The following is a 129680-nucleotide window of genomic DNA, read 5'->3' as shown; positions in this document are numbered from 1 at the left end:
CCAGGCAAATGCAGAGCTGACTGGCGCAACCTCTTTGAAAACTCAGTCCGCTCCAAAACACCCCCATCTGACATTCTTCCATTTGTACCTACATCCACCATTAGGAATTCATATTTGGCATTGACAAGAGCCATTAAAACAATTGAAAAAAAACCTTTATAGTTATAAAAATAAGAACCAGAATTTGTCGGCTGCGTAATCCTTATGTGCTTGCCATCAAGTGCCCCTCCGCAGTTGGGGAATTGCCACAGCTCTTTAAATTCATCTGCGACAGCCAGCCATTCCTGTTCTGAGCTTGGAAACTGCAATATAAATTAAAAATTTTAGGGGGGTTAAAAAAATATATAATTTTTAGGGAAGGTGGTAAATGAGTTATAAATAACACAAACAGTTGACTTTGTTGTTCAGGGGCCTTTACCTTGAAGTACTCTGCTTGCAACGATGTCACTATAGCTGTGCACGTCTCTGGAACTATTCGAGATAACATCGGCTGTGAAATTGCGGTTGTGAATTTTAGGTCTTGTAAAGACCTCCCTGTGGCCATAAAACGAAGAGTGGCCGCAAGTCTTTGTTCGGCTGGAATAGCCGGACGCATCACAGTGTCATGTTTTTCAATTAAAGGACGTACACGATCCAATAGCTTTGAAAATGTATCAGAAGACATTCGAAGATAATTACGGTAATCATCGGGATTTCTTTCCTTTAACTCACAGAGCAATGGCATATGGGAAAATTCTTCACGCTGCTGGAGCCATTTCTTTGACCAAAACCGCGGACGCTTTGATTGCTGTTCCTCCATTTGGATGTCCAGTTCTTCTTGGTGATTAATCAGCTCAGTCAAAATTTCCAGCCCACGCTTTCTCTTCAACATTGCCATTTCTAATTGCAATGAACAATAGAACCACCAGAAATCTCAATGTGCTTTGCTCTCTGCAGCTCAAAGGCAATGATCAAAATGGAGACTACAAGCTCCGGAGGCGGGTACAGTAGGCTGGACAGTATCAAATTGTCAAGGTTTTTTTAAGGTTTTGTCACACCTCTCTCACACCTCCAACTTCTATTCTCCGCCTACATTATCATCCTGGCGAACGTTTTAACGATCATGTAACGACCGCAAAATAATCGTATCCTTCACATTCCCACTACATTGAATGTGTAATCGTTCGTAAAAAATAGTCGTTTATTGATCGTTAACGAACGGTCGTTTGAGCGAGTTTATGAACGATAATCGTTCCGTGGAATAGGGCCATTAAACTTCCAAGATTGGATTTATCTGTCACCCTGACAGTAGCAGGTAGGTGTCAGCTGTATTGTGTATAGAGCGGGCTTAGCTTCATACTTGTGCATCAAACATCAGGATTAGATCAAAGGGGGATATCCAGCCTTTGGATAGGTCATCAAGAGTAGACCAGTAGGAATCTGACTAAGCTCCACAGCCTCTTCAGTGTATACTCATCCTTGTATCACTATACAATTTGTAAATTAAAATGTGTAATGTACCATACCTGCTACATTATATTTATGTAAAGTTATGTACTCCTCCAGGTATGATGATTGCTGATCCCCCCCAAAATTTCTACCTGCTACTTGGCTTTTCATTTCTACATTCAAAGACAAGGCACTTTGATCATGCTAATGAATATTGTCTTCTAGTTCAACTCTCCTTACCAAATGTATCAGACTCTTGTCTTAGGGGCCGATTAGATGGGCCAATGATGGCCCGATCAAAATGTAAACGAGTGCAGACCTGCCCGTTTACTGAGCCTATTACAAGGCTTGATAATTGTTTAGCAAGAGCCGCATGGACATCATTAGCAATGTCCGTGAAGCCCTTGCCCTAACCTACAGAGTGGTCCAAAAAAATGTATCCACTGTTTAAAAGTCCATAACTTGCAAACTAATTGATGGAATTGTCTCATATTTGGTAGTGTACTAGTTTGTAGTTCCGGCAGTCACCACACAAGCGTTGTATTGTTTTGTCAGATGCCAGTCGCCGGATAGTCTGTGTTGTGTTCTTAGTTGCACCTAGTTACTCGAGTAAACATGGCTGGCACAAGGCTTACATTCGATGAAAGGAAGTCAGTTTTGAAGTGGTATTTTAAGTACGAAAACATTAATGAGGTTCAACGGCAATGGTGAAATGAGTATCAAACAGAGCCACCGACACGTTTAACGATTCGTCGCATTCGAAACAAATTTGAAGCCGAAGGCTTTGTTAAAGATGTACAGAAACAACGATCTGGACGGCCTATAACAGTAACAAGTCCAGCTAACTCCCGTCGTGTGTTACAACAATTCACTCAATCACCACAGAAGTCTTTAAAACAGTGTGTCCGTGAAACTGGAGTGAGTCGCTCAAGTGTTCGGCGAATTTTGAAGACAGCAAAATGGAAGTGCTACATCCCACGATTGCTACACGCAATGAACGAGGACGAACCAGATAGTAAAATGGAGTACTGCGAGTGGTTTAACAACATGGTGCGCAACGATGACGAGTTTGCAGAGATGATTGTGTGGTCTGATGAGGCACAGTTCAAGCTCAATGGTACAGTAAATCGCCACAATTGCATCTACTGGGCCGCGGAAAATCCGAACGTCCATGTCAACAAAGCCGTGAATTTGCCAGGAGTAAATACGTGGTGTGGGTTGTCATACCGGGGCTTGATTGGGCCATTCTTCTTTGACGGCACAGTTACCAGTGAGGTGTACCTTCATAAGCTTCAGACATCCATTTTACCTGCCATCCGAGACCTGTATGGAGACGGAAGATTTTACTTTCAACAAGATGGTGCCCCAGACCACTACCAACATTGTGTTAGGGCGTATCTTGACGAAAATCTACCAGGAAGATGGATAGGCCGTAGAGGTGCTGTGGAGTATCCACCACGTTCCCCAGATGTAACTCCTCTGGACATTTACCTGTGGGGAACACTAAAGAACGTCGTTTACCGACAAAAGCCACGCACATTGGATGAACTTCGAGAATCCATTGTACATTCATGTGCTAATATCGAACTGAACACGTTGCAGTCAGTAGTTCGTGCTGCAGTTCGGCGGCATCGTTAGTGTGTGGATGTGAATGGTGACCATTTCGAACACCTACAGTGATATCTTTAAGTTGGACTTTAAGCTACACTTTCACCAAATATGAGACAACTCCGTCAATTAGTTTGCAAATTATGGACTTTTAAACAGTGGATACATTTTTTTGGAACCACTCTGTATATACATTACCTCTCCACGCTCCCGGTGTTCCTCTGCCCTCTGCGTGCTTCCCGAAGCTGCCACTGTAGCTTCAGAGCTGTCTCTGAACTGACAGGCCGCTCAGCCAGTCACTGGCTGGGACTGCCAGTACAGAAGCGTCATTGGAAAGCGAGCAGAGGGCAGAAGAACACCAGGACCAAGGAGAGATAACGTATACGATTACTTTTTTACTCAATCATCAGCCATTGGCCACGCATCGCTATAACACAGCAAAAGACACAATTAGCTAATGATCATTGTCATCAGCTGATTGTTGTCTCTATAAGGGTCCATTTACACAGAAAGATTATCTGACAGATTATCTGCCAAGATTTGAAGCCAAAGCCAGAAACAGACTATAAATAAAGGAAAGCCTGAGATTTTTCCTCTTTTCAACTCCATTCCTGGCTTTGGTTTTAAATCTTTGGCAGATAATCTGTCAGATAATCTTTCTGCGTAAATGACCCTTACACGGAGCGATAATCGGCAAAAGAAGGCCGATAATGCTGATTATCACTTCATCATCATGTCATAGGGCCCGCATTGTCCTTAAAGCCAGTATTTTTGTGAGACAGTGAGAAGAGAATCTACTCTTTGGATTCTCCAAAACTCTAGGCTTAGATAGATCTTTAAAACAAAAACTATTTGATGAGTCCACATCTGTTTAACTCACTTAAAGGGGATATCCAGCATTAGAAAAACATGGCCACTTTCTTGACAGCACCACTCTTGTCTCCAGTTTGGGTGCAGGTTTTGCTACTCTGTTCCATTGAAGTAAATGGAGCTTAATTGCAAACCACACATGAACTGGAGACAAGAGTCATGTTGTCTCTGGAAAAAAAGTGACCATGTTTTTCTAATGCTGGATAACCCCTTTAAAGAGAATCTGTCACTAGGTTTATTCCACCTTAAATTAGGGCAGCTAGTGACAGAAATTCTGAACAGATTGTTGTATTATTTACATCAATCTGTTCAGCCATTCTCCTAATATGCAGAATAGGATTTTTACCACACCCATCCCCCTGCCCTCCAGCTGCTGATTGACAGTTGACTGCCTATACACAGCATGGATAGATGACTAATCAGCAGCTGGTGGGCAGAGTTTTCTGCTTCATTTGATAATCTACTTATTGTCCATGTTATTCAGGAGGATATCTTTGCATCAGCTGCACAGAACAATGTAAGTGATATATTATTCTGTTCAGCTTCTCTATCACTAGTTTATGCTACCCATATATAGCACAGCATAAACCTGCTGATAGAGTCTCTTCAAGCCAGGTACATTCCATCCGCCTCCTTGCCTTGAAGGAAAAAAGCAACAGTTCAAAAACCTTACAAAGATTCCCTTCAATTTCCGATTACAAGCCCATGTCATTACTGAATATACACATAAAATTACTAGTCAAAATCCTGGCCACCTGTGTAAATCAATTTCTAGTGTCCATCATGCTCATGGAACATGTCCCATTTTTAACAATCTTTTTTCTATCTTCTGATTGTAATTTTTTTAAACCTTATTTAAAGTACATTATTATTGGGGCTGCCTTATTCCCTAAGATATTTTAACAGCATTTAGTGACATGTTTTATGGCAAGCCTCATGGACATAAATGAATTGAACATCGCTAGACCCTATTCTTTGTATACGACACATTGGTGAGCATGCTCTATGGGCTCAAACCACTGTCAGTAAATGCTGCTAATTATAGTGTTTGCGGCTACAACTCCCACCAGCATGCGCTGAAGGTCTGTAGCTATTGTAGTCGGAGGGTCCTTGGTGCATTGTAGACTGGATACTTTGTGTAAGAGGGAAACAAACCGTTCTGTGGCGGGTCAGAATCAGTAAATGGTGCCAGAACATCACTACGGTAATAGGATAATATATATATATATATATATATATAATAGATTAGCAGACAAATATATATGTTGTTAACATATTATCACTTTACCATCATAATAAAAATGCCCAAATCCAGTAATCCAAGACCAGTATTATCTAATACCTTATCTAACCCCTATACCATTGCTATCCCCCTTACACTGACCCAAGTAAAAGTAGATACCAATGGTACACAGGCTATGCACACCATATAAATGATTGCAGTGCAGTTACATCCAGTGACTTACAGGGGGCGTCCTCTGGCCTCTGTGCTCCCATTTATTACTAAGGTCCCTCTGTGCCCTCATAGAAGTTAGATCCCTCTGTTCAGTCCCAATATTTTAGTTGGTCTACTCGTTTCTTATATATTTTATAAACGCCTTTGAAAATGTTACAATTTTCCACAGGTCTTTTTTAAAAACATTGTTACTTTTGCTTGTATTCAAAGTGCTATTCAAAGTGCTGTATGAACTCTCTACATTTATGCACAGCCTATATTAGTCTCCCTTGCAGACTGCCTTGTTTCTCTTCTCCTCTCCATCTGTGTGAGCTGTCCTTCAGGGGTTTTCTCCTCTACACTGCCTGCTCTCTGAGCTGTTGTGGAACCTCCTTGAGAGATCAGAACATCTGTCAGGTTCTTATGGACTAATCTTTGAGTAGCAGATATATAGTAGGGAATTTTCAATAAAGACAGTAGTTACCTACAGGTTTATCCTTTTGCTTTTGTATGTGATTCTAGCTGAGCTAATTGTCCACTGTCAGGTGACAGGGAAGCTGCCTCCAGTTTGTGACACTAGAGGGCAAGCTTATCTTCCTTATGCAAAAGAACTGCTTTGCACCTCTCAATTTCTCTGTAAGGGCCCCTGGTTGCTCACCTTAGCGCACAAAATCCTGAAACTAGTTAATCCTCCTTTGAAATGTATTAACAAACAGAGGAAAGAGGGACAGTCAGGGCAATGTGCCACGCCCCCCCCCCCACAGACACACCCCTCATAACCGCATCACCTGTTACCATTACATAAGAAACAAATATTATCACTAGATCTTCACCACATAGTGACTTATCCCCCCCTTATACCGTTACTACATAACTTACACTATACAAAGACCAGTACTCTCCCTCAGCAGTCACCATATAGCGGTAGATGAGGCTGTACACCTGCAGACCTTATAGGTGATTTTATTGCCGGTATTCAGTGACTCACAGGGGACGTCTTCTCTGCTTCAGTTTTGTGTTTCTTGCCATCTTTCCCCTCCCCCTGTGCAGCAGTCCCCATAGAGTATAGCCCTCCCCCGTAGCAGCCCCTATATAGTTTAGGCCCCATTCCTGTGCAGGAGACCCCCAAAAGCACATAGTATAGCCCCCTTTGTAGCCCCCACATATTATAACCCCTCCTTTTTAGCCCCCACATGGTATTTAGTATGCCCCTATGTTGTATGCCTCATAGTATCCCCTTAGTACGCCCTTAGTATGCCCCTTAGTACCTTCTTAGTATGCCCCTTAGTACCCCCTTAGTATGCCCCTTAGTACCTTCTTAGTACCCCCCTTAGTACCTTCTTAGTATGCCCCTTAGTATGCCCCTTAGTACCCCCTTAGTATGCCCCTTAGTACCCCCTTAGTATGCCCCTTAGTACCTTCTTAGTATGCCCCTTAGTACCCACTTGGTACCTTCTTAGTATTCCCCTTAGTACCCCCTTAGTATGCCCCTAGAATGCCCCTTAGTACCTTCTTAGTATGCCCCTTAGTACCCCCTTAGTATGCCCCTTAGTACCTTCTTAGTATGCCCTTTAGTACCCCTATTAGTATGCCCTTTAGTACCTTCTTAGTATGCCCCTTAGTACCCCCCTTAGTATGCCCCTTAGTACCCCCTTAGTATGCCCCTTAGTACCCAATCTCGTGGAGCTTCTGGTGCAGGCTTCCGTAGTTGCCAACAGTATGACCCGGTAGGCCCCGCCCCATCGCGGTAAGCCCCGCCCCCGGTGCCCACCGCAGCGCTAACTAACCAGCAAAGTACACAGGGAAAGAGGAGGAGAGACGCCATGGACAACTAGAAATATGTAAGTATAATGGATCAGTCTCACCATATTTCTAGTTGTCCATGGCGTCTCTCCTCTCTTCCTGTGTACTCTGCTGGTTAGTTAGCCCTGCTGTGGGCGCAGGGGGCGGGGCTTACCCCGGTGGGGCGGGGCTTACTGGGTCATACTGTTGGCAACTATGGGCTTCCTTTTCCAGCTCCACGGTGCCCGCACTCTTCTCACAACATCTGTGCCAATCAGGAGAGGAGTGCGGGCGCCGCGGGGCTGGAAGAGGAAGCCTGCAACAGAAGCTTGTGCATCACCTCCTCAGCATCGGGAGCGGCGTCAGGAGGTACATACGCCCGGCCAGTAGGTGTCGCTGTGAGCGCTGATTAGGAGCGCTCACAGTGTAAGAGCTGCAGCTGCCGGTGCGAACGCCGGGGTGGGGGACAGCGGGACACATGGGGGCCGTTCCGGGACAGCGGGACATCACCCCAAAACCAGGACTGTCCCGCTGGATCCGGGACGGTTGGGAGGTATGTATTAGTAATGTAATTTTATTCAATATTTCAAGGAATGGCACAATGTAAAGTTCTAAGAGGAGATACCCCAATATTGTTATATTATAGATCATGCAAGTATATACTAAAACAGACATGTCAGAAGAGATCCAATAAAGAGGTCTGCATGATTGAAATGTGTTGTCTGATTTATTTGATTTACAATAAACAGGAATAATGCTCTGTAGACCACCCTATATGGACCTTTTATTTGACCATGATAATGGACAATTTATGGTGGTGTTATTGTGTATATTAACATTTATATATAGGTATAGTGTATATTTGTGCCTTACTGAAAAAAAAACAACTGTATACTGTCTATTTTTCTGCAAGATGGAGTGGTGATATTATATGTGGACAAGTGGGCTTTGTGTACCAACGCTGCTTTTTAGGCCCAGCTCAGCCCTAAGCTTAACCAACCAGTTTGCTCAGCATCTCAAGCAACTAGACTCCGAGAAGATTGCTTGCCTATCCTTAGACTATATTCACAAATACAGGATCTGATGCAGATTTAATATTGCAGATAAATTATTAAAGATAGCCTCAAAACAGCAAAAGAACCTGTAAGTGTGAATGTACCCCAAGGCCTAAAATAAATGCCATCTCACAACATATATCTCAAGTAGAACGGTAGTAAATATTTTCAGACAATTTTGGTAACAAAACAAAATCTTTATTACATATAGTGACAAATTCTAGACACAAGGTGTCGCTGTTTCCCTTCCTATTACCATAAAGCAACTTCATCAGCCACTTTTTTTGCCTCTAGTTTATTACCATATTGGAGAGTCTGACCTTAAAGGGGGAGTGAAAGGGGGGTGCAGGTTACAGATAGGGAGCTATCAGCATGTTAGATTCGTCTAACCCGCTGATAGTTCCCCTTTAATCTCATACTCTTCAGACAAATAAACTTTAGTGGTATAAACTATTTCTTTTGGAAAATGTAAGTGTAAAAAGCCTCCAGAATCAACAGACAGCACTTCAGGAATTCTCTTTAAATAAAATTCTTTGTCAAAAGCCTTTACTATATAGCAGCAGGACTGAACACAATATTGTTACTGCAGGGCTGAAGCATGATTTGGGACATTGGCTGCATAGGAGTCCCACCACCCTCATGCCAAGGTAACCCCAAAGATGAAGTCAATGCCCACAACCACTGGCTGCAGCTTGGGGTCTGAACTAAGGGATAATTGTAACATGATCTTGCCAGGTTGTGGTGCCAGCTAGCTACTAACATTAGCAATGTTTCTATTCCTCCATGAGTGATGGGTTACAGCCCTGAAATAGTGTCCATTGTCATAGGCTGCAGCACTTCATGCCCGCAGCCTATGAGCAGCCAGAACGTGATTTCTCCAACAGGCGCAATGATGTGACGTCATGCCTCCTGTTTAAGGATCTGTCCCGCGGCTCAGAACCAGAACCGAACCAGAAGATGAGGAGAGCTGCTGCATTCCTGAAATAGGTAAGAATCATGTGATTGTTCTTTTTTATGCTGGAGCACGACAGGGGGCATTATTACTGGGGGGCAGTACACAACAGGGGGCAATATTACTGTGGGGGGCAGTACACAACAGGGGGCATTATTACTGTGGGTGGTGGGGGGCTGTAAACAACATGGGGCAATTTTACTATAAGTGGGTAGGGAGCTGTACACAACAGGGAGGCATTATTGCTGTTGGTTGTGGGGGGTACATAGCAGGGGGCATTATTACTGTGTGGGGGTGCACAGCAGGGGCATTATTACTGTGTGGAGGTGCACAGCAAGAGCATTATCAGTATGTGGGGGTGCACAGTAGAGGACATTATTACTATGTTGGTGGGGCACATCAGGAGACATTATTACTATATGGAGGGCACAGCAGGGGGACATTATTATTATATGGAGGCACAGCAGGAGGCATTATTACTTTATGGGGGCACAGCTAAGTAAAGTATATTGGTCTGGCCCTTAAAAACCATTTCAATTTGTCTTGTGGCCCCATGGGAAAATTAATTGCCCACCCCTGCCTTGCATGGACAAAAAAAGCAGACTGTGACTAGTTTAAAAAATACAGCACTGACATTTGTGGTGTGCCAACCATCTCAGACCCGAGAGATGGCAATCCCAGCAAGTAAGTAACCCCCAGATTGTCACTGTAGCTAAGAAGGTATAAAAATAGGAGTTACATCCTGGCCCCCTGGTGTCTTGTATTGAGCACAGACAGGACAATAAAGTATCATACATTTTATTCATGTGCAAATGTTTCATTCCTAGAGAAGGATAGGTTCAGTGATTGGCCTCTTTATCAGCAATTTACAGTGAAAATAGCAAAGGATAACCCCCCCCCCCCAAATAAATAAACAAAATTGAGCCACAGTTGCCACAGAGCCACATATTTGCTTTTCTCTTACCAGTGCCAGGAGGTTTTGAGAAGCAGAGTACTGTATAATGTGAAACTATGATTAACTGTGATTATGCTGGCTTTTGGTACACTAATAGTCTCAAAAAGCTTGTGGCTAGTCATTCCTGTGGTTTTTCAATTTTTGTTTTCTCTCATAGGCCTAGTCATAACCCACCTTTCTTCATCAACTGTGCATTTATCCATGAAAATTAGGGGCCATATGTCCACATATCAATTACGCCACATCTTGGCCCTCATTTTATCATCAATATAGCCTTCCATGAACTAAACCCAAAGAACAGTGGGGTTTGTCACTGTTCAGAATCAGTGGGAAAATCATTGTAGAATGGTAGTCGAAACAATGTCCCTATCCTCTGAAATGGAAACCAGACTAGCATACCTAAAGGATTCTGGGGACTCACACGTCTGCTTTCACCACAAGAAGACTTGTGAAGACAATGAAACGAGACATCTTTTGTGAATTTTGTTCAAAAACTGAAACTGAGCACATTGCCAATGGAAGTGCTGAATTATCTCTGAACAAAAATATAGAAGGTGAGAACGAAGCTTTGAGAAGCAAAATCGCTTCTCTCAGAAACAAGTTTCCTAGTCCCCACCCTACCCAGGTCCTGAGACCCAACATGCAAATGAATGATCTGAGGAGAAGAATAGGCCTGAACATGTTCGATAAGAGGAGAATCTGACTCACTATCTGACTAACATATAAAGGAGCCGCCACTTCCCAAACCTTTAAACTTAGGTACATAAAAACATTCAAGAAACTTTCAAAAAGAAATTTAGCACTCTCAATGTTGGGTATCATTAACATTCGAGATTGCTGCCACTGTTGGATGGTGTTAGGACAAGGAGACACATGGTACTTTTCATATATCTGTTTGTACTTCCAGAATATAGAAAAATGCTTTTATTCTCCAGTGAAAAATGTCAGGGAGGTGTTCCCAAGCTCCTCATCTGCTGCAAGCTGAAGTGTGGGTGAAGTTTAATTGGTGAGGCTGGGTTCACACTGCGTTTTCAGCATCCGTTTAACGGATCTGTTTTTTTTTTACGGTCAAAAAAGTAGTGTCAACAGTACTTTATTGTGCGTCAAAACAAACGCATCTGTTTTGACACAAATGCATCCTTTTTTTGCAAAAAACGGATCCGTTAAACGGATGCTAAAAACGCAGTGTGAACCTAGCCTAAGCCTATAAAAGATCCATGACCTGTACACTGCAGATTATAGAGTATGATATGTTTAAATGGTCATTGTCACTTCACGACTTCCTTCCAGTTGATAGCCCATGTAATTTCTAACATTTGTATATCTCTTAATTGAGTTACAAAAAAGACTGAAGAGAAAAAAAGCCACAAAGTCTTGGCCACTAGGTGTCTTACTTCTACTGTCCACTGTCTGTAGGGAAATTCCATTGCCAACAACAGAGAAACCAAGTGGGGTCAGGCTTAGCTTGTGCTATATGTAGCAGAGATCCTAGACTGTGTGAATGCATGCTGGGCTTGTCTGTCTCTGCCACACTGTCTGAAAGGTATATCAAGCCTCACTCATTTATTGCCCACCACATAATTCTGAGCTGCTGTCCTTTGCGTAAACACTTCTGTTCCTACTACTGTATGTACACAGTGCTACCTCCTGAATATAATCTCTAATAGCCCTTTAGTCTGCAGGCTTGTCTTAAGAAAATCAGTCTTTACTGTAACCCATTGTTTGTTGTGCTGCTAATTTTTCTTTTTCTGCTCACATAGCACAAACTCAGTGAATCAGTAACTTAACCCCACCACCACATCCCATTCATAGTTGGGTACTATACAGATCATTCTGTGCAAGTCTGTTCTGTTCAGTTTAATGCATTTTCGCTATTTGGCCCAAAAGGGAAAATAAAGTTCCTGTGTAAGTACTGCTGGCAAACAACCCAGCTCTAACCCTGTTCCATGAAATGCAGGAGTTGTCAAGGGCTCCACTCTGTCCACACATACTCTCTCGTGTTCCTGTCCTTGTTCCTATGATATTTCTAGATTCTTGTTTTTGTTATGCTGATATTTGTAATCAGTAGCAGATTATAATAGGTTCTTTTCAGGAGGTAGCCCGGGGCCCATGGCCAACCAAAAAGACTTATACTTTCAGTGGTGTACTGTCTCCTGGCTACAGTTCTGCCATGATTTGCAAAAAAATGCTGCTTTTTTACTGCAATTTTTCACAAATCAGGGCACCATGACATTATCTATCCTGTACTATGAACGCCATGCTAGTGCTGCCATAGTTACAGTGGGGTTGGGGGACCCAGGCTTGGTGAACAGCCCGGGGCCTATGGTAAAGTTAATCCGCCCCTGTTTGTAATTGGAAGCTACTGGCGTTTGGTTCAGTTAGTTTTTTTGCAGGTGTTCTGTGTTTTGCTCGGTTTGCATTTCTCTGGGTCCTACTGCCTTCTTGTTGTTCCTGCAAGGCTGGATGGGAAAGATAACTGACAGCTGAACAATTGTTTGGCCATCAGTATTGGTGTATGGCCACCTTTACACTTACTAACTTAGAGTCCTGTCCTTACTTATAAGGACATACAGCCAACTTAACAATTCCACTGCTCCCTGGTTCCTGGCTTTTGCATTAGTGTCCTAATCCACAGGGTGATAGCCGGCCAATCAGGCAGATATCGCCCTGTTTAATAAAGACAACAATCAGCTGATCATTGTCTTTCAGATGGTTTAAAAATCATTGGCCCCCGCATTGCTCCGCATAGTAGGAGGTCTACTGAAAGTATATATTAAATAATTAAAAAAGTTAATAAAAGGGGTTGGCCACTTTATAATAAAATCGTTTTGTGTGTATTATAAGTAAGTGTATTCACATTACTTACTGACAGCAGCTCCCTGTGTACCTCATAGAGCGAAAATCAGACTCCACTCCTGCAGGCTGTGCTGCCCTGCTCTGTGGTGAGTCTGTCCATAAGGATTGACATGGAGGAGCAAGTAACCATGCCCCGCCCCCAGTGTCCATCATAGGCATATACAGGTTTATTGGTAGACACTGGGGGGTGGGGCATGGTCACATGCTCCTTCATGTCGGCCATAGTATAGACAGAGTCAGCACAGAGCAAGGCAGCAGAATCTGGAGGAGGAGAGTCTGATTTTAGCTCTATTAGGGACACATGGAGCTGCTGTCAGTATATACAGTGAGTACACTTACTAATACTTTACACAAAATAATAATAAATATAAAGTGGCAAACCCCTTTAAAGTTATTACTTACCTGTTCATGCTCCCCAGTGTTCTTCTGCCTGTTCCCCGCTCACCACAGCCACCGCTGTAGCTTATGAAGCTGTCTCTGAAGTGACAGGCTGCTCAGCCAATTACTGCCTCAGGTGCTGTCCCGTCTTGGTCAGTGATTGGCTGATGAACAGATGGGTTTAGAAGCTTCAGCAGCAGCAGCAGTGCATGGAAAAATGCCAGGAGCACCCCAGGGAGCATGGAGAGGTAAGTAAACTATTATTTTCAATATTCACAGCAAGGGCAGAATGAACATCACTAAAAATATGTATACAGCCCTTGCTTCGCGATCACCAAGCCATGAAATAGGCTCGGTAAGCAAGCACCATTCTACAGCAAATGTTGGACTGTGTATCCATCAGACTCAGATGATATAGTGCAAAGAAAAATTGATAAGGTTTAGCAGTTTTTGTGTGTTTTCAGCTGATATGTACCACATGCTTCCATAGACTGATTTTACATTTGTACATTTCCTTATACCGGATAACCCCTTTAATTGACAGAAAAATGTCATACATTTTTCCAGGAGTACTGACCAAAGTATAACAAAAGACCTTCATACAGAGTCTTATCTGTTTATATGTTACTACCCTGCCGTATCTGTGGTTCCAGAAGTCATAATTGATTTGTATACTCCCCTAATGATAAGATAACTGCTCATCCAGTCCCACCAGATTCAGCAAAGCTGCAAAAAACAGGAAGCGTCAGTCTGGTTACATATCCTTATCGAGTGCTGGTGACCACTAGACACCACAGCCATTGTTCTAGAAAGTCTCCCTTTGTACATGAGGTGTAAACCCTGACTTTTATGCACTACAAATAAAATAAAAACACTGAAAACAATGATTCCAAATGAGCAAATCATAAAGGTTTTTATAAAAAAAATTGCATACATTAGCAAGTGTCCTATTATTTTTAAATAAAAAAAAAATGGCAGAACAGTATCATTTACACAACACATATCAATACAAGCCACCTTTTTGTAGTGTCCAACATACCTTAGTAATACAACAATTATTAACCTCCAAATATCTAATAATATCCCATGTGAAGAACCTGTCTGGGGTCGATACATATCTAGGTAATGATCGAAATGACAAAACAAAAAATAAAGTGTAAAAAAATGGCTGGATCAATGTGAAATGCCCCAAAAGTTATTATATTATGTAACACTTTAAGGACATTGTATGTCCCTTTGCCTTCAAGTAACTATATATTGCAGCACTTTGATGTATCTGTCAAATCCTTCATTTCCTGAAGCACATGTACAAAACAAACACCTACCCTACTCCATGGGGAAGAAAAACTATAAAAACAGCACATTACATGTATGTAGTACACATCTGATTTCACCAACTTCATGTTCTTCATGGCACAACCCCTTTAAGCTCGGTTCACATATGTTCAGTGATTTGGAGCCCACCCACTATTGATAGACAGTGTTGGACCCAAAGTCTTATGTGGTACCCTATTGGCTAAAAAGCGGTGTAGCGCCTAATTTATTTGGCACAGTTCTACAAGATAAAAAAAAATTCTACATGCAGTGTAACTAGGCCACCGGCTATGTGTGAACGGCCCTTGAAATTTTTTTACTATTTCCAGATGCTTTTTCCATTTCTACAATGGAGTTAACATGTTTATTTTTGCAATTTTTTGTAGCTACAATTAGGGATGGTCCGAACCAAGTTCGGTTTGGGTTCGTACGAACACGAACTCTCGGTAATGATTCCCGCTGTCTGCCCGCTCCGTGGAGAGGGTGGATACAGCGGGAGGACCGCCTGGAAAACTGGGATACAGCCATAGCCATAGGCTGTATCCCAGTTTTCTAGGCGGTCCTCCCGCTGTATCCACCCGCTCCACGGAGCGGGCAGACAGCGGAAATCTGATGCAGAGCGTTCAGGTTCATACGAACCCGAACCTCGGCAGTTTCGGACCAGCACTAGCTACAATGCATCTAATAAAAAAAATAATAATAAAAAATAAAGGAAAATTCCTATAGTTTTGTGTCTACATCTCCTATACTAACCTATGTATCTCCATATTTAACCCCATGTATAATCTAATGATCATGTTTTACTACACAGGTAACACATGACGGCAGGATGAAACTATGCACAGGGTCTGTGCTCATTGAGACACATATGCCTGTATAGGAGCTGTATACACAGACAGGTGGGATTTTTTTAAAACCAAAACCATTGGCAGAATTTGTTATAATTCAGTTTCAATATATTCGAGCAATAAAACTGACTGCAGAAGTCACCATGGGCTTTAACATTTGCACCAATGAAATATGTAGTTCCAGAAATGTTCTTAAACTTTTCAGAAATTATTTATGGGACCAATGCTTTAACTATTAGGCGAGAGATATACCTAATATTGGTCGACTCTATATCTATAGTCTATTACATTCATCGCTTCTCCATGTCTGTGTGGACATCTTTACTTCTTCGTTGCTTCTTCCATTGCCTGCACCTCTTTCCTTCATTCCCATTGGTAAAGCATACATTACAATGAAGTAGTCATGGCAGGAGCTGGCTATTATTAGGACGAATAGAAGTTCTTCGGACCATATGTTCATAGTTGAATCCTTGAACCGTGGTGGTCGTTGACGTCGGACGGGAGAGACCCAGCTGGCATAAACCCGCTATGACATGTCCTACCACATGTCTTAGTGAACAACAGCATGTCCTTATGGCGCATCCAAGGTGAATTAGTCTTGTCACCTGGGCTTATTTGGGGATCCATAGGCATGTTTGAGAACAAGTCTGTCATGACTGGGTAAGGTGCTCCCATAGTAGTGTTCAACCAAAGAAGCCAGGTCTGGAAATAGGTTATCTGACTCAAGGTAAAAGCAGGAGTCCTATGGTGAGAGAGGATATATATATATTAGCATTACTTATAATATTCTAATAATAATCAGTAGTTAGGCTTATGAGAGGCTTAGAGAACAGAGAAATTCAATACTGACATGTAAGATAATAGGACTTGTAAATCACTGTCTTCCAGAGGGGTTTTTATATATCCCTTACTGACCTGTTTGTTCCATAAAATAATGTACAGTATTCCTCCTTCAAAAGGTAAAATCCCTAGTGCCGCCTATTGGAGATAGCGCCCCTGCAAGTCAGTGACATCTGGAACTCAGCTCTGTCTCCGACTGCTCCATATCAGTCTACAGATGGGTCCTCCTTCAGATTCAAGGCTTTAGCATAGTTATTTCCAGTAGGTGGCACTGTAGAGCTCTTTTCCTACTGGAGAAGAGCTACTTTGCATCCTTTTTTTCTTTGCCAGGCAGCATTATCTCATCTATTAGACTCCATATGCCAGCTTGGTGGTCTTCACAAGAAGACACATTGCTTAAATTCCTTTAGATTCCATAAAACAGTTCAAAAGGCCTCATTGGAAGGGTGTGCTATATGGACCAATACTGCCCATTGTGTGTTGCCATGGCAAAATCAAAGACACTCAATCTGGGTCCACAGCACACTATGGGGCCTAATGGTGACAGTGATTTAATCAAGCAAATAAAGTAAGATTAAAGAGGCTGTGCAGGAAGCAGTATAAGGCTATGTTCACACTGTGTATGTTTCCGGTCGTAGTGCGAACCGCAAATATACGCACGTAGTTTTGAGGTTGATGCGTTCGCTTGAAAATATACGATATACGCCCACACAATGCACACTACGTATGAGCTTACGGCCGGATCGTATACGGCGCAGTGAAAAATGAACAAGACCATTGTTTGAGGACGGAAATGTTGAAACTCACGGCCGTGGATTTCCATGCGGTCCCGTACGAAGTACTTATTTCAGCCAAATTGAACTTGATTTTTCGATCCAAGAGGTTCTGTGTGGTTTACGGGGCTGGGCGAAGATTTCCAAGTAAATGACCTGTTTCAGATCGCTTTGAAACAAGCTAGGGAAGCATAATTGTACTACGGGCGTATGTTCGTGGTTCGTACGCATCCGGCCGCATGTCGATTTTTCCCACGGCCGTAGTTTCAGCCGCACATGTACGGCGGCGTATGAAATGCGGCCGGAATCGTACGCAGTGTGAACATAGCCTAAGGCTGGACGTGAGAAGAGGAAACACATTTATATGGAAATAAGTTGAATATATATATATAAAAAAATCAACAAACCTTTTCAAAAATTCGGTAGTTTCTTACTTTTGCTTCTTCTTTATCCCATACAACCAGGACCTTTAAAGAAAAAATAAAAAAAAATCATTAGTTACTTAGTAAACCTACATGTATTGATATAAAGTGAAGCAAACGCCCCAAAAATATTATAAAACCTATGTTAAAAAGGGGCTCTATATGTTCCTCTTTATTTAAGGGTTTGAATGGTTTCATGACGTGGAGAAACTGAAGGGGATCGTTCATTTGGGAGCCCCTTCTTCTAGCCAGAGGAGAGGCCAGCTCCTTCTCTATAACACCAATGGTTTACCCATACCTCCCAACCGTCCCGGATCTAGCGGGACAGTCCCGATTTCGGGGTCCTGTCCCGCTGTCCCGGAACGGGCCCCAAGTGTCCCGCTTCCCAAAACGTACCTGGCCCTTTAATTGCGAGCGCTCCCAGATACGGGCTGTGCACAGCTCCCTCTAGTGGCCGGAAGCTGCATTCTGCCTCCGGTCACTAGAGGCCTCACTCATCCCCTGCGTTCCCGCGCGGAGCAGAGGAGTGACGTCACCGGCAGAGCGGTGAGAAGAAGGAGAAGCTGGAGCCGGCTGAAGCACAGAGTGAGTATGTGCTTATTCTTTTTTTTTATCAAAGGAGGGATGGTGGGGGAAGGCTAGCTGACAGGGAAGGTGTACATCATGGCAGTGCTGGGGGGGGGGGGGGGTTCTTCATCACGCTGTCTGACTGCTCTGCATTCCGGCTGGGGTCAGAGGGGGGAGGCGGTGCAGTCAGACAGCAATGTGATCAGCAGTGAGGAGGACCGCTGCCAGACTGGAGGGGTAGGGGGCCCGCAGTTACAAGCAGGGGGGGAGGGGGGGTGCCGCTGCTGCTGCTGCTGCCACACACTGACCAGTGACTGACACTGAAGGCCCATGGCACTCAGCAGCTGCGGCCTTCAGTATCAGTCAGTGGCCGCTGACAGAGTGAGATGCTGTGTCCCTTTCAAAGCCCTGAGCTCACATACCGCCCAGCCCCCGAAGCTCTTATCTCCAGCCCAGCGGCACTTGCATTCATCTTCTCCCCTGATCATCTTCTCCCCTGCTTATCTTCCCCACTACTGCTGATGACGTCACAGGAGGGAAGACAGTGCAGGGGCCGCGGGACTGGAGATAGGAGCTGCGGGGGCTGGGAGCTGTGTGTGAGGTGTGCAAGCAGCCACTACTGGGGAGAAAGCCACTGCTGTGCTGCCATGTGAGTATCCTTTTTTTATTTTTCTGGTACACATCTATCTATCTATCTATCTATCTATCTATCTATCTATCTATCTATCTCCTATCTATCTATCTATCTATAGTCTTCTATCTATCTGTCTATCTATCTATCTATCTATCTATCTATCTATCTATCTATAGTCTTCTATCTATCTCCTATCTATCTATCTATCTATCTATCTATCTATCTATCTATCTATCTATCTCCTATCTATCTATCTATCTATCTCCTATCTATCTATCTTCTATCTATCTATCTATCTCCTATCTATCTCCTATCTATCTATCTATCTATCTATCTATCTATCTATCTATCTATCTATCTATCTCCTATCTATCTATCTATCTCCTATCTATCTCCTATCTATCTATCTCCTATCTATCTATCTATCTATCTATCTCCTATCTATCTATCTATCTATCTATCTATCTATCTATCTCCTATCTACCTATCTATCTATCTATCTATCTATCTATCTATTATCTATCTCCTATCTATCTATCTATCTCCTATTATCTATCTATCTATCTCCTATCTGCCTATCTATCTATCTGCCTATCTATCATCTATCTCCATAGATAGATAGATAGATATTAGATAGATAGGCAGATAGATAGATAGATAGATAGATAGGAGATAGATAGATAGATAGATAGATGGATAGGAGATAGATAGATAGGCAGATAGATAGATAGATAGATAGATAGGAGATAGATAGATAGATAGATAGATAGGAGATAGATAGATAGATAGATAGATAGATAGGAGATAGATAGATAGATAGATAGATAGGAGATAGATAGATAGATAGATAGATAGATAGATAGATAGATAGATAATAGATAGATAGATAGGAGATAGATAGATAGATAGATAACAAATGTCAGCAGCACAAGCCATGATGTTGGTGCCAGCAAATTAAATCTTGACCAGAGATAGATGTCTATACCATACGGATACTTCACGGCACTCCAACTTCTATGTTGCAAAAGAAGTGTTTATTCCATCAATGTGCAAAGCATTAACAAATAGTGCAGCACAGCAAACAGTCACAAACGCGAGGTTTCGGCGAGTCAATCACCATTTTGAAGCATGAAAATGGTGATCGACTCGCTAAAACAACGCGTTTATGACCGCTTTAGGGGCGTGTCTTATGGTTTAGGGGCGTGTCTTTGGGTGGGGTTAGGGGCGTGTCCATGTCCCTCTTTCCTCTCAGCCAAAGTTGGGAGGTATGGGTTTACCTAGACGCCCAGAGTTGCAGTATATAATTTCTATTGCTTTATAAGCTTTGTCACTGTTTTCACCTATAAATAAGGTTGTCTTTTTGGAGCGAATTATTTAGAGCCTATGGGGGAGATTCATCAAACATGGAGTAAAGTGAAACTGTCTCAGTTGCCCCTAGCAACCAATCAGATTCCACCTTTCATTCCTCACAGACTCTTTGGAAAATGAAAGGTGGAATCTGATTGGTTGCTAGGGGCAACAGAGGCAGCAATGAACTTACATATCAATAGTGTTGTTGAATACAAGGTATAAAGAGTTGGCTGAAATGGTGCAAATTGCACCAAACTTAGCTTACTGGTAATGGTAAACACATTTTACACTAAATATTTGTACTAGAAATAGTCCTTTTTGGCATTACAGTCAGGATAATTAAAAAAAAAAGACTGTTGACTGTTGAAGTTGAAGGGTTATCCATGATTTCAAAAACATAGCTGCTTTCTTCTAAAAACCGCGCCACCCCTGTCCTCAAGTTATTTATGGTGTTACAACTCTGTTCTTTTCACTTCAATAAAACTGAGCTGCTATAACGCATACAAACTAAGGACAAGAGTGGTGCTGTTTCTAAAAGATGGTAGCTATGTTTTGCCAACCTTGGATAACACCCTTAAGGGTGCCTTCACACGTACTGTATCGCTGCGTATTTAACGCTGCGTATTTATTGCTGCGTTTTTATCGCTGCGTGTTTGGTGCGATTTTTACATGCGAGTTTTGATTTTCACATGATTTTCATGATTTAAAAATCGCACCAAACAGGCAGCGATAAAAACGCAGCGATAAATACGTAGCGATACGGTACGTGTGAAGCTACCCTAAAAATTAGAGAGAGGCTCCTTTCATGCAGATTCTATTCAGTGTCTGTACAGCGTCTGTAGTGTTAATACAGTGGCTGTATTAAGTCTCCGTGCAACCCCCAAGTTGTATGGACCCATAATACAGCATGGACAGGCTTTTACAGTACCTCTACATGCCTTTGATTCTCAATCTTTTTTCTGTTGAATTCATACCGAAAGAAATAGTAAAATGTAAGTTGCACTGGATGATATATTACACATAATATACCACTATGGGAGCAGTAATGTATAACATGGAGCTGCATAATGCTCTTCCATAGGCCTATATATGAGCTGCTCCACCATCCATCCATCAATTTTACAAACCAATTTCACTGACTGTCAGGAAACAGGAAATTGCTGTGAAAATAACTCGCAAAAACTGAAAGCCAATTCTGTATTCGGCTCCAGGGTTACCTTTCCGGCCTTTGCAGAGTTTCTGATGCAGAAGAGTCCATTGAGGGGGCTTCCTCTGGCATCCGTAGCTTTGAACATCCTGAAATAACAATACACTCATTTATCTCCAGTGTAACAGGACGAGGCTATCATTTCTTGTGCTTGCTGTGCAGAAATATTTTCAGCTTCGCAGCAGGAGTGAACTTTGCTTTGCTGATATACATTAGTATATGGTGAGATCTTTCATTGTGGCCGGGAACTGTCAGCTTTTCTATGTAACCCAATGCCTTATACATATATAATGTACAGGAGAACAAAGTACTATACAATGCCCTACTAGAGGATTAAACTAATTGTTAACGTTATTGGAGCTTTTAAAGTTTCTTAAGAAATGTGATCCAGTCCAGATGTATCCTCTGCTTCATCATTGAGCCACCAAGACTTCCATTTTATACATAGTTTACTTTTATTTCCATACCCCCACCCCTTTATTATTAAAATATAAATATCTTGCTTTCATTACTTTCCTTCTGAGATTCTTAAATATTCCCTACTGCAGCCTCACCAACCAAACCATGATGAAACTGGGTCTTAAAGGGATATGCCGTTAAAAAACAAAAAACAAATCTTTCAAATCAACTGGTTTTAAAAAGTTATATAAATTTGTAATTTACTTCTATTTAAAAATCTCAAGTCTTCCACTACTTATCAGCTGCTGTATGTCCTGCAGGAAGTGGTGTATTCTTTCCAGTCTGACACAGTGCTCTCTGCAGGAGTAAAATCCCCATAGAAAATATCTACTGCTCTGGACAGTTCCTGTCATGGACAGAGGTGGTAGCAGAGAGCACTGTGTCAGACTAGAAAGTATACACCCATTCCTGCAGGACTTACAGCGGCTGATATGTATGGGAAGACTTGAGATTTTGAAATAGAAGTAAATTGCAAATCTATATAACTTTCTGACACCAGCTAATTAAAAGAAAAAAATATTCGCTGGAAAACCCCTTTAACAATAATTAATGAAGCCCATTATTAGTCCTTGTGACCATTTGGCAGAAACCTTTTCCATACTAGGGGCCAAACTAAGATGAGGTCTTCCCTTCATGGCGCTTATCTTAATTATATATGCTGCTTTATATGTAAATCATTGCTTCTGCACACTCTATTGATGCGTATAATATAATAGCATGAGTACCATAAATATAATAAAATTACCTTTCAACATCTACAGAATCACAGGTGTTGACAAAGACAGAAGCCGGCAGGGGAACCTGGAACAGAAAAGAAAGATTACATGACTACAATGTTTTCCACTAGATTTCTGCTATATAAGTAGACTTGAACACATAGCACACCTATTAGTCTATTGTTAGATCTTACCTTTTCATAGTCGTCATCGCTATCGCTTTTGTCATTGATAATGTTTTTTGGTTTCCCTTGAAGGACTGGCAATTCCACTTTGAAATCTCTAAAACTCTGTCCATCGGGCGGCGATCTCCTAGAGCAAGCCAGAAAATATACTATTTGTGGACTGAAAATAAAACAACTCCAGTTACATCAGCATTAAGGTGAGTCAATGTTATTTCAATGGGAAGAGCAAAAACAGGAAAAAGTCGTCTACTACTACTGGTGTCGCTTATCTCTGGGAAGCTGATAGGAAATCCTTCAGGGGACTACCAGCCACTTCCATGAACACAAAGTTTTTGTCAGTCATTGGCTGTGCATCACCTATTACATGAGATGTGTGGCCGGCAGCAGATGAGTTTTTGACATGTTTGAGGAGGTCTCTATTACATGGGGAGATATGTGCCTAATATGACAGACAACCACTCTGCGTAATAGGGCTTTAAAACTGGTGGCAGGTCCCATCAAAACCACAGGGATGTGTCAGAAATGTCTATGCCAACTTTATAGTCTTCATGTTCCTGTATTTTCTTATATTTATCCTAAAGTTATATGGTGACACGGGGGAGTACTGTATTGTATAACATATAGAACTTCCTGTAACTACTTCTGTAAATATATCAAAATGATGGTCACTCAATAAGGAAGTCAAGTTAAGGGAAAAAACAGAGAGGGAAGTAAACATGTATTCATCAAATATATATAAAAATACTCCAGCATTGCAAGTGTCTATTATTACTGAGAGTTGCGGTGTAGAAATAATGTCTAAGTGTGGTTGCCCATTTCGAATTCATAAACGAGCCATAAAGAAGAGTTGTTCGGACAGAACTTCTTCCACTCTGAAGGAGTCAAACCTTCAATGCCGTACATGGTCAACTGAATGGCCGACATGTGAAATGTATGTCCAAACCATGCCCCCCCCTCAGTGATAACAGCTGAGTTAGGGGTCATAAAAGTCTAACCCATGGTGACAACCCCTATAATACACTGATCTTCAAGTTACAATTTATCATGAAAAATTAAAGATGAGTGTATTGTTTTACAACAAATCAAATTCATTTCAAATTTCCCAAAAAAAATAAAATTTCATGTAATCCAAAGTTTTGCAATGTTAATAATTAGGTTAGGGGTTATGGTTAAACTACATTTTGGGATTCTAACCCTAAGTTGAGGTTAGTAGGGTTAGGGACCCAAACCTAGTCCAGGAACAAATGACTTTTCCACATCCACAGGATAGGGGAAAAGTAGGAGGTCATAACGGAATCTGACCTCTGTACCCCTCCACCGATCTCTGTATGGGGCCCCGCCGGTTCTGTTATGAATAGAGCCGCGGGTTCGGCAGGCGACCCGCGGCTCTATTCATTCCTGTGGAGCAACAGAAAGAACTAAGTACGCTGGAAGAGCGATGTACTCTGCTTTTTCAGTCGGCTTCATAGGAATGAATAGAGCTGCAGATTGCATGCCGTACCCATGGCTTTATTCATAACAGAACCGGCGGGGCCCAATATGGAGATCAGCGGAGGGGACAGAGATCAGACCTCCTTCTAATTTTTTCCTGGACAACCTCTTTAACTCTACTAGGATAAGGGTCTTTTCATTAGAACCAAACTACTTCAGTCCAATTGGAACCTGATAGAGAATTCAACAGAAGCGGACACAAAATTAAATTCACTCTTCTCTATGAACAACCATGTATTGAACTATACTTACAATATGGGTGAACATTCTGTTTTCCTTGGTATCCTAGGAAGAGTAGGAGGTTTCACTAGAGTAGGTTTGATAGGTAAAGGTTTTGGTATAGTAGGGGAAGGCTCCTCAGGTGATTTTAATGATTCGCTTAACTCTCTAGGTTTTATTGGAATTGGTGGTCCATAATTGTTTGTCTTAGTAGCTAGGGGGCTCGGTTTTGCTGGTGGTACTGGAGTCATGACATGGTTAGGCTTCTTAGCTGGTTTCTCGGGTACAGGGGGAGCTGCAATGCTGAACCTGTTAGTGAGTTCATCATGTAATTTTAGGTTACTTCCTGCCATATATGAAGGCTTGTTCCCAAGCGTTGTCTCCTCAGTTGGACTCTTTATAATGTCTCTTTTCGGTTGGGAAGCCAATGGTTCAGCCCGGTGACCTGCTTGTTGTGGAGGTAAAAGAGGTGTTCTTTTGCTTGGAACGTACATAAGATCTTTCTTGGGATCTTTTTCAGTTCTGTCAGTTGGTCTGTGTATAGAAGGATTAACTCTATGTTCAGGTGGGAATAATGGCACTGGAGGTTTCACATAGTCTATACTGTTTTGTGGCCTTGGTGATCTTGATGGAGGGGGTGGTGGAGGCTTTGGTGTTACTGGCATTCTATCCGCTGAATGCCAAACTTCGTTTTCATGCACTGGTGGAATTGGTGGAGGTGGATAGCTGGGTGCTCTGTCTAATACAAGAAGATGCAAACAATTAACTTACTGTACAGATTAACTTGTTCCCATAGTTTTACTCAAGAACATTGATCACATTGGTTTATCTAAATGTTTTGTCAGTCACCACTAGGGGGGACTCAAGAGTTTACGGCATACAGATCTATTATCTAGCTAAATGGAAACAGTATAAAGTAAGTATTAAACTTTACAGGCTTACCAGTGCAGAACAAAGTATTCAGGGGCAATAGTGTGCACTGATAAGAGTACATTATCATATCTAAATTATCATATCATCTCCTTTCCGTGTGATGATCATTATAACAAAATGGCAAAGGCACCAGGATATTTTTGTTCCTGAGGTCCCTGTTCTGCTTTTTTCATTGGCTGCATGTTTCATCATTGACCTTAATGGCTTGACAGTGTGGCCTCCAGAGCAGAATTCATAATGCTACTGTTACTTTATTTTAGCACTTGAGACACAACTTAAACCCCATAGTCATATGTTACAGGGCCCATTTTATATTCTGTAAAGCTGTTGTATCTAATGACTTACCATCTAGCATATCTGGTTGTATATAGTCTTCTTCATCATCATCTTCATCCTGCCAACTATCTGTGAATGCATAGAAAAAGCTCAGTCTGTTGTCATCTAAATCACATACATAATTAGGTGTTTGAAAGCACTAAACATAACATGAGAGCTCACAAATCACCACACAGTCATAGTGTAGTGAGCTCAACATCCAATAACAATCACAGTAAAATAAAGAAAATTATTGTATACTATGAATATGCATCATGGTGGCCTTCATGTTTCCCGCAGACAAGCAAAAAGAGAGAAGATCCTTGCTACTAGTCATCTGATTCACATGCAAGTTGGCTTCTTGGCTTAAAGGGTTTATCCAGCGCTAAAGAAACATGGCCACTTTTTCCAAGTGACAGCACCACACTTGTCTCTAGTTCAGGTGAGGTTTACAATTAAAGGAGACCTGTCACCCCCTTTGCCGGGACAGAGCCCGGCCGACCCCCCGCTGCAGACCCATATACTCACCGCTTCCGAGAAGTCCCGCTCCTGGACCCGCCGCCGCTGCCCATAGAGAATAACGGCTCTAGTCATTCTCAATGGGCTTTGGACACATCTCTGGGAGCGCGCACACGGCTTTGGACGGAGAAATCTCGGTGGCGGGAGTGGGTCCAGGAGCAGGACTTCACGGAAGCGGTGAGTATATGGGTCTACACAGGGGGGTCGGCCGGGCTCTGTCCCGGCACAGTGGGTGACAGGTTCCCTTTAAGCTGCATTTACTTCAATGGAACTGAGTTGCAAAACCTCACCCAATCTGGAGACAAGAGTTCAACATGAATGAACATGTTCATTCTTCAGCGCGTACAGAGCAGGAGCGCGCGCCTCCCATAGACTCCCATTATGAGCGGGAGGCTTATGGCATTCTGCGGCGGACAATTCCGTTGCGGAATTCCGCTACTTTTGCTCAGTGGGAACGGGGGCTAACACTGGATAACCCCTTTAAGAGCTTGCTGCATACAGTTTGAGGCTATGGTCACACTATGTAAGTCTCCCGACGTATCGCATTCCGTTAATAAGCGGCCAGAGACTTACGTAGTTTGCGTACAATGGAAAGTATACGATATACAGCGGCACAGTTCACACTTCGTAAGAACTTACGTGAGGATCGTACGCGGCGCCGTAAAAAATGAACCAGACCATTGTTTGAGGACGAAAATGCCGTAACTTACGCCCGTAGCGTAACATGCGGTCCCGTACGTAGTGGTGATTTCTTCATTTTTCCACCTTTTTGTAGCGATCCAAAAGGTTCTGTGGGGTGTCCGGGGATAGGCGAAGCTTTCCAAGTAAAAGACCGCTGTCAGATCGCTACGTAGGGCGCTCGGGAAGCGTAAGTAGACTGCAGGCTTAAGTTCGCGCTCCGTACGTAGCCGGCCGCAAGTAGCGTAAATCCCCGGCCGAAGTTTACCGCATATATGTCCGGCCGCGAAAATATGTCCGGCCGGACATATGCGCAGTGTGAACATAGCCTTAATGTATTAAGAGTATGCAAGAATCCATTATTGGGCTAAATGCTCATACAAGTGACATTTATTTGTATAAAAATGTAAAAGAAATATTACCATCAGCAGGATTGTGCGTGTATTTGATATCCACAGGACGTTCCACCGATCCATAGAAACTGTCAGAGTCAGAACCAGTATCACTGTGAAGGAAACAATCAGCATGTTACTCCATTTATCCTAAGCATCACTAGATCGTGGAGTAATCATTACAGATGTGTCAACTGGCTTAAAGTTCCTGCTGCCTGGAGAAGATGGATGCAGCCCGAGGACTGCCTGGAAAACATGGCATGAACTTTCAGCAGGTTCACTCATCTCTAATGATCATTCAATGTTTTCTCATAGCTTTATCTGATGCTGCAGCTTGACTGAACTGGACTAGGCTGCAGTACCAGACCCAGCCACACCCATAGATAGCACTGTGCCAGGTACTGTAGTAGACTACAAGGTCATAATGTTCTGATGATGGCATGGAGGCTGAGATCATATCGATCTTAAGCCCCAGAAACATAGATGATTGTTGGCAGAAAAAGACCATCTAGTCTGCCATTATATTATTGCCTTTCTTATTAGGATAGCTATATGTTTATTCCAGGCAGGTTACTGTAGATTCACTAAATGTAGATTTAACTACCACATCTACTAATCTTTTAGTAAAGTAATATTTTCTTAAGTATAATTTAAAGTGACTCTGTACTCACAATCTGACCCCCTCCCCCAAACCACTTGTACCTTCAGATAGCCGCTTTTAATCCAAGATCTGTCCTGGGGTCCTTTCGGCAGGTGATGCAGTTATTGTCCTAAAAAACAACTTTTAAACTTGCAGCCCCGTGCCCAACGGCCGGGGCTTAGAGTATCTGTGCCCTAACTTTGCACCACCCCTCCGTCCCTCCTCCCCACCCTCTTCATCATTAGGAATGCCACTGGAACATTTTCTCCTGTCTGAACATTACACAGATGTCTTAACGATCCAGCCCATGTGCCGTGCTAACACAGCTGAGGAATAGGAGACGATCTGCCTGGAGCATTCCTAATGATGAGGAGGGTGGGGAGGAGGGACAGAGAGGGTGTGCCAGCCTACACAATCTAAGCCCCAACCGTTGGGCACGGGGCTGCCAGTTCAAAAGTTGTTTTTTAGGACAATAACTGCATCACCTGCCGAACGGACCCCAGGACAGATCTTGGATTAAAAGCAGCTATCTGAAGGTACAAGCGGTTTGGGGGGGGGGGGGGGGGGGGGGGGGGGGGGGGGTCAGATTGTGGGTACAGAATCGCTTTAAAGAGTATTCCAATCTTAAACATTTATAATTTATTCATGTTTGATTGGGTGATTTTGGAACTTCCATAGAAGTAAATGTAAAGAGAGCCTTGTAAGCACAGCCTTTCTCTATGCACAGGGTTTTGGTGGGAAACCTGTCCTGGACATAGGCGCAGGTTCATACATCATTAATGGATACATGATTAATGTCTAAATCGGGAGTACCCCTTTATAAGTCTACATCCAACCAACTAAAAGCAAGAGAGATGGAGAAGTAATACCTTAGGTCTGTGATGGTCTCCTTCTTCTCATGGTAGTGGTCAATCTCTTTCCTTAGAGCTAGCATCCATTTCTAAAACAGATATGTTAGCTAGATGAGTTTTACACATTCTCCTGAGCTTTTTTATATGTCCGATTAGCACAACAAGGAACAGACAGCTAGGTGGTTGGACCAAAGTCAAGAGCTCCTTAAAGAGACACTCCAGCCATACATTTTATTACATTGGCAGGATGAGGCTAAACAGCTTCCCCCAGCTGCCCCGGGCCCCCTCTTACTGTGTAGCTCTGTTTATTGATAATCACCCTGTTCATACAGATATCAGAAAATAATATTGGTTTGGATTTTCAAAGGAGCCTCAGTATAATGTTTGAACCCATTCCCATCAATGAACATCTGACACAATAGAGGTGAATATCACCTTTTAATTTATACAGAGACACAAGTTTGCTATACTTTCCATGGCTCATACCTTCCTCTCCTCTTCAGATGCTGCAGAGAAGTACCAGGTCCGATGCTTTTTGCTGATATGGACCATCTTAAATGGGAACACATTACTAGATGTGGTCTCTTCAGCTGCCCGCATTACTCTGATGAGAACAAAGAGTTGACAGCCCTCAAAATCATGTCCAACCATGTTTGTCAGGTAAGCAAATATAACTTTGAAATCACTTTAAAGCCATGAAAGTCTTACCATAGAAAACTGTTTTTCCATGGTAACAGACTACAAACAAACCCTGTGTAGTCAGATTCTTCCATCTGCTTCCTGTTTTTGTTTGAAAAAGGGAGAGGCAGGATAGTAGATTAATATATGACTGCAAGGTCCGACTACATAGGGTTTTGTTTGTACTCTGTTACCATGGAGACACATACACCTGCATAGGAGCTGTATACACAAAATGATATGATATTTTTAATACAAACATTTGCAGAGTTGCTTGATTTTATATATTAGGTGTAAGTAAAGACCATACTTATCATTATTATGCTTCCATATAAACATATAACATTTCATGAGCCAATGAGCGTTAGTTTTTTTTTTTTTTTCATACAATATCTTTACAACTAACCTGTTGTATCCGTTTAGTGAGAAGGTGCCTTGGGAGGTGGGTGAGGTGCTTGTCTTGAAGTAGTACACACATCCTTTATGTATGATAACATATCTGAGGGGCCCTAAAAGACAAGTGTGACACTAAGTTTGCTGCAGTAAAAATGATAATAGCCCTTCAATCAAAATGTTCACTGTCTGGAAGAAGTCGCTATCCTTGTCAAGGGCTTTTTATTTTTCCTAGTTCAGGCTTCAGAGCTCAAATCTCCCAGCATTCCTTGCTTGTATAGAACTTACTTTTACTTACTTTTCTAAGGAAGCTCAGCTAAGGCCACTATACATTTAAAAATTCCATTTATACAGATTTTTGAGGAAAATTTCCTAAAAATTATGTGTTTACCGGATGCAACATAGTAGCAGCTGTCATACACATCTATAGGCATTTTGAACTAACGCTATGTTGCATGTTTGTGTACTGTATGCCTTTCTATGGAATGGCACAGTAGACTGTTATTCCATATTGCAAAAAAAATGTAACCCATAGATATACAACCAGGAGGCGAAAATGGCACTCTTTTAGCTTGTTGACTGCTTTCAATAACAACAAGCAGAACTGTGAATGCTGCTCTGAAGCATACTATAGATAGTAACTCAAGATAAGCAAATGTAAATATATATTAAAAGTTTCATGTAGATTGGGTTAATATGTGTAAAATAATGTCGAAACTAAGCAACAAACTGTGCTAAAAATTCCTTCCAAATTTTTTATCTGATGTAACCTATTTAAGAAAACACATTAGGAAACAAGAGGTCAAATATCTCCGCTGCTTTACACAGTTTGTGGGCACTACCAGGCAGGGGACTTCCACCCTGAGAGCAGCTTATCAGATAACCTCAGAGAGTAGATTACTGTAAAGTGACTCTGCCACCCGCCTCCATGATGCATACATAACTATATTATTTATAATTCCAGTTATATTTGGAGGGTTTATAGTAAACAGTCAGTGGAAAAGTGGTGTAGAAGGGGCTAAGCACTAGAATACTTGACACTTTGACTGTGCTTTAGTGACAGAAGGGTTAAAGAAGCAGTCCAAATGCTTTTTTATCACTATCCCCCCCCCCCCCCCCCCCGCGCTGCACGCTTGCACATATACTTACCAATAATGATTGGTGTCCTGCGGCACAGCTTCCGTCCGGTCCTACAGCTCTGTTCAAATCCCGTGGGTGTTGACGTCTCGGCTCTTCTAACCTCTCTTTTTTGTCCAGGGCTATTGAAGGTCTCCAATGCAGCTCTATGTAAGAGCTCTCATGCATTGGATTCTCTGACTTATGGCGAAGAGGCCATGTGGGTGCCCGCAGGATTTGAATGGTGCCATAGGACTGGACTGAAGCTGCACGGCGGGACACCAATCATCATTGGTAAGTATATGTGCCAGTCTGCAGCGGTGCAGGGATAAAAAAAAAAGTGGACTGCTTCTTTAATTTCCAGACTTGTGTTGTGGATCAAGACACTACCTGCCTGGCTAATTTTTGATCTCTGATTTTTCAGATATAGAACTCCAAATGTCTATTTAAATGTTGTAAATTTTCTAAGTTCTAAGTTTGCTAAAAGAAAATTATCAAGTTTCCCTGTGTTTTACATAAAAATGCGATTAGCATTACTCAAACATTGAGTTATATGCCTCAAAAAATTTTTTACACTAGTATATTCTGGTTCATAAATCCCCTCTTTAGAGTTAAAGGAGAAGTCCGGTGAAAATTTTTATTAGCGTATTGTATTGCCCCCCAAAAGTACGGGAAATGCACATAAAGTGTTTTTTTCCCTGCACTTACTACTGCATCAAGGCTTCACTTCCTGGATAAAATGGTGATGTCACTTCCTGGATAACATGGTGATGTCACGACCTGACTCCCAGAGCTGTGTGGGCTGTGGCTGCCGGAGAGGATGATGGCAGAGGGATACTCAGTGTCCCTCCAGTGCCCTGTGTCCCTCGGTGTCATCATCCTCTCCAGCAGCCACAGCCCGCACAGCTCTGGGAGTCGGGTTGTGACATCATCATTTTATCCAGGAACTGAAGCCTTGAGGCAGTAGTAAGTGCAGGGAAAATGCACTTTATAAGCATTTCCCTTAATAAGTGTATATTGGTAATTTTATAACTTTTTGCAGGGCAGTAACAATACTTTGATAAAAATGTTCGACAGACTTCTCCTTTAAATGATAACATTTTGGATGCCTGCAGTCACCACTAGAGGGAGCTTCGGAGATCAGTATCTACTGATCTAATATTAGGTTTCATGTATAACAGCATGCAGTAAGATCCTTACTGCCTCTAGTGGTGGATGGAAGCAGACAAAGTTTGGTTTGTTTAATTCTATATCTATGCAGGAAATTTGGAGCTATCTATTAGAAAATCTAACGGCCGGTCTCTGGCCGGATCATCTCGGCCGGTACTTAAGTACATCAGCGCGCGCCCGCATCAGAGCTTCCCATAGCCCACAGTGAAGCAAGCGGCCAGAGCCGCTCGCTTCACAGTGTGAACTGACAGGTCTTTCTGCGTCCGGAATTCACTGAATTCCGATCGCAGAAAACTGACCTGTCAGTTATTTGCGGCGCCGCATAGATACCGGCCGGAGCGTATATGATGTGTGTACGCTCCGGCCGGGATCCCATTGAAAGTAAGGTTATGTTCCACCCCTCAAAACTACGGCCGTAGTTCTGCGGCGAGAACTACAGCCGTAGTTTTACATAGTGTGAACATAGCCTAAAGATAAACAGACTATTGAACCTATAAAACAGGTGTTAAAAGTTTTATTTTATTGTGAGCTAACATTTACAAGTTCTGCTACAGGTTTACTGCAGGTCAATGATTGTTTAGGTTTGATGTAGTGCAAGAGCAGGACTAACAATCGGATGAGCTATAGGTGAAATGTAGATGCAGAATGAGCTGCTGCAGGAACTAGAACTGCCTGTCTGCTGTGTATTTCGGTCTCAGCAAATGATGACCACATAGACATGTGGTTTATCTAGTGAATGTCACAAGACGTCCTTACTGGCAGTCCCAAACCGCGGCTTGCTGAGCGCATGTTCCACCTCAACTAAGAAAACCTTCTAAATGTATAATAGTGGAACAAAACAGAAAGTCAGGTAGTTAAAGGGGTCATCCAGTCTGAGAAAATGCACTGCTACTGTTTTTCAAAAACAGCGCCACCCCTGTCATCAGGTTGTGTGTGGTGTTACAATTCAGCTCCATTCATTTCAATGGAACAGCTGACAAACTCAACACCCAAACTTAGGTGCTGTTTCTGGAAGAAAGCAGCCATGTTTTTGTAAGCCTGGATAACTCCTTTAATAGACCCTATAAGCTCAAAAGCTAGGCATACACATTAACCTTCTCCCGCCACCCCACAGTTAGTTAACGTCGCTGCAGCCTATGCCCAAGGCTGCAGCGACGTTAATTAACAATCCAGGATGACACAGGCACTGGAGCTCTGCCTGTGTCATCCGCGGTGGGTCCCGGCTATCAGTGATAGCCGGGGACCCGCCACAACTCTCAGCACCAGAGTATCTATAGTGTTAACCCTATAGATACTGCAGTCAGCACGAGAGAATTCTCTGCCGGTGTCCACTGGGGCTCTGCGAAGCGATTCCAGAGCCCTGATGGTCGCCATGGAAACCAGAAGCCTCAGGCTTCCAGTTTCCTGGCTACGGAAGCCAGCGGGGTCGGGAGGGAAGGCGGGGCACGCGCTCGTGAGCTCTTCCCCCTCCCCTTTCTCCCCAGCCGCTGTTACGAGGTAGTAACAGCGGCAGGGGACAGAGGAGAGGGGGCAGACAAAGGAACAACAGGTTATGGGATCATTTTGATCCCATAAGCTGATGTCCTAAAACGAACTGGGCATTGAGGAATGCGGGAGGAAAGTGAGACAAACATACCTATTTTGGAAAGATTAGGCTTCCAACCATCTAATGTGTATGGTTCCCTCCTGATACTCTCCCAACAGCAGATTCAAGAGAGAGAAAAATTGGACATTTTACTTTCACCACTTCTCTCCTCAAATACCCCCAATGCAGTATCTAAAGGCCCTATTACACCAAAAAATGATTGGCCATACTAGGCTGATTACCGGCTGATAATCGTTTGGTGTAATAGGACATGTTACAAGACCACGATCAGCCGACATGCTCAATACCGGCTGATTGTGGTTTTTCAACATGTTGAAAATCATGATCATGTCAGCGAGGGTTTCCTGCACCTTGCTCTATGGAATAGGAGCGGTGGCAACAGACTACCGCTGTCTCCATAGGACAGCCCGACAATGTTAGGATTGTCCAAGCAGCTCCTCCCGCTGCTCCCTGCTCTCTATCTGTGCGTGTAATAGCATAGGCAGCAAGCAAGGAATAAGGGGAAATCGAGTGCTGACCTGGCAGGTTGGCGTTCGCTTCCCCCTTAACATTGTGCCGTGTAATAAGGCCTTAAGTCTAAAAGCTGAGCCTTCTCTCCTCAAATACCCCCAATGCAGTATCTAAGTCCAAAAGCTGAGTCCTGTTTAACAAGCCTTCATTCCACATGCCAGTGTTTGCCAAGTGTGTAAAAATTGTGACTGTAAAACACACAAGGCTGTAACACAGCCACACAAAGATAAAGGTATTTGTACAGGGCTAGTAAAGCAGGATTATAAAACAAAGGAACAATACAACTGATAAAATCCTAGAAGGAGCTCCTGATACTGGGCAAACATTCATTATTTTAAAAGGGTTTTCCAAGATTAAATGAGTTATGTGGCATTAGATTATGTGCCGCTATTGTCTGTAGGCCGAGTCTGGTATTGCAACACATCCCCTGTTGTCACTGCTTTGATACCGGTCACGTTTAACATACAGATATTTCCAGAGAATGGTTTTCTCCTTTCTGATCTGACATCCTTAAAAAGTGATTTTTTTTAAATATTCTTTAAAATGGGTTGCACAATCTCTCTGTATATATTTGTATACAGTGCATGAAGAATCGATTTGCAAACGATCAACAATAAAAATAGGTCCAAATTCTATTAAACGACCAACGATTTCTCCTTGGTCGTTTAATAGTTGTCTGCTATTTACACTAAACGATTATTGTTCAAATCCAAACGATCTAACGTTTTTTGAACGATAATCGACCCGTGTTATACCACCCTAATGTAGGGGGCACCATTGAGAGACCTGCAGATATAGGTACAAGAGGGGTACATAGTGAATCATAGACCAGAGGGATAAAATCACCATGATACACAGCTAGTCTAAACTGTTGGATCCAAGATGATCAGTTAGTATTGTCTATGGAAGGGGACACTGACTGCCCAAAGGGGACTGTGGGCTCTAACAGGATATTAGTGGGTATCTAGCAAAACTGCCAGTAGCATCCGAAGGGGCCCGAAGGCCCTTCTACTAAATAAGAAGACAATGGTTTTTAAAGTGACATATAAAACCCTTATTACAAAGTTTGCGTTGAAACCTTGAAACCTTAAGACTCTTGATATGCCTTAAGAAGAATTGATTAAAGAAGACAAAAAACATCATATATGTCATTAACTTACATTTAAAGAGCTGCAGTTGCTTCCCTCCTCTCTTGTGCAGGTACCCTGCAACTGTGACTCCCCCTGGCATAGTTAGTAGGTTCTGGGCACCGATGGCCTTCATGGGAATGGGCCAGCTTACTTCTCCAGACGCCATATTTCTGTAAGACATGGTTTGAATTATTCCTGTTCAAGATCTTAACTCTAGGTCATCTTATACTGTAGCTCTAAGTAGTACGGTCAGGTTGTTTCCAAACCTACCCGCCCGTACATATTAGTTCCTTGTTTACATTTCAGATACCTGCTGGAACTGAGAGACAGGATTGCACGAGCAGTAGTCATAGTGTCCCTGGGTTCAGTTATACAGATCACTCTGGTTAGTCATCTTAGTATGAATGTTATAACCTTCACCCTTCTACCCTGGAATATTGCCAATGCAAAATGTCCAGGAGCAGGGCATTTACTAATAACACAGGGGTGTACCTATGCCAGTAGTTTCCTTGTAGAAGAACCAGGTAATAATTATCTTCTACCCAAATCTTATCCTAACTCCCCTGTTATCCATTAACTGCTAATTCTTACAACACGACGTCAAAAATATTCACTTCTATGTAAGCTCCAAATAGCTTTTAGATAACACTGAAAAGTCCAATTCTGTTTGCTCTCAAAGGAGAAGTTTGGTGGTATCTAAAATGCGGCAGGCGGGAAATTTATTACAAGTAGGAATTTACTTCTCCCCATGCCCCCAGTGAGCGGAGTGACTGGCCGCCAGTCCCCCGATGGGCTCCAGGATCTCAGGCGCTGACATGTCACGACCTGGCTGATGGACTGGCCACTCAGTGACGGGGGCAGGATGTCGCTCCAGTCACTGATTGGCTGAGCGGTCAGTCCATCAGCTGGGACAGGCCTTTTCTCCCCGAGTCATGGCGTCATCACAACTTGGGGGAAAATGCCTTCCGTGGGGGGTCCAGAAGCCGCTCCCGCGGCTCAGTGCTGGTACGGGGAGAGGTAAGTTCCTACTTGTAGTCAGTTTCCTCCCTGCTGGCTGCCGCATTTTAGAAATCGCTGTACGTCTCCTTTAATGGGGACGAACATTTTTGCAATCATTTTACTTCTTGATTGTTTTGTGTATACAGCTAAAATGCAAAAATATGCTTTGTTATGGTTACAGGCTAGTTTGATCCTGCAGCCATGAGCTGCAACTTTTTATCTTCTCCAACATTTGTTGTTTTTGGAGAAAAATACAGGAGCAGAGAACAACACGACTACAGGATCAGACAGAACAGTTGTTTGTAGTCTGTAACCATGGAGACACCAAATTCTGCATAGAAACTGTATACAGTACATAGTTATACATTGTATTTCTTTTTTGTAAACTGGAATCTGGTTGCTTTTCTCCTTTTGTACATTAGTATGTCGTATTTTGTTCCTTTACCATTGAAGTCTATGAAACTTTATTTAGTAGACAAACTGATTCATTGTTTGTATGAGTGCAAGACCCATAATTACATTTAATGATGAACTTCGCCTGAACTTCGGACTTAAAGTAACTACAATAGTGGATTATCATAATGCATATTAATAGACTACAGTATAAAGCGGAGACTTAACCGCACTGAGCTGCCATTATCTCCGTCGGTCGGTTCCCTGTCCAATTACTTTTTTATTTCAATGAAAGATGATTCTGTAAAGAGCCTAGAGGAAAAAATGATCAAGAGACATTTGTTTCCACTTAATGTTTATTTACATGATTCCTTAAAGGGACTCCTACCCATAATTTACTGCATCTATCAAACTGTTGCTAAAAGATAAATGAGCCCATTGCTATAAGAAAAAACTGCTGCCACCTCTGTCCATGTCAGGAACTGTCTAGAGCAGTAACAAATCCCCATAGAAAACCTTTTCTGCTCTGAACAGTTCCTGACATGGACAGTGGTGGCAGCAGAGAGCACCATGTCGGACTGGAAAGAGTACACCACTTCCTGCAGGACATACAGCAGCTGATAAGTACTGGGAGACTTGAAATTTTTAAAATTGACAAATCTGTGTAAGTTTCTGGCACCAGTTTATTCTTTTTCTCCAGTATAACAAATTGAAGTCAGAGGTAAGGAGCTTATAGTTTGTGCTATGGTTATGTGTGTGTATGAAGATTCTATGTATTTATATTGAGAATAATAAATTCACCCCTATACGTTTAGATGTCGTTGCTTCTTTGTGTACTGTCTTGGGAAATACAGGGCTGACTAACCAAGAAACTGGGAAGGAAAAGCCATGGCCGGTGGAGATAACATACTGTATGATGTCATGGCAGCAGAGCCGTATAAGATAGACATTTATGTGGCCTCTTGTCTAGTCAAGACTGTGTGAAAGTAGGCTAAGGAGTCGTAAAGCTGGTTCATGAGACATGACCACAAAATGACAAGCTGCGGTAGACACGCGAAACTGAACATTTTTTCTTAGCTAACTTTGTCGTCCAGCAGAACAATGAGTAAAGGAGAGCTGACCAAGTTCTACATAGGATGGACTACATGTCCCTGCAATTTCCTGCAGTTCCCTAATATGCTTCTATTATAGGAATTGGAACAGTACATGGACAGGCTGAGTCCTCCAGAGAGACACTTTTCTATTAACTTTTAGAGTATGTTCGTCTTTTGAGGCAAATATATGACCGTTGTGTGAACATGGCCTAAATGCATTTCTTAACCGGGTAATCCTATTTTTAGGATTATTATTTAGTTTTAGGCCTTCATCACACGGACGTGACATGACATTTTCCCTTCATTCAGAGAAGCCGAAGAGATTTTTTTGGTACATGTATCTCTTTGTTTTTACATTAAACAGGAAGCACCAAGCGTATCTCATGGGACTTTCGTTGTGAACTGTAGAGTATCGAATATGATCTACAACCACTGATCTCTGTGGGAGTGCTACAGTAAAGAATGTCATATCCTGCCAGCATCCAACTAGCTTTTATATTTCCTTAAAGCAAAGGTTGTGCTTTGATGAATTTTGCTTGTATTGCATTATCAGCCAGATGTTCCCTAATATCCTTCTGTTTCTCAGTTGCTAATATAGGAGAACAACTGAGGGAATGGCACCATTTAGAGTTTATGGGGGACGTTTACGAACGCTGTGCCCCTGGTGTACACCAGGCAGAAGGTGCAGATTCGCCCTTCTTCCTGGTGTACGCAACCTCTGCAAATTCAGGGGCGCAGCAAGGTGGGGTGGAGGTGTGGCCTCTCCTGCACCAGATTTACCATGATTTATACCTGCTCGCAGGCGTAAAACATGACAGAAAACTACACCTGCTCAGGAACAGGTGTAGATTTCTGCGCCCGCTGTATGGCAGGTGAAGATATCGTCAGTTTCAATAAAAGGTGTGCGCCTCTTAGTAAATGTGGTGGGGTAATCGGGGGCGGGCCTACTTTAAGACTCGTACACTGGTCTTCATAAATGTCCGCCTTTGTGTTCTGTAAAATAGGCAGGCACCATAGGTATATTGATAGGTATAGTGAGTGGAAAAGTAGCAGCAGACACCTTTGTTAGAAATGGCACATGGTGGTGGTGGGGTGTTTAGATATTGCATGGGAACCCAGGATCTTCAACTTATGCCACTGAAAAGGGGAGAGCAGAGGATTTGTCACAATGTGCTGATGACCAATAAGATTCTCTACTTTAAAAGTTGAAATTAAAAATGAAAAAGTTATAAGTAAAAATGAAACCTGTTAGTACATTGTTAATTTTACAAACCACATGTAAAACAAAACTGCTATAACCCCTGAACATTAAAGTGCACATAAATTCTCAGCTTTTTTTCACCTTAGGCTAAACCCCTACTAAAAAACACTCACACATAATAATTGGCAGTAATAATGTCTATATCAAAGTGAATCTGTACCACTGGACCCCCCCCCCCAACTGTCTGTCTCCTGAGGCTGGTATTCAAGGCGCATTGTCTATGGGTATCTGTGTCCTAGGCCTGCCAAAGATGAAGATCGAGCCCAGGAAAGGCAGGGAGAGAGGCGCTGCAAGCCTAGGACATGGATGCTCTAGGCCCCACCTAATTAACACTGTGCTGCCAGAATAAAATTTTTTACCCTTAATACTGGCCCTAAGAGACAGACCCCGGCACCAGGCATGTATTGAGGAACACAACAGAATGGTACTGGTAGTTTGTAGGTGTGTCCTGCAGAACAGATTTGCTTTAAAGGGGTATTCCCATCTGAGCTTGTTTTCTCCTATCCATAGGATAACAGGATCAATGGGTTTCCAACCTCTGGGACCCCCACCGATTCCAAGAAAAGGGCCGCCATGCCCCATGCTCCATTTATTCACCTTGGTGCTGCCAAATATTTCAGAGCTAGTGTCAAAATTTCCGGATCCTGCACCATTTCAGGGCTGTGCATATAGCCAATGGGTGTTAAATGTTTATAATCTCATGCACCCAATCATATTACAGGTCCATAAAACCTTTAATACAGTATGTATGGAGTATCTATCACAGTACTAAACTTTAACAAGGTTCCCCTGTACATTTTCCATTGGATGGAATCTAGAAGCCATAAACACATATTGAGATTTCACAACTACATCCTACTCAGGTATTGCAGCTAAATATAACAGAAAAGAAGAAGTGTAGGTAGCAATTAAAGCCAAATATAAGAAATAAACAAAAAGCCCCTTAAAAAGGGGGGCGTTTATAGCAGTCTAAAAATATATAGGAAAGGAAGTACCCCCGGTTATGACTGGTAATAAGCCACCAACAGAACTGTAAATAATAATAGAAAAAAGGAGAAGTCGCCAAATTAGGTTACGTACCGACCGGAAAACCTACAGATCCAATGTGTCTTCTTCTATACGGTTATATTGTTTCTATTTGTTGGCTGATATCCAACATGGGAGTCAGTACAGAACCCGAAGTGTTGGTCACAGATTTTACAGATTTGTGAATGTCCGATCTGTCTAGTTACTGGATCAAGAAGGGATGTATGTATTTTAGAATAATTGTTAGCCCAATGGCCGAATGGTGATATTATGATAAATGCCTGCCACTACCAGATACCACTATGCTGGATTAAAACAACTGACTTGAAGTAAAAGAGGGGGTATCCTTCACCTCAGTTTCCCCTAAGTGACAGGCTTAGGGGGACAGTCTGCCATGAAAATGACAACCCCTTACATAATTGGCCGGACCAACCAACAAAAAAGTCTTCAGTTTTAACCCATGAATAGGGGGAGGGAGCATATCTGAGCAGACAATACTGCACTTTTCCATGGGCCATCACTGGAAATTTTGTCTATGGCTTTCTTCCTTTTAAATCAACACTAGCATAAAGAATTAGATAACAACAGGGTGGTGGCTTTCTCTTTTCTAAGGCCTCGGGCAAAAAGAGTTTCCTTTATACGGATTACGGTTCAGATTTTTCATCCATGTGAAAACCGTATGGATTTCACTTTCCATTGTTTTCAATAGTATAATAGTTTATACTGTATAGATTTTTTTATCCAACATGGATTTAAAATCCCTGTTATGAAAAAAAAAAGCAATGACATGTTACTTCTTTGACTTGAGTAGATTAAACGAAGGATAGGCCAGTAAATTGAGCTAGGCCACATCCAAAACCATGGACAAATCTATAGCAAACACTATAAAGGCCCTATTATCATTTAAAGATTCACTATAACAATCGATCGCTAGTAAAAACTAATGATTTTGTATCATACTATTCTGAGGTTATTACATTTACCGATTACTGTTATGAACGATCGTTTTTACATCATTATATGGTCGCTAATCATTCCTCACAATAACAATGTTTTATCGCGAATGACTTAGTAGACGAACAGATATGCGAACGATTGGCGAACTACCAATAATTTTTCAACATGTTGAAAGACAAAAATGAACGATTTTTCCTTCGTCGTTTGGTGTTATTACAGGGACAGATAATCGCTCATTTTCAATATTTATAGCAAATTTTTAGTGCATTAAGGCTATGTTCAAACACACCACAATCATTATTTTTGGCCTTAATTATAATAAGATGGACGACCTTTGGTGTCATAATGACAGACATCCAAAAAAGCAGCTGTAAAGCAAATATTTTGTGAACATAGCCTAAATTTGCAACAGGAATCCAAAGGTATGACTGAGATTTCTGCCATGGATTCAGACAGTGCAGTCTACTTTTGCAGAAGATCTCCATCCCTTTGACTGATGCTACTGTTTGCACAAGTACAGGTTAATGTACTGGACAAAGGGGCCCATTGTTAATACCGATTCTAGATGCACATAAATATTTTTTCTGATATGGTCCACAATTCCCAGATCTTGTGAACATGTTAAGGCTATGTTCACACACTGTCCCTTTGCGTCCATCTTCTTGGATGATTATTTGCAGGTGTAATTATCCACAAAAAGACAACGTGTGCACATAACCTAAAATGTTATCTAATATAAACAGTGAACTGGTTAACTATATAACAGTATAGTAGACTATTAACCCTACGTAGAGCAGAAAATATACTCGTAAATAAAGCCAAACACAAGCACAGGTGACCAAGAGAAAAATAATATAACAAGAAACAAACACAAATATTGAAAAAAAATTGAACTGGTATGCCATATAACGGTATAGTACACTGACAGCCAATGTTTCTATCACAGCAGGAAATACTTCTTAATAAAGGCAAATACAAGCCAAGAAGACCAGGAGAAAAATTATGTTGCAAACATACATATATATATATATATATATATATATATATATATATATATATATAAATAATACAATGAACTGGTTAGCTGTATACCAGTATAGTAGAATATCAACCTCATGTACTGCCAACGTTTTTTATGGTAAAGCCGAACATAATCAAAAGCATACAGGATTAAAATAACAGAACATAAGAACAAATAAAAAAAATAAAAAAAATTATATATATTTATATATATAATTTTTTTTTTTTTTAATTTTCCAAAATTGCCACAAACCTGATGCCCACACGACACATGTTTCTTCTTTCTACAGATGTAGCCCGGGACTTGGATCTTTTTATAGATGTCGCCATCAGATTACTACCATGATTTTGCAGCTCAATCTCATGCTCAGATAGAAGAATGTGATCAGAAAGGAGCAGTGATGTACCACGTCTGACTTCAACACACAGCAATGAAGATCTGTACGAGTCAGACTGACAAAACTGACCGTGACAGATTTCCTTTGGTGACACTAAACTTCCTCATTCCGGAGAGCTAACGCCAGGCTATGCCATATTTGTTATGAGTTTCCTGCTCTGCCAACTTCACAGCAATAACCTAGAATGTATAATACCTTCCAGAAGATGAAAATAAAGGAAATTCCCTTCCAATGCTTTACTTGTAAGGTTTGCAACTTCCTCATTCACAAAAAGAGGAACAAATCAAGTATATTCAAGCTATCTGTAGCTAGACATCTCGATGTAATGCACGTAGTTATCATCAGGGCCCCTTTCAAAGTGTAGCCTCAGTTATAGCATGTTTATTTGTTCACATACATACACCTCCCACCTGCACGCACACACATCCACCACACATATTTAGAACATCCATGCATATATATGTAAACTTGTGCACACACATGCATAGGGGCTGCATGTTATTACTCTAGCCAATAGGCAAACATCCTCCTAAAAGGGGGTGTCCATCATTAGACAACTTTTAATATACTGCTGCTGTTATTATTATATAGAAAACAAAAAAAAGGAGACCATGCTTACCTCTCCATGCTCCCCCGGTGTCCTCCTACGGGTCTATAGTGTCCCCCTGCTGATCGCAAGCTTCTCCACTTCCGAAACAAACTCATTTAGGGAGTGACAGCCCGCTCAGCTGGTCACTGACTGAGATGGGACAGCACCACAACCGGTGTGTTCTTCCCAGAAGAGGAGGGGGCTGCGATCAGTAGGGACATCGGAGACTCGCAGAAGGACACTGCGAGAGCATGGAGAGGTAATCATAGGCATAGTTTTGTTTTTTTTGTTTTTTTAAATATATAACAGCAATGTATTAAAAGTTGTCTAATGCCAGACAACCACTTTAAGCTGCTATTAACAGCAGTTATACTTTACAGCAGCCAGGTGAATCATAGTAATCTATGAGGCTGGCTCCCTGATTCTTTTCAAGAGTGTTGGAGGGCATCCTCTGCTACCTGTGCAGGGAAGGGGAGGAGGCAAGCTGTGACCAAGAGAAGTGATCTCCACGGGGCAGTCAATCAATTATTAGGCTCAGTGGGCAAAAGAAATCTGCAGGATTTCAGATTTTTTTTTTTAATGTTTTTAATGTTTTTTTAATTTAATTAAAATCCCCAAGAATTCAGAGAAAATTAACTTTTCCCCTGTCCAAAGGATAGGGGAAAAGTAGGAGACCATGGGGGGACCGACCTCTGTACCCCACCGATCTCAATATCAGGCCCTGGCTTCTGTGTAATGAATAGAGCCACGGCTACGGCATATGACCGCGGCTCTAATTGTTCCAAAGAGTCATCGCTGTACTCGGCTCTTTCCTTCGGCTCCATAAGAATTAATAGAGACACAGATCACGTGCTGTACCCGCAGCTCTATTCATAATACAGAATAATACAGGGGTTCAATACAGAAATCAGGGGGGGGGGGGACAGAGGTCAGACCCAAACGATCTCCTACTTTTCCCCTATCCTACTTTTCCTGGAATACCCTTTTAATATAAAAAGTGCTGATGTGAACAATGTTTTATTTTCTGAAGACACATTTCCTATAAATCAGCATAGAACCCTAAGCAGACTTCACTAGAATAGGAATAGGGAAGCTAGAGGAGTAGCGGGTCCAGTGTCTAACATCAGTAATGGGGATGTTAAAATGCATCTGAGTCAACACATAATGGCTTAGGTGCTAAATAAAGGCATGGCATTGTTTCATCATCCTTCCAGGGCATAAAGTAGGACGAATGTGCAAACCAAATGGAGACATGCCTAGAGGTTAGAGTACAGCAGACAAAAGCTAAAATCCATGATCTGTCCTGGGGTCTGTTCAGCAAATGATGCAGTAATTGTCCTGAAAAACCTGTGACAAACTGGCGTGGCCTAGAGTGTCTGTGCATTAGGCTGCCACAACCTCTCTGTCCCTCCTCCTCGCCCTCTTCATCATTAGGAATGCTCTAGCAAGGTATTCTCCTATTCCTCACTTGTCTGAACACTGCACAGATTCCTTAACAATCCAGCCCATGTGCTGTTCTCACACAGGTGATGAATAGTGGAAAATCTGCCTGGAGCATTCCTAATGATGAAGAGGGCGGGGAGGAGGGACAAAGAGGTTGTGCCAGCTTAATGCACAGACTCTCTAAGCTACGCCAGTCTGACACAGGGCTGCAAGTTTAAAAGTTGTTTTTCAGGACAATAACTGCATCACCTGCCGAACGGACCCCAGGACAGATCTTGGATTAAAAGCAGCTATCCGAAGGTACAAGCGGTTTGGGGGCAGATTGTGGGTACAGAGTCACTTTAATTCTAACCTATTTTACCCATAGGTATCAGTGCACTCGGTATTTCCCTTTGCTTGCTTTAAAGAAGATAAAAAAGCTTTATAAAAGTGAACACAAAGGGGCCAGCAGACCCAACACAGAGAAGAAGCCCCAGCCGAGGTCATACAGCCCATCCCTAAACCAATAATTAAATAAAGCAACGTAGAAGTAAGTAGGTGACACACACATAGTAAGTACAAAAATCACCACAAGAAAATGTTTTTTTTTTGTTTTTTTTAATGTGTACAACTTAAACGGCAGTCTGAAACCTGATAGAGAGATAATAGGCAGCACTTCCTCAGTGATGCTCTGTGATTAGTGGAGCAGCAGAGCAGAGAGAAGCCTTCTGTTGAGCTGCTTGACTACACTACAGTAGAGATGGGGGAGCATACACCAATTGTCTCCTTTTGTACTTCTTTTTTTCTGCAGTGTGGCGCAGTCCACTGCCTGTGTCCTTCAAACTATTTTTGACTTCTCCAGTCCACCCATCTGGAAAGATGTTGATTCTACTATCACAGGGCCCATCATCTAACCTTACAGTATTAGGCTATGTTCACACAGCGTATTTTTTCGTATTTCTACGGCCGTTGTTGCAGATAGCAACAACGGCCGTAGTTAATGTGAGAAAATACATTGGCCGGGTGTCTATGGGATTCAGGCCGGAGCGTATACACATAATATACGCTCCGGCCGCGACCCCTAGCGGTGCCACAAACAACTGACACGTCAGTTTTCTGCGGCTGCTATTCAGTGAATAGCGGCTGTAGAAAACCATGTCAGTGCACACTATGAAGCGAGCGGCTGCATCAGAACTCTGCGGCCCGGGATGGATGATCTTTCCAGAGACCGGCCACTCTGTGACCGGCCGGGTCACGGAACGGACGGTCTCTTATGCCATGTGAACATAGCCCTAAGGGGTAGAGATGCGCACTACTCGAGCATGCTCAAGTCCAGTTGTCTGGTATTTCAATACTGGTGGCTGAAGTTGGAAGCAGCCCGAGGGAGTCGAGAAAAAACTTGACTGTATCCATGCATTCCTGGACTCCCTAGGGCTCCATCCAACTTCTTCAGCCACCGATAATCAAATGCTGAATGATCGGACTCAAGCATGCTCGAGTTGTGCTCATCTCTAGTAGAGAACCTTCATGACCATTAAAGCAGAGGTACTAGGTGCAACTACAGCAGTGGTCTCCAGACAGTTGACGGTCATCCATGTTGTGTGGCCATAAAAGTCCCAATTGCATTGGTAACTTGAGCTGAGGATCTGAGTCATTTTAGGCTGGTTGTTAGCAGACCGCACTTTTTAGGACTGTTGCAGTGTATTCCTAGTAACCAATGTCTCTATACAGTCTATCAGAAATGTTAAATTTTTATTTGGTAGTTACAGCTTTACCTAATTGAATATCATAAGATCAAAACTATACACATTTCTACATACTTGCCCCTTTTGGGTTGGCTTGAATGAGTCTGTCTCCAAGAAGTTCGAAGAAATGGTCTGAGCGCTGAGCTTATGAGAAGTATTATGGTTTTGTCTATGAATTTTCTCACGTACCTCCATTGCAAACAGCGCTTCCTCTTTTCCATGGAAGCAATAATGACAAAATCTTAAGAAGTCCATAAGTAAAACCAAGATATTTAGATTTTCGGTCACTTATGAAAATGTTTTATTTGCCACAAAGAGATACACATAGAAATTGGAGATTTACTTAAATGACATTGGAAAATCCCACTCATGGGACTGTGTTGGTCTGAAAATCAATAGTCTGAGCTCTAGCATGGAGAGTAACTCCCTACATATATAATCTGATGGTGGAGGCTATATAGGTGATGTGTGCTTACTAGAGATGAGCGAACCTCTAGCATGCTCAAGTCCATCTGAACCCGAACTTTCGCCTTTTGATTAGCGGTGGCTGCTGAAGCTGGATAAAGCCCTAAGGCTATGTGGAAATCATGGGTATAGTCATTGGCTGTATCCATGTTTTCCGGATGACCTTAGAGCTTTATCCAACTTCAGCAGCCACCGCTAATCAAATGCCTAACGATCAGGTTCGGATGGACTCGAGCATGGTCGAGGTTCGCTCATCTCTAGTGCTTACTCAAACCACTAGGAAAACCTAAAAGAAAGCCATTAAGGGTGTGTTTACACAGAAAGATTTATCTGACAGATTTTGGAAGCCAAAGCCAGGAAAGGATTTAAAAAGAGGATGGATCACAGTCTTTCCTTTATGACCTGATCCCTGTTTATAGTCTGCTCCTGGTTTTGGCTTCAAAGATCTGTCAGATAAATCTGTCTGTGTAAACGCACCATTATGAGGATATCCCCAAATTAGCCGAATAGTGAGGGTCCGACTCCCCCACCGATCACAGAGAACAGAGGTCAATTGTCCCCTGAATGAATGGAGCGGCAGTAAGCATGTTCAGCCACCACTCCATTCATTCTATATACGGCCAAATGCTAAACTATGCTGTTTATATGCTATGTCTCATAGACCATAAAAGCATAAAAGAATAAATATCTATAGTCTTCAGAGATGTAGGCAAGGAATAGGTTAATAGGCTATTATGGGCAGGGCCGGTTTTAGACAAAATGTGGCCCTGGGCAAAGTTGAAGGTGGGGCCCCAAATGCTAAAACATTGTAGCAGCAATTTAAGGTCCCGATACTTTTTTGTCAGCGGTTGGCGCGCTGCTCGAGGTGGGGTGATCTTCTGTGACCTTAAATAAGACCCCTCTGTGCCCTATATAGTAGATAGGTCCCTCTGTGCCTCCATAGTACATATAGTCGGTATCCCTCTGTAGGTAATTCTTCTGGTAGTTACCTCCACCACCCAGTATGTAGTATCCACCAATATAGGAGGCATCTCACTGTAGGTTTTACACCTGTTAGCTAGCCCCCTGATAGTTGCCCACTCAGCAGATAGCAGCTCCCCTGATAGTTACCCCCCCCCAGCACATAGCATCTCCCCTGTTCCCCCCCCCCCAGCACATAGCATCTCCACTGATAGTTGCCCCCTCAGCAGATAGCATCTCCACTGATAGTTGCCCCCTCAGCAGATAGCATCTCCACTGATAGTTAAATGCCCCCCCGCCCCCAGCACATAGCATCTCCTAGGGCTGGGGTGATGTGGGCAAAAAATAAAATCTCGTTTTTTCTTTTCTCGATTTTTTTATTTATTTTTTGATGGGTGTAGTAGTATAGGCATAGTGGATAAGGGGTGTAGCAATAGTAGAAGCATATAAGATGAGGGGTGTAGTAGTAGATAAGGGGAGTAGCAGTTTTGGGAGTAGTAGTAGTATCAGGAGTGGAGGTAATAATAGCAATGGTAGTAGAGCAGTATTGGGGGTAGTAGTAGAGCAGTATTGGGGGTAGTAGTAGAGCAGTATTAGGGGTAGTAGTAGAGTAGTATTGGGAGTAGTAGTAGTAGAGCAGTATTGGGGGTAGTAGTAGAGCAGTATTGGGGTAGTAGTAGAGCAGTATTAGGAGTAGTATTGGGGGTAGTAGTAGGGCAGTATGGGGGTAGTAGTATAGCAGTATTGGGGGTAGTAGTAGAGCAGTATTGGGGGTAGTAGTAGAGCAGTATTAGGAGTAGTATTGGGGGTAGTAGTAGGGCAGTATGGGGGTAGTAGTAGAGCAGTATTGGGGGTAGTAGTAGAGCAGTATTAGGAGTAGTAGTAGGGCAGTATTGGGAGTAGTAGTAGAGCAGTATTAGGAGTAGTATTGGGGTAGTAGTAGGGCAGTATTTGTGGTAGTAGTAGAGCAGTATTGGGAGTAGTATCGGGGGTAGTAGTAGGGCAGTATTGGGGGTAGTAGAGCAGTATTTGGAGTAGTATTGGGGGTAATAGTAGGGCACTATTGGGGGTAGTAGTAGAGCAGTATTAGGAGTAGTATTGATGGTGGTAGTAGTAGGGCACTATTGGGGGTAGTAGTAGGGCAGTATTAGGAGTAGTATTGAGGGTAGTAGTAGAGCAGTATTAGGAGTAGTATTGGGGGTAATAGTAGGGCACTATTGGGGGTAGTAGTAGGGCAGTATTAGGAGTAGTATTGGGGGTAATAGTAGGGCACTATTGGGGGTAGTAGTAGAGCAATATTAGGAGTAGTATTGGGGGTAGTAGTAGGGCAGTATTAGGAGTAGTATTGGGGGTAATAGTAGGGCACTATTGGGGGTAGTAGTAGAGCAATATTAGGAGTAGTATTGGGGGTAGTAGTAGGGCACTACTGGGGGTAGTAGTAGGGCAGTATTAGGAGTAGTATTGGGGTAGTAGTAAGGCACTATTGGGGGTAGTAGTAGAGCAGTATTAGGAGTAGTATTGATGGTGGTAGTAGTAGGGCACTATTGGGGGTAGTAGTAGAGCAGTATTAGGAGTAGTATTGGGGGTAATAGTAGAGCAGTATTAGGAGTAGTATTGGGGGTAATAGTAGAGCAGTATTAAGAGTAGTATTGGGGGTAGTAGTAGAGCAGAGGAGAGATATGGGGGTACTTTATCATACAGGATACTGTGTGATTCAGCACCCACCTCCATCATGTACTGCTCAGGGCCTGGTGCCCATAGATACAGAGGGAGGAGGGCCCTGAACAGTATATGGTGGAAGGGGGGACTGCATCATACAAGATCCCCTGCCCCCTTCCTGTATACTGTTCGCTAGGCTAGTATATGGGGAGGGGGTTACTGTTTTATAAAGACACCCGAGGCTCCGCCCACCCGCGGCAGTAAGCACCGCCCCCTGGCCGCAAGTCCCGCCCCCAGTCTCCGTGACCCTCTAACCCCCCCCCCTCCCCCTCTATTTCTTTACCTGGGCTTGCCGTTCCTCCTCTTCTGTAGGGCACAGGCAGCTCTGCAGGAGGGGCGCTCCGTCCTCACAGCTCAGCTCCTTCGTTCATTAGTGGAGCAGGGGAGCTGCTTGTGCTGCTCTGCTTCCTGCTCCACTAATGAAGGAAGGAGCTAGGGGGCCCCTGGGGGATGGGGGCCCTGGGCAAGTGCCTACTTTGCCCCCCCCTAACGCCGGCCCTGATTATGGGATAACTAGAGCTGGAAAGTGTGTTTGCTCTGTCCTTTGTTAGAAGTGTGATCATTCTGGCTGCAAAAACAGAAACTTTGCCTAGAGCAGGCAGCGAGACGTCTGTGGAATTTCTATCAAACAAATGAGCTATTATAATGGAACTGATCTCTAAGACATAGGATAATAATAATGATGACAGGTGTTCCACGATATATCATACCTATGGTTTGACTTCATATCTATGCTTGCCAGCTGCCTAACGGGCTTAAAGGGGGTTTCCAGACTAATAGGAGCTACAGTATGCTCAGGATAGGCCTTCAATCTTATAAGCCCAGAAAACTTTTTTAATAACCCTAAAATGTGTACACTCATACATAATACTGTAGAGCTTACAGCTTGAGGCAAAGTTCACACAACATATTTTTTGAATTAATCATGGCCATTGTTTCAAATTGCAACAACGGCCATAATTAATTCATAAGATACGCTCCATTGAATGAATGGAATCCCGGCCGAAGTGTATACACATAGTATACGCTCCGGCTGAGATTGCAAGCGGATGCATGGAAAACTGACATGTCAGTTTTGTGCGGCCACTATTTATTGAATATCGGCCGCACAAAACTGTCATTTCACACAATGGAAAGTGGCAGGGGGCAGGGGGCATCATCAGACATTTCCTATACCTGGGAAACCCTGTAGCAGTAAGCAGTTGGCAGCAAGCCAGAGCTACATAGGGGGGTTTAATTTACTGTGCACTATGGGAGGAAAAGACTTGGGAGGGTCGGGAGCAGCGCACCTGGCCCTGGTACTCAGTAGCGGTTTATAAAAGGTCAGTTTTGGGCGGTAGCCCGGGGCCCTGAGCTCCAGGGAGCCAATAGCCACCCAAACAGACTTCCCATTTCTCCCATTTTTTGAAAAAAAAAAATTCTGCTTTTATACCGCGATTTTGCTCAAATCAGGGCTGCAGCCAGGAGACAACTCCGCAACATTACAGAACATACTGAAGGACCTTATTATGTCACTGTGATGTCACCACAGGCCCTGTACAGTCTGCACTATGTAGGAGGAATACTAAAGCTACAGGTATGTGGAAAACTAAGTAATTTAGAAAATGAAAAGCAAACAGAGTACTGCCTGATAATCATTTTTCATAAAACTTTACAGATACATGGTAAATATGACATTATCTATTGAGTACTATGAGCACCATGCTAGAGCTGCTATAGTTACACTAGGGTGGGGGCCTATGGTAAAGTTAATTCACCCCTGCTGGTACTCTACTAACAGTAAACTAGGGATGCATAAAGCATTCCTAGCACACTGTTCCTACTGGATTTTCTATGCTGCTTTAGGCTAATAAGGTGCCATGGCAAAATGCATTTTTTCTACTAGACATAATGTCCCAGCTTTACACTTTGCACCTATGTTTCACTTTTACATTTTCTGCAGACCAGTCTTTCCTATACCATAGCTCAGGCATTCTGCTGCAACCTACTTTTTTTAGTTTAAAAAAAAAAAAAAAATCCACTTTCAGTTTTATTCATCTCCCCACATAGAGAAACCACCTACCTAATTTCATCTTAGAAACACTGTTAGGATCTGCAGAGACCAAGAATGTTAGAAAATGCTATCACTCTACAGTGCATAGCGTGCAATGCTTTACACATTGTTATGAACACTACAGGAGGTTAGGGACTCAGACCTCTGATCACCAGTTTTGCCTTAGCCTGATAGCCCTATTTCACGGAACGATTATCGATCATAGACTCGCTCCAACGACCGCTCATAACGAGCACTTATCGATTTTTTTAAGCGAACGATAACACATAATACGTGTGGGAACGTGAACGATATCTGTAGTGTAACAATTTTTTTGTGGACGTTATATCGTTACATGGTCGTTTAAAACGTGGGGAAATGTAGGTAGACATTTCAAGAACGACTGAAAGATTTTTTATTCAACGAAAAGATTAACAAATTATTGTTGAAAGACCAACGATTTTTTTTCGACATGTTGAAAAAAAATAGTAAACGACTCAATGATGATTTCGCTGTTGTCGAGCGGTCGTTTAAACGATTTTATAAACGATAATCGTTCGAAAAAGTTCCATGGAATAGGGCCTTGAGGAAAATTTCTTCTGTGGCGGATAACAATTTGTCAAAGACCTCTTAGCATTCTGGCTCCTTAGTAGACTGCTGATCAGGACTGAAGTCCTTCTACCGGCAAGGACCAACCAGGGTGATTGTCACCAGAACTCTGAACATCTCAGTTGAAAACATTGATTGTCTTTTTGCAGGTTGAATCTGCACTAACCACACCACCTGTCATTTCTTTGGAACTAATAATCGTTTAAGGTGGGAAGCTCAATTTATATGGATGATCCGCTAAAAAGGGGAATCCACTGAAAATCTTTTTCTTTCAAGTCAACTGGTTTCAGAAAGTTATATAGAATTGTAAATTACTTCTATTTAAAAATCTCAAGACTTCCCATATTTATCAGCTGCTGTATGTACTGCAGGAAATGTTTTCTTTTCAGTCTGACACAGTGCTCTCTGCTGACATCTCTGTCTGAGACAGGAACTGTCCAGAGCAGCAGCAAATCCCCATAGAAAACCTTTTCTGCTCTGGACAGTTCCTGTCTTGGACAGAGGTGGCAGCAGAGAGCGCTGTGTCAGACTGAAAAAAATATACCACTTCCAGCAGGACATATAGTAGCTAATAAGTATGGGAAGACTTGATATTTTTAAATAGAAGTAAATGACAAATTTATATAACTTTCTGAAACCAGTTGATTTAAAAGAAAAAGATTTTCGCTGGACACCCCTTTAAGTGAAATTACAAATAGCCATTGAACTGCATTGTTCTTTGCCTTGTTCTTCCATCTCCCAGTCTCTAATGCACCAGTGCAACACCAAAGGCAAGCTGGGGTACCATCGGTAACACCCTGCACAACGAAACTTCCGGCAGATACCACTAGTAACATAGTGACATTAATCTATTTATTACACTTGAACACCAGAGATATACTGAGTCTTTTTTTTATTTTTAATAATTTTTATTGATTTTTAAAGTAAACAATACAGAAGGATTAAACAGTAGGAAAAAAACAGAGAAAGTATACAGACAAGTATAAGACTATAAATAAAAGGTAAATAATAAGGCTGAAGATATACTGAGTCTTTTACTTCTCTAACCCACTAAATGGATTATTGGCACTATTATTTGATAAGGAGGTCCTCTTCTGGTATTATGTATGGCACTGTTTATAGGGGGCACACCGCTGGCTATGATGACTAGGATGGTGCTATTAATGGGAACCTTATAACTGTTGTCCTATGGACACATCTGGCTATTAGTTATGTATGACAGCATACATTACATACATTATATGGTAACATTAGGTAAGAGCACTGACTGTGTATTTCAAGCAGATGTGTATCTATTGGAATGTGTGTACATACCACATATGCAAATCCACACCCTCGAAATCCTGCAAACGCCTCTTCTCACCTTTATCAATGTCACTATATTCCCTTATAATCGGTATAATAGCTACATCCTGGCACATAACCCACCTAGTAAATATAGTGATCTGATAGCATTTAGCACAAAACCTGAACTGTGAACTTCTTTTTTTTTTTTTTTTTAATGAATCCCCTCTGTTGCCCTCCGGTGGCCAATATAAAAATTGCAATACTTTATAAATCGACGATATCCCTTTAATGCAGACAGATGAATGTAAAGGGAGGGATATAAACAACTTCCTGTCATTCTTATAATAACCTTCGTCTTTTGAGAGTTAAACTGAAGAGAGATATTTTTTAAATAAATAAGTGCCCAGTTTCCTCTAAATAATTTTTTCCTCTCTCAACGAAACTTATTACACATGCCAGTGGTTTTAGGGTTTGCTCGTACTCCCCAGGCATCTCATTTCCAATAAACAGAGCTATTGTTTGTGCTCTTCCTGTTCAGTTATTGTGTCTTGTGATGATCACCATTCAGATGGTGGGGAAACATGATACCTTAAAGGGACCATTACATTAAAAATGCAGTCCGTTCTGCAGTGCATATATTTATAAAATTTTTCTAGAAAACTACCCGTATAATGCTAATTGGCATTTTAGGAGTCCAGCGGTCCTGATGAATGACATATATTTGCATACACAGATAACTGTCATAAACTGAGCAGGACCGCCCACTGGACTCCTAATCCTCAAATGAACATTATACCAAAATGAGCAGAGATGTATACTGTACGTTTTGTAACAAAGCTATATATCAATCTCTTCTGCCTGAACATTGGATATCTTCTATATAACCTATATTATCCTATATCAGCACTACAAATATTAATAGTGGAAATACTATACTGCTCAAAAAAAATAAAGGGAACACTTAAACAACACAATATAACTCAGAGTAAATCAAACTTCTGTGAAATCAAACTGTCCACATAGGAAGCAACACTGACTGACAATCAATATCACACATTGTTGTGCAAATGGAATAGACAACAGGAGGAAAATATTGCCAATAAGCAAGACACACTCAAAAGGAGTGGTTCTGCAGATGGGGACCACAGACCACTTCTCAGTACCTATGCTTTCTGGCTAATGTTTTGGTCAGTTTTGAATGTTGGTGGTGCTTTCACACTCGTGGTAGTATGAGATAGACTCTACAACCCACGCAAGTGGCTCAGGTAGTGCAGTTCATCCAGGATGGCACATCAATGTGGCAAGAAGGGTTGCTGTGTCTGTCAGCGTAGTGTCCAGACCCCTTGTGCGGTTGGCCCTGGGTTCATCCTAATGCAGAACATAGCTAGACAGACCTCATGTGGCTGGAGTGTGTCAGCAGTTCCTGCAAGATGAAGGCACTGAAGCTATGGACTGGCCCGCCCGTTCCCCAGACCTGAATTAGATTGAGCAGATCCACCAATGTCACATTGCACCACAGACTGTCCAGGAGTTGGCGGATGCTTTAGTCCAGGTCTGGGAGGAGATCCCTCAGTAGACCATCTGCCACCTCATCAGGAGCATGCCCCGGAATTGTAGGGAGGTCATACAGGAACATGGAGGCCACACATACACACACACACACAATACCGAGGCTCATTATGATTTTTTTTTTAAGGACATTACATCAAAGTTGGATCAGCCTGGGGTGTGTTTTTTCACTTTAATTTTGTGTGACTCTAAATCCAGGCCTCCATTGGTTAATAAATGTGATTTCCATTGATGATTTCTGTATGCTTTTGTTGTCAGCACATTCAGCTTTGTACAGAACAAAGTATTCAATGAGAATATTTCCCTTTATTTTTTTGTGCAAGTTTACAAGTCTCTCCTCTTTATTTAGTACTGGGTTGATTGTCAATCACACTTGAGAGAAGAATTGTAACACCCCTGAAACCTTGCGTGACCATGGTGCTGCCCTGACTCTTGGTATATCCGGTTTAGTACCATGTGTCATTTGCTATGAGTCATGTCCTGTGTATTTTCATGCCTTTAGACTGGACTTCATGTAGATGCTCTTTCAGCTAAACTCATCTTCAGCACACATCTCTATACTGTCCTGTACTCCAGGCCATTCATTCCTAAAGGCTGAAAGAAAATTAACTAAACGGAGCAAATGCTATAATATAGCCAAAGAACATATTGTAATGTGATAAATGTGTTCCTTCTCATGTGGAGGTGTACCTGTGGTTACCACCAATTTTTGCTTCCCTTGCTGCAGCAATGATATGACAGTATATACCGCAGCCAATCACTGGCCTCAATGCTCTCATGCAAAACTCTTCTGAGGCCACTAGTTGCTGGAATTAGAATTTATTCCATTTAGTCAATTTTCTTCCGATTTTGGAAAACCAATGAACTACTATCTATCCACATGATAGGATGCTGACGGCTGGGACATCCGCCAATCGGGTCAATGGAGGTTAAGTGCCTCCCCAAATTAAGGTGCATGCTTGACTGACACTGTTTATTCTATATGGAACTTCTGAACATTTTCAAGCACTGAACTCAACTATTTTCATAAGTCTCATAGACAGTAGTCAGTGAGCATACTGCTCCATTAGGTTGGGGGGGGGGACCACTAACACCTAATCTCATGATCAGTGGGGGTCCCATCAGTCAGCCTCCCACCAATCAGCTAATTATTACCTAGGAGTCTATATATAACCAACCATGCCTCTCTAACATTCCACTAGTTAAAGCTACTCTGTACCCACAATCTGCCTGCCCCCAACCACTTGTACCGTCAGGTAGCTGCTTTTAATCCAAGATCTGTCCTGGGGTCCGTTCAGCAGGTGATTCAGTTATTGTCCTAAAAAACAACTTTTAAACTTGCAGCCGTGTGTCAAATTGACGTGGCCTAGAGTGTCTGTGCCCTAGGCCTGCACAGCCTTTCTGTTCCTCCTCCCCGCCCTCTTTATCATTAGGAATGTCCCAGGCAGATTTCTCCTATTCATCACTTGTCTGAACACTGCACATTTGCGTTAACGATAAAACACCTGTGCAGTGTTCAGACAAGTGGTGATTAGGAGAAATCTGCCTGGGACATTCCTAATGATGAGGAGGGCGGGGAGGAGGAGGAACAGAGAGGCGGTGCAGGCCTTATGGTGGTTTTACACGGAGCGATAATTCGCCCAATCGCGCGATTAACGATTTTGAATGAACGTTTTTTTTTTTTTATAACGATCGGCGTTTAGACGGAACGATACATCGTACGGAATATTCGTTTTGTGATCGTTTTGCGATCGCTTAAGCCTATCTCACACATAGGGGAAATCGTTGAAAGACTGTTTACACTGAACGATCTGCGAATCTTTTGCAAACGATCAACGACGATTTGAGAACTTGTTGAAAGATCAAAATGAATGATTTCTCGCTCGTCGCTTGATCGTTCGCTGCGTCTACACGTACGATTATCGTGCAAATTCGAACGATACATCGTTCCGTGTAAAAACACCATTAGGCACAGACAATCTAGGCCACGCCAATTTGACACAGCTGCAGCAAATGGTTTATACTAAGCCAGAAAAAAATCACTGTGGGAATAGGCAGCAAGCCTGTAAAGGAAACGTGGAGAGGTATCCTCATGCAAATCTGTGGCTCTGCTAAACACTCACAGCATATCCATTGTGGAAATCCAATGCTCAGCCACAGATTTATTCCAGATAATAGTCATCAGATTATAGAGTGTAGCTGTCATTTCAGAAATGTTTTTTTCTTATATGTCATAAAAATATATCATTGGTGGGGGGTCTGGGTACTGAGACCCCCATCAGTCACTAGAAACAGTGGAGTGAAGCACTCAACCATGTGCTTCTCCCTACTGATTCTAGTGATCCCCCACTGGTGAAAATTTTTTCTGAAATAAGTTAAACTTTCAGCCCATCATGTGAACAAAACTCTAGTAACGTGTTGGACCTGGAGCTGATTTATGGCAGCTTTCTAGACTAGTCTTGTCCTCCACCTGACGTAAGCAATGCAGTATATGCAAATACATTGTCTGCTATCTGCAGTTATGTAAACATTTATTGATAATTGTGAGTAGTTGCTATGGTAACCTGCGATAACAGAGATTACTATGGAATTGATGTTTCAGTGTCGGAAAAAAAAAAAAAAACACCCTCAGAATAGTGGACAACATACCTGGTTCTACTTGTCTGTCCCACTTTTATTACCAGCATAAAGGCCCAGATTTATTAAAGGGGGTTTACGGATAAAATATACTGATGATTATCCATAGGATAGGTTATCAGTGACTGATCGACGCCTGGCACGCCCACCGACCAGGTGGTCAGCGCCCACAGGGTGTCAGCACGCTGCCAATCAGAGACTGATACCTGATCCTGTTGATAGCAGATTGATCAGTCCCTTTTGCCTGGAACACCCCTTTAAGCCTGCGCAAGTCGCAAACCTGGCTAAAAATTAGTCTCTACATAAATCCAGCATGCCTGCCCTGCTGGAAGAGGATTACTTAAGAACATATGATAGGGTTATCCAGGATTAGAAAAGCACAGCTACATATTTGTAAAAATAACACCACCCCTGTCCTCAGATTGTGTGCTGTATTACAATTCAAGTCCATTCACTTCAATGGAACTGAACTGCAAAACCGACACCCAAACTGAGACAGGAAAGGAGTGGAGCTGTTTCTGGAAGAAAATAGCCATGTTTTTTCCCCTAAACCTTGATGATAATCCCTTTAATAACAACATTATCTGCTAATTCATTAAAGGGGTATCCAATTCCAGTAAATAAAGATTATTAAAGGGGTTTTTCTGGATGGGTGCAATGAAATTCAGGCCCTAATTTAACAAGAAATTGTGACCCATGTACATTAAGAAACCTGGCAGGCTTATCACTTTAAGGAACTTAATAGAAATATGCAAGAATTTGCATAAATTGCACAGCAGTCCCAGCTTTGCAGCCTATAGATAACTTATCATGTAGATTGTCTAGTTCCTCTTGCTGTGAATCTGCCTCCAAGACAGAAACAGTAGCTCAGAATATTTAGTTCGTATCCATAAGAATCCTTTGTATGTTAAAAGCCGAAACCTTCTAACAAGGAAGTGGAGGAGAAGTATTTCCCCTCTGCCCAATTTTACAGCACTGAAATGTAAGGCATGTGCACAACAATGTGATAGCAGTACAAAGAAACTGACTGACACTTGTATTGGATGCTCTATGGCCTTCTATCTAAATATCCCCTATTTTATATATTTGTCATACTTTGTGGTTTGTAGTGTCTAGAGACGAAATGCAGCTTTAAGGGTTTTTCCTTCTTTAACAACTTTTTAGGAAATTCTGAGTTATTAGGAAGGATAGGGAAGTAGGGCTGTTTCTGACTTAGGACCCTCATCTAATAGTCAAAGTGGAGAGCGCGAACAACATGGGCAAACCTGGTTCCCAACATGGCACCCTTCACTTTACATACATATAAATGGGTAAGCACTAGAGACGAGCACAATTTGAGCATGCATGAGTATGATTGTTCCACATTTAATTACCAGTGGCTAAAGAAGTTGGATGCAGCCATAGGAAAGCCTGAAAAACATGGATACAACCATAGGCCTATGGCTGTATCTATGTTCTCTAGGCAGTCCTCGGGCTGCATCCACCTTCTACAGGCAGCAGGATTTAAATGCAGATTGTTAGGGTTTGTGCAAAGACAAGGGCAAGTTTGCTCATCATTAGTAGGCACCAATTTATGTTCTGTACCATCGCCCTCCATGGACCAACGTAATACATAATATTGACTCAAGAGGTTGTATTTAGAGCATATAAGGTGGCCACACACCTTAGCTGTTGACTAAATACTTATTTGACCGACAAGTCTTCATTCAACCCTTCCATACACTGATGCCAAGCAAGTATGTGTTCTTTATAGGGAGAGAGGAATTGTTGCTGTAAGAACAAAAGCTTTACAACATGCCCAATTCTTCTTTCTTCCAACATCTTCTATCGGGGGAAGAGTCTATGAGCCCTACACACATTAGATGGTTAGACAGTCAAATGTGTGTACACCACTGTTCTCCTTTACTGCTAAATTGGTGGGTCACTGATGTTTGACCATCTTCTTCAGATGCCCACCAAATGTATACAACAGCCAATGAGATATTGATAGACACGATAGAAAGTTTAATCGCCCTGACCATTTGTCTATATGGGACGAAGATGTTTCTATGATGGTTCTGAGCAGGTCTATTCAGTTCAAGTCAGGACTTTCAGACTTTTAAGTCAATTTTAGATCTTTCCCTTGGCTTTACTTGAATCCTTTTTTTGTTCATTGTCTTTTGTTAGTGTTGGATCTAAAGTTGACCTCAATGAGGGTAGAGAGGCCTGCATTCCTTCTAATAGTTTTTTACGGTATGTGACTTTTATCATTCCTCGCCATTGGCTGTGGTTGTTGCTATAGGTTGAATATATTATATGATGAGGCTTTTATTAAAAAAAAAGTCCATCCGTTTTAAAAAGGGACAGATGGCAGGGGCAGGGGGGAGAACAACAAGCAAGCATTGCTTACCTCTCCCTGGGCCAACGATGCTCTGTGTTACTGGCCCCAGGGGAGAATGCCCGTCCCAGATGATAGGAAGCCCACTCAGCCAATGACTGGTGCGGCATCCCATCCCAGTCACTGACTGGCTGAGTAGCCAATCCATCAGTCGGGTCATGACGTGGGCTCTGATGGAGATCCCGGAGCCTGGCAGGGGTCTTGGAGTGGTGGTCCAAAGCCGGAGATGCGCAAGGAGAGGTAAGTTAGTATAATTTATGTTTTCCCATGCCCCTGCTGTTTAAAAAATTTCTCCTGTGGTGGGACTTCCCCTTTAAACATCACTGGATGGTATAGAAAATATTTGGCCACTAAATTTTCATTAGTAATTGAACAGGCAGTTAGTTGTCTACTTGGGTAATATGGACAATGGGTAACTAAAAAAACTATTTCATTTGAACCATTGTACCAGATGTGGTCAAACATATAGCCATCAAATGTGACCGGGGGAATTTGGGTAATAAAAATCAGAGCTGTTGTTCCTTCTGCGGAAACTCGCCAATAATCCATGATATCCTATCTGTAGCTATATCCTATTCCTATCTCTAGCTTTTAAAAAAGGGAGAATTTATTTCCTTGGAAACGTCAAGGAGATATTTACAACCCCAATATATCAGTCAGTGATGAGAAGTAATATCTTCTAAAAGGATCTTTGCGGAGATTTGCATATTACCATTTACAGTCTCTTAGGACATTTATGATAGTATATATTCGCATCTAGTGTGTTGCACTCATACATATCTATTGCTCATGCACTGTGACAATTACAGCCACATAAAGGCCACAGTATAGATCCCTGTTTCTAATCTTTTTTTTACTATTGCATGTATGTGGGAAATGTACTATTCTATAACAAAACATGACCAGGCTTTGGTCAACTCTATGATTTTATTAGCTGTACTTTAAAGTGACACTGAAGGATTCAGGAGTGGCTTGTAAGGAGATTCCTATGAACTGTCCAATAACTTGTAGTTCAGGCAGCATTAAAATAATGACAGGTTCCATTTAAGGCAAAGTTCCCACTACGACCATTATTTGCATCTGTCTTTTCCAAATAAAATCCTGTAGTGGGAAGATAGCCTCACATTGACAAATCTGCCTTATTGATAGTTTACAGATTACAGAATGTCATGCTGTTGGGCATCCTAGTGATCGTCCATAACCTGTGGAGAAACCTGGCAGCAAGTATTCATTATCCCCACAGTGCCTCCGCAGGGAAAACTAAGTACTGCACAGTTGTTATAAAAATCTTTGTAAATCAGCCCCCTAGTTGGTCCTCCAAAGTAGGTGACCCTGTAGCCACTTCTGCTTCCTGCTAATAGATCAGAATGGGGTTATCTCCTATTAAATACTAGGTTAAGTTAAAAACATCTATTTCTCAGGCTGCGTTCACTCAGTTTTTTTTTTATTTCCAATTATATAATACAAAGCCAAAAATTGTTTTCCAAAAGCAGAAGTCTATCTTTTTTAACTTGTATCCTCCATTTATGGGTTGTTCCTGGCTCTGTAATCAGTAGTAAAAAATCTGAATGTGTGAACACAACCTAAACCAAATGACTGCAGTCAATCAGTCCATTATTTACTTTTCTTTATTCTAACAAGAATCTGATTTTAGAATGTGACAGATTATTACTAATAACGTCAACATAGTCTAAGACCTGGAAGTTCCCTATAGTTCAGGAAAACACCTTAAAAACCAACATCTCATATCATATCTCGACAACCTTCCTTTGGTTCACCTAAAGCCAACCATTCACACTGATATGCCGTTTAACGCTACAAGCAGCACCTGGAAGACAAACTAAAACGCTGCCTTATCATATGTTCCGTATCTTTTGTAGTAATGTTAGCTCCTGAAACTAAGACTTTTATTCCGGCATGCGAGACAGGCAGGGAGCCGGGAACTAGTCATCTGGGCCGTGACTTGTTTTTTTATATGAATAGGCCGATGCTGCATCTTTTTTTTGAACTGCGTCCGGTTTTCGCGCACAGCGCCGGTCTACTCCCGAGCACCGGCCCGGCCTGAAGCACTGGAGGTGGGTCCACCCGCTTCCAGTGTGACAAAACCCCTCCCCCTCCATAATGGAGCCATGTCACAGAAGGAAGGGGTTTCATCACACTGGGGGCTGGCGGGCCTGCCTCCAGTGCGTCAGGCCGGTGCCTGGGAATAGAGCGGCACTGTGCGCAGGACCCGGGCCACGGTTCAAAAAAAAGGACCATGCCCCCAGCATCCGCGCACCAGCGTCGGTCTGTTAATATAAAAAAATTTAAGTGGTACATTTGCTTTAACTAGGTTACATGACTGGGTATTATTAAAAGAACATGATAAAGAGGCAAAGAAGCAAAGATGGGTAGAAGTCCACCAATCTGCCAAACGAATCTTTGGTGCAGTCTTACGAAAATGTCCTTCAAAATAAAATTGTCGAATTTTTGAAAATTCCACCATTTACAGAATATGATCAAAATATTCAGAGAATCTGAAGAAATCCATGTGTGGGAGGGACAAGGGTGACCATCAATAATGGATGCTGTAAGACAAAAGAAGCGAAATGTAGATATGACCCAGAAACACTGACTCGGGGGCAAGGCTCACCACAGACACCTTTTTCTACAGACTTAAAAGAGGAAGGACCCTGTAGCTTTTTATCAGTGCACAGCACACCTCTAATGGTCTGAGGTTGCAATAATGCCTATGGCATGAGCAGCTTACATATCTGGAAAGGCACTATCAAGGCTAAAGGTTTTAGAAGAACTTATTCAGACAACTTCTCTTTCAGGGAAGTCCTTGCATATTTCAGCAAGACAACGCTAAACCACATACTGCATCCAGCACAACAACATAGCTCTGCAGAAGAAGAATCTGGGGGCTGGACTGACCTGCCTGCACGAATTGAAGTTGTACTATAGACACTCAGCATTCAGCTAGACCGGATATAGTTTATATGTCTTATATGCACCAGAATAAGGGTCCGCAGACCCTTCTTCATCATCACTGAATGACCTCAGTGAGGAGGAGTCTGAATAGAAGGGCGGTCTAGCAAGCACCGTGTCACTATCCAATGTTTATGGAGCTAATGGAATCATCTACGTCTTGTATTAGGCTGTCCCTATAAGTTCCAGGGACTTTGTATAGAGCGACACAAAACACAGTCCATTAAAACTGTTCCTCACTGTAGTTGTGCAGTAAACTGGAAGGGTAGGGGGGGTCCAAAAGTGGGGTCCAGCGATCAGACGTTATGTCTCCTGTGTATATGTGATAAATGACAATTGTGTGAAAATCCTTTTACTGACCTTTTTATAGATAGGATTCCTATAACTAATCTCTTTGTGCTACAACATGACCTTATTCTCCCTGGATGTCATTTCCATCCATTAATTGTTACCTCCAGGCTCATTCACCAGGATTGTTATGTAAGGCCAGTCAATAATTATATAGGACACATAACATTTGACTAACCATATAGTTATTGAGAGTTGTCTTTGCTTTTTAATCTTACGGATTCACATTAGTTTCATCCTATTTTGCAGACCCATGATTTTCTGTACAGAAACTCAAAAAGGTAGCAACTAGAAATGAGTAAATTTCGAGCATGCTGGCGTTTCTCTGAACCTGAGCGTGCAGGATTTGAATACCGTGGCTAAAGAAGTTGGATGTAGCCCTAGGGAGTCCTAGAAAACATGGATACAGCAAATGGCTTATGATTTGGGCTGCGTCCAACTCATATTGGTTCGGAGAGACCCGAGAGTGCTCAAGGTTCACTCATCTCTAGTAGCAACCCCTGATTTTTCGATGACTTAAAGCCATCCCAAAGTTTCAGACCCTCTCGGAGGTCATGACTGCAACATGCTGGTTGGTTACTATGGCGGCCAAAGGCCTCCATGCCTGCCATAGTAAATCTGCTAACGGAGTGTGCCTTAAATGAGCAAATCTGCTTTTATTTCCAAATTATTTATATTTATAATATGTAATTTCTATTTCCTAATAGTAAAGCCCTCATATTTCTCTTAAGATAGAAAAAAAAGTAAAATGCAAAAGTAAAAAATGTAAACCTGGTCTTGAAAGGGTTAATCAAAGTCAATGAACTAGAGCTGTTGTAGAGCCTTAGGACATGGATTCCTCTATGAATAAGCAATGAGATTCTAATATTTTTTTCCATGGCCTCCAAGACAATGAAGTAAGTATAGGGCAAAAAGTTTCCTGTTTCAAGCTATGTTTGTCATACGATGTCTTAGAATGGCTGGTGACCAAGTCTCATCAATGAATATTCATGCACTAAAAGTGCACACTCCACAGCCACTGTATAACCACAGAGTTCAATATATAAACACCATATTTCAGCATAATCCTTATGGGCAAATTACAATTTTGCACGGTCAATGATTTTTTAACATGTTAAAAGACAGTGATGAGCCGATGATCGTTTCTTCAGCTGAGCATTGTCTTTATTACACAGAGCAATAATCTGCCGAATTGGCCCGGTTGGGCAGATTATCGGTCTGTGTTATAGGGCCTTTAAATTTACAAAGAGCGGAAATTGTATATATATTCCTCTTTACTTACTTTATGTATTTCTCAATTATTTCACAAAGAATATCTGAGATCATTGGTGTAAAGTCATAGAGAGGAACAGAGAAATCAGATAAAGCTTGGGGAGTGGCTTATGTGTAAAAATTCTGCATTCAACATGCACAGAAATAGATTCCAAGGGGTAGTATCTAAGTATCTAACCTGCTAATAGCTCCCTATAGGTATATATATATATATATATATATATATATATATATATATATATATATATATATATATATATATATATCCTCGGTGCTGTTTCTGAGATATTCAGAGTCTAATCCTTATGCAAATAGGTTGTTTTGGTGCACTGGGGGCGGAGCTATTTATAGAGAGATATCAACAGGCTATAGATACTTCTCACCTGCTGATAGTTTCCCTTTTTGGCCATACCTTCACCCATTTGAATCCACTTCTGGCTTAGGGTGATTCCACATGGATTGGATTCTTGTAATACAGATCAAGGCTATGTTCACTGCAGTACAGGCCGGATGATCTCTAGCGCCGCAGAGTTCTGATGTGGGTGAACCCGTGCGCGCCCGCATCAGAACACCCCACTGCACACAATGGAGCAAGCGGCCGGAGGCGCTTGCACCACTGTGTGCACTGACAGGGTTTTCTGCTGCCGCTATTCAATGAATAGAGGCCAAAGGAAACTGACATGTCGGTTGTATACGTATATGTGTATACACTCCAACCGGGATTCCATAGAAGGCAAGGTATTGTATATTTTCGTATTAAGCACAGACGTTGTTGCAATCGGCAACAACGGCCGTATTTTTTATAAAAATATACGTTGTGTGGTCCTAAGGAGCAAAACCACCATGCATTGCGTGCACATTTTGGTGCAGATTCTCCATGGGTCTAACCCTTATACCCAGAATGCCAACTCCACAACATAATGGATCAGAAATAAGGAGCTGGCACAGACAGCAGAAGGCCCTTGTGTGACAACAGTATATGGGTCCCTTAGCACTTCCCTAATGTCACTTTAACACTCAAAATACTGGTGTAAAAACATAAAAACAGTGCCATTCTAGTACTGCAGCTCATTCACCTAAATAGAAATCAATGGCCATACCGAGCAAGACGTTTTGCTTTATCTAGTCCTAGACAGATTTAGACTTCATTTGCAGTAAATGGCAGTAGGTGGCGAATATTTATACTCTCACATACCTTGTACATATGGCTCATCTAAATATCTAAAGTATTCCCAATTTATGAGGATCCTGGTCCCTTGTAATCCTAAAATATGTCTTTTAGGCCTTTTAGATGAGGAGACGTGGCCACGTTTCTATAATATTTTTTTCAGAGAGTCTTTCTTTATGGCTAGGAAGATGATCGAGATGAAATGGATGGACGGCAGGCCTAGGCCTCCTACATTGAGTAAGTTGAAAAAACTTGTGAACTCGGTTCTATCATATGAGTTTATTGTGTACAGACATAGAGGATGTGCTGGGAAATTTCAAAAGGTGCGGGGTTGGTGGTGTGACTCGCCACTGACTAACTTTCAACCAAACAGGTTTGCCAGGATGGATGGGAATAGACTGCCTTCGTCTAGAGGTGATGGTTAGTGAGTATTTTAAGTATGTAAGGAGAAGGTGTTTACCGCAAGTGAGACATTGGAGATCCATCACACACTATTTAGACCTTCCTGGGGACTGCTACACCGTTTGTTTTTTTGCACAATTGTTTGAAACATGAATTGTTAGTGTCATTATAGTTTATTGTAAAATTGATTTAATTGCATCCTTTGTATTGGTACATTGTACATTTTCTTGTACGTTATGTATATCCTCCAATAAAACGAGTTTAAATATCTACAGTATATATGTATCCTGTCCAGTCAGTGGTCATATAGATGACTCATATACAAACTAACACTCTCCTCCTCCCCTGCAATTGTGGTGTCTGAGGTCATTATATATTAGGAAGTAGCATCATGCGATGGAGCTTTGTCCTTATTTTACTAGAAACTTCTGTGCACTTTTTGATGCAAAGAAGCTATGATTGTTTGACAGAAGGTTATAGGAGGGGCGGTGTTAGAAAACCTTATAGGCCTGATGGTGACTACCTCACTGGAAGATGTGGCATGGCACATGACACACAAAGTCTGCTTGCAATGTTGTACTCAATGAAGAGGCACATATGCATGGAGGTTACTGGAACATATATACAAAGCTCAAAGATAGCATCTGTTCTCCCCAAGAGGCCCAAAAGTTGCTTACGATAAGGCCGCATTCACATCACAACTTGTGCCTTGAGGCAGGGTAAGTCAGAAAAATCTCAAAATGGGATTCCGACATGCTCGGATAGGCACGGTGCCCCATTTATTTAATCGGCCCAAACCTAATCGGCTAGTGACTATGTATATGAGTTTTGGCTTTGACAGAAAAGTGGAGCAAACTATTCACACAGGCACCAATCAGTAGCTATCTACAAGGCGGTATATGTTAGCCTAAGCCACCTCCTAACAAGGCCAGATTTCTCTGCTACCATGGTCCCTATCATGTCCTAGAAGCTGGGATCATGGCGCGTGCTTAGGTAAATTTTGTATTTTTTCATCATACAAATGCCCAGATGCTTAATGGGGGTTGTGTCATTAAGAATACTGGGTTTAAACTGATGCATTATGTGAATTTACACATATTTCAAAAGTACAGTACAAGCATGTACTATGTAAGGGATATAGACTTAGTAATACCCCATGTGCCTGCAGTGTTTTGATAACCTTCTGCTCTTTGTTACGACCCTAAGGTGGGCCAGGCATGCTCAGTTCAACTGCAATCTCCAGGAAGTACTGTCAGTTTGTCTCCACTGAGTCTGCAAGCAGGGGGGATTGTGAGAATGTGTGTGCACTGTCGCATTGCAACAGCAGGGTCACGGTTCGGAGAGGAAACCAAGAAGTGATTAGATTCATGGGGAAGAAAAACAGTAAAGGGTTGAGAGGAATGTATTTAAATGGCCGCATGAACAATACAGCAATTGTTTGTGCAGTCTGGTCGATCGATTGATGTATTAACATGGCCGCATATCAGGCCATGTAGAAAGGCCCTTAGAATAGACAGTAGCAGATGGTTGGATACTCATTGAAGTCTGTACATGGTTACTGAGGCATGATCCACACTTCAGATTGCATGTGCAGGCCATGTGCAGACTACATAAGAGTAGGTCACGTAACGGCCGGTCTCTGAAAAGATCATCCCGGTCTGATGATCTTTGCAGCCGCAGAGTTCTGGTGCGGGCTCATCCGTGCGCGCCCACATCAGAACTCCCCACAGCACACTATGGAGCGAGTGTCCGGAGCCGCTCGCTCCATAGTGTGCACTGACAGGGTTTTCTGCGGCCGCTATTTAATCTGGCGCCGCAAGAGATCCCGGCCGGAGCGTATAGTATGTGTATACTCTCTGGCCGGGATCCCCTAGAAGGCAAGGCAATGTATATTTTTGTACAAAGTATGGCCGTTGTTGCCGATTGCAACAACGGTTGTACTTTTACAAAAATATACGTTTTGTGAACAAAGCCTAAAGGTCATGGTATTGGACCCTTAGACTTATGACAGAATCATGAAAGGAGACGCTGGTTCCAGGTGACACATAACTTGCTTTAGAGCACAGCTTGGTTGCAAAAGAATGCTTAGAATCCAAGGGAAGATCGAAAAGAAAATGCTATACTGCCTTAAGGCTTCATTGGCCACAAGACATTTAATGTGGGACCGCCTATATTAATATAGATACACCCTAAAATAGGTACTGCCTTTTCTGAACTGTATCATCACCTCTCATCTATAGACGCTCTGGATTATATACAATCAGTGTGATAGCCATAGACAATACCATCAGTACCTCCACTGCATGTTCAGGTCTTCAGAGTGATTACATAACAGTTTATAGCATACTTAGAAGGACTCTCTATCAAAATGATCAAAATAGCAATAACCTGCCTCAGCACTTCCTTTGGGGGAGTGAAAGTTTCCCCACTTTGTACTATAGATAGCGTGTCATTATGAAAGAGGATCTTGAGGATGGTGAGAATGGCCCACACAATATAGAAGTGCTAAAAGAATAAAACACTATGTATCAGGCGCGTAGGTATACGGACTGCAAAAGGATGTGGTTGTATCTCGGCCCCAAAACTCTGTTCCCTAATGAGAAGACAAGCATTATAACTCGACCCGTCTAAGTTGGGGGCCCTGCAATACTGGAGTTGCCACCACCATTTCTTACTATATGAAATTAACATAGGTCAGTGTACAGGTCCTCTGACCAATAAGAGCATCACAGCATGTGCCCCCAGATCCCTGAGCAAGCACTGCTTTTAACTGGGTAAAACTCAGGACTATGATGAAAACTATGATGAAGCAAAGTACCATTGGCTCCCTGCCCTGTTACTTCTGTTTGTAAGTTGCAACATGCTTTAGCTTTGTGGCCTACAAAGAATACAGGGGTACAAAAAGGGGGCTAAGTACTGTAGTGTGGAGACCTAACTACAAACTATTGCCCAAAAGGAGACTAACTACTATGTTGTGGCACAAAGAGTGGTTTCTGACTGTTCAGGACATAAATGGGTCACTGTAACTTAAAGGCGTAACTAGAAATGGCTGGGCCTCATAGCAAATTTTTGATTGGTCCCCCCCCCCCTTCCCAACTGACCACTAAGCCATCAAGTCTACCTGCAAGCGTTCATCAGGAGTGTTTGTAGTTAAAGGGACATTTGCAGAACCCAGGAGCCCCTTTTGGCCACCTGGTGCTGCAAATGATGACAGCTCAGGGAGCCCAGTATATTGCAGGAGAGTGCAATGGGGCCCCCTGAATTTGTAGGCCCCATAGCAGCCGCTATGGCTGCTACAGTGGTAGTTACGCCCCTGCTGTAACTGTTTAGGGGATATTACTGGTTGTTGCACAAACAGGGTACTATTATTTTACATGATTTACCATGGGGGCATTAGCCGCTATAGATGAGGAATTTGTATTGTGGTGGAAAATAAGTGAGGACGGTACCGGAGCATGGCTGGCACAGCAAATATTGCGGAGATCAATTATGGCTGAAATAAATCTTCACAGTGGTCTGGGGCAGATGTGGAAGAAAAGGAAAGAGAACTTACACATGACTACAACCAGAAAAGATATCACCTGTAGTCCCTACATGTAACTATATTTTAGTGAGTTTTATTCAACAACAGTACGGTGGTATTATCCAGTCACTATGTGGTGGTTATATCTGGTCATGATGTGGCTGTATTATTTGGTCCTTTTATACTGGTATTATTTGGTAGCTGTATGACTATTATGTAGATTTATTATCATACATAGAAAATCAGGTATTTGGGTGTGAAAGACAGGTCTTTACATACACAAAAGGTATTCACAAAATAGGTAGGTTTTCTTCTATGAGAGAGATAGATAGATAGATAGATAGATAGATAGATAGATAGATAGATAATAGATAGATAGATAGATAATAAATAGATAGATAGATAGATAGATAGATAGATAGATAGATAGGAGATAGATAGATAGATAGATAGATAGATAGATAGATAGATAGGAGATAGATAGATAGGAGATAGATAGGAGATAGATAGATAGATAGATAGACAGATACTATTAGATAGATAAATACTCTTATACTAAGTAGCAATACCAGCACATCACCAGGAATGCAGGCATGTATTAACCCATACTGCACACTATTAATTTCTATCATGTCAGCAGGCAATCCATGACATCAGTAGCATGTCTTTTCTAAGCAAGCGTGTATTAACTTATCCCACATACAAAGCAATATCTAGTATAAGATGGAATATGCTATACACACCACCTGCATTCTTGCAGTATAAGATGTAGCAATGCTGAGTGCTATAACTTGACACAACTCATCATAATTTCTCCATATGTTACCAGCGATTTTAGACAGGAGAGAAACCTGTGGTATTGACAAATGAATGCTTAAATAGTTACCTCCATTAACATAAATGGACATAAACATATGTCCCCCAGTGATGAGCTAATCGTGGGAAGATCTGCTGTAGGAAATAGTCTCTGTTTAACCATTCTTCTACAATAAGCATTGCAAGACCCATATATATATATATATATATATATATATATATATATATATATATATATACATATATATATTATATGGTGAGGTGGATAGTTGCATATAATCTTTGCAGCAGCTCTCACGTCTCTCTTATAGAAGGGGAATCCCAATTGAATATGCCATGGGGAAGCACATAAAAAACAATTGTCCTTTATGAACAATTTGTTTCATTGTCAGACTGAATGACATAATTACTTATACAATGTGCCAGAACTTTACACCAGCACAGAAAATACAATTTCAGGTCATTTATGGCAGAAACTTCATTGAACCTTTACAAAGCCTGCACCCTGTATGTCTGATTTAACTTCTAACATAGTCCTTCAAGGGCTTGTCCTGCTCATGTCTCCTACCTGAGTGCAGTACCTGTTCACCAGCGGTGATGGTGCTGAAAGGGCTCAGCCAGTAGCTCCAGGATCCTCGCTCAATCTGCTGTCACCGTCCACATCTTCACACTAGGGCAGCAGGAAACACACACTCATAGCTGGGTTGAGAATGAAGTGCAGTGTTGAGAGCTAGCACCTCCTTCCTGCAGCCTGTGCCATCCCTGCAGCCTGTCCCTCCCTGATCCTCCCAGCCACACTGTCCATACAGCCACCTATTCCCTGGATCTACCTGTATGTGCTTGCCTCCTCCTCATGCAATGAGCAGCCTCTCAGTGACATACAGTATTATTATCAGCTGCATTTACCACCCATGTTTCCTTCCTGCCTTTTGTTCCTTTCTTCTCTGTGCAGCTCAGCTCTTCCCCCTTAAAAGTGAGAGAAAGTTTCTGCATTACTTGTCTTGTTTCAGTGATGTTGCAAGGTATTGTAGGCTACATGGAGTCCATGCACAGCTCACATGGTAATTCCACATATACGGTGAAAATACAACCACTGAAAATGGCAAAATATACATGACCGGAGCCAGTAATACATAGGGAGGAACCAGGGGTGTAACAAGTAACCATGAGACCGCCATAGCAAAACTCTACCATGACCACATTCAGCAGCAAATTCAAGTAATTTTGGTCTTGTACATAGATGGGGTATATACTTCAGACCCTGTGGTCTTTGCTGCACACCTAACCATGGGGTGTAACTATAGTGGGGTACTTTATTGTCACACTCACTTTCCCACTCACCTATAGCAACAGGCTACTCAAAACTGAGCTCAAAAATGCTCGAAATGTCCGTAGAGAATTATCAGAGCTCTGGGCTAGCATGCACAGTGTACTTTGTTCATTCCAGGGGACACTTCACCTCCATTCCCATGATCTGTGAGGGTCCCAGTGCACTAATCTTCACCGATCAACTTGTTATCCCTCCATCCTGTGGATGACTTCTTAAAGTGTCACTGTTGTTATAACTTTCAAAATCTAAATTAGCAGTAGATGTGAAATAAAGCAAGTTTGGAATTTACATTCATTTTTTTAGTTATCATGCTGTAAAACAAAGCTATACTTACTTGTATCCAGGTCCAGTCTCCTAAAGGCAGCTTTTTATTCTTGACCAAAGGTAATTACACGTAATATAGTGCTCCACAGTTGAATTAAATAAACTAAAGCTTTATTCAATTACATGACTCCCTTCTCTGCGAGAAAAGCTGCTTTCAGGAGACTGGACCTGTATACAAGTAAGTATAGCTTTGTTATGAAGCATGATAGCAACTAAAAAAAATAATATAAATTGTAAATCAGCTTTATATTACATACCCTGATGATTTAGATTTTGCGAGATATAAGGCAGTCCCCACTTAAGACTATGTTCACACACCGTTTTTTAAAGTGAAAAAAACTGCCGTAGAATATAATCATTATCCGTCCTTATGAAATAACTGCGGTTATTATAACAAAAGAAAATGGCCATTTATCAATTTGAAAACTGGTGTGTAACATAAGATGGGATTACCCCATCAATAGAAAGGAAGGAGATAAGACCGCTGGCTCTATAGGTACATCTGGGGTGTGTTTGGACTTTACACTTATTACCTGTACTTTGAGGCTCTGGCAATTGCACAATGGGGATTCTTAGGGAAATCCTTAAAAAAACATTTTAAAATGAAATATATTTCACCAGGCCCAGGATATGGGTCCATTTAGTGGACATGGAACACACAGGGATAAAGCAGACAGACTGTGAAGTTACTATACAGGAAGAATCAATCACTGCCATCACCGACCAAAGGTAATTACAGGTAACATAGTGCTCCACAGTTGAATTAAATAAATTAAAGCTTACCGACAAGAATAACTGTGCTAGCTAACCTTACATATAGGGTAAAACAGTTATTTGCTTATATCAGTAAGACAATGAAAATGAAAGTATAAATAACCATCTCCGAGGCAATGGACAACAAACAAGAAGATTACAGTGAATATAAATACTCATTACACAAATTATACACAGATACAAGTAGTAGTTAAATCAGCAAAATGGGCCAGGATTATTCCTACTGGCATATGTCAGAACACTGTGTCCGAGAAAAATGTCAGTCCAGCAGTAAGTAGAGAAGGGGAGACGATGTAAAGTTATAGAGTTGCTGAGTGCTTAGGCCTCTATGACACTTAAAGGGGTACTCCAGCGAAAATCTTTTTCTTTCAGATCAACTGGTTTTAGAAAGTTATATTGATTTGTAACTTACTATGATTTAAAAATCTCCAGTTTCCCAGTACTTATCAGCTGTTTGTCCTGCAAAAAATGTTGTTTTCTTTTCAGTCTGACACAGTGCTCTCTGCTGCCACCTCTGTCCATGTCAGGAACTGTCCAGAGCAGGAGAGGTTTTCTATGGGGATTTGCTACTTCTCTGGACAGTTCCTGTATTGGACAGAGGTGGCAGCAGAGAGCACTTTGTCAGACTGAAAAGAAAACACTACTTCCTGCAGGACACACAGCAGCTGATAGCTACTGGAAGGCATGAGATTTTTAAATAGAAGTAAATCACAAATCTATATAACTTTCTGAAACCAGTTGATTTGAAAGAAAAAGATTTTCGCTGGATAACCCCTTTAAAGAGAACCTGTCACCGGGGACGCGGGCACAGAGCCCGCCCGACCCCCCGGTGCAGCTCCCGGATACTTACCCTTTGCGATGATTCCCGTTCCTGGAGCCGGTTCCGGGACGAAGATATGAGCGCCCGAAGCCGTGCGCGCGCGCGCCGCTGAGATGGGTCCGACGCTCATAGAGAATGACGGAGCCGTCATTCTCTATGGGCATCGGACTCATCTCTGCTCATTTGCATACAGCGCGCACGGCTTCGGGCGCTCATATCTTTGTCCCGGGACCGGCTCCAGGAACGGGACTCATCGCAAAGGGTAAGTATCCGGGAGCTGCACCGGGGGGTCGGGCGGGCTCTGTGCCCGCGTCCCCGGTGACAGGCTCCCTTTAAGCTTAGAAGGAAAGGATTTTATAAAGGGTCTTTTTACATAGCCCAATATGGTGGAGTTCAAGGACACAAGTGAGCGCAGATCAACTAGATGGGTGCTGGTTTGCAGTGCCTTCAGAAGGCATGATGAATCACTCGGCCGGGGACACATGAAAGATCACTGTATCAGTTGTGTGGCCATTTAAATGTATTGCTATTGGCCGCACATCTCCTGTTTACACACATGTGCATCCAATAGTCATACATTCGATTATCGTCCAAAGGAGCGTTTCTAGCAACATCTGTCTGCCCATGTCTGCAGCTCTCAGCATGATATACGGCTGACAGATTCCCTATAATGCAAAACCATCATGATATATTTTACGAGATCCTTTTCCTTATATATAAAGCGTACTTGTGGGAGGAAATCCACCTTTCTTATTCACAACCCGTCTTTTATTTCCATTTCTGTGCACTTACTAGAACAATGCAGGGCAAGAAGCAACATGCTCCCCGGGAACTTCATCCCTATTCATAATATCATAGGAATTCAGCCACGTACATTGACTTTGACCATTAGCCAAAAGCACAGGACTAATCCTCCAGGGATTATGGTGCTGAACGCATATACAAGGATACAGCTAGAGGGGGAGAGAAGCCCAGTCTGGTGGGTAAAGTGTCCAATACTCTGTGCAGTCTGAATATAAACCTAAATGGCAATGATAAATGTCATTATTCACAGCAGTTATGGCATTATCATCACATACTCTTACATCTAACAAAACTTCCTTCTGTATTCTCCTCTTTCCTCCTGTGCACCCAACATACTCAGATTTATCTACAACTAAAACCTTCAAAACAACCTGGGGCCATGTCCACACACAGCATTTTGGTCAGTATTTTCAACCACAAGTAGAGAAACCAACAGAGAAAATAATAACCCTGCAGCCACTACACCGGCATAGAAGCATCTTCTTCCCTCACCTACGGACTCCTTCCTCCTATCATTGTAGATCAGAGGTGTCAAGTGGTGCCAGAAAGTTATACAAATTTGTAAATTACTTCTATTTAAAAACCTCAGTTCTTCAAATACTTATCAGCTGCTGTGTGCCCTGCAGGAAGTGGTGTATTCTTTCCAGTCTGTCCAGAGCAGTAGCAAACCCCTATAGAAAACATTTCCTGCTCTAGACAGTTCCTGCAAGACATACAGCAGCTAATAAGTACTGGAAGGCTTTAGTTTTTTAAGTAGTAAGTCATTTCTCACACAAATTGATTTAGGGTATAAACCCACACACCGTATACGCAGCGTATTTACTGCTGCGATATGCAGCACATACGCAACAAATACGCAGCAGATTAGATCTAAATAACTGAACACAGCATCAAATCTAAACCATCAAATCTGCTGCGTATACGGTGTGGGGGTTTGTACCCTTAAGAACATTTCTTTCTCTGGAGTACACCTTTAATCAGGGGCGGGCTGGGCCGGGGGGCACATGCCCCCCGGGCCGGTCTTCCCCCAGCTGTCAGGGCCGCATGGCTGCTGACAGCTGGCTGGAGTCCCCAGTGCCTCCCCTGCTTACAGCCCCGCCCTCTTCTGTCATATTTACCTGTGGCTGTGGATCCGGACTGTGATGGAAGCGTCTGCTGAAGCCCCGCCCCCCATGACGTTAAGCCCCGCCTCCTTTATGGCCATTATGCTTTCTATAAGCCTATGAGGCTTATGGTAAAAAGCAAACTGCTGTGCGCAGTATCTTCCTCCGGCCACCGGAGGCCGCTCTCTCCTCCCAGCTGGTTCTCCTGTGTCTGGGCTAGAAGAGCCTGAAGACCGAGAAGATGGTGTCTGCAGGAAGCCAGGTACCTACACAGCAGGACATAGGGCAGGGGGCGAGAACCAAGGCCCTCCAGCTGTTGCAGAACTACTACTACCATCATACCTGGGCAGCCATAGGCTTACCATAGATGATGGGAGTTGTAGTTTTGCAACAGCTGAAGAGCCAAGGTTCCCTATTCCTGACATAGAGGATACATATATACAGAAGGATACATATATACAGGAGACCTACACAGGAGGATACATATATACAGGAGGAGACATACAGAGGAGTATATAGAGGATACATATATACAGGAGGAGACATACACAGCAGTACATAGAGGATACATATATACAGGAGGAGACATACACAGGAGTATATAGAGGATACATATGTACAGGAGGAGACATACACAGGAGTATATAGAGGATACATATATACAGGAGGAGACATACACAGCAGTACATAGAGGATACATACAGAGGAGTATATAGAGGATACATATATACAGGAGGAGACATACACAGCAGTACATAGAGGATACATATATACAGGAGGAGACATACAGAGGAGTATATAGAGGATACATATATACAGGAGGAGACATACACAGCAGTACATAGAGGATACATATATACAGGAGGAGACATACAGAGGAGTATATAGAGGAGACATATATACAGGAGGAGACATATATACAGGGGTACATAGAGTATACATATATACAGGAGGAGACATACAGAGGAGTTAGGGCTGGGCGATTAATCAAATAAATTTGCCCAGAAGGTTATAATCGATTTCGATTAAAATCATAAATTAAATTTTCACCAAAAATCACTGCAGGCAGAGCAGCGTAGAGTGATGGGTTGGCGGCTGGGCTGGAGTTGCAGGTCAAGCAGGCGGCGCGGAGGTGAGGTGCATGGCGGGCGGCGGTGCGTGGAGTGTCGCGCCGGAGGTGAGGTGCAGGGTGGTCGGGCAGTCCGCCTAACAGAGCCGCGACTGACCTGCCCCAGCTATACATATCACGTCCAGTTCCTCTCCCGGCCACACGTGCAGGTCCCTGGTCTCTGGAGGAGGCTGCAGGGACTGTAGTGGTGATAGCGTCGCTTCAGGTCCTGGAGCTGAACAGCGGGATCTGCATCCCCCGATCCCGCTGTACAGCTCCAGTAATGGCAGTGACGCTATCACCACTAGAGTCCCTGCGGCCAGGGCCGTATTTACCACTAGGCACCTGTGGTCCGATGCCTAGGGCAGCACCTTGCAGGGGGGCAGCACCAGGGAGCAGGGGGACAGAAAAAACTAATTCTTTTGTTTTTATTTTTTTAGTTTCCCTTCTCCCGTTCAGACTTGCCAGTAAATCTGGTGTCTTTTCCAGGGGGGTGGGGGGTATGGTGGTATTGGTCAGGTCTGGTATCGCCAATAGGTGCTTGAAGATGGGGCGTCTTCAGGTTTAGTGCCTAGGGCAGCAGCAGCTGTTAATACAGCCCTGCCTGCGGCCTCCTCCAGAGACCGGGGACCTGCACGTGTGGCCGGGAGGGGAACCTGTGTGCCGGGGTGAGAGGAGGAGGGATATGTGCACTCCTGCCCCAATCACGCCCAGCTGCCCCAGTTTCCCCCAGTATGCCCCTGTCACCTCTCATTTATACCTTTATTACTACTTCACCCCTCATCTTTACCTGTACTACTACAGCCCACATCTATACCTGTACTACTAATTCCCCTCATCTTTACCTGTACTACTACAGCCCTCATCTTTACCTGTACTACTAATCCCCCTCATCTGTATTACTAATACACCCCATATCTATACCTGTACTACCTCACCCTTCATCTTTACCTCTACTACTACTACTAATGCCCCTCATCTGTATTACTAATACATCCCATATCTATACCTGTACTACTACACCCCTTATCCACTATACCTCCACTACTACACTCTACCTAGATGGAGGCACCATGTGTCCCGCTATCCCCACCCCCACCCCCTCGCTTATCCCGGAAATGCCCCTGCCTGCATGTGTCCCTGCTACATAGAGGATACATATATACAGCAGTACATAGAGGATACATATATACAGGGGGAGGCATATATACAGTAGTACATAGAGGATACATATATATACAAGAGTACATAGAGGAGACATATTTACAGGAGTACATAGAGGAGACATATATACAGAAGTACATCGAGTGATATAAACTATTGTAAAAATACAGTAACCCCAGCTTTCCCAGCATCTTATACTCAGTATGATGGAGGTCACCCAGCTCTCCAGCATCTTATACTCAGTATGATAGAGGTCACCCAGCTTTCCTAGCATCTGTCTATGGGACCATTCTGTGTCATCACTGAGCCGCCCAATAGACTTATACAGGAAAGTGAGTTCTGACCCTTTCACAGGGCACAGTAGGATATTTGGTCACCAATGACTGGAAGGACCGAAGATGTTATAGGTAAGAGGTTAGAGGCCAGAGTGGTCCTTTAAGGATGGGCCGCCAGCCTGCTACTCATGGGCCAGTGCTGTGTACTTGCCCCCCGGGCTAAAATTTGCCAGCCAGCCCCTGCCTTTAATAGAGTGTTTATATAAATAATAACAACAGAAATTCTCCTCATGTCCCAGGTAGATCAGGAAGAACATTGTTGGTGGTTGATAGAGTTATGGGAAGGCAGGTAAAGAAGCAGACCAGAGACAGCAGTCGGTAAGTGATGCTGTATTCATAGCTTGTATCATGATCTCTGCTTGCTGTCAGTGAATGGAAACATTCTGGTTTACAATCAGAGACTGAGAAGGTGTCCTGATCCATATTTTGCTACAGTTGCAGTCTTCTGTGGTCCGGGCCTGGAGAGCAGCACTAAGGGCCCGACCTGAGGATGCAAACAAGCACTGATCAGCGAGATCAGCACGATCACTGGATATAAATGCGCCCCACTGATTTCATCATAGTTGGCGTAGGTGTGGACAACTAGCAATAATTTTAATGTCTGCACAAATTCTTTCCTTCATCTGTGGATTACTGGTCCTTTTACACAGCCAAATATTGGTGATGAGCGTTCCAGCCAGCTGATAATCCGCCTGTGTAAAGGGGCCATAAAACGGATTCTGCTGTGACATGACTGTGTGCATTCTCCCCGTACTGTATACAAAGAGACAGGGTGGCACATGAAACACATGCGGCAACCTCTCAATGAACTGCAGCAAGTTTTAGAAGTGGTGAGCACAAAAATAAAAATGGTAAAATACGTGGCTGTGATCTTCAAGGGGAATTCCATCTTCTACACAGACATTTGAAAGTAACATCATTGGAAGTACAGTATACATAATGGGGCTCAAAAATGAAATGAAAGGGGAATCTTTAAAACCATGTATACATAAGCTGCTTCCATATGGTTGGAATATGATTATATTTCAGTGTCCACACAATACGCCAACCACCTGCGGGTCTACTCAACCAATGTTCTTGCACTTATAGAAGACCACAAAGAACCTTCATCTAATGAATTCCCAATCATCTCCTGTAATAATAAAATAAGTAATATGTAAGCAATGTATGCAGTACCATCGCATGACTGTCATTACGGGTTACTGCTTCCCCACATGCGTCAGTCTGCTTTCTGTATGATGTATTTAATATTTTGTTATTACAGTAAAGAATTGTACTTCTGCTCTAGTTTTCCTCAACTCGCTCACAGCTGATTCCGGCCATAGATCTGCATGGTTGGGTGAGCTGATGATTTCTTTTGACATTTAGCGTACGTTGTTTTTGTATGCAAATTTGACACTGTGCAAAAATTAAGCCAACTGTGCATTCTTTAAGTCAACAGCACCTATACAAAAACATATATGATGGTGAATAGAGGAAAGGCAGGCTGTGCTGATGTCCAGGGTGGTGGTTTTAAAATAGAGGAAGAATGCATTTAGTGATGTCACAGTACAGGAAGAATACACTCAATGATGTCACAGTACAGGAAGACTGCAGTTAGTGATGTCACAGTACAGGAAGAATACACTCAATGATGTCACAGTACAGGAAGAATACACTCAGTGATGTCACAGTACAGGAAGACTGCACTTAGTGATGTCACAGTACAAGGGGAATGCATTTAGTGATGTCAAAGTACAGCAAGAATGCAATCAGTGATGTCACAGTGGGGTGTCCCACTATTAAGTGCCTTATGCACCTGTTGCAAAGTTCTTCAGTTAAAGAGGTTATGAGGTATTTTACAGTATCGCCACTAGATGTCAGTATTCTTTATATGCTTATGTTCTTGTCTGCACAGCTGAAGTCAGCACAGCAGCGGATGAGCACACGCTCTCCCACACTGAAAGTTCCGCCGCGGAATTCCGCATGATTTACTCAGTGTGAACATACCCTTAAAGGGGTTTTCCAGGAGGTTGTCTTCCTGATGGAATCTGCTTTCAATCTACCTTACTTACACATCATTCCACCTCCACCCCAGATGTGATGACACAACCTTTTGATCGTTGTGCTGACTTGCTAATAAGTCTGACTTGGGGAATAGGTCCCAGAAGAAAGAGTCTCTAAGGGTAGCTTCACACGTACCGACTCGCAGCGTTAATAACGCTGTGAGTCGGCTAGGTCCTGGCAGATCACTTTCACTACATACACACAGCAGTCTAAACGACCGATGCGTGTATGTAATTCTGCGGCAGTGCAACACACTGATTGGCCGGGGGGGAGAGCAGTACGCCGCGACCCCGTGCAGCGAGGAGGTAATGTATACAGAGCGGGAGCCGGGCGGCAACAGAAGGGGTTAAGCAGCCGGCAGAATTACATACACGCAGTGGTCGTTCAGACCGCTGTATGTATGTAGTGAAAGTGATCTTCCAGGACCTAGCCGACTCGCAGCGTTATTAACGCTGCAAGTCGGTACGTGTGAAGCTACCCTTAGGCTGCATTCACATGTCCCGTAAAATTGTCTGCAGTCAATGGCTAGGGCCCATTGAAGTGAATGAAGGTATTCACATGATCCGTGCCGCAACCTACACCACGAAAAAATAGGACATGTCCTACTGCAGATCACGGATTACTCGCCCCCGCCTTCTTCTCCCGCCAGTGTAATCCAGGCCAGAAAGTCCTTGGAGAGTCTCCGATGCAGATTCAAGCAAATATGGTAAAAAAAATAGCTGTTTTTTCCCCAGTAAAATAAAGAATACTATGATGGAAACTGGACAGAGCCCAATAAAACCAGGGCAATCAGGGGCTGTTGATATCTATCATGTGCCATTTAGTTATTTTTTTGTTGACGGAACAGAAAGATGGAAGTACTAATGCAGGTGTGAGCCTAGCCCAATACAGCTATGCAATGAAATATTCTGCCCATTATTAAAATGACATGGAGCAGAGGAAACATGAGTCACATAAGTCAAAGCTTTTGTGGTTAATAATAGGTGACTGTCTATATATAGCACATACTTTGTCATATAGGTTGTGTTCCTGTAATTATCATATAATGGGGAGGACGAGATGCATGAATTAGTTGTCCATGTTTGACAAGTTGTCTGTAATACCTGTGTCTAGGGCAGAATGATCGCTAAATATAGTTGCGACTGTGTATATAATGATATGACAAAGACTTCAGCATCAGGGGCAAAACTATGTAAGTGGCGCCAGGTAAAAACAACATTCACTCCCAGCTCTATGTCACTTGATCTGTACTGACTCCAATGTACGTCTATATGGAAAACCATGTTTTTCTAGCAATTTTACTAAACAGTTCTGTACGACGACTACACCGAGAAAATGTAACCCTTAGTACACTATGTAACACCCTCACTATAAACAATATACTGGAAACTAACTTAATTTTTACAAAAACCAAGACATGGGGACATATTTCCACATGAAAAATTACCCTCTATTATTTGCAATTAAAAACGTAACAATCATAGATTGTGTAATTTGTACTCAATGACCACCCAATACAGTAAATGACACCACCACAACAGAGTACTTGCATAATAATAATAATAATTGCACTATGCCCTCTCTAGATGTAAACTACAACAGTGATCGTACTAGTCAATAGACATAGCAGTAATAAGCTCCTCAATATCTGGCCCCGCACAACCACAATCACTGTTATTGGAATTCCCGCTTTAATGCAATAATATCTTTAACTGGTGGGATGGCGTCTACCCTGACGCACGTTTCGCGTTAAGATACTTCCCCCCCTGCACAACAAACTTGGTGTGCGGACGAAGATGGAGGAAGAGAGTGACAGAGGAAGGACCTGACATTGCAGGTCTACACCATACTGGGTGTGTCGGCTTGAGAACTAAATGCATATAGTACCGGGCTAAAGATATAGTGGGGCGTACATGGGGGATTGTAAGCTAATAGCCATAGGGGTATATACACTGTCAGCTGTGCAGCAAGAGCCAACCAACCTAAACCCAACATCTGACTCTCAGTGTGTGGTACTAGTATTACTCCTGTGCATCAAGCTTGATGTTTGGGGGTTACGCTAGACTCTGATCTATCCTTCACTCCCTACAAAGGAGAAGTCCGGCAAAATAAAAAACACCAATATACACTTATTACGGGAATACCATTAATGGTGTTCACAAAAGATGGGAGATCATCCTGAGAATCATCCCAGAGGAGCGACACCAACAACGGGCCTGTGGCATGTGGCGTGATGTGTAGCCGTGTTCCTTTTCAAATCTGGACATGTATATGTTGGCGTAAATAAACACCACAATGGACCCTATAGCGGTGCCCCGGCATTGTCTGTGATAGTCACCCCCGAAATGAAAGTAGCTGTGTTACAAGATGAAAGCAAGAAGACAAATGACAAAGAAACTACAATCAGAAGATATAGTGGTATTACTGAGGCACTGTTGAATCGCTTGAGGCCCAAGGTGTGCTTAATGGACGTATAAAGATCACGCCCAAGGATGCTAATATGATCTCTGGTCGCACGGTCAGGTAAGAGATTTTCATTAGGAATTCCATTGTGTTCTGTATCTATGACCTGGCTGCCGTGGCAAATGGTCTAAGGAGACGATCGGCTGAATTATTGTATAAGGAGCCTCTCCCCAAGCCTATGGGTTGATCAGGAGGATTCTGCGAGTCCTTGTAAATTTTAGAGAGTGTGAGCAGTATCAGAGTGATAAGATGCAGTGGGAAAATAAATTCTGCCAGTTTCTCATCAATAATGTGGTTGTCACATATCCAGTCAATCAAGGTGTTAAAGTTGTGTTCTATATTTGTAAGTTGGATTGTTAGGGAGCTTCTCGTAAACATTCTCATCTGAGAGTTGGCTTCTAATGTCATTGTTTTGTGCCAACTCTTTTCTTTTTTTCCAGTTGGAAGCAGGGAGTCCCTGGGCCAAAAAAAGAAGCAGATGCTGTATCTGTAGAAGGTAGGTTACACCTGGTATTGGAGGTTTTGTCTGAGGTGTCTGATTCTGCAGTCGTAAAGAGGAACCTGGAGGACATCTGTCTGGGCTTTCCAATTCTTTTCCCCTGGGGGTCCAGAGCCGTATTCTGGTTGGTTCTAGGAATTTGCCAGCTGAATATATGTCCCTTAGAATAATCCTCTATGTCGTAATATGATTTGGATCTTTTAACTTGCACAATATCTTTCCCAAATTTGGCGGTGTTGGCAACACACTTGTATTTTAAAGTGTCACTGTCGTTATATCTTTCAAAATCTAAATCAACAGTAGATGTGATATAAAGCAAGTTTGCAATATACATTTATTTTATTTTTTTTAGTTGTCATGGAAAGCACGGCACTTCCTGTTTTCTGACTCTTTTTTTTCTCAGAGTCAGAAAACAGGAAGTCCTGTGTATCCCAGGCACCTGAGCGCTCACAGAGAAGGCAGTCATGTGATTGATGGACACATTGAGCCGTGACTCTCTGTACTGGCCGGAATTCCTGTGTTTAGTTTGTTTTTTTAAAACCAGCACAAGTCAGAATATCTGCCTTCTGGAGACTGGACCTGGATTTCTGGTAAGTACAGCTTTGTTTTACAGCATGATAACAACCAAACAAATAATGAATGTATATTGTAAATTTGCCTTATTTCACATCCATTGTTGATTTTGATTTTGAAAATTATAACGATAGTGACACTTTAAGTCTGTCCGCTTAGTTGAGTTTTAAGCTAGGGAATATTTCTTTTACATGTAAGGATTTTAGGCTTCGAATACTCCAGATTCAGTAACATCAAGTCAAAGCATAATTTGTTGATGATTCCTTTAAATTTAAAGCAAAATTGCCCGATGTCTGGGAAAAGGTTGGGTCTCAAGTATGGTCTAAGCCTCCTCAGGATTCTGTGGGACTTGTAATATTCTGTAAGTGTGATATGTAGCTCCAACGAGACCAATCTCTGAGATTCATTTTTTGCACCCATGCTCTACCAGTTGGCCAGTTCTGATGGCCGTTTCTTGGACTTTGGACCTACTCACTTTGGGTATGTCCCTAGGACATGTAAAAAGGTTTTATTAGTAACAGGTTCTCTTTAAGTCCCGTACATTATAAAAAAACTTCTGACAAGTCAAAAGTTTTGATCGATCAGGGTCTGAGTGTTGAGAGCCCTACTGATCTCTAAAATGAGCCAATTTCGAGATTCTGACCCTGACTGATGAAAACGTGTGATTGCGTGAAAAGTTTTTTCTAATGACAAGGACACTATAATTATGTAAGTTTTACATAGGACTGCAAATAAACCTGATAGATAATAAAACAAGCATTCAGTTCTGTAACATCTGTACCTCTAGGAACCCGCTTTCTTCCGTACACATGTGAGAGTGATGACATAGACTCGACTTGTGTACAGAAATCTGTCAGGCAAGAAATATCAGACCAAGGAACAGGTTTTAGGCCTGTGATGCATCTGTGGAGAATACATGTAAAGAGGAACCAAGGAAAGAATCTGAATATTGAGAAAAATGCTGAAGGATAACATTTAGGTGGCACGTAGACAATAACTGCGGGCAGAATTTAAAAAATTACGTGGAAACAAAAATGCAGTGTGAAACTAGCCTAAGATTTACCATATTAGCTACTTTTTTCTAATTCATCACTTATGATCTGGCTTACATTCCAGACAGAAAGAATTTTTTTTTCAAATCTACTGGTAACTACTCTGTAAATTACTTCTATTTAAAAATCCAGTACTTATCAGCTGCTGTATGCCCTACAGGAAGTGGTCTACTCTTTCCAGCTCAACCTGGAGCTCTCTCCTGCCACCTCTATCCATGTCAAGAACTGCCCAGAGCAGCAAAGACAAACACACATACTGTGTGTGTATGTGTATATATGTATATATATATATATATATATATATATATATATATTGTGACAATCTGGGGGTTACTCACTCGCTGGGATCGCCATCTCCTGGGCCTGAGACGGTTGGCACATCACAAATTGCAGTCCAGTCAGTGCTGTATGCTTTATACTGACCTCAGTCAGCTTTTCTTTATCCGTTCAAATAACACAAGACATAGGCAACACTGCCAATAAAATAAAACCTGGGCTGTCTAGCCACTGACTAACACATTACAGCTTCCCTAGCTGACTTTCTGAGCCTACTGCTCCACTTGACCAGGTACACTGGTCTCACCCAGACTTCTTGTCTGCAGCTCCCACAGGCCTAGTGCTGCCTGTTCTCCCACCCTGGGAGTCTTCACCTGAGAGACATCACCTGGGCAGCTCTGGAGTCTCTAATAGAGCTCCACCAGGTGGTTTCAGAGCCTCATTAGCTCTTGGACTGGAGTGGAGTACCTGGACCAGGAGCTCCACCTGAACTCCAATTCCCACTCCAGAGGCATAGAACTGCCTCTTACAGCCCCACCATGCCACAATATATATATATATATATATATATATATATATATATATATATATATATACACAGTGGTACCTTGGTTTAACAGTAACTTGGATTAAGAGCGCTTTGCAAGAAGCATCCTGTTTTTCAAAATTGTAACTTGGTTCAAGAGCATTGCTCTGGTTTAAAAGCTGTACTGGGTGGGAGGGCGAGTGGGGGAGGGGGATTGTCTGCATAGCGGGGTCTACAGTCCTGTACTCTGACCCAGGAAGTCTCCCTCACCTTCCAAATCATAGCACATCCACTTCAGGCTGGGGCTTACATCAGAGGACAGGACTGTGGAGGTAATCTCTTCATACCTGTAACCCCTCTCTCCCTGACAGAGAGTGCTGCATTTATGTGCCCACATATGTCCTGCTCATTGCTTCATACTTTCTGCAGTCTCTGTCAGCCCTTGTGTTTCCCATCCTCTCCATTCCTCCTATAATGTGCCTGCACTTACACTCAGCTATGCACACTGCTGCTATAATGTGCCTGCACTTACACTCATCTATGCACATTGCTGCTATAATGTGCCTGCACTCACACCCAGCTGCACATAGTATTCATTTTACTTCACATGCTGACTGCTTTATTGTACAGTAACTGATAATATCACATATTCAGCTCTTTCTCATTGTTTGTTTCATCTGTTCTACGTTATTCAGAATAAAAAATCATTATTTTTGGGGTGTGGAACCAATTATCTGCATATCAGTGATTTCTTATGGGAAAATTTGCTTTGGTTTAAGAGTGGATTCGGATTACAAGCACAGTCCCGGAATAAATTATGCTCGTAATCCAAGGCACCACTATATATATATATCTGAGTGTAATACTCCTTTAACTGATCTATACTGTTAATAACAACAAATATGATTTACAGCTTTTAATATCCCCTGATAAACTATTAATATTTATCCTTGTACAGTACATGGCCTCAGGCTGTATTACAGTAATGTTAGGGTGGTATTACACGGGCCGATGGGGGCCCGATAATACCTGTAAACGAGCAGTGATCTGCTAGATCGTCGCTTGTTTACTGGACCTATTACACGGCCCGATAATCGTTAAACAAGGGCTGCAGGGACATCATTACAGATGTCCTTGCAGCCCTTGCTTAATTATATACATTACCTATCCACGTTCCAGGGCTGCTGCTGCGGTCTTCTTCTCCCCGGGTCCCGTGCGCTCTAACTTCAGAGTGGCCTGTCAGCTGACAGGCCGCTCAGCCAATCACAGGCCGGGACTGCCGCGGCCTGTGATTGGCCGGGCGGCCTGTCAGCTGACAAGCCACTCTGAAGCTAGAGCGCGCAGGTCCCGGGGAGAAGAAGACCTCAGCAGCAGCAGTCCTGGAACGTCGATAGGTAATGTATATCGTATAGCGGTGCGCGGTCAGCGCCCAACGAAAATAGTTCCAAGGTTGTATTTATTAAATGGAGCGATAATCGGCCGAATCGAGCCGATTTGAATGATTATCGTTCCGTGTAATAGTACCCTTATTGTAGGGTGAAGAGCCACAAGAGAGACCTCTTAAAATAGGATGTATATGTTTAGTAAATTAAGGATCAGCATGCAGTTATTAGCTGGGGACAAGATGAGGGAATGTCGATTATTGGAGACCAGATTCAAGGATTTCACAATGTTGCATTTGCATTGCATTTGATCCCCCTTGGATAAAAGGGCATGGTCACAACTGTGTCTGCGGTGACATCAAAGGGAGTTTTTTTTCTAAGAATGTGGACCTCTCATCTGTTATCAGGGGCACTGGAGTTTTCAGTGGTTGGAAACCTCTAGTCTTGTTGACATGCCAAATATGAAGTATGGAAATATGAAAATCTCGTGCATAACTGTTTTGGTTCAAATTTCCAAAACAAATTGACCTAAAAAGTAACAACTACCTGCTAAAATAAATCCTTATAGAAGGAACAAAAGACCTAGAAATGGGGTTTTCCATTGAATTCATTTTCCGACATGTTACTCAGGTTCGATTCTCGCAACCCTGAACCATCAGGTTTCCAGAACTGTATGGTGACTGTATATATATATGGTGATTCTGCATTCTTAACCTTAAAAGGAACAAATAGCAATAAGTAAAAAAAAGTGCACATAACAGAAAGATGAGGTGTGAAACTGTGACTGTGACTTCCCTCTCTGAGGCACCTAATGAAATGGGTATTACATCTGCAAGACCCAAAACCCACAGTCCTGGCAAACCAGACTTGCATCACCACAAGGCCAGGTTCACACTCTGTAAAACACCGTCCGTTCTGTGTCAGTGAAGATCATCTTGGCCGGTACTGCAGTACCGGCCAGATGAACTTCATTTTTGCAGAATTGGGATGCGGACACATTCGTGTAAGCCCGCATCCCAATTCACCATAGCCGACAATGGAGAGTGCAACTGGAGCCGCACTTTCCATTGTGTGAACTGACACTTCTGTGCGGACGCTATTCAATGAATAGCGGCCACACAAACCTGACATGTCAGTTTTTCCAGCAGCCGATAGGAAATTCGGCCAGTGTATACATTCTGGCCGCATTCCATTGACTGCAGTGCAACGTAAATTTTCTATTAATCATGGCCATTGTTGCAAATAGGCAACAACGGCCTTGATTAATAGAAAATTTATGTTGCGTGAACTTAGCCTAAGGTTGTAAGGTTCAGTTACGTTAAAACCATGGGCCTTGTAGCCTTGTGGCAGACTAACAGCAATCTGTCCCAAGGTAATAATGGTAATATGAAACTACCGGTCTGAAGTAATGGAGGGTGTGAATTATTTAGAGGTTTGGTGAAGATTTGAACTAATATAGGGTTCTGATGTAGGGTTTGAATTATATAGGGGCTAGGTCTGGGGTCTGACATTTTGTAGGGCTTTGATCTTGGGTCCGAATTATTTTGGGTCTTTTTCTAGGGCCTGAACTAGTTTATGGGACTAAATTTATTTTAGCATTTGGTTTGGTAGTTGATATCTCCCATGCCCCATCTTGCATTTTCTACTTATGTAGCTAATTTTGTATATGTTTATGCTCGTCCTGCATATGACATTAAAATAAATACGCAAAAACAGTCAAAATGTTTTTCAACTCTTTATCTATGCAGGAAATTGGGAGTTCCCTACTAGGAAAGCTAAGCTTCAAACACTATGAGAGTATATGAAGAAATGAATTGGCTCAGAAATCTAGATACCAAAAAGAGTATGTCCTCTTTACGTTGTAAGAAACTATTTTTAACATTGAGTTGTATACTATGTTCCCATTCTGACCCTATATAACAGAGATTTGCAATGCAACAGAGAAGTCCCATACTGCCCGACAGTAACACCTCCTTGTGTGCATTGTCATTTTTAAAGCAGAACTTTCTTTCGAACTAATGAATGTGGGTTATTGTTTAACTTTTAAGCATTTGTTGGCACCAAGTACTTTGTACTCTTACATGGGAAACATTAAAAATACCTTATAAAAAATGTACAGTATTTTACAAGAATTGTGTGTGTGTTGAGGTGAGGAAATTGATAGCCTGGAGGTGGATAGCCAATAGCCTACTCTTAGTCCAATGGATTGATGATATTAATTCATCCTCTGCCTATACAAATAGGTAAAATATATATGCAACAAGAAGTTTTTTTTTTAGAATTCCGTGTTACCAGTTTCCTCATGACACTGTCTGTCACGAGTCCTTACTTAAGTGTGTCACCTTTCTTTCATAGGTGTCAATGGGTATTCCCATGAAGGAAAGTTGGTAAAATCAGATGTGTTCCTAATGATGAAGAGGGTGGGGAGGAGGGACAGAGGGGTGGTGCAAAGTTTGGCACGGGTTGCAAGTTTAAAAGTTTTTTTTTTAGGACAATAACTGCATTACCTGCCAAACGGACCCAGGACAGATCTTGGATTAAAAGCAGCTATCCAAAGGTACAAGTGGTTTGGGGGGGATCAGACTGTGGGTAGACAGAGTCGTTTTAAGGACCTATGACATACCCATACACCCATACGAAACCCTCTGATATCCTTTAGCCATCCACAAATTTCCACTTTCCCAATTTCCACTTGCCACTAAATTCAGTGGTTGAAACTAACTTGATACAAATAAAATTTAATATTTTTCCAGAAGGAAGAACAGCTCATCTGTGATGAAAAGCCAGATGTTATACCCATCCCAGATGTTAAAGAAGCGGCTCCAATTATGCATGCCGATTTCCTGGTCTCAGGCGATTAAGAAGAACCCAAAAGCCTGAAGCCAATAAACAAAGAAGAAGCGATGCCACACCCATACATTCCATATTAGACAGGAATAGACTAGAATTTCACTTTGATCTTCCTTTGTATAGGTCCCTTAAGAGGTAGCCTATCTGCTAGAAACCTCAAAAGACCTCAGAACACACACAGTGGGACAGATTGTTAGCATTTTGACCTAACAATAAAGGTCATCTTCTTTTAATAATGGCTTCAAAGGGGGGACTGTTAAGGATATCATATTTCGTATATTTAGCGAAACCATTAAAATATGGCGTTGGATAGTGGGTGGATCCGTGCTACCGGCTGGGGCCCTGCACTGCGATAACATTGACTTTGCACTCAATTACTATGGCCCCCACCCTTTCCCTTTTTATAAAAATAAATGTCATATACCTGATGCGCACCTTGCATGGTAAATGGCGTAAGCACATAAAAAAAGTGCAAAATTGCTGGTTTTTAGTTAAATGCAGAAAAATTACAGATCATGGCACAAAAATTACCTTACACAGCCCCATAGACCACAAAATAAAAGCGTTAAAAGGATGGTGATAGAGCAATTTTAGGAATTTTATTTTATGGAAAAATTTAATCTGTCATTGCAAAGTACAATTGGTGTTGCAAAAAATAAGGTTTGGGTCTTTTGGTGAAAAAATGTTTACAAATCTGGCACCAGTTAATTTAAACCTTTCTCTGCTTAGACATAGAGGGATAGTAACAATAACCCTAGACCACCAAAGATTTTGTCAGTAACCCATTCTCAGGCCTAGACCACCATTAACCCATTCTGTTTCATTGACCGAGAGTGTTAAACTTTTTTTTATACTATGTTATAATATTTTGTCAATAAATATATACTTTTTATTATTTAAATACTATTATACTTTAAGTGGCAGTAGTGAATGGAAACACATGCCTCTCTGCTGCTGCAAACATTAGTGTTGGGAACTACAAGGCCTGGTCCCACTCCCCAGCTCTGATCAAGTGCTGCCACCATCAAAGTGCTACTGATACAGAGACCCCCCCCCCACACACACACATACACACCCTTGTACTGTATTTTCCTATGCATTAGAATATACAATGCACATGGAGAGGGTAAAAAGTGTAGACACTCTCAGCTGTGCCCAACATGTTTCACTGCATTACCATTGCATCCTCAGGGGTATTATAGGTAATAGAATGCTATGCTGTGGTGCCTTTCACCAAGAAATTAGCAGTAGACCTTTTAAGTCAATATTGGAAGTCCACTATTACTCTATTTCAGTGGAGGAACTGTCGAGCATATGTAATGCCACTCTATTTAAAGTCTATGGGACTACCTCTCTCCAGGTTAAGTGGTGATGAAGGTATTCTCTAGTTTCACAAAATGTCAATATTTTATGTGTAAGCTCTTATGTAAGGCACGGCTGAAGCTACTGTTACTGTTTCCTGTGTATTATGTGCTTTTATTAACCTATAGGAGATGCTCTCTTATTCTAGCCTATCACTCTTCTTCTTTTCTTTGCACTCTTTCCTTTCCACCACTCACAGGGTAGATAACACATCCCCTGTAGGAAGTTACTTGGTGGGAGGAGGTGTAGCGTCAGTCTTATCCAGATTCTCGTGGGAGAAGGACTTACAGAGCAGATGTCCCTGCTGTAGCCAAGCCAGGGCCTGTATAAATCTGTCTAATGTGTGTATTGTGACGCCAGTGCTAGTCCAGCACACAGGTGTGATGTTAGTACCTGCTTTTTATTGTGGCTGGCTGTACTCCCCAAAATGTTTGGTGACCTGCCGAGTTGAAATGGGTCTCTTGGGCTCTTGTCACAGTAGTCCTGAGTGGCAATAGGCCCACCCACAGAAAGGGGAAAAATTACCCAAGGTGTGTAGCGGGTGTGTAAAGGTGCTGGTGCTGATGAAAAGATGTCTGAGTCCCGATGGTAAAAAATAAAATAGCTTTACTATACAGTCTCTGAATAATACAGAACACTTTGGCAGCAAATAGATAATCTTGATATAGACTTTAGTGCTTAACTGGTTCTGTGCTGCAGAGATGCTTGAATAAGTAGATGATAGTAGAGGTAGTTGTAGCGGTGCTTATATAGTTGAGAGTAGAGTGGAGCAGCATATAGGAGAGGAGCTTGTCAAGTGAGTCCCAACCCAAAGTAGTACGGTGCTCTGCCAGAACTTTAGAGAAATACATGAGACTTGAGAGTGAGAAGTTAACTTGTACCTGTGTTTAGACTAATGTCTGACCACCTTCTGCCCTAGAGTGTCATCCTAATAGGGTTATACAAGCCCCAGCAGTGGTTACCTGGGTGAAGCTAAGTGACCGAGTGTGTCCCAGTGTCACCTGCACAGCAAGATAGAATACGTAGATCTTCTGGTATCTTTGTTCTATGCAGGCTACTTCCTCCGTATATCAGGATACTGCCCTGCACTTTGTAGAGTGGTTCTCGGTGTCGGCTGACATGATCCTCGACCTTTCTCCCTCTTGCAGTGTCTAGCACTGCTGAGTAGCTATAGTAGATAGACTGGAGAAACTGAGTGTCTCTGGCTGCTTTATACACGTGTATACTGAACTCACTAACGCAACTGGACTGTCCCGGAAAGGGGTAGTGGCAGAGCCAGGCCCTGGCTTGGCTACAGCAGGGATGTCTGCTCTGTTTGTCCTCTTCCCATGAGAATCTGAGTCAGACTGAAAAGACACTTCCTGCCACCAAGTGACTATTTCCTACAAAGGTATGTAAAAGACCCTGTGAGTGGTGGAAAGGAATGTGTGCAAAGAAGAAAAGGAGAGTGATAGGTTAGAAAATAAAAGTACATAATAGTACATAACATATAAGAAAAAGTAACCATTTGCTTACTTCAGCTGTGCAATCCACAAGCATACATAATGAACACTGACATCTAGTGGCAAAATAACAAACTACCTTCATCACCATTTAGCTTTGGGAAAAAGGTTTTTGCGACAGGTGTGACATAAGAAACACCCGTGGTGGGACACCTCATATACACACAACTTTTTGAGGTTATCTAAAGGTCTGGTGGCTCATCATCATGTTATATGTCTTGTTGACGTCTTACCCATTGATAGACAGTCCTATTTCCAATAAACTGTTTACTTGCTGTGTAGTTGTCACACAGTGTGGGTAGCTGCATCCCGTTCTGTATTTTATATAGAACATTTGCATATACATAGCTTATTTTTAGTCTGTTGCTTTGCCTATGTGTAGGTTTTGTGCACAGTTCCGATAGTTATTTAAGAAGTCACTAACCAACAGAGGAAGTTTCAGATGTGTATATGTGTGAGTTTCAAGGCCGTCCCTAAATAGGAAGACCTTACGTTATTAAAGGGAACCAATCAGCACTATTGTGCTGATATGGTTCCCGACTTAACAGTATAGATCTACTATGCAGCTCCCCAATGGAACCAGCTGCGTCTACGGCGGTAGTTTTACAGTGGGAAAAAAGTAATCCTCCCGCGTGATGACAGGTGAGGGGTGGCAACTAGTCATCTGGACGGGGAGCTGATCGTAACTAGTCACAGCTCTCTGCCTGTCAAATATCCCTGCAGTGGCACAGTTCCTGGGAGAACTGAACACCAGGGGACTGCGCTGGGTCAGGTGAGTATGTGCATCAGAGCAGAAGGAGTACACTACAGTATTCATAGGTGCCCCATACAGTTTTTTGCAATGGGGCCCCATGAATCCTAGCTATGTTCCTGGCCTAAGTATCTTTTCTCTCCTCTCCCCAGATACCGGGATGACTGCGGGAGTCCTCTTCTTCATCCTCTTCTTCAGACAGGCACTCCTTCTTCACCCTCTTCCTGTGGGTGTAGGAGGTCTCTTGCCTTATTGGAGGAGCAGGCTGTCTACTCCACCAAATAAAGAAAAAAAATCTAATCTTATTGTTTGAGCTCTGGTGCCCCCTTTTCCCCCAACAGAATGCCCACTGGCAAATATGCCCCTGTAGGAGCTGGTGTTAGTGTAAGGCTTTATGCATTAAGGGCGAGCTGCAAACAAATAATAGAGAGCTGGGTAAAGGGCAAATACAAGTCATGTGAACTCATACGAAAACAGAGGTGATCCACGTCTCATGTTACTTCTCACTACCAGAGGCTTGTATATATAATAATGATATGGATGAGAGATAAATGACAAGCTATGGGAGAAAAGCCATGACGGATCACTGAAAGTATTTACAAGAGCTTGTGTCTGGTTTTAGGTTATGGCCTCTGTCACATACTGTTGGATTTGACCAGAAAAATAGGTTCATATATATATACATATACAGTATATATATATATATATAGAGAGAGAGAGAGAGAGAGAGAGAGAGAGAGAATATATATATATATATATATATATATATATATATATATATATATATATATATATATATTGTATATCTCAACAATAGAAACAAGGCGGCACTCCAGAAATTAGTGGATAAGGCAGTCAATTTATTCACCTATCATGTGCAATACTAGAGCTTAAATCAGCGGCATTTTAATAATAGCATATATGAAAAGTAATCCTTTTTTTTTGCAGGGGAGGGGCAGCTCAGTGGGTAACTGGTTTGTCTATAGATGCTGCACAGTTTTATATATAAGGTTCGGCTCATTGGCTTCTGCTCTTTCACTTCTCTTTAAGAGTACAGATACTAAGAATAGCAGTTCCACAGCGGTTTTATTTTTAAGTACATTACCGCACTAGATAACACTATGGAGATGATGAGAACATTGGGTGGGCTCAGCTATCCAAATGAAGTATTCCGGGGTTGTATCTCAGTAAGAACTCAGTATATAACTAAACTACAAAGCCAAGTGGACAGCAACACAGCAGAGCACTTGCTACACCAGCTAAAGGGGTTCTCCAGGATAAAAAAAAAAAAAAAAAAAAGCACAGTTACTTTCTTGTAAAACAGCACCACTCTTGTCCTCAGGTTGTGTGTGGTATCACAGTTCAGCTCTATGGAAAACCACAATGAAACTGAGCTGCAAAACCCTGAAAGAATGCAGCCAGTCAGACAACTCGGCTTCTAGTCACCTTGTGATGTGTACAGAACCTTTGTCCTGGTGGCCTGGTGTATAGTGCTAATGAATCTATGCAGAGGTTCCCCCTCCATACAGAGCTAGACGCCATGGTGGTCCAGTAATATTAAATACTTTTCTTTGATATCCTCCAATATTAAGGTAATTAATCTAACTGGAGTTCCTCCTCCATACAGACCTAGAGGTCAGCAATAGAATGGAGCACCAAAGACTTCATAACGAAGCATCTCCTGGGGACCTAGTGATGTATACAAGAGGCCCACTGCTTGTAAAGATCTTTTTCTGGTGTCCTTGTGGTGGGTGTCTTTTAGTGCTCAAAGGCCAGGATGATGTTATGTCGGTGGTTGGAATATAGCTCAGCCAGTGGTGGTACAGTCGTGACACCAGTGCTAACTCAGCACACAGGTGTGATGGTATACCTGCTTTAAGTGTACAGAATGTGGCTGGCTATATTGATCCCCAATGGTTGGTGACCTGCCGGGTTGTGATGGGTCCCTTGGGCTCTTATCACGGTGGTCCAGAGTGGGAAGATGACCCACCCGGACTGTTGGTACCCCCACCCACAGAAGGGGGAGAGTAACCCAAGGAGTGTGTAGCTGGTATGTGTAGGTGCTGGTGCATTGATCACTGAGTCCCAGTAGAATAAATAAAGCAGTTTTACAGAAGAGTTTAGAGGAGTTGAGAGGGCAGACTAGATGGACCTAGTGGTCTTCTTCTGCCGACAATCTTCTATGTTTCTATGAGAGGAGTTTGTCGAGAGAGCGCCAACCCAGTGTAGTAATAAAGTAGTGCTCTGCCGGAACTTGAGAGAAGAATTACTTGTGCCCGTGTTTCGACCTTACTGTCACTAAACCACCTTCTACCCTGCAGTGTCGGGTTACCCGTCCTACGAGGGTGACACAAGCCCCAGTCTTGGTTACCTGAGAGTAGCTAAGTATTTGAAATTATCCGGTGTCACCTGTGCTGCGAGTTAGAGTACGTAGACCTTTATATGGTTGAATTGCTCTATCTGGTTCAGTTTCTCTGTCTAGGATACCGCCCTGCTCTGTTAAGAGAGGTCCTCGGCATGGAGCAGGAAAGGTTTTCTATGAGGATTTGCTCCTGCTTTGGACAATTCCTGTCACAGACAGAGGTGGCAGCACAGAGAACTGTGTCAGACTGAAAAGAATACACCACTTCCTGCAGGACATACAGCAGCTGATAAGTACTGTATGACTGGATATTTTTTTAATAGAAGTGAATTAGAAATCTCTGGCATTTTCTGACCTCAGTTGATGTAAAAAAAATCTTTTCCACTGGAGTACAGCTTTAACCCCTTGGGGACACATGCCGTACATGTACAGCATAGCCTGGGCTTTGTGCATGGGTGCTGTACATGTAAAACATGCTTTTGCTATAATATTTTATAGGTGGTGATTGCCGGCTGCTATCAGGAAAAAATGTGCACCCATACAGCTCCATAGATTTTTTTTTTTTTTAAGTAATAGTCATCAAAATAGGGCAATTTTAGGCATGTTTATTTTTTTTTTTAAAGTGCTGTAAAATAGTAAAATAATAAAAGAGCTATGTGTTCATGGGCATCACTGTAATCGGACTGACCAACAGAATAAAAATAACATATGGTAGTATGAAAGGTGTTATTACAAACCACAATTGATCCTGCAAAAAACAAGCCCTCATAAGTAGATGGGAAATAAAAAAGGAGGAAAAAATAAAACATGGGCACACGTGTCCACACGGCCAAAATCTATGTGTCCTTAGGGGGTTTAAGAAACCTTTCTTCTTTCAACAGGATGCGAAAACACTGTACAAGCTTAGCTGAGAACATCAGTTATTAGGTGTGAAAAATCGCTGGTACTGAAGAGGCACAAGAAGAATGTTATCACTCCCTGGCAGCATACAGAGATCTAGCTATAGCTAAAGTATATAGAAATGTGTAGGTTATCCTTATTCACTGGAACACCCCTTTAAGGGTCACACATCACTTGTTTCCTGCCAGGGAGCTAAGGGGAGCAGCAGGTTAACGAGGATTTGCATTACTGTGGGAATATTTGTGTCATTGTGTTTATCTCATGAAGAGCTGCATAGTGAGAGGTTATTGCTATAATAATATTTTAAACAGTATCCTTGTGTATAATTGAATGCCATCAAGACATTTTATCATTAAAGGAGAAGTCCAGCAACTGCTGGGGAGGGGGTGGCTAAAAGAAAGAAATAACATGCTCTTACCTCCCCTGCTCCAGCGCTGGTGGCCGCATCCTTCTGTTTCAGTCCCCAGCTGCTTCTTGGTCTGAGCGCGGACCCGGGTCATGACGTGTAAGGTCCGCTCAGCCAATCGGCGTCTGTAGTGGGGCCTTGCCTCGGCTGCTGAGTGGCTGTTTGAACTTCACATGTCAAAACCCGGGTCCCCACTCCAGACCAGGAAGCGGCTGGGAACCGGGGGACCAGAGCGGCTGGATGCGGCCACCAGTGCTGGAGCGGGGGAAGGTAAGAGCATGTTATTTCTTTTATCCACCACCTCCCCAGCACTTGCTAAAAAAATGGGTCTGGACGGACTTCTCCTTAAAGTATCTCTTTTTTTTATAGAAACAAAACTGAAAGATTATGAGGGATATCACATAATGGCCCTGATGTAGTTGAAAAAAAACTTCCCATCTCTAAGGAAGTGACATCATTTATACGAAACAACACTGCCACCTAGTGGATACACAATGTCTTACACTACTACTTAAAAAAAAACAAAAAAAAAAAAACATGACAAGTGAATAATACTGCTCAGCTGCTAAACTATGTTATACTGTACCTGTACTGTGTGTTGTAGAAGAAGGAACCCCCAGCACAGACAGGGTGTTCCCTTGGTTCCCTCAGCGTAGCCCACCGACTCTGGCACTAGCCCGACATGGCTAGGAAGCTGTCAGGAAAGGATCCCAGGCCCTTAGGCCAGGCCTAGGTGGAAACTGGTGCAGATGCTCTGGCTCCCTCCTGAGTCCCTCCTCACCACTAACTGACAAAAAAAAAATCTCCAATCAAGAACTAACCTTCATTTGATAGGGGCAACTGCAGCATCCACTGATTGGTGGGGATGCTGGAGATAGGAGAGAGAAGAAATGTAATAGGCAGAAGCGAGAGGAAAAAACATTTGCTCCAGTGATAGGACAAGGCAGAACATGTGAAATACAACAGTTAACCTATAAATTCTTTCAGCTGTGCTCATACAAAAGACAGAGAGTGACACCTAGTGGGGAAACAAATAACAACACCTTCATACCCTTCCAGTGCAATACCTGACAGAGGCCCTTTACCCAGGTGGAGTAAAGACTTAGTGGACCACCATTACTGGGACACTACACTTAATAATATATTACATAATAGTAGTAATAAACCACTTTGAGGACCTGCGAAAGTCTTGCAAACAACAAAATCTACAATTACAGAATAAGTGATCATGGATAACATTCCCTCCCGGGCCAATTTTCGTTTTTGCATTTTCATTTTTCACTCCTTGTGTTTAAAGGCCACAGCACTTGCATTTTTTCACCTACAGACCCACATGAGCCCTTATTTTTTGCTCCACTAATTTTACTTCGCAATGGCAGACTTAATTTTTGCATAAAATATGCTGCAAAACCAGAAAAAATGTGGGCGGTGAAATTTAAAATGAAAGGCAATATTTTTTATTTTGGGGGGGGGGGGGGTTGTATTTACGCAATGCACCCTATGGTAAAACTGACATGTTATTTACGTTCCTCAAGTCGATACGATTACAACGATATGTAACTTGCATAAATTTTATTTTATTTGATGGCTTTTAAAAAATTAAATCATTTCCGAAAAACTAAATGTTCCTTAAAATTGCTCTATTCCCAGTCTTATAGTGCTTTTATCCTTTTGGTCTATGGGGCTTTTTGATCGCTTTTTATCACAATTTTTCTGGATTTGATGCAACCAAAAATGTGCAATTTTGCACTTTGGAATTTTTTTTATGCTTACGCCGTTCACTGTTTGAGATCAGGAATGTTATCATTTAATATTTTGGGCGATTACACACGCGGCGATACAAAACATGTTTGTTAATTAATTAATTAATTTTTATTTATAAAATGGGAAAAGGGGGTGATTTAAACTTTTATTAGGGGAGGGGATTATTTATTATTAAAAACTTTTTTTTATTTTATTAACAGTAATTAGAAGCCCCCTGGGGGACTTCTATATACACATCATCAGATCGGTGCTCTATTATAATGGTCTGCAGCAGACCATATCTATGGAATGCTGAGCCAGGATCAGCCTCATTTCGACGCTGAGCCCCGGCCGGCTCAGTACACCGGATCTCCCCTCCGCGATCGCATCACGGGGGAGAGATCCGGCCACTAGACACCAGGGAAGGCACTGAAAAGGATAGTTAGATGCAGCTGTCATGTTTGACAGCTGTATCTAACTGTCCTAATTAGCGGGCGCGGCCGATCGGTACGTCCGGTACGTCCTGCGGAGGAAAGGGGTTAAAGACATAGAGACATGTCCAAAGTTTTGATGGGTCCAGGTCTAAGTGTTCAGACTCGTACCAATAGTGAGAACACTTACTATAAATCAACTTTCACAGAAATAAAGAGGAAGGAGACTATTAGTGATGAGCGAATAGTGAGATATTCGAATATTCGATATTCGTACAAATATCCCACGAATATTCAATTATTTGATCGAATATTCGATCGAATATTCGATCCCATTAAAGTCTATGGGAACAAGTATTCGATTAGTGAAAAACATCTATTTGACCATTTGGAAGGTAAAACCGGAAGCTGGGGGATTTGATCGCATATCGAATATTTATTGAATATTCGCGGGATATACGTACGAATATCGAATATTCGAATATCTCACTATTCGATCGAATGTCTATTCGATCGAACAGTATTCGCTCATCACTAGAGACTATGGACTGTGGAGGTCACCTAAAAACAAGATTTGTCCAGGCCTATAGGCTAAGCAATAAGGACTTTTACCATAGGCCTCACTACTGGTATGAAGCCAAATGCCAGACAGTACCAGTGGTAAAGGCCAGTAAAAATGTAGTCACATTGATTTATGTTTAGATGTCACAAGTGAAGAACTCCCAACAGCACCCAAGAAGGTGCAAATCTTCCGGCTATTTATCAGGTATCCAAACAAGTGAGCTACGTTTCAACAACGCCAGGCTCTTTATCATTACCAATTCCCGCTCCCTGTTCCTAACAGATTTTACTATTCCATTATATTACTGTAAAAGAAAATCTGGACATTTACTTCAATAGCCAACAGGGCTTTCAGAAGGCTTCCACCCTCCGATCTTAGTAAAGTCATGCCCTCTTGCCCTTCTAAAAGAAAGTGACCACCCGTTTGGCTGTTGATAAAAAACACTTGTAGTCAAATAGTAAAACCCCTTTACCTTGGGTAGGCATAGTAATATATTAAAAAAAAAAACTATTGTAATCCAGGCACCAAAGGCTACAAAACTCTGCAAATTCCTATATACTGTATGTACGGCCGAGCCCAAACTTACATAATATGGGTTTGTGGTTTGTGGGAAGTAAATTAAAAAGTCCCAGGATGGATTACCAAGGCATAAAACCATAATTAAAGTACTGTTTCATTATGTAACAATGTTGTCAATAAATAACAATATAAAATCCTCTTTTGTCATGCTTGAATGTGAAAGCCTTTTGCCTCAGGTCTGATGTTGATATGTGGAACATAGATTTCCTTGGGGACTAATAAAGGAAAAGTCATCTCAATAGTATTAACGGGTTCCAGGCTCTCACTACAATGTAAGGAGTCAGTGGTTGAGAACTGACTTCTTGACTGTACAGAGTTAAGTGCAGTGCATTGTATGGCCATGTTCACACAACGTACGTTCCGTATTAATCAGGGCCGTTGTTGCAACGGCCGTGATTGGTACAAAACTCACGTTGTGCTGCAGGCCGAGGGAATCCTGGCCGGAGTGTATACACATGGTATCCCTAGCAGATCCCTAGCAGCGCCGTAGAAAACTGACATGTCCGTCAGCATGTCAATGCACACAGTGGAGCGAGAGTCTCCGGCCGCACGCTCCATAGTGTGCAGTGGGGAGTTCTGATGCGGGCACGCACTGATGCGTTCGCATCAGAACTCAGTGGCGCAAAAGATCATCCAGCCGGTATGATCTTTTCTGAGACCGTCCGGGTCATAGAATGGCCGGTCTCATCCCAAATGTGAACATAGCCTAAAGGCTCTATTTCACAGACCCACTGACAGGAGCAAACAAGCGTTCCCTGCCGGTGAGTCTGGAAGGGGCCACGGGGAGGTGCGCGTGGGGGGGGGGGGGGGGTAGGTGGGGGGAGTCTTCCGGGCAGCCCATAGCATACGTCAGCGGTCTGCTGCCGCTACTCCAACATGAAGCAACAATCAGATCCTTGATCCTGATCCTTGCCTTTTATTCCACGGGACGATTATTGGCCGTAATGGCCGATATCGGTCGATAATTGTTCAGTGGAATAGGTCCTTAACACAGCACACTCCCCTGGGCTGAAACAGTAATGAGGGTGCTGTCTCTATTCCTTTGTATTTTTCCGTACAGCTTGTAAAGTCTTTATCTATGACTGAGCTTAGAGGAGGCAGGGTGTATCCACTTGTCTCCTGCTAGTGCTGAAATTTCCATTAGGTGGGTGCAGGTCTTGAGAGGTTATTACCATTACCATTTTTTAAAGACGTACCCCTGGTTTAGACAACTGAAAACAGGAAGAAAAAAAAAAGAATTCATGCTAATTAAATTTCAAAGTCAAAGGGGTCAAAGTGAATTGAAATGACAGGGGCCTTTTAACCCTCTCCATGACAGTACATTATACTGGTACATACATAGCTCTGCAGCATCCACAATAAACACCCAACAGCTCTACAGCATGCACAGTACACACCCAGCTCTGCTACATAAACATACTCACAGGCACACACAGACATACACACCTCTGCTACATCATCATACACAAACAGCTCTGCTACAGACACAGACAGAAACACAGGCAAATTTTAACACAGATTGTCCATACTTACAGTATCTGTTTTGCATTCTCCTCACAGCCATGTAAATAATCACATGACTATGACATTACTGAAGGTTCTGCAGGTGCTTCAGCTCCATTCTGGGTAAGTACATTGGGGCTTTTACATGCAGGAATCTGGAGGTGATGTACATCTCTCCCATATTCCTCTCCTGCCTGATCTCACAGATCATTGTCCATCCAACAGTCAGGCACAGGGCTGAATCAGTGCTTTGCCTCACTATTAGGGAAGCAGTGCCTGCTAAATATAAGATGCAGGCACATTTGTAAAAAAAAAAAAAAGTGTGATTATCAATAAAGCGGGTGGGCAGGATGATGCTGTGGGGGCAGTACTTCTTATAGGGCTCCGGGATGGAGATTACGCCGACTTACAGCTCAGGACTGCGGCCGAGGAGGAAGGTAAGACACATACATAAAAGAAGTTGTGCCTCATATCTGTGTGCTGGATTAGCACTGCATCATGACAACGTACCATCTGGCTGAGCTATACTCCACTGACCAACCACCACAGTAGTGACGTCACCCGGAACAACTCAGCAGGTGACCGGACGAGCAGCCACCACACTATGTGGTTTGGATAAGTAGTGAATCACAACCCAGTGGAATGGGAGTCTTCTAAGGGTATCTGGGCTGGGCCGTAAGCCACAATGTTTCGGATCCCAGAAATGACTAAGGCCTTATGCACACATTCAGTATTTTTTTTCTGGTCCTGAAACAACCCATGAGAAATTGCGGATTGGACATCCGTATTCCATCCGTATTCCATCCGTATTTCCGTAATTCCATTTTTTTACTACTCAATGCTTTTCAATGCACTTCATCCGTATTTTTTTGCGGAAATACGGATGCCAACATGTTACAATCCGTAAACAATCCGTAACCAATTGATTTCAATGAGAGGATCCGTAAAAAAAAATGGGTCCGCACCGGGTCCTTTTTTTTTTACGGATTGATTTTCATCCATTTCTGCTACTGATCGTGTGAATAGCCCAACAGACTTCAACATGCACTAACTCGGATACGGAAATACGGATCCGTAATTACGGAACGTGTGAATAAGGCCTATGGGTATGTCGAGAAGTTGCCCCTCAGTGTGAATACCTTAATGAGTAAGTAGATCAGGCTCTTGGTAAGTTTATCTATAAAATAAGCTCCTTGGCTCAACAACACCCATGGGTCACACTATCTTCTTTACCTGTGGTGCGGACTCCAATAAATCTCCTTACAGAAATCTCCTCACAGGCTGTAGCCCCCTCAGTGGATGTTACTCCTGCTACAGCTGCGCTCAACTACTCCCTGTGCCAACTGCCTCTTGAGGGGAGCTCATTAGAATAGCTCCGCCCTCTTTCTGGACCTTTTTCTTAGCTAGTGTAGTACACTAAGGAGGCAGTTGGTGTAGCTATGGTATCTCCCTGCTGTGGTGTGTACATGTATAGTGATAATGACCCATCTCCAGCATGGCTCCTCTCTATAATACAATAAAGAACAACCAATATATTAATAAATCTATGTCAATATAATAAAGGGTCAATTCTCTGCCCAACTTTAGGGAAACCCAACTTCTGTACACTACACTACCACCTGCCATAGCTAACAAGCTCCCCTAGGTTACTGCACCCACACGGGTGCCTCATGGTAGGCCCCTAGCCTTAACTAAAAGTCAACCTACTAAAACTACTTAAAAGACTTTGCCACTACAGTATCTTATCTAAAGTCTAAACTATCTATACTATTATTTAAAGCTATCACCAGTACAGAAAATGGTGTTAATTAAGAACACTCTATTCAGGAACCTAGACTGCACTTACTCATATACACTACACTGCAGGGGAAATCAGGGACTGCACCTATACCTTTCACAGGTGTGTGTTTGGACTCAGGGAGGGTATATACCATTTTGAGCCCATGACAATTGCCACAGTCTGCCTCTATGGTTTGAACCATAGTAATTTCGGCATCTAGGTGGATAGACGGAGAGTGGGTGCTCCCTTTGTCAACATGTTATGATTGGGGTGTGACATCAGATTACCAATTAAGCCAGCTGCCAAAGACCTCCACGTCTGCCATGTATGTGGGCCTATCAGGTCTTGCTGGAGGGTCTAATGGGCTGTCAGGTGAATATTGACAGGTAGGTATAAATTACTGATCACTGTATGTATGTTATATCATTGATCACAGGATTAAACCCATGTAGGAATACAAAAAAGAAAGAAAAAAACAAACAAAAATCACCAATTATTAATAAAAATGGCGTATGTTATCCCAAAACTACAATTCCGATGGCTTTGGCTGTCCATGAATGATGGTAATTGTAGTTTTGCAACAGCTGGAGGGCATCAGATTCCCCATCCCTGCTCTATGGGATAAAATGAAAATTAAATGTATAAATAAATATATATATACACTGTATATATATATATTTATGTATATAAATGTGTATATATATATATATATATATATATATATATATATATATATATATATATATATATATATTGTGGGAATAAGCTGTGGTATATGCAGGATTGACTCACTTGGCAGACAGAGACAGGGACACTCAGGCATAAAGTCCAATAATAAAAGTCCAGTTTATTGTGGTGCCGGCAAAATAAACAGCCTTTACACATCAGGCAGGTTCAATGGCAAAACACAAAACAAAACCCTGCTCGTCTGAGCACTAACTAAACAGTTAACTACTAACTAACTCCAGCACCTTACTACCAGGCACTGGTACAGCTACTCACATAGCAGTTTGGCACCTTCAGGCATGACACAGGACTGAGGAGGAGACTGATCACTCTGCCTGGCTTCTCTATATGCAGCGGCTGCAGGTGCAGCTGATTAGGCCTCAGCCTTGACCACTACCAGCAGTGGACTATGGATTGGGGAACCCGCCCAACTCTTCCCCAATCCAGAAAACTCCAGGTCCTATTTGGGCTTCCTTGCAAAGCCAGATAAGGTTTTTTCTTAAACACACACTGAGCACTCCCTGGAGCTATAACACGTATGACAGAAATCTGGGAGAAACATACCTGCCATCTATTATTTCTCCAGTCACTATCTCACAATATATATAATTTTTAACCACTATGACAAATGACCACTAGATGGTGCCATTGTCCTTGTTAATGATGAAGGTATGATGAGGGAAGAGATATAGCCTATGATTAACATTACTTATTGGCCATACTTATTGGAGCATGAATTAACAAATCTGGAGCACTTTAGCCATCTCACCATCATCTGAACACCCCATACGCTACATATATTTTTTAACACCTAATATTTCAGTTAGTTTTAGAGGGTGAAATTTAATTCTACTTAATTTGAATAGGTCCAGAATTTTCTATAGATATCATATCAGAGCTCCCCTATTTCCCTTCACAGAGCTATAAAGTTACATAATAAAATTGTGTGTGCCTAAAGCTGCCGCTAGGGGAAGCTTATTGCATAGAACATTGCGCTGGTCAAATCCTGTGCAGTTAGCTCTCCCTTGTGGTGACTTCACTGAATCACCAGTGTTGTCATTAACAATACAAAAGTCTACTCTTCTGGGAAACCTAGAGGTCACTCTTTTTCCAAAAGTCTTCTGCATATCCCTGGACCTGTAGGGTCTTGGCTTTGTAAACAATCAGAGCATCATTAATCACCAAAAGTACAGTTTACGGATGCTACAAATTTTTTCTAGATTAAGGTCGGCGGTTGTGGACATAATAAATATATGGTCCTGAAAAATTACCAAACGTGTGGATAAGGCCTAAGACTATATGCAATAGCACTAACAATATAACTTTGCAGGGCCAAGGGCTTCAGCAGCCCTGAGGTTCCTGATACAACTATTGCTGGCAGCGGAAAAGGGGGGGGGGGGGGGGGGTTGTCTTCTCTTACAACAATTGAACAAAGGAGTCCTGCAAAGGCAATAGAGTTACCAGTTTATTGTATTATATACCGGTGTGCTGTGCCCCTGATATAAGACCTAAAAAACCCTTTATGAGTATAATGTGCCACACAACATTTAATAGAAGAAAATGTATGCAAAATTTTTTTCAAGAAAAAAATTATGAAAAATAACAGATGGAATTACATCTAATGTCAAGAATGTTGCAGTGGCATAAAGATACAGACAGACACACAGGATCACAGACTGACGTTGGGCCTATGGTAGGTTCTGGTGTTTTGGACGCTACTTATCTTGTTGGCCAGGAGTGGTAACACCTACCCCCAGATACACAGCAGCCGGAGCTTGGTTTGAACTGAGATGAGGTGCAAGTGTGGCGGCAGAGATGACACTCTAAATAACTTTCGAACTTTACTTAAAAAAAGGTATCTTTTACTTGAAAAAGGCAAAACAGTTACAAAAAATGCTCAGGTACTGCAAAAATAATCAATACAATGCTCCAACAGGTAGATAGGTGAGTTAATAGAAGAAAAACAGTAACAAGAGATAGGGACCGGATAGGAGGACCCTTGCCTAATGTACTATGTACTCTGGCGGGATGTGGTGAAGTGTTGAGAAGTGTTTGAAGAAATCCTCATACCCACGTATAGTCTAGTTATCTCACCTAACGGCCTTCTGCCTCACAATGTCGGATTTCCGTCCTACCGGGGTAGTACAAGTCCCAGGTCTGTGCTCTCGGTGGAGCTGGCTTGTAGAACCCTTCCTACAAAGCTAAGCGTCCCTTTTCTCTAAGGTGGTTGACTGTCCTGTTTTAGCTGTCTGATCTACGGTATAGGCAAGGGTGAAGTCTCCAGTACCTCTAAGAGTCTTGTCTAGCAACCCATGAAGTTTGGGAAGCAACTACACACATGTCCTGCCTGGACTGTAGCCAGGCACTAACTAGAAGGGACCGTTAACACTACGGAATCAGCACAGAGATTGCGCTATCTCTTTCAATGGGATGTCTCATGTGCCTCTCCGCTCAAAGAATTGACATGTCAGTTCTTTAAAGCTAGAGATGAGCGAACCTGGAGCATGCTCGAGTTGATCCGAACCCGAAATTTGGCATTTGATTAGCGGTGGCTGCTGAAGTTGGATAAAGCCCTAAGGCTATGTGGAAATCATGGATATAGTCAATGGCTGCATCCACGTTTTCCACATAGCCTTAGAGCTTTATCCAAGTTCAGCAGCCCCCGCTAATCAAATGCCGATCGTTTGGGTTCGGATGGACTCGAACCCGAACCTGGTTCGCTCATCTCTATTTAAAGCAGAAAGATGCAGAAAGCAAAGGCACGCAAGGCCTTCCATTATAGGAAGTCCGCTGGCGCCAATTCCGTAGTGTGAACGGGCCAGAGGAAAGGAAGTTGTTGCAAGCAAGAGAAGTGTGTGTGTAGCTAGACCTAATGTTATCTGCAATTGTGCTGTGAGAGTGTGACATCTAGTGGTTGAAGTAAGGAATAGCAGCCTCCTGTCCTAATCTGTGACACCAGAGTCATACACTTTTTTACCAAGGTGTAAGAAGAAGAAAAGAAAACAGGTAGTGGGACACTACATATATATAGTATAACAGTATAATGTAGTGATTGAAATCTCTCCTCGGGTGTCCCAGTGGTATATACCTCCTTATTTGCAGGCCATCCAGGTACTATATATATCCAGTATACTGGAGGGATGTATGATGCAGGTTGTTGTTCTCCCAATCTGGCCCTGGTTGTCACTATTAATAACATGCAATAGCAACATAGCATATATTTGAATGAATGAGGATTTATTTGAGCAATATATGGAGACGGATGCTGGAAGACCAATGTCCTGATGAATGAATCACGGCTCTCACTATTTCAGAATGATGCAGTCACTATGTAGGCAGAAAGTCAAATATATCCGTCATGGATGGAGTCATTGTTAAACATAAAGCTGTGTATGAATATGGCAGAATGTCAATGGGCGATTTCATCACACTCATTTTCAGCTTAGGAAACAGGGCAGAGTTTATGTATCTTACCCTGCGTGACGTCTATGGGATAATAAATGGGATAATAAATCATTTAGAAGAATTATTTTTACTTTCTCTTACCTGTAGAAACAACGCAATCTGTATATAGTAAAATCAATGAGTCAGCCAAAGTTAATCTGCAATTTTAAAGAGTATTCGCACCTTTGGCATATATGTCTGATAGAGGAGGCTTCCACCTCTGGGAACGGCATCTATGAGGAGAATGGGGGTTCCCTGACAGCCCTGTAAAACAGCCACCAGCTGCTACGTACAGGCGATAAGGATGAAAAGGTGGCTGTGCATGTGCATGACTCAGGTGTAGCTAGTCTGGCAGCTCTCTGCACAGTAAGGAGTCTGTGGCAGGTTAGTGGAGTTGTGTATGGGGGAGGCTGGCGCCCCCCTCAGTCTTGCGCCCAGGGCAGCTGCCCCACCTGCCCCTTTCTTCCTACGCCCCTGGCATGACTCTCCCCATTTATTTCAATGGAAGTTACGGAAACAGATAAGCAGCTGTGTAATAGAAACTCACTTTGTAGTGGAATTTAAAGGGATACCACAAATGACTCTTGAAGCTCTTTGGTCCTGGTGTGCAACCTACTTCATATCAGCCCTCAGTCCTCTCAAACCATCATGCATTTCTAGAACTGGTAACCTTTGTATTAGACGAGTCTAAGGCTATGAAGCTTCTCTTGTGCGGTAAGATAGAAAAGGCAGTGAGCAAGGGAGTGAAGAGCATAACCTTGTGCTTCACCCAGCTCGTTCTGCTAATAAGTAAAGGTCTGAACACTCAAACCCGACCAATCAAAACGTTTTAGATGTGAAAGGATTTTTCTAATGACGGGGACACTTTAAAAATATGATCATGACAAATAAAGGTACAGTAATGTACTTCTTGGCCGTGTATCATACAGCACGACATTTTAACTTGCAGCTCACCCTCTATACATGCAGTGCACTAAGACCCCAATGACGCGGGGAGAACGTGAGCTGTAGGTCCCAGTGAGGAAAAGTTGGGAAAGTTTTAATGCACTTGAATCACCTGGGGAATCTTCTCATTACTCCAGTTATAAGTCTGGACATGAATAATGGAGAAGCTGTGACGTAGATCCGGATGCACAGATATTTATCAGACCCGGGGAGATGCGATATGCATATCAGCTACAATCAAACTACAATTATTCTTAATCTGCTGCCATCTATTTATGACAGGAGCGCACAACTAATACTGGTGTAAGCTATAGCAGGCATGGTGGGATTACATGTGTGCGGTCTGTGAGCGCCATAAGCTTGACACTTCTCTGGAGAGGCACTGTGTGAATGGCACTGTTATAGTGGGACTATATGCTGGGTCCTCTCTTCTCTGGAGAGGCACTGTGTGAATGGCACTGTTATAGTGGGACTATGTGCTGGGTCCTTTCTTCTCTGGAGGGGCACTGTGTGAATGGCACTGTTATAGAGGGACTATATGCTGGGTCCTTTCTTCTCTGGAGAGGCACTGTGTGAATGGCACTGTTATAGAGGGACTATATGCTGGGTCCTCTCTTCTCTGGAGGGGCACTGTGTGAATGGCACTGTTATAGTGGGACTATGTGCTGGGTCCTTTCTTCTCTGGAGAGGCACTGTGTGAATGGCACTGTTATAGTGGGACTATGTGCTGGGTCCTCTCTTCTCTGGAGAGGCACTGTGTGAATGGCACTGTTATAGTGGGACTATGTGCTGGGTCCTTTCTTCTCTGGAGGGGCACTGTGTGAATGGCACTGTTATAGAGGGACTATATGCCGGGTCCTCTCTTCTCTGGAGGGGCACTGTGTGAATGGCACTGTTATAGAGGGACTATGTGCTGGGTCCTCTCTTCTCTGGAGAGGCACTGTGTGAATGGCACTGTTATAGTGGGACTATGTGCTGGGTCCTTTCTTCTCTGGAGAGGCACTGTGTGAATGGCACTGTTATAGTGGGACTATGTGCTGGGTCCTTTCTTCTCTGGAGAGGCACTGTGTGAATGGCACTGTTATAGTGGGACTATATGCCGGGTCCTCTCTTCTCTGGAGGGGCACTGTGTGAATGGCACTGTTATAGAGGGCATAGAGGGACCGTGTGCCGGATCTTCTCCTCTCTGGAGAGGCACTGTGTGAATGGCACTGTTATAGAGGGCATAGAGGGACCGTGTGCCGGATCTTCTCCTCTCTGGAGAGGCACTGTGTGAATGGCACTGTTATAGAGGGCATAGAGGGACCGTGTGCCGGATCTTCTCCTCTCTAGAGAGGCACTGTGTGAATGGCACTGTTATAGAGGGCGTAGAGGGACCGTGTGCCGGATCTTCTCCTCTCTAGAGAGGCACTGTGTGAATGGCACTGTTATAGAGGGCGTAGAGGGACTGTGTGCCGGGTCCTCTCCTCTTTGGAGCACCAGACAGGGGAGCAGAGGATCCTAATCTCTTGATTAGCGGAACCCCCTTCTTATTAGACATTCTAACCATATAATGTTAATATGTCTTCCATGGTTTATGTTGCAGTCCTTAAAGGGGTAAATTCTTATTGGGGACATTTATGGCATAACCACAGGTCACAATCTGTGAATGTGCCATGTCCCTATAAGCTGGCCATATATATTTCAGTGGCATTGGCCGATCTGCTAATGTATAACTGCAGAATATAGAGGCAATAAGGAATGGACATGCAGAGGAGGCCATCCCTGAAACATGAACAGAAGAGGTGGGGATGCTCCCTATAACCCTATGCAAAGACATTGGGGAACCTTGAGGAAAGCAACCAATGCTTTGTGAGCTTGAAGATAAGCAGCTCTTCTGTATATCTGCCAAAAGCTTTCCTCCTAGCAGTAAGGGTATGTTCACACTGAGTAAACTAGGCGGAATTTCGCCTGCCTCAGTGTGTCATGGCATCTCTATGGGGGAGTGCGTGCTCCTCCTCTGCCGAAAGTGACCCGTTGAATACAGGTTCTTAAATGGAACTTAGACCAAAAATGGGTAAAACATCAAATTATTCACCTAAAAAAAGGCACAAAGCCCTTGATAAATTTCCCCCAACGTGTATTGAAACTGGGGGCACATTGGTGAGGCTTCCTACCTCCATCCCCTCCCCACCAGGAAAAGAAATTCTAGTTAAGGACTGTAATCCTTCCTGCTGTCACTAGGGGGAGCTCACTGCATATGAATCTGATAATGAGTTCTAGGAGCGCTATAGAAATCCCTATGCAGTGTGCGCCCCTAGTGGCAGCTTCAGGAATAGAGAATATTATAAACACTATAGATGTGTGAGGGGAACTAGAGTTTCTAAAGTTTAGTTTTTCTTCATAAACTAGAGTATTCCTTTATAAGAAGAAAAAAAAAAAGAACACAACCATTTACACTATTTGTACCCTTTTTTTTGCCCCAAACCACCACTAACCCTTTGTAGCATTATAAACAAAATAATTACAATAAATGGTTATGATTAACCACAGGTACATCATGGACCTCTACTAATATATATATATCAGAGAAGTTGTCCCACCATTATCCACAGAATAGGGAATAAGTGCTTGAGGGAGTAGTCTGACTGCTATGACCCCTCAATCTCAAGATTAGAAGAGTCAGATCATTCTATATAGTAGGCGAGAGATACATTAAAAGAAATCTCTAACTTTGAAGAACCTGTCTGATCTGCCAGAACCATGTTATAGTGCAGAAAGGAGTTGAGAAAATTGATATATGACTCAATATAACTTGTATTTTATATTCTTTTCATTTATTTATTCTATGCTTAGGAGTCCAGTGGGTGGTCCTTCTAATGACTGGCAGTTATTCCTATATGACAGATTGCTGTCAATCACATATACTGTATTACCACTTACTAGACTTCACTCTCTGCTTTGTAGTCCAATGGGTGGTCTTACTGGTGACTGACATCCATCTCTGTAAAGAAAGTCATAGGGGAAAGGTTGTCACTCACTGAGAGGGACCGCCCACTGGACTCCAAAGCATAGAATGAGCAGGAATGTAAATGAATAAATACATGTCCTTCTCAACCTTTTCCCACAGTATTATATATCAATCTGCTCTGCTCCTCCTGCTCTATAACATAATGACCTCTATATAACTGCATGTACAATGTGACAGGTACAAAATACGATAAAAATAAAAGGGAAAAAGAAGGGAAGGAAGGATAAGAACATGTAATAGGTCTTCTCCTTTTGTACCCTTTACTGGAGAAAGATAACATTTCTTATGTAGCAAAGAGCTCAGGTGAAATTCCCTCTGTTACCTCCTTGTTAGCTACATTTCTCAGCATAATGAATCACCTTGATGCCAATAATAGGTAGTGAAACATATTAGGTTCATTATGTTTTGGGTGGAGGTGGGGGAAGAAAAGGTTACTGGAAGCAATGGTACACTCAGTGCCCTGCAGGCACCATGATATAGCGACACAAGAACACATGTGGTGTGCACAGGGCCCCGAGTATCACTCTCTTCAAGTGTCTCATGCAGGTGGTTTTCATAGTGGTATCATGTAGTTTTCTGGTGTTACTTTCAGTTCATCTATCTATCTATCTATCTATCTATCTATCTCATATCTATCTATCTATCTATCTCCTATCTATCTATCTCCTATCTATCTCCTATCTATCTATCTATCTATCTATCTATCTATCTATCTATCTATCTATCTATCTCCTATCTATCTATCTATCTATCTATCTATCTATCTATCTCCTATCTATCTATCTATCTATATATCTATCTATTATCTATCTATCTCCTATCTATCTATCTATCTATCTATCTATCTATCTATCTATCTCCTATCTATCTATCTCCTATCTATCTATCTCCTATCCATCTATCTACAGTATCTCCTATCTAGCTATCTATCTCCTATCTATCTATCTATCTATCTATCTATCTATCTATCTATCTGTCTCCTATCTATCTATCTCCTATCTATCTATCTATCTATCTATCTATCTATCTATCTCCTATCTATCTATCTATCTATCTATCTATCTATCTATCTATCTATCTCTCTATCTCTCTATCTCTCTACCTATCTCCTACACGTAGTACTTCTCTATTCCTATATTTCTCAGGGTTTGTATATATAAATGTATTGTTAATTGTCTTTGGTTAATTTTAGTTTTGCATGATCAAATCTTTAATTGTCACTAAAAGTCATTTCCTGATATAGATATCGTATTCTCCATCTTGCCAGGCATGACTCTTCATGAGTCTTCAGGAATTCCCTAGTTTACTCTTTGTCTGTTTATATAATGCTACGCCCTCATTGCACAACATAGCATATTGTTATATGGTTTATTTAGCCTTCTATAGATGTGACGCCTCATTTTTGGTAAATATGAGTAATTTTCCTGATGCCGACAATGAAGGAGTTACTTACTTCAGGGGGTCTTACATTTTACAGCCACAGATGTACTTTTATGATGCCTCTTTACTATACACAGTTACATTCACTACTGCAGTGTCTCCCATTGGGAGGCATCCACTATTCCAATGTTACAGTTAACAGTCTCGTCAGCCACAGTGATAACTCAGGAATAGTCCAACTTTAGTGTATCTACAGTCTCAGGCTAGGTTCACACTATGTAACTGTGCGGCTGTATTTTTTATGCGGCTGTAAATGTGCGGATGAAACTGCGGCCGTGGGAAAAAATAGACATGCGGCTCAAAACATACGGTCATTTACTTGGAAATCTGGTTCAACTAAAAATAACAAATAAAATCTTAAGAAAGGGATGCAAACACCTCTGGATGCATCTGGGAAAGCAGGGAAACAGTTTACAGGAATTGCTATTACCGGGGTTTGCGATCCTCTGCACTAATGCCGATGTCTCTCATGGTTAATATATTAAAATAATAAAACACATTTTCGTTGTAATAAAGTGCCTTTCGTTGTTCAATAATTAAATTTAAAGGAATCCATCATTTTGCAATTAAATATACTGTTAAAATAAATAGATATATAAATAAATGTATATTTATATATATATATTTATTTTTTAACAGTATATTTAATTGCACAATGATGGATTTGTTAGAATTAAATTATTGAACAACGAAACTGAATTTATTTAATCGAAAATGTGTTTTATTAATTAAATATTAATTAGTACAGGAAGCTCCATAAGCCGTTAATTCATATTGCCGGCAAAAGAGCATTCTGTACTAATCATCACTTTACTTTAATGAAAACATCAAATGTTTCTTCTAATTATGTTATCACAATGTAAATTGAAGAAGGATAAGCTTAAAATATAACTTTTATTTCTATCGATAAAATAGGTATCCAAAATAATAAATTCATAGGTATATACAAAAGACAACAAAAATCTCCATAAAAAATATATATATATATACTGTCACACAAACCCCACCGATATGGTTGTGGGAAACTCTGACTAACGAGACCAAAAGTATTGTCACCATAAGTCCCTGTCCGTAAAGTCAGTATTGTGTACAGTCATATAATAAATGGCAAATACGGTTTCCTCATGCCCAAAGATACCGACAGGCAAGATGCCTCAAAGGTATAGGTATCGGTGGGGCTATAAACAACCGATTTCCACAATGCAGGACAAGTAAGTCACAACCATAATGCCAAATTGTCTGGCCCTTATGTTATCACAATAGCATTATTAGAGGAAACATTTAGAATTATATGTGCACTCAGCTGATTGGCTGATCGGCTGAGCGCACATATAATGAGCGGGTCCGCAGCACAGTGACTTCATTGTGCTGCGGACCAGCGAAGAGACAACATCGGGGTGAATATAGAGCTCTCCCCACCCCCTCCCCAGCACTGCACCCCTCCCAGCAAGGAAGGGGGGGGTCAGTTAACCCCTTACTTGCTGGGATGGGTGCAGTCTGACATCAGTCTGGCCCCCAAGGGGTTAAGGGGGATGCAATACATCCTCCCTTAACCCCTTGGGGGCCAGACTGTAAGCAGCGATCTGTAAAGATGCTGCGTACTGTAAGGTGCACAACACCGCTCACAATGATGGGTGTTGTGCTCCTGTTTGTGTGTTTTTTGTGTGTTTCTCCCTTTTTGTTTTTCAGATATCGGTATCCTGGGGATTACGTCGGATTCCGTGGACTACGTCGATGACCAGCGTTTTTTTAATTTTTTTTTTTTAATAAAATGGTCAATGAGGGTTGTGGGGGTGTTTTTATTTGAATAAAAAATTTTTTTAACTTGTGTCTTGTCTTTATTTCTTTACTTTATAGACTTAGTAGTGGAAGCCGTCTAATAGACGGAATCCATTACTAAGTTGGGGCCTAGTGTTACCGGTATAAAATGGCTAACACTAACCCCCTATTATTACCCCAGTACCCAATGCCACCAGGGGTACTGGGAAGAGCGGGGTGCCAGTGGTCCCGGAGCGTCAAAATTGGCGCTCCTGGACCGGGCGGCAGCAGGCTGGTAAGATTTAGGCTGGGGAGGGCCTAAACCAATGGCTCTTCCCACCCTGGTGTTACCAGGCTGCTGTCGTTTGGTTTTTAACCCGGCTGGTTATAAAAATAGGGGGGACCCTATGCGTTTTTTTTTTAAATAAATAAATAATTTTAAAAAACCGCATAGGGTCCCCCCTATTTTTATAACCAGCCGGGTTAAAAACCAAACGACAGCAGCCTGGTAACACCAGGGTGGGAAGAGCCATTGGTTTAGGCCCTCCCCAGCCTAAATCTTACCAGCCTGCTGCCGCCCGGTCCAGGGGCGCCAATTTTGACGCTCCGGGACCACTGGCACCCGGCTCTTCCCAGTACCCCTGGTGGCATTGGGTACTGGGGTAATAATAGGGGGTTAGTGTTAGCCATTTTATACCGGCTAACACTAGGCCCCAACTTAGTAATGGATTCCGTCTATTAGACGGCTTCCACTACTAAGTCTATAAAGTAAAGAAATAAAGACAAGACACAAGTTAAAAACATTTTTTATTCAAATAAAAACACCCCCACAACCCTCATTGACCATTTTATTAAAAAAAAAAATTTAAAAAACGCTGGTCATCGACGTAGTCCACGGAATCCGACGTAATCCCCAGGATACCGATATCTGAAAAACAAAAAGGGAGAAACACACAAAAAACACACAAACAGGAGCACAACACCCATCATTGTGAGCGGTGTTGTGCTCCTTACAGTATGCAGCATCTTTACAGATCGCTGCTTACAGTCTGGCCCCCAAGGGGTTAAGGGAGGATGTATTGCATCCCCCTTAACCCCTTGGGGGCCAGACTGATGTCAGACTGCACCCATCCCAGCAAGGAAGGGGTTAACTGACCCCCCCTTCCTTGCTGGGAGGGGTGCAGTGCTGGGGAGGGGGTGGGGAGAGCTCTATACTCACCCCGATTTTGTCTCTTCGCTGGTCCGCAGCACAATGAAGTCACTGTGCTGCGGACCCGCTAATTATATGTGCGCTCAGCTGATCAGCCAATCAGCTGAGCGCACATATAATTCTAAATGTTTCTTCTAATAATGCTATTGTGATAACATAATTAGAAGAAACATTTGATGTTTTCATTAAAGTAAAGTGATGATTAGTACAGAAAGCTCTTTTGCCGGCAATATGAATTAACGGCTTATGGAGCTTCCTGTACTAATTAATATTTAATTAATAAAACACATTTTCGATGAAATAAATTCAGTTTCGTTGTTCAATAATTTAATTCTAACGAATCCATCATTGTGCAATTAAATATACTGTCAAAAAATAAATATATATATAAATATACATTTATTTATATATCTATTTATTTTAACAGTATATTTAATTGCAAAATGATGGATTCGTTAGAATTAAATTATTGACCAACGAAAGGGACTTTATTACAAAGAAAATGTGTTTAATTAATTTAATATATTAACTATTAGAGGCATCGGCATTCGGCATCATTGCCGGCTATTTTTGAAGTACTCCGTACGGACCGCCTGTCAATCCACGGCCGCATGTCCAGCCGCAAACAATGGTCTTGTTCATTTTTTACGGGTCCGTTTACGATCGGGCCGTAGATTCATACATAGTGTGCACTGTGCAGCCGTATATCCTATACTTTCCAGCGTACGCATGAACCACCAAAAATACTGCCGCACAATTACAGCCGCAAATACAGCCGCACAGTTACATAGTGTGAACCTAGCCTCAAGGCCCAAAGGGGTCTACTTAGCACAGGAGTGATATCCAGGCCTTTGCTAAGTCAGATGGGTACACTATTACTCACAGTAACTCACCATCAGGGGCTTGTCATCCAGCCTTCAGGGAGCAGCCCTGGTCACCCATAGGGGTCCTGGACGGCTTGCCTTATGTTATGTCACGGTTTTGGCACAAGGGATAGCAGCTAACCAGCGGGGACCTGACCATGTGGAGGCCGAGCAATTCTTCGTTGCCCCTAGTCAAGGCACCAATAATTACACCAATGCCAAGGTTCAGAAACAACGGTAGTTGTGCATTTATTAAAAAGGTGGTAACTAGTAGCAACAGTCTCTCCGGATGCAACCGGGAATAAGGCAGACTTGGATAAGGCAGAGTAATGGGTAATGCTGCAATAGGCTGTGATGGTAGTGTACTGAATGATAGGAGGAGTAGTAATACTGAAGATAAGATGCTGGGCGGAATGGAGCTGAGATGAATACTTGCTGTTACTGATGATGAGAGATGATGAGAGTAATCACTGGAGACAGCACCCAGATCTTGTGGTTAGGATGAGAATCTTGAGAACTTGAGAATGAAACACAGCCAGGTCCCGACTGGACCGGAACACTTCTAGTCAGTGCAGCAGCAGGTACCGCAGGGTTGCGGCCTTGTGACACAGGAGCAGCAGCAACACACACCCTTCTCCCCTGAAGGTGGAGAGAAGACTCACACACAACTTGTGACCCTGAAGGTAGAAGACAGGACTGAGGTAGAGAGGAAGTCACATGGTATCCCCCAGCCAAAGCTCGACGGCTATTGGAGTTACCATGGCAGCAGGGGCAGTCACGTGACATCAAGCCATTGCATCATCACACCATTAGGCATATTGGACTGAATATACATGAGAATTACCATACTTGAACACTGGGGGGCAACATAAAACCATTAGGCACTGATAACTGAATATGCATGAGAAATAAATGAAATAACAGACCTGAATACTGAGAGGGGTGACACAATATACACAGTTTGCAGTGGGACTATGTTTCCAGAACAGAACTGACTATAATAGAGGTGCAGACATAAAGCCACAGGAAAATACTCTGTTCTGGGACACTGCAATTTCACCTATACCCACACTATTACCTAGGCTGGATCCCTGTTTTCCAGGCGGGAATCGGACTGTCTCCTCCTTCCCTATGGAACGACGGGAAGGCAGCGGGAGTCAAATGCCGATGGTTCGGGTTCGTACTAAACTTAACCTCGGCCCTGTTCGATCATCCCTAGCAGGGATGGGGAACCTTCAGCCCTCCAGCTGTTGCAAAACTACAATTCCCATCATGCATGATGGGAATTGTAGTTTTGCAACAGCTGGAGGGCCAAAGGTTCCCCATCCCTGATCTCTAGTGATGAGTAGGCTGGGGAGGGGGGGGGGTCCCTCTCTTCCTGTTCCCTCCCATCACTGCATGTCTGATTCTTGTCTTCAAGAGACTCCTTCTCTTTCCATGTATGCAATGTCACAACATGTTGCAGGTGTCTTCTTCACCCAAGTGTACTACAGTACATTTTATATGTGTATGTGATGCCAGTGATGCCATTCAAATGTACAACCACTCCCACAAAAAACAAGCCCCCATATGGCTCTGTTGATGAAAAGAAAAATAATCATGGCTTTTAGAAGGAGGAAATACTAAAATTGGCTTTAACAATAAAGTTTATTGTTGACATAACACCATCATTTATTATTTAACCATGGTAGGGCATGGTCGTTGCCACCAAGCCCCGCATTTATGTGCATGCCACCTAAGCGTGATCAGATAAAATTTTGTACAGTAGTAAGTCCCTTGCACCCCAGTCCAACACTGGATAGATATTATACCTGAGCAGGGATGAGCTGCTTAGTATAAGCTCTATAGAGGTGGACATATATGTAAAACAGGAGGGCTTTGGGTCACTATTTAGGTCCTTACTAGTGAAGCTTACTAGTACAGAAACTAGTTTATAGGGCACCATGGATCACTGGCAAATATGTAAAAACAAAACAACTCAGGATACAGGATACTAATCCGACACCATGTATCGCAGTTCTAGGAGAACGGTTTCTATTATACGGCTGTGCATGCGTCACAGTGTTTCAGGAATGTGTCTTCCCTTCTCATACAATGACAGTGCATTCCTGCACACATGCTGCCTGCCCTTAGTTCTCGTGTCACTATCACAATTATGGTTGCACTTTCCAGTGACAAGGTGCTGACTCATAGAAGTATGCTAGTCCTGGCTTGTGTTCGAGCCTGGAGAGCTCTCAGATCGGTATCCGTTTCTGGTCACTGGTGACTTGTTTCTTTTCTTCAGTTACCCTTCTCAGTTTGCTGTTTCTGTGCTCAGCAGAGCAGAGTTTGTCAGGGGGCTAAATTTACTGTCATGTCATAAAGACTATAATAAATGTTTTGCTTAGAGATCAGGAACTCAGGAAACTGCTGTATTAGGCTATGTTCACACTACGTAAGTTCTGTAGTAATCACAACCATGATTTGCAACAACGGCCGGGATTACTACAGAACTTATGAAGTGCTGCAGGCTAAGGGAATCCCGGACGGAGTGTATACACATAGTATACACTCCGGCCGGGATCTATAGTGGCGCCACAAAAAAACTGACAGTGCACACAATGGAGCGTGCGGCCAGAGCCAGATTTGAAGCCAAAGCAAGAAACAGACTATAAACAGAGATCAGGTCATAAAGGAAAGCCTGAGATTTCTCCTCTTTATAAATCCATTCGTGACTTTGGCTTCAAATCTTTGGCAGATAATCTGTCAGATAACCTTTCTGTGTAAATGGACCCGAAGATAGATAGATAGATAGATAGATAGATAGATAGATAGATATTAGATAGATGATAGATAGATAGATAGATAGATAGATAGATAGATAGATAGATATTAGATAGATAGATATTAGATAGATAGATATTAGATAGATAGATAGATAGATAGATAGATAGATAGATAGATAGATAGATAGATAGATAGATAGGAGATAGAAAGATAGGAGATAGATAGATAGATATTAGATAGATGATAGATAGATAGATATTAGATAGATAGATAGATAGATAGATAGATAGACAATAGATAGGAGATAGATAGATAGATAGATAGATAGATAGATAGAGAATCTGTATCTTGAAGCAGCACTACCGTGATAACGTGATGTGGGTGCCAGCAGGTAGGGCACCCTTGAAAAAGACGACGGAGGTCATCGAAACGTCGCTTCTGACATTGTTGTGCTGCTTCACTATGAAATAAATCACGTTTGCTTTTTGTTAACCTGGAGTGCTGTGGGGATTAGATAGATAGATAGATAGATAGATAAATAGATAGATATTGAAGTTCCTCGACCACAATATAAAACCTGTACCAGGGCCCCCACTACCATGATCCATTTATAATACTGCTGGTTCCTAAATTGGCAGAGGGGCTTTCAGGGGTGACTACCAACTTTTCACCTTTTAAAGCTGCTCCCCTGTAGATTAAAAGCCAGATGTAAAGTATACAGGAGATTATATAATCATTATACCTGACAACAAGAAATTCGCTGTAGTATAGAAAACTCCACTTGCAGAAATTACAAGTAACATAACCTGCTCTCTCTTGTATGGAAGTTTCCCAGTTTTGTTTTTCCGCTTTCTTCCTCTCTAGAACAGTACATATGGCCTGAGGTATGTGAAGACACATGAGTGGTGGAGAATGAGAGGCGGCCACTATATACCTGTCAGGTCTGATGAGTTCTGCGCACATCTGCCCCTAGTGGTGATCTCTGTAATAGTTTAGGAGGCGCTGTCACACATTTTGTATATTGAATCTTGGAAATACCACTCATTGACCATAAAGCACATTACTGTAATGTAAATGTAACCACATTGATACCAAGTGATGGACATATACTGTATGTATGGGAAGTGTGTGTGGTGGTGGTGGGGGGGTTGTTATAATTATAATACAGTGGTCCCTCAAGTTACAATGGCCTCACGATACAATATTTTCAACATACAATGGTCCTTTCTGGACCATTGTGACTTGAGACCAGACTCAACATACAATGCTACACATGGTGAGAATCTGCCGAACATATGAGTAACTAGATGACTAACCAAGGAAAGTGGCCATTTTAATGGTAAAACCCCACTTTTCTCCAGTGGCTTTTTCTGACTGCTGTATGTAAAGACTTGCTTTATCCATTTTAGGTACCTGCTTATTTTTCTTGAAATCGTAATTTTTTCTTATTTTGGGATGACAATTTGGGGGCTTCAGAACCAACTGCCAGTTTTCCATAGATGTATGGACTAAACATACAATGGTCCTCCCAGAATAAATTCATATGGTAGGCTGAGGGACCACTGTACTAATTACAGGAATCGCCACTAGGGGCACATGTGGACTGATAGGTACTGTACTGTATAAAAAGTGTGTGTTTCACATGTGGTTATTCACATACCTGAGATTCAGGTGAGCAGAGGAAACAAAACTAGGAAACGTCCTTCAGGAAGAAATCAGGTTATGTTACTTGTACTTTCTGCAAGTGGAATTTTCTATAAGCTGAAATTCTTAGGATAAGGCATAAAGATATATCCTGAAGCTATATAGAGGTGACTTGTGTGTCAGAGAGGACCCCAAAGCCTCTCCACAACACATAGTATATGGTGGGTAGGGGCCAGAGAGCTTGCATTGGGACCCAGTTTACTCTTATGCATCTATCTATCTATCTATCTATCTATCTATCTATCTATCTATTTATTTATCCACTATCTATCTATCTATCTATCTATCTATCTATCTATCTATCTATCTATCTCCTATCTATCTCCTATCTATCTATCTATCTATCTATCTATCTATCTATCTATCTCCTATCTATCTATCTCCTATCTATCTATCTATCTATCTATCTATCTATCTATCATCTACCTATCTATCAACTATCTATCTATCTATCTATCTATCTATCTATCTATCTATCTATCTATCTATCCAGGGCCAGCGTCAGCACAGGGCTTACCCGGGCAAGTACCGGAGCCCACATCGCCTCGAGGGGGCCAAGTGTTCTAATGTTCACCCTGCTCAATTTAGTGCAAGATGAGCACTGAACATCAGAAGACACAGGAGACAGAGCAGGACCTGCACAGAGAAAGGGTGAAGGACCTGATCACATGACCCAAAGGTCCTCAACCTTACAATGTGGAGAGCAGCCTGACAGAGAGGAATAGGGTAGTGACGAAATCCCATACCATAAAGGGACCTTGCTGGGGGCGGGCACACAGCTCCCAGGCAAGCCCCGCCCCAGCCGGATTTCATTGGCTGCTCCACTCTGCCCTTTCTAACAGTCAAAATCAGACCCTGCTGGACCCCCGACCCTAATCTGAATATTTAGTTTCAGGGTTAGGGTTGGGGGTTGGATTAGGGTTACTACAAACATGATTTAACTATCCCCTGCCTACACAACAACCCTAACCTACGGGGTTGGTGCTAATCAGGAGGGTTAGGGTTAGGGTTGGGGCTGTGGGGAGGGTTAGAACATGAGAAATCAGTGGGACATAACCCTTATCCGACCCCCAACCCTAACCCTGAAACTAAATGTTCGGATTAGGGTCGGGGGTTAGGGTTGTGATTTATTTCATATCTAAAGTGGCAAAAAACAGTGCAACACAGCAAGGTGAGTTTGATGTGACGTTTCTGTGGCCTCCGCCGCCTTTCTCAAGCTTTCTCGGAGGCCGCAGAAACGTCGCATCAGACTCACCTTGCTGTGTTGCACTGTTTTTTGCCACTTTGGATATTAAATAAATCACAACAATTGAATTCTAAGCTGTGCTGTGGGGAATTCCTTGCTATATTCAATGGGCTCCTGGTCAAAGCCGTCCCTGCTGGCACTCGGATCCACTACTGGTATAGTGCTACCTATATACTGTGATATCTATCTATCATCTATCTATCTATCTATCTATCTATCTATCTATCTATCTATCTATCTATCTATCTATCTCCTATCTATCTATCTATCTATCTATCTTCTATCTCTCTATCTATCTCTCTTTCTATCTATTAAAAGGACATCCCACTGCACAACGGATGAGTTCAAATTGTGAGGAAAATTTATTCCATCAAGTGCAAAAATATAACATTGTGCAGCACAGCAGAAGAAACAGGTTTGTGCGATGTATCTGTTTCTTTTGCTGTGCTGCACTATGTTATATTTTTGCACTTGATGGAATAAATTTTCTTCACAATTTGAACTCATCCGTTGTGCCGTGGAATGTACCTTAGAATAAAGTCCGTGGTCAGAACTTGTCTACAGGCACCGGTACACTACATTAACTATTGGAGTGCTGCTCTGTGATTATCTTGTGCTATCTATCTCTCTATCTGTCTGTCTATCTATCTATCTCATAACTTTCTGTCTCTGTCATACAATGGATGATGATCGGCTTTCTGTTTCTATAAAGTCAGTGTCTTTCCATATGTAGAGTATTTTCAGTAAGTACAGCTCATTTGTATCCCCCTACAACAGAAACATCTCTGGTTCCAGCATGAGTAGTCATTACCCATCTGCCATATTGGGCTGTGGGTTTCCCATTGGGTGATAGTATTAGTGTGTGACTTCCTCACGCTTATGTGACCACGCTCCAAGATGTGAAGCGCAGTCTCTAAGACATGACTAACTAACCAAAAGCTGAGACAGCACATTGCTCTAGTCCTGTATATATCCACAGAAGGGGGGACGATAGGAAGGTGGTGGTATAAAGGTGAAGGGTATCACACACAAGACCATGGTTCACAAATTCCCGTGTGACTGGTAGTTTTATTTCCGGTAACCAGAAAAGCCTTATTATTCTGTATGTAAATTGCTCACTGATCTACCTATGGTGGGAAAGTAGCACAGGTTGTGTATAAAAGAACATTTAGAGTACATGAGAATTTACCTACTTTCTAAAGGTGTCATCTTACCATTCAAATATTAGTTCTGCTGCTCTTCTCCTGAGCCCCATGACAACACTTCTTGTCCATGTTAGGTGTTAATTCACATGATACATAAATGTTATATCAGAGTTGTAGCTAGGTTTTGTTTCACCTGAGGTTAAGATTTAGTTTGCTACTACTACATCTAATGGAAAACTTTAGGCCTTATTCACACACTCTGTAATTCCGTAATTGCCCATTGATCTCAATTGCCTAGTCACACGATCAGTAGATTACGAGTACACAATGTGATCCGCTAAAAAGAAAGGACAAGTCCTAGTGCTGACACATTTTTTTTTACAGATTTACCAATAGAAGTCAATGGGGTCTGCTATTGTATGCATTGTAACCTTCTGGCATCCGTATAGTCCACAAAAATATCTGATCAACTTTATTTACCCCTTCATGTCAGCTATACGGCTATATACGTTCCTGCTGCACATACCCCATGCAGCAGGAAAGTATATAAACGTTCATGACTGTGAAGGGGTTTTAATATGTGCAGGGCCATTTCAATGGGACCGGGCCTGCTCACATTACAGTCCCCAGACCCAGTGTGACGAGCATAATGACAGGCAGCCGCGGTCCCGCAGCTGCCTGTCATTAACCTCCTTAAACGCCAAAATGCATAGCAATTGCAGCGTTTAACTCCTTCTTGACCGAGGTCATTGATTCATGGATGTCCGGGGCAAATTAATGCAATGTTCCTCCCCGCCTTCTAAGAGCCATAGCGCTTTTTTATTTTTCCACCTACAGTGCTGGTTGTTGTGTCATTTTTTGCGCCATAAACTCTAGTTTTCATTGGTATCATATTAGTTTAGGAGAATTTTGATTGTCTTTTATACATTTTTTTCTAATATATAATTTTAAAAAAGCAATTGTGGTGGGATTTTCTCCGCTTTTCATTTGTGCTGTTCATTGTGCGGGAACAATATTGTTATATTTTAATAGATCGGATAATTCTGCTTATATATACAATGTCCCTTATATATACAATGCTCTGATTGCATATACTGATGAATACTATGCCATAGCAAAGCATTCATCAGTGTTATCGGCAATCTGTACATAGAGTCTCCCTGGAGCAGACTCTATCTACAGATCAAAGATCTGACAGGACGGACGTAAGTGGCTTACCCCTGTCTGCTGGTACAATTGATCAGGACCTGGGGTCCTGATCAGTCAGTGTCAGGTCTTTGGATGCTCATTTGCAGCTAAGAATTTCCTATAACAGTCAAATTATTAGAACAATTGATTCAAAACATTTTTTTCAACATTGTGCAAGTCTTATTAACAGGTGCAGAGAACGTTTGGTGGAAGTGATTGCTGCTAAAGCGGGATTTTATTTCACAGATTATGAAATCTCCATATCGTCCCTGCACTGTAAATGTTTACACAACATAATAAAAGACTATGAAAAACACAAACAGTACAACTGTTTGCAGGTTATTACATTAGACCGTTTCTCTACATTTGTTATCTTAGGTAACAGTCAGATGACAATTAGTAATCAATGTAGAAATGCAGGTAATTCCAAAGGGTTCACTTACTTTTTCTCCCTGCCCTGTGGATGTTTACTTACTGTGTGCAATAAAAGATATAAATGGTACAACTGTTCATGTGTTATCAGTGTAGTTTTATTGTGTTTGTCTATTATTGAAGTAGATAACATCAGATCACATTTTATTAGTAATCAATGTCAATTTTATATGTTTCACCTTCTGAAGATCATGGTGACCAAGCAGATCTACTGTATTCAGAACTCAATCTTAAGGATATTGTCACTGTGTGATTTTTCCGAAAACTCGAAATGACCCAGTATTTTATTGCATTTTCCTCTTAGTTTCTTCAGTAAACCCAATAAAACATATCCGCAACTTTTTATGTGTCACCAGAACACAGAGCTTTGTCGTTTCAGGACTGTGAGAACATATCAGACTTTACTCCGAGCAATTACAGCATTATAAAGCCTCCTTGTTTCACCTTAAGGGGAATTTCAGCAGAAGGAAGTTATTATCTGTACATGAAAATATGAATGAAAATTAAAGGGGTTGTCTACAGGGATTTTGTCCTGCAGTGTCCACTAGTGGAGAAAGGTATAAATAATGGTCTTCCCCTAATATATATTGGGTGCTGGGTCTGGGATCACCTATAAGGCTGTGTTCACTCAGCGTTTTTGCAATCCGTTTTTGCAAAAAAACGAATGCATTTATATGCATCTGTTTTGATTCCTTTTTCCATTGACTTTCATTATAAAATAAAAACCCTATCAAAACACACCAGTTTATTTAACGTACACAAAAACGTGGTCGAGCACATTTTTGTGTGTGTTTAAAAAAAAAATGCGTTTTGATCTGTTTTTTTTTTTATAATGGAAGTCAATGGAAAAACGGATTAAAATGGATGCACACAAATGCATCCGTTTTTTCATCCGTTTTTTTTTTTTGTTTGGCAAAGAAACGGATTGCAAAAACGTAGTGTGAACCCAGCCTTAAACGTCTATATGCGCTAATATGGCTTATGGAATGGGGCTGTGAAGATGCAACAGTGAATGTCTGTTGGCTGTAGTGTGACAATGCAAAGCTCTGCTATGGTTACAGTGATTCCAGTGATTCTGAGGAGTCATTGGGGAGTAATGCTAGGATTTGCATACGTTGCCCAGATACAGTTAAGGTAAGGTGCAGCCTGCAGTCTTATTGTGCAGGTAAAGCAGGTCAGAAGTAACCAGGAAGGCAGAGCAGCAGATGTGTTTGGACAAGACGCTGAGAAGAATGGGCAATCACACATGATGTAACAGAATGAATAATACACTGTCATTGCAAAACTGCTCACTGTATAATGCACATTATAGCCATGCAAAACACATGGATGGAAATTTCCCATTGATGTTTTGGTCACTAATATGTGTATAAATATTACATTCAGCCAGTACCGCACGATGATACAGAGATCATACATAAAAACTACTTATCTCTTCTATCCTGTGGACAGCTTATCAGTCAGTTTTGCCTGGAAAGCCCCTTTAAGGCTTGTCACTAGCACAACTAGCACAAATATTAAACACGATTAGTAGATTACTTTGTGGATCTTTTAGCTTCCTTTTGTGGGTTAGTATTATTTGTGCACTGTATAGTGGTATTATATGAGCACTGTGCAGTGGTATTACTTGAGCACTGTATGGTTATATTATATGAGCGCTGTATGGTGGTATTACTTATGTATTTTATGGGAGTATTATATGACCACTGTATAATGGTATGAGCACTGTGTGTTGGTTTTACTTGAGCATTGTCTGGTGTTATTTAAAAAAAAACAAAAAAAAACATTGTATTGTGGCATTACTTGAGCACTGTATGGTGGGATTTCTTGAGCACTGTATGGGTGTAATATATGAGCACTGTATGGTGTTATTACATTAGCACTTTATAGTGGTATTACATGAGCACAGTGTGTTGGTTTTACTTGAGTACTGTATAGTGGTATTATCTGAGCACTGTATAGTGGTTCTATTTAAGCACTGTGGGATGGTATTTCAGCACTGTATAGTGGTATTATCTGAGTACTGTAGGATGGTATTTCAGCACTGTATGGTGATATTATCTGAGCACTGTATGGTGGTATTATCTGAGCACTGTATGGTGGTATTATCTGAGCACTGTAGGATGGTATTTCAGCACTGTATGGTGGTATTATCTGAGCACTGTATGGTGGTATTATCTGAGCACTGTAGGATGGTATTTCAGCACTGTATGGTGGTATTATCTGAGCACTGTATGGTGGTATTATCTGAGCACTGTATGATGGTATTATCTGAGCACTGTAGGATGGTATTTCAGCACTGTATGGTGATATTATCTGAGCACTGTATGGTGGTATTATCTGAGCACTGTAGGATGGTATTTCAGCACTGTATGGTGGTATTATCTGAGCACTGTAGGATGGTATTTCAGCACTGTATGGTGGTATTATCTGAGCACTGTATGGTGGTATTATCTGAGCACTGTATGATGGTATTATCTGAGCACTGTAGGATGGTATTTCAGCACTGTATGGTGATATTATCTGAGCACTGTATGGTGGTATTATCTGAGCACTGTAGGATGGTATTTCAGCACTGTATGGTGATATTATCTGAGCACTGTATGGTGGTATTATCTGAGCACTGTAGGATGGTATTTCAGCACTGTATGGTGGTATTATCTGAGCACTGTATGGTGGTATTATCTGAGCACTGTAGGATGGTATTTCAGCACTGTATAGTGGTATAATGTAGCACTGCTACACTGTACAGTAGATCCATTTAGCAGTAAATGAAGTTGTTAGAAAAGGATAGCATTGTTATTTAGGCTGCTGTATGGTAGTGTTATTTCATCACCACATGGGACTATTACTTGAGCACGTTACTGTGCAATGTGTAGCAGAAACTCAATGGTATTATGACGTTTTTGTACAGCATATTTTATGACACAATAGATTTTTCTGACTAAAATTTAAACCTAGGATCGGATAACAATAGATGAGTCGGGAGCCACGTACTGTATAGTTACTGCACCTTCCATTGAAGTAAATAGGCACTGAGCACTAACTAGGCCCAACCACTATACAGTAAATAGCGCTGATTGCTTCTGGCCCCATTACCAGCATAGAAATGGCATAGTTTTGGCCGGAAATCTCCTTTAAGATTTCCATCTTGGGTATATATGTGGTATCAATAGTAGAGACGATAAGATGCAACTGTATCCCAGAAATTTACAGTAATGAGCAAAATAACGAGAATATGAACGTCATAAAATATGCCAAGAAAATCCATTCTGACCGCAAGGCTGATGCCACAGGGGATCTTCTCCAATGCAAGCTCAATGCATGACCACAAATACAAAGTGTACAAACAATGAGTAATATGACTAGAGAAGCTGTCTAACTTCTTAGCTGAACATATCACTGGGGAAAGTTTCCTGAGAATTTCAAGGGGGTTGTCTGCTTAGAAAGCTGTGTTAATAGAGGTGGTTCACCTGCTGGGTGAGGATAGGGCACATACAGTATTATCATTACATGTGTAATACTTTATCTCACCTCTAGGGGCACTGTAGGGAAGCTGAACACTCTCCGGCAGGTTCATGGCTTTAGTTCCCAGCACTGGGATACCCTGTGATTAGGTTATTTTCCGGGAATGCCGTCTACTGCCAAGCCCAAGCTTCATAGAAAATAGTCCCAACCAGGAAATATGAGTGTTATCTGCTAAATGTATATTGATCAATGTTTACTAGAATAAGAAAACTCCCTCAAATTGTTTAAGCACAGCCGGGACCTCCACCCTTTACAAACAGAAATATATGTTGTTAGGTATAAATTATAATAAGATTAGATCTCTATGCAAATGATAAACAATCATAAAACTGTTCAATTAGCAACACATATACCAATACCTATGGAGAACCGGTTGCAGAAAACCCCCAAAGTGAATGTGTTACCTAGATCTTTTTTTTTTAATTACCATCAGACACTGAAAAAAAAAATTCTTATCTTTTACTATTTTCTAGTTTTACATTTATTTAATAAAATGTTTGTACATTTTGATGGTAGCCATCTTACCTGAGCTCGCACCCACTCGCTGACTCTGGCGTCCGCACGCATTTCCTCCCGTGCCATAGACTCCATTCTATGCACAGGTGGATTCCGCCGTCTAAGGAATGACCTCT

General features: G+C 42.2%; 2 protein-coding genes and 1 long non-coding RNA gene across 9 annotated transcripts in view; 1 reads left to right on the top strand and 2 right to left on the bottom strand.

Annotated features, from left to right (window-relative positions):
• LOC138796742 (putative nuclease HARBI1) overlaps positions 1-799 on the bottom strand; it is a 1330-nt gene extending 531 nt beyond the window's left edge. Inside the window, exons 1-2 of the mRNA XM_069976391.1 lie at positions 419-799; positions 1-302 (exon numbers count right to left, since the gene is read on the bottom strand). The exon at positions 1-302 is cut by the window's left edge and continues 531 nt beyond it. Of these exons, the coding sequence (XP_069832492.1) occupies positions 1-302; positions 419-799 (683 nt within the window). The remainder of the gene's footprint in view (positions 303-418) is intronic.
• Positions 800-15247: 14448 nt separating this feature from the next.
• Positions 15248-71071, bottom strand: SH3BP2 (SH3 domain binding protein 2). 6 transcript variants are annotated; one of them, XM_069977331.1, is made up of 13 exons: positions 70902-71071; positions 35306-35445; positions 29757-29859; positions 29159-29276; positions 28691-28761; positions 27212-27294; positions 25623-25682; positions 24378-25083; positions 22644-22761; positions 22479-22534; positions 21285-21363; positions 17502-17561; positions 15248-16223 (listed from the first exon to the last, which is right to left on the bottom strand). In XM_069977331.1, exons 2-13 carry the CDS (start codon positions 35439-35441, stop codon positions 16083-16085), a joined length of 1731 nt encoding a protein of 576 aa, XP_069833432.1. In that variant the 5' UTR covers positions 35442-35445; positions 70902-71071; the 3' UTR covers positions 15248-16082. The 6 variants fall into 6 exon arrangements, with proteins under 6 accessions (XP_069833432.1, XP_069833434.1, XP_069833430.1 ...); XM_069977333.1 differs by having other exon boundaries at positions 70915-71071; XM_069977329.1 differs by lacking the exon at positions 70902-71071 and adding an exon at positions 42279-42549 and having other exon boundaries at positions 22644-22758.
• Positions 20248-42625, top strand: LOC138797331 (uncharacterized). 2 transcript variants are annotated; one of them, XR_011363917.1, is made up of 4 exons: positions 20248-20334; positions 22707-22831; positions 29176-29332; positions 42316-42625. It is a non-coding gene; the product is annotated as an uncharacterized lncRNA (long non-coding RNA). The 2 variants fall into 2 exon arrangements; XR_011363918.1 differs by having other exon boundaries at positions 20278-20340.
• Positions 71072-129680: the final 58609 nt, after the last annotated feature.

The sequence above is a fragment of the Dendropsophus ebraccatus genome, chromosome 7 (assembly GCF_027789765.1).
Source record: "Dendropsophus ebraccatus isolate aDenEbr1 chromosome 7, aDenEbr1.pat, whole genome shotgun sequence".
Classification (NCBI taxonomy): domain Eukaryota; kingdom Metazoa; phylum Chordata; class Amphibia; order Anura; family Hylidae; genus Dendropsophus; species Dendropsophus ebraccatus.
Note: the sequence above shows the minus strand (reverse complement) of the source record. Positions and strands in the feature narration are given on the sequence as shown.

Excerpts from the sequence above, each read along its gene's own strand:
- SH3BP2 (XM_069977328.1), bottom strand. The coding sequence starts at position 42,355 with ATGGCGACATCTATAAAAAGATCCAAGTCCCGGGCTACATCTGTAGAA. Across the intron at positions 28,762-29,158 it reads CATCTGAAGAGGAGAGGAAG|AAATGGATGCTAGCTCTAAG; the intron begins GTATGAGCCATG and ends TATCTGTTTTAG. Across the intron at positions 27,295-28,690 it reads GAGACCATCACAGACCTAAG|TGATACTGGTTCTGACTCTG; the intron begins GTATTACTTCTC and ends TTTCCTTCACAG.